At 39.6% G+C, this 144179-nt stretch overlaps 3 protein-coding genes across 3 annotated transcripts; all 3 read left to right on the top strand.

Moving 5' to 3' along the window:
* Nucleotides 1-18779: 18779 nt before the first annotated feature.
* LOC108675641 (sugar transporter ERD6-like 4) lies at nucleotides 18780-22611 on the top strand. Its single transcript, XM_018163670.1, has 5 exons — nucleotides 18780-19017; nucleotides 19196-19324; nucleotides 20494-20700; nucleotides 21347-21543; nucleotides 22510-22611. The coding sequence occupies exons 1-5, from the start codon at nucleotides 18780-18782 to the stop codon at nucleotides 22609-22611; spliced, it is 873 nt and encodes a 290-aa protein (XP_018019159.1).
* A 5475-nt stretch (nucleotides 22612-28086) lies between these two features.
* Nucleotides 28087-84072, top strand: LOC125177969 (facilitated trehalose transporter Tret1-like). Its single transcript, XM_047880733.1, has 10 exons — nucleotides 28087-28092; nucleotides 28377-28527; nucleotides 29655-29798; nucleotides 30341-30469; nucleotides 72092-72613; nucleotides 72805-72933; nucleotides 74135-74341; nucleotides 75840-76036; nucleotides 82952-83102; nucleotides 83921-84072. The coding sequence occupies exons 1-10, from the start codon at nucleotides 28087-28089 to the stop codon at nucleotides 84070-84072; spliced, it is 1788 nt and encodes a 595-aa protein (XP_047736689.1).
* Nucleotides 84073-104704: 20632 nt separating this feature from the next.
* LOC108675642 (F-box/LRR-repeat protein 20) lies at nucleotides 104705-114134 on the top strand. The gene is made up of 11 exons (XM_018163671.2): nucleotides 104705-104768; nucleotides 105215-105398; nucleotides 106244-106416; nucleotides 107089-107211; nucleotides 107643-107746; nucleotides 109570-109702; nucleotides 110393-110524; nucleotides 111491-111692; nucleotides 112093-112220; nucleotides 112789-112926; nucleotides 113372-114134. Exons 2-11 carry the CDS (start codon nucleotides 105236-105238, stop codon nucleotides 113591-113593), a joined length of 1518 nt encoding a protein of 505 aa, XP_018019160.1. The 5' UTR covers nucleotides 104705-104768; nucleotides 105215-105235; the 3' UTR covers nucleotides 113594-114134.
* Nucleotides 114135-144179: the final 30045 nt, after the last annotated feature.

The following is a 144179-nucleotide window of genomic DNA, read 5'->3' on the forward strand; positions in this document are numbered from 1 at the left end:
TCACAACATTTTATTTCATTACAAGCCACAGAATAATTGCTGTTACAGTCCATTATCACTCATTTCAATTTAAAAAAGACCTATTTAAGAAATTTATTTGTCAATTAGGCAAATAATTTTTCAAGTTTACATAAAAAATCATCAAGGAATGGTCCATAATGAAAAAGAAATGCACCTGGGCTCGAATTAAGAAGCACCCATGAGCATTTCTGCCTAAAAGTCCATACATTAGAAGTGCTGAAAACATCCCAGAGTCTGGAGGAGTCTTCTTGAACAATTGAGTGCATGAGTATTGATTACCTTGTACAATTCAACGTTTTTATAGTATTTTATGCAATGTTCTATCCATAGAATATGCTTTAAATTGAAAACTTAGGTGTATTGCATTGTGATTGTATTTTCTAGCAATGCTTGTTGAATTTAACCTCACTAACAGTATAGTTAGTTTTATAATTTCTCAATTAAATTACAAATTTTGTACTTTGCCATTAAAGTTATCATAATTATTTACAACACAATAATTATTTTCCAGCTGAATCACCTGCGGAGCCAGCAATGGGCGTCGAGACAGAAAATCCCTACAAGAAGTTTTGCAGTAGTTACTGCACTTCTCTGCATCATCCTGGCCATCACACTCTGACTTGTGACAGGATTCCTTAGACGTAGAGATGAAGGAGCTAACTCTTCATGTGAGCTTTCCATGAAAGAGGCCATACGACCTATGCTTTTTTTGTCTTGGTTTATATTCTGCACATTGTCAAAAATGTCACTAGTTTATTGACACTATTCACTGAAAATCAGTTCAGCTCTGAGAAAAATTATGATGGTGAACTGTCGACTTGGTTCTGCTTCAATATTTGGATAATCTTGTGCGTTGATGATTAAAACAGAGGTTGATTGTATTAATTACATATTTTGCCTCTTCAGGACCGTCATTAGTGCACGCAGAGCAGCGCTGTCGTTCCATCAGCAAATGCGAGGTGCCGGGCCTCGTGGACGGACTGGTGACGCTTCTCGCTTCCCACTACGCTACACACAACGAATAACTGAATGCAGTCAGCGCAGCTGTGGTATCTGAAGAGGTTTGTGATTCACTTGTATATTGAGTTTCGGCAGTTTCCGCTTCATTAACGTATTTTAATGTATTTTTAACCGATATCAGGAATTTAAAACTTTAATCATTTGGACGTAATCGCCAAATTAAACAAGATAGGCATTTAATGAATTCAAATATTGATAAAACGAATCGAGTGGCTGATTTCACTGCTAATTATGGCAATAGCTCTCACAAATCTGCTCATCCAATCTACTGTTTATGATACATTGATCATACTAAGGCCTCAGGTCCTCCATTCATTGATTTGAAATTCATTGTTTTCCTTTTTCCAGGTGGAGGCTCCATCAGTTTTTGATAATGCAACTATTTTGAACTAACTTGAATAACTTTTGCAGGTACTCTGCGAGCCAAAATTCTCCATCCGCAGGAGTGCATCCAATAGTGACCACGAGGAAAGGTGTCGACTGGGGAATGTCTGCTGTGTGGCCCGACCGCGGGACCCACAGAAGCAAAGTGGCACGCAGCCTGGGTACCCCACGGCGAAGATTATGCAGAGTTCCCGGCGCTCCCTCCAAACCTACGCTCATTCTTTCCGGATTGTCTCTGCCCCTCCAGTGTAGACTCGTGACGGTGGCCCTACTGTCCCGCTTTGGTTATTTCATTGCCAAAGTATTGATAGGTGGCTGCCTGGCACTCGTACGCCATTTGGATTCGGATGAAAATTGTACGGAATTCATTTTAGTTTTAATTTGCCGTTAATGTAAATTTCTTTCTGGAGTGGTAGCTAATTTATACTGATTTCGTTTGTTAGTATTAGTAATGTAACAGTAGTATTCTATTTGTCAATATATTCATGATGCGTCAGACTGCGGATTTTATTATATTATTATTGTAGCTTCCGTAAAATATTTCAGTTGAACCAATAAACATTTGAACCAATTCCTCTCGTTATTATTCATCATGCCTCGCTATATCTCCATATGTTTTGCCATGTCTCGCTGTCTTCTTGTGTCTCGTTATGTCTCGTCATGTCTTCTTATGTCTCGCCATGGCTCCTTATGTCTCACCATGTCTCGCTATGTCTCCTTATGTCTCGTCATGTCTCCTTATGTCTCGCTATGTCTCCTTGTGTCTCGCTGTGTCACCTTATGTCTTCTTATGTCTTGCTATGTTGGATTATTATATTCTGGATGAAACTGTAGGAAGCCGTAAAGTACAAAAACGGGCGTACCTCTTTCGTGCGGGAAAAAGTTTCCGCCGTTTAATTTAACGGTAAATATCCGGCCACTGTAATGCCGGTGGGAACGTGTTTTTTACGGTCGATTTTTTAACATTTTCTAACAGTGTAGCACCGATACGCTTTTTACTGGGAAACTTCGGGTTAGGATGAGCCGCACAAGGGCAAATGATGCATCTCGATTAGGGCAATTACCCTCCTACTTCTCTGAATGCAGGCTATTGACTGGACAGCTGCTTCGAAATTTTTCATGACAAACTGCCCTGTTTTGACAGTGTCAAAATATGGCATCAAAATATTTGTAAACGAATGAAAAAAGATGGTGAATTAGTGCATGAATTGCAAAGCATGTGCGTGCATCGATCGTCCTTCTCTATAGTAAATCTGACCAATTAGTAGGAGCATAAGTTATACGTAAATTTTTATTTCTAATCATATGCATAAACTTTTTCATCGAAAATTTTGATCCAAATTTGTCACTCGACGCACTTCTCAGAGGAATTTATGGACAAAAAAGTAATTTGCGTGTCACTCAGCACAATGTTATCAATGCTATTCACTATGTACATATAAATTACCAAACTTTCACTACCGTAGCCACAAAGCGTAATTTTCGACGGTTACTTACTTTTCTAATGAAAATATAAAGTGACGTAAATTTAGATCGTACGCCTAATATTAAATTCGGCGTTCTGATTTGTTTTCATTTAAAATCAACATCCAACAAACTTATATGACTTTTACATATAAAATAATAAATGCTGTTTTTCATCACAGAAGGAGCTGAGGAGCTATGGTTTTTACTGGCTGTACGCCGGCATCTGCAGCGTCGGCACGATTTTTTGTGCCATTTTTGTGAAGGAGACCAAAGGGTTAACATTGGAGGAAATAACACAAATTTTCTCGACATAAACATTGGATAAAACTCCACCCCCCCCCCAAAAAAAAACGAAGTGGAGACGGACGTCTTGAATTACTTTCGTGAGTTGAGACAGACTTCTTGGATGACTTTTATGAGTGGAGACTGACTATTTGGATGAATTTGTCGGAGCGAAAACGGATTTCTTGGATGACCCGTCGAAGTGAAGACGAATTTCTTGGATGACTAGTTGGAGAAAGGACTGACTCTTGGATGACTTTTCGGAATGAAGAAGGACTTCTTAAATTGTTGAAATGAAGGCAGGCTTTGTGTACAAGAACTGCATTACTACAGCACACCTCATTTAAAATTCCGATGCCGAATGTACAAAACTTTTTTGAGAGCGTGAATTGTTTATAAGAATTATATGATAATGATTCATATCTCAAGCCTTCTCAGTACTAAAAGCATAAAGAATGGATTTTATTATCATTCGTTGAATATTTAGGGCCGATGTGAAAAACGTTTAAGCTTCATGACGGGTTAGTAGTTGAATTAAACTAGAATAAATGTATCACTTAATTCAGGACGCGGGTTAAGGTGCATTGCAATCACAAGTATTAAATGCTCAATAGACATTACATGTTTGATAAGTATCATTGCGGTAAATGGTCATTAAAACATATGCTTTATTATACAATATTCATTGAATGCTCAATAAACAACGCATGCTCTATGCACATCATTATGTATAAAACAATTAATTGAAATCAATTGCTTCATACACATCATATGCTTCATATTCCACTAGACAATCATTATTTGAAATTCTGGATTATGTGGAATAGCTGATATATTTGAATTGAATTTCTCTTTGAGTAATAAAGATGTCGTAGATAGAGATCCAATTATATAACGCTTGTAATACGACTATATGCCGAAGAATATTGTTTAAAAGTACATCGCGCAGTAGGTGAACCTACATGTGAATGCTGTGAAAAAGATATGACAACGCCCTTGAACGATGGGTACGAACGATGAGCGATGCAGGATTTTGTACAAGCAATTTTCTTTGCTACTTAATTGAAGCAACCGATAATGTGTTTGACATATGCATTTAAACTTAGTGCATCTACTTCCAGTGACTCGGTGAGAGCCAATGTAACAATCTTTATGTTTTCCTAAGCTTTTCATTTTTAATGATTTCTGAAATTTCGGGAATGATAGTAAGGAGATAGAATTTTCATTGTTAATTTAAAATGTTTCTCTTGAGGTGAAGATTCAATTATTTATCTTCCTTTCATTACTCAGTGAACGATATAATTATTTTTATATTGTGATATAATCTTAATTCAAATTTCTTGATGCTTTCATTATTTTGTTATTCGAAGATTTGGATTCTAAAAGCAATCCCGTAACCTAATGTATTCAGTGTGCAATTTCTACGATGGAAATTGCAGGAACAATTTTCTCTCGAGAGAGAAGGAATGAATGAGCAAAAGATGAGGAACCTAAAATCATGGCCAACCATTGATTGCGTTAATGGCGTTTGAATTTAATTATTCATAACTTTGTTTGACAGAACGCCTAAGAACGTAGCGTTAAATACCACAAGGTGTCTTCGAGATTACCAGGTGGGATTTCTTCAAAATTGCGTTGGAGATGGATGAGTTCATTTCTTTTAAAAGTGCCATCCTTCGTTTTTTCGCACTGTCAAGTGAAGCATCTGTATCCTCATATAGTAAACAATTACTGTTACAACCTTTATTACTGAAGACTTAAGGTATGAGATGCGACTTAGACCGGAGGTTCCGAACAAGATATTTTCTTCATTTTGTGTCCATACGATCAAGGATGATCTTCTAGAAAGAGGGGAGGTGTCCGGTGTCAATCCGGCGTCTCATATTATGTTCATTATAATTGAGGCGCAATATTCACTTGACTTGATAGAAAATGATGGAAGAGTTAGTGAGACCTGAGTCAGCATGGACAACATCACGTGAGATATCACGTGATCAGGACCTCAGTAATGACGGAAGCCGCGATTCTATGAAAGGGCTGGGAACCTTAGTAAATTACCCAAAATCTGACAAGTACGTCTCAATGTAACTCGCGTTAGAGTGACTCCGACCTAACGGTCGACGTTTTCGTTTTTATTCAGTTTCATTACTGGCAAGAATTTATGGTGGCGGTAACCCCTTATTGAATTTTCCAGAGTACCATGAAAAAAGAAAATTTTATTTTTCAAACCTACAAATCTATAAGTAAATATTGAATTGATTGCTTCATTTAGCCTTTTCCGCAAACTAGGGTGATTTTTCAGGTCATCTGTCTTATATACGCGCCCTGCCTCCCACGTGGTCACTCTGCAGCGGAATTTATGCAGAATTCCGTTTTTATTAGCAAATTTGTACGGCCTTCGCATTTGAATTGGGCTCACATCATAGATTTTGGCCAGGATAAAGCCCATTTGGCAACCAGTGGACGGGGATTACGAAAGTTAGGTTAAGTTAGGCAAGGTTACATGAGATTAGCTTCGGGTAGGTTAAGATAAGTTAGGTTAGGTTAGGATATACAGATCCAAAATAAGGTTGTACACAATCAATCACGGAAAGACCTCGGTTGAGGGTTGATGTGTTTAGGAAATGTGTTGCAGGATGAGATGAAAACGTGGAAATTAAACAGCGGGTACTTTGGTTCGACCACGAATTGCGGTAAGGCGAGGGAATACTGGCTAGCAACCAATGCCAAACGGCAACTATCCACATTTATGTCTTTATAATTACAACTGGAAGACACGTGATAGATCACACGATCAAGGCCTTAGTGGTGCGCGGAAGCGAATGTTATACAACGGCCATGCAGCAACCTTATGTAAGGCCCCCACAGTAGTTGATAAGCGCTCCGCGATATAACGTGTCTGTAGAGTTCTCCGACCTCACGGTCAACGCCGTAGCTTATACCTCTGTATCGTACTCCTATATAACCACTCCGTATATAAGACATGTTATCAGACACACTAGTCTACTTACCCTTCACGACCTTAGTCAAGTAACCCGATCCTCAGGTAGAGCTTAATCTAAAATGATCTAGGATAACCAAGAGCTAAACACTTTTTGCCCTTGTGTAGCACCGAACCTGACTGAAATTGGATTGGTAAATAGACGTATATTAGTGTCTGTCATCTGAGCCTGCTGCGTGCTGAAGAGTGTGTCACCATATGGACGAATTATTGACCCGTTCATATTTCTGACTTAGTTTAATGCGCAATGAAGACTATTGATTTGTCCGTGCAAAAACCAGTTGCAGTGAATCATTTTCGGGTCTTTAGGCAGATTGCGACCTGCCTGAACCAAGTGACCTGCCTGAACCTAGTGACCTGCATGATCCAAATGACCTGCCCGATCCAAGTGACCTGCCTGAACCTAGTGACCTGCCCGAACCAAGTGACCTGCCAGAGCCAAGAAGCCTGCCCGATCCAAGTGACTTGTCCGAATCAAAAGACCTGCCTGAGCCAAGCGACCTTCCGAAAAAAAGTGACCTTTGACCCTGGTGGCAGCAGTAAGTCACCGGGCCACGACATATCCATAGAATATGGTAAACTGCACTATTGTAACCAAGATGTCATTAGGTACGAGGGCAACTGCGTAGCAGGTATCTGACGTTGAAACAACGTTGATTACTGATTGATTTCAGGTTGAAATGTTGATCAACCAAAATTAACCCTCCATCGCCGTATGCCACTCTCCGAAGCATAACTTTCAACTTAAATTATCCGTAAACTATTGAGTGTAGCAACCTGAGGCGCGTTGTACGCAATAAAGAACATTGTAAAATTGTCGTACGTGGCGCAATCATTAGTTCAGGTCATGTTGCGCTCACTAGAATGTATCATTTTTGGGAAGTAGGCTTGTGACAATATTGATCCGGTTACTCATGTCAGGTGGTAGCGGGTTAAACATCGAATCCAAGTCGAAATGTGACCAATATATGAAAAGACGGAGAATAACCTTATTTCAACACTGAAGCGACGTCGATCTTGGTTTGCCTCAAGAAATATTTGTCACATGAGATGATGAGCGTGCCCAATACTCCCGTGGATATCAATCAGTATAAGAGTTGACGTGGGGAAGACCCATACTGAGGTGTTAAATGGATATCTAGTAGCGTCTTCAGGAGACGGCTCCGCAGCGGCCCAGGTTTTCAAATATAAACCAAAAGAGAAAAAATATTGCCGTGTCCACTTTGAATGGAGGATTCAAAATGTCATTAGTATTTTTCATGTAGCAAAGGATCAAAGATCCATGAATCCCAAAGATCCAGGTCGAATGACCATTGACTCTTGGTTGAGAATTAAAACTCCTAAAATACCCAATATTGTTTCGAATTTTTCCTTCTTCTTCTTCTCATTTTTCTATTTATTCATTTCTATATTTATTTACAAAGTTTATTTGTATTTGCAAGGTAGAAATCAAAATCAAGCCAAATACCTTGCAAGCAGTTTATTTAAGAGAGTGTTAAATAAACGTAAATGAGAGTAAGACAAAATATGTTTATTAGTTGCATACATTGAAATAATATTCATATCATATATTCGTATTGATATTCATATACAGATCCAAAATTGGTGGGTACCAAAAATTAAATCTTCTATCTAACTTCTCATTTACGAGTTGAAATTTGTTACCAATTAAGCCTATCCCATTGCAAATTTCCATGGATTAATTACAATTACGATAATTAATTACAATTACGATTATGTTCACGAACCCGATTCATCTCCACCATCTTCATCTCAGAGTTCGTGCTCACTTCCACTGCTTCCGACCCTCCCAACTTAGACTCCATCAGAGGATTTTGATCCTGGTTCATGTGACACTTAAAGCTCGTCGGCGAGCATCTTTCTTTCCTGCTAAATCTTGTTCTGTTCAAGCCCCTGCAGGTCTGAGCTCAACGGGGAGGCTGGTCTTGGTTCTGCACCTCTGGGCGCTTCCGAAGTTTGTTTTCCACGCTGTAATTATACGTCAAACTTAATAATTGACGAATTTATTTGGCGAATGTCGTAGTGTGGTTGCTACATGAATTTTTGCCTTGAAAAGTCAATAGTTCATGTGCTGAAAATTTCTTGAGGACAAAAAAGAAGGACGTACATAAAGGCCCGCCGTAAATTTGTCCGACACCTCCACGTTTCGGACTAATTTACGGCCGGACTCGTGGCCGGTCTCACGGCCAATCTCCAAATTCAATGATCAAGTGTCAAGGGATACGGTTCGTTTAACACGTTCCCCGCGTATCCAGATTTCCCCAGTATTCCCTTATTGCGGAAGGCTTTCAGTGGTTGCTGCTTCAGTTAGGTGCCATTGGCCGTGACAAAAGAAGGTGTGTGCAGCTCTATGGCATCATAGCTTTGCATAGCTGCAATAAAAATGTTGGGACACATGTGGTACATTACGCAAGCAAATAATAACCACATGTTGTGCTTGCGTATTGTACCACCGGTGTACCAAGTATTTATTGAGCCATATATGTAACATAACAGAGTAGAAGGGAATAGAACGGAATAGGAGTGAACAGAAGGGAATAGAAGGGAACAGAAGGGAATAGAAGGGGATAGAATGGAATAGAAGGAAATAGAACTGAATAGAAGGGAATAGAAGGGAATAGAAGGGAACAGAAGGGAACAGAAGGGAACAGAAGGGAATAAAAGGGAATAAAAGGGAATAAAAGGGAATAAAAGGGAATAGAAGGGAATAGAAGGGAACAGAAGGGAATAGAAGGGAATAGAAGGGAATAGAAGAGAATAGAAGGGAATAGAAGGGAATAGATGGGAATAGATGGGAATAGATGGGAATAGATGGGAATAGAAGGGAATAGAAGGGAATAAAAGGGAATAGAAGGGAATGTTAGGGAATAGATGTGAATAGCTGGGAACAGAAGGGAACAGAAGGGAATTATTAGTTAGAATTTGTACAGTTACTTATCGTTTGTTCAAGGAGGTTTACGAATGAAATTTTTGTCCATTGATTTGTTTCACTTAATAATCCACTTTTTGAGTGAAGATTAACATTATAAAAGAGAAAGTTTAAGTGCGAAATTTCGAGTTACATGTGTTTTTTCAAAACGGCGTATAATACTGCGTTTGGTACACCGGTGTCCCAATACGCAGCAGTGGAATATCACTGTTGGTACACATATGGCCCAATACGCGGGGAACGTTTAACGTATGGGGTGGATGCAATACAACTTCAGGAGTAAACAGAAACATTTATTAACAATAGATCAAAGAATGCTAAATAAAGGGGAGTCAACTTCAGGCGCTACGCGACGCAAAACTACGACAAAGTGACGGAAAAGTTACGGTAGCAAAGAACAGTTACATTAAGTGCAGTAAAGTAAAGCTGACTTACGTAAAGTAATGGAATGTAACCCGGATAATCTAAAGTATAATAAGGCAACGAGATTTGAGATTGCGGGACGGTAGGTTCGGCCGTTCAGGTCCGACCTGTCGAGATTGAACAGTCATGTAGGTATTGCTTTCGTGGGCATTTCAAGGTCTATTTCAAAATGGATAATTCATCACAAAAAATATAGTACAAAATTATAGAACCAGAATTAGCTGTTTGCTAACAAGCTCACCTGTCGAGTGTGGGTGGACAAGATCTAAGTCTACAATCGGCCCTAGCGTCGAGTTTAGCTTTGGAATGCAGAACAAGTGACTTTAAGTAGAGCGGATCGCGTGCCCTTACATCAAGGAATATCTCCCAAACCAATGAACGCAGCTCGATGAAACTTGGTAAAATTATTCATTAAGACATAACATTAATGTTTAGTGCGTGAATTTTTTTTTAATTTCGCCTTCATTCATCAGTTATAAGCGCGGTACGGGCCAAAAACCGGCCGCGAGTCTGGCCGTAAATTTGTCCGACACCTTAGATAGAATGAAGTTGATTGCTTTGAAAGCGCTGAGGTAAACAATGTAATTTTATCGAGTTTTTATGCTTTATATTTTCGAATTCACTCCGAGTAATTCTAATTTGTCAATCAATTATTTCTTTTATTAGTGTATAAGTTCAATTATTTTTGTACCTCGCAATGATGGTTTCATCTTTCGCTGCATTGTCTTGAGTGCGAATATTGTTATATGAAGTTGAGCAGAAATTGTTTTTTCATGCAAGTTTGAATAAATACCAGATTAGGCGTTTATTTATAGCAGCACGGGCACGGCACACCTCATCACAGTACACTACAGCATGCGCTAAACTGTTCACCAGAACTGTTCCATCACCAGAACTGTTCCATCACCAGAACTGTTCCATCACCAGAACTGTTAAGAACTGTTCCATCACCAGAACTTTTTCATCACCAGATCTGTTCCATCACCAGAACTGTTCCATCACCAGAACTGTTCCCTCACCAGAACTGTTCCCTCGTTAGAGCCCAGGAGTTCCACAAAATTATTTCGTAATTAAGGCAGTAAAAATTCAGGATAAAAATTCATGCCTAATATCAAAGTGTAAATAATTATTTCCAATGAACTCCTTCAATATTGTTGACAATTATTTTGGTTTTACAAGATAGTCTGGCTTGAAAATATGAAAATATGACAATGAAATAATTATTCATCACCCTGGAAAATTATTGAATCAACAAAGAACTCATAAATTATTATGCAAATATCGCCACGACGAAGAAACAAGTAAAATCAGAAAAGCGAACACCGTCTAGCCTAACGGCATGTGCAGCGAACACTTGTGGCTGAACACTCAACTTGTGGCGCAAGTTGAACACATCGGATCTGAACCTTTTTTTGTTTTGAAAACACATTGAAACTTCTTTAGTTCTTAACGCAGTCTCCCTTTTTCGCAGGTTTCAAAATTTAGGCATTATAAAACTAATAAAAAAATTCAGCACAAAACTCGTTTCGAATTTCGGCACAATTATCGGCCCAACATTCTCGATATATAAAGGGAAATTGGAAATTATATCAAAGGAAATCAACGAATGGGTATAAGAAGATAGAAATTTTCTCTTCAATAAAGCCTAAAGCTTTAAAAAAATAAACCGCAGCCTAAAGCCTCGCTCAATGCCAGTTCTTCATCCTTAGTTGCTTCTAGAGCTTCAGCGCATTCTGCGGTAGGCTGTGGTGCTGCGGTAGGCTGTGGTGCTGTGATGTGCTGTGGTGTGCTGTTGTGGCCTGGTGTGTTGTGCTACTGTGCTACGTTGTGCTGCATTGTTCGGGTTGCAGGAGTAACACGATCAGTCAAAAATCTTAACTCTCTGTATGTTTAATTGCCAAGTCCATTTACCCGATCAGGTACTAAAGCATTTTTCTTACAGCGGGTTGAACAGTACACAAGTATTCAAAAGTTTGAGCGTATAAATCTTCATAATAAATAAATAAATTAATCAACCACTTGAACTTCTCATGGCTATCATTTTTTTTCTAGAATTTTTCAAAAAATTCCCGAATATCATAGGTCTGACTTATTATGATTCAATTTTATTTATGTCTGCAGTTTTACAATTTGTTGGATTCTATTACCCGGTTGAATCGCTCCATTCACATTTCTAAGCTGAATGACATAGTTCCTTTGTGTCAAAAAATTTCGCATAATTTCAAATGAAGGAAATTGTTTCTGGGACATATATATATTTCGTAGGAAAGAAAAACATACATGCCATTCGGCAAATGAAATATGCCTGAGTTCGATATTTTGCAAATTGATAATCTATGATATCAACAGTTTTCAATTACAATTGTTTTTACATCGTCAGAAAATTGAGTGAGAGATAAATATACCTGTACGATACAACTAATTGTTAAATTAATCAAACTGAAATCAGAGTTTATCAAACAGTTATGCCAAAATAAATTTGAACGCTAGAGATTTATTGACATTCAAAACCTAACAACAGAACCTCCAAAGTCGAATTTTACGTTCAATTAGAGGCCGCCCCAGCGAACACACAGTCGATTTAGTGGTGTATTAGGCGCCTATCGGCCCCCGACTTTATTCGGTGGCTATTTAGGAGCCGATTGCGGGAGTCGATTGCACGATAGGCTGAATATACATAATCAGACCGAAAAGAGAAGCTGCTCAGGCTTCTCTGATTAGACGCCGCTATTTGAGCGAACCATAACCATCTCTCGCTCATGATATGGCGTCGATGTACATATGTTCACGCTTTCGTTTATTAACTCATACGATGGAACAAATGAAAAGTGACTTTAAAGTTAAGGCGTCTTTTAAAGTTGAAGTCTTTAGTTGATTTATTGACTTGAATTAATGTAGAAAGTAGTGTGATACATAACACCAATTTTTTCGAGGATTTGACGATTTAGATACTTATTTATAAATATTTATCTCTTTCCCCGTGAATTCACTTGCTGTGCAAGGAAGAAACGAACCGGGCCGAAAGGAAATTTGTTTCAAGGAAAGCCGTCAGCCAATCTACCTACGTACATACGCACTTAATAACTCATGTAATACGCACTTACTATCACATTGGCGCTCGACGACGTCCATAGACGTCATGCCGGCTTTGTCCAAATGCACACCCCCACCATTCTTTATTTATAGTCGGAAAAGATACTGAATATTTTGTGTCAGTTTATATCTATAATAAACGAGTCTAATGACAGTAAAAAATGGAGTGACGTCTATAGACGTCGTGGCGCTTTTGGTACCCGCATGGGCACAAAGAACTCAGGACGTCTCTTCCCGTCATGCAAAAATGAAACGCATTATATCATATAAACTTTCTTTATCCACTTAAAAACTATTACACAACATTATTTCATGGATACACGTGCAATTGCAAGAAAATTAAATGTGTTTCGATGTTTGGATTTAATTCGGAACAGAAATGAAAAATATTTTGATAATTCCTCTGACTCGTTCCTTGACAACGTTGATGCAAACAAAAAATAATAGACCACGAAAGGAATGAAAAATAATTTCATCTGCTGAATGAAAAACTACTGTATCACATAAAACAGGAAAAGTACAGGTGCATGACCTGAAGCATGCTTGCTTAGGTACTCGAATACCCAAGGTAAAGGGCAAAACATGGTACCGGACACAGAGGTGGTGTACCTTCACAATCTTTACATCTGTATCGTGTCTCTCTCCTCTTCTTTTCTTGTTTTATACGCGTGCGATTAACGACCAGAGATTTCGTTTATTTAAATTATCAAAGAGTCGGACAATTCTTCAGATGACGTTGGTAGATCGAAAGGCATATATCAGGAAGTAGTTTTAGTTTATTAACGACGTTTCGAATGTAACAAACATTAAATTTCAAGTTACGAAGAGCATTATATATTGAAATTTTGGTGGAAATAAGTACATAATATACGGAAATAGGATACTACAGTAAAATTTTGAATCAGAAAATCACTCTGAAAACCATTTCAAAGTTCAGTCAAATCCGGTAGTCAAGAAAGAGATCGCAGGCGTCCAATCCGTAGAGACGACGAGGCTAGCCATTTTCGGTCGATTGTTGTCAGGCCACAGCTTGATGACAATGCTGGTGGGTTCCTTCAGCAGAAAGCGAGTGACGGTCTGGTTGTGAGATTGTCGCGTGTGGTTCACTTGCCCTCCGGGTTGGAGGTAGCTAATGAGATAGCGTCTCGGTGTCCTGGTTGTTGATCCAAAGAGTCCGATGTAGTAAAAAAGATGAAGAAGTCTTTAACCTTCTTTGAAGCAAAATTTATAGACCACAACGGCCTCTCGGATAACTCCTGAGTTTTTGCAAGGGCCATTATCGCGCTTAGTTTGGAGTTTGATGATGTTGTCACGAAGCTTGTTAAATTCATCGACAATTTTGAGATAAAGTTGCTTGTTTGTAATGCTTTGAGACCTGGTTACCCCAATGACTCCAATATAATCCAAATAATGAAGAAGTCTACAACCTTCTTTGAGGCAAAATTTATAGAATACATCGGACCCATGGAGAACTCTCGCTTCCTTGCAGGTACCATTGTTGCATATATTCTGGGTTTTGACGTTTTTAAGAGTGTCACGAAGCCTGTTGAATTCATCGATGATCTTGAGATGAAGTCGCTTCTTTGTAATACTTTGAGACCTGGTCTGATTGTGAGCTTGTCTCAGATGGTAGGAGAAACGGCAGTTCAATGTCGTAGTCATTACTGCAATTACCCGAATGTAATCCAAATAATGAAGAAGTCTACAACCTTCTTTGAAGCAAAATTTACAGATTACACCGGCCTCTTGGAGAACTTCCGCATTTTTGCATTTGCCATTGCTCGGTATGGTCCAGGGTTTGACGTTGTTGTCAAGGTTGTCACGGAGCCAGTTTGATTCATCGATGATCTTGAGATGAAATTGCTCGATTGTAATACTCTGAGACCGTTTCAGATACTTTTCTGAGTCTCTAGTTTTCATATTTTTTTGACCTCACTGCTGATTTTTTCGCACTTGGTTCAGTTCTGTATCTCACAGTGATCATTTTCTCTCTTGCTGCCGGGTATTTATTGCAAAAATTAGTTTTAGATTTCAGAATTTGTTGATTTATACGCGTGCGATTATCGACCAGAGAATTCGTTTATTTAGATTATCAAAGAGTCGGACAATTCTTCAGATGACGTTGGTAGATCGAAAGGAATATATCAGGAAGTAGTTTTAGTTTATTAACGACGTTTCGAATGTAACAAGCATTCATTCTCAAGTTACGAAGAGCATTGAAATGCTCTTCGTAAATGCATTGAAATGCTCTTCAAATGAAATTTGAAGAGCATTGAAATTTTTAAGTAAATGCTCTTCGAAGAGCATTGAAATGATTTTCTAGTCTGTAAATGCACGCTGCATTAAACGCTTGACCTTGACTGTGGCTCGCCGTAAATGTTTGCCACATCTCTTTGAACAATGTAAAATGGAATTTATTAATCTAAGTTGCGCCAGGTGGCTCCTGACGACTCTAATTCAATATTTAACTCGTACTGGCATACATGAAGGGGCAGCCATAGCGTTTCGGCATGTTTTACACAAGTATGGCACTTGTATGACATAATACTTCCACTACAAAAGGTAACTTTGTGCAAACACATTTCAGGGCTGAGAAGGTTGCCGATGCCTCACCCCAGTATTCCGTCCCAGTTTGACGGTCTGCATGACTTTGCTGTGCGGTCGCCTTCGTTAGTTTATGTAGCGGCTCAGAAGTTCAGCTTCCTGGGATGATGGAGAGGGCAAATGTCTAGTGCGGGAGAAATAGAAGAATGCATGGTTATGGCGACGTAGTAGAATGCATGGTGCTGGTGACGTGGTATAATGCATGGTGCTGGAAATGTGGTAGAATGCATGGTGCTGGTAACGTGGTAGAATGCATTGTGCTGTGACGTGACCTTGTGACCTTATGACCTTATGATGAGTTCAACGATGGACGTGTTGTAATGGATGCAACGTTGGACGTGTTCCTTCTAATTGCCCTCCTGTGGGCCAACTGATGTAAGATGCTGTTGCTTGTCACTTGCAGAGAGTAGTTTCACATAACTGGGCAATCCGGGATCTTTCTCAACCAATTGTCCAGTCGTCTCTTGAATGTGGCACGGGTGAACTCCCCTCCTCTCAGCACTTTTGGCAAGGCATTAAAGAGCCTCGGCTCTGCCACAGACAGTGATCCCTCACGAAGAGTCTGTACTCTGGCCGCGGCCCTGTTATTAAATGTGGGAATACTAAACAGTGTCCCTCTGCTTTCGTTGTCATATGTCACTATTCATGCGGTCTCACTCTTAAAGTTTGGAGCCAGTCCGGTTATCACCTTCCAAGTGTACAGTATGATTTAATTCTTTCTTCTGCTCTCCAGTGAGTACAGTCCCTAACAGGTGTTTCAATTTTGCCCGGAGGTTTGAAGTTATAATGAATGATAGTTATTGTACCTAAATATTATTCCCTGGAAGAAAAACTCCTCGTAGCCAAAAAGACGCACCCATAGTTTGAAATTTCCCGTTCAATTTAGTTTTTTAGACACTGCTGGGCAGGCAGCTTCTGAAACGTTCATTCAAGCATTTAGTAATTCATTCAGTTCACTCATTGCAATTAGTTGAAAAAAAAAACGATGGTGTCAATATTCAGAGAGACCGTGACAAAACTCAGGCAGAAATTGGAAAATAATATTGGAAATTTAGCTTCAACCATTGGTGAACACAGGCTTTAATCGTCAATGTTATTCGCACCTGCAGGCCTAGGAACAGGAGTTAGTCAGCAGGCAAACACATAAACAAGCCTATTTGATTCGCCTTCACGGTCGTCATGAAAACACCTTAACCAACCGACGGTCCCTGTATATAGGATATAAATAAAATGCCCTTTAGTACCTTAGGTATGTCTTGTAATGGTGGGCTGCAAGAATTGCTTTTGGACTCCCTGAACCTGTGCTTGAATATCAGTAATGCGTGGCCACGTTTGTTTTGCCGGTTGTGTCAGTGGCGGTCAATTGGGTTTCAAGATTTGCTTCAAAGCACGTCCAACACGTTTATTGTCGGCTTTGTGCGAGTGACACGAGTTGACATTGGAATTGACGTTATTGAAAGTCAATCAGGAAATATATAATTCGCCTCACGCGAGAAAAATTGTGCAATAATATGATAAATATCATAGCACAATGAGAAATCATTTGTGAGTTGGCCTCGGGGTTGGATTCACGGAGCTTTATCACGAAGACATTTTTATGTAAAAATCTTGTACACATCAGCGTTCCTATGATTTATTGTTATATTTTCAGCTGCTAATATCGAGACAATCGCTTTAAAATTAACTAAACCAGAAATTAACTTGACTAAACTAAATTCAGTTACGCAACTATATAACCAGATAAGCGTACAATATTATTGCGGATCTACAAATTACATGAAGCGTTATAAATGTTTGGAGACATAAAAAAGTTTAAATCTTTATGAAGAAAAAGAATTTAAATCACTGAAAAATTCTGTGTACCTTTAAACTGTGAGAAATTTAGAGTGAATGCAGTCTGGTAAATTGTGTTTTTTTATCTTTGAGGAGTTTTGAGAGAATCCAGTCATGTAAATTGCATGTGCTGCTGAACTTTAAAAAGTTATGCGACAATTCAATCTCGTAAAGTGTGTTAAGTTGATAAAGTTTAGAGCTAATTCAGTCCCGCCAAGTGTGTGCTTTTCAACTTTAAGGGGCTTTGAGCGTCCAGTCTCCGCAGTATGGCTGACAGCGAAATGCAACAAGTTAGGCCAGCGCAGTTGACGCAGTACCTGACTGCTCTATCAGGTAATGAACTAAAAATTTTGTTACTTGACGACCATTATATTCCAGATAGAATTGAGATTTTTTCGTCTGATCTGTTATAGTTTCTTTCTTTCTGAATCCTGAATGAAATATTAATAAATATTCCAATAACCCAATACTTCCTATTAAATTATTCATATTCCAATTAATTTTTTTCATATGATATATAAAAAGCAGTTTTTCTGCTCCTTATCAATAACATTGTTACTGACTGCTAAAAAAATGATATATAATGTTCCACTAATTATGCACAAAAACGACGGCAGAAAAATTTTAAATGCTTATTCAAACCCTCCCACGTACGCTGAAGTATCGTCCCCAAAATCATAACGTAAGTATTAGTTGCGTGAATCTGTGTGTCGTCGTTGAATACTTATTATAAATTAAGTCTATCTATTATTCTACTAAATGTATAATTTAATTCTTAAGACACTTCTTTCGTAATGAAAAATCCGGCTTCCAAAAAATTTGTTTGCTGCGTCGCCAGCCTCACTTAGATGGCCGTCATTGAACCGAGTGTGTTGAGTTTCATTTTGAATTGACTTGCATCTCGTAACCAACCCTAACAATATAAATTTCATAACTACCCTAACATAAATCGGGTGGCGCCTATGGGTTGCTGCTTAGGTATCTCCACACTCAGTGAGAAATATTCTGTATCTACTTGGCCATGAACTCGATCGAAATCAGCTTCTGGTCAGAATGTCCTTTCCGACTTTATGGTCGCCCGAGAGTATGAGAAGAACTGGCCGAGCAAAGTCTTACCGAGCTTTCAAGTTACTTAACTGTTGTTGGTGTTGTGCTTCTATCCCGGCCAGTAGATATTGAGCAGCTGATTTACGTGCTATCAGAGTCTTCGGCGGCACCTATTGCAGAGTCGGGTCCGCATTCAAATTTAGTTAGGGTGTAGGGTCGATTTATTTAACTAAGTCGTCACTATTGAATAGTTATTGAATATTCTTTAATAAGTCGGAAAGGGACTGATCACGATCTGTAACGCATATTTTCTGTACGCTCACAGTGTCGGTGAGTGCGATTGCGGTTGGCGCGGTGACTGGTTTCAACGCTCCTGCTTCTTTTCAGCTACGAGCTGCCCACGAATTAGCTAAGCTTACTGACAATCGAGCAAAGTTTAGTCTTCAAAACACGACATTGAGTCTTACAGCAGACACCAGCGGTACATCCGGCAGTGGTAACCTTGGTGACACCAGCACTTATCATTACTTTACGACTTGTAATGCAACTGATTGCAACGAAACAACAATCATTCCTGATGTTGACATCATTACGCAAAAGTTAGCACGGTCTCTCATGGTGATGGACAGCCAGCCAACATCAGCACAGTCAACCATGGTGATGGACAGCCAGCCAACATCAGTACGGTCCTCCATGCTGATGGACAACCAGCAAGCGCTAGCACGGGGTGTCGTGGTGATGGACAGCGAGGAGCTGTCGTGGTTCTTGTCAGCATACGCCATGGGGGCGCTGTTGGGGGCGCTGGGGAGTGGCATCCTCATGGACGCCGCGGGACGGAGGGGGGCGTTGCTGGCTGCCGCAGTGCCGGCCCTGCTGGGAGGGCTCATGACAGGTCACTATAAATTTCGCCTAAAATATTAATGAGTACTATTATTAATCTTTAAATTCGCAAGAAATTAAACTGATTTATAATTTTTTCTAATTAGACTCGAATACTAACCACTCTTGACTCCTCCAGCTTTTTGGATCCAACTTGCGAATTTCGCTGCTGATATTGTCTTCGTTGCCAGGCCGAGGGACCAACGTATCCATGCTGGCGCTGGGCAGGGGAATAACAGGATTGTTTATCGGCTTGAGCTCAGCGGCTGGCTGCGCCTACGTTGGTGAAATTGCTTCCAGAGACATCAGAGGAAAGCTTGGTGGGTGAAACTCTTTCAAATTAGTAGTTTTTTGCAGTGCAGCAAAAACAGCCTTTAAAGCTTTTATAAGGCTTCATAGACGTCGGTTGTATCATATAATTGATTATTTGGGTTTTGCTGTTAAATATTAATGAATTTTAACCTTTATTATTTTATTGGACTGCAATCTATGATTTTTTGAAGTTGCCAACATACGATGAAGTTTATTCATGTTTTCATGGTCAATGCAGTAAGGACGTTGTAAATATACGCAAATAAAGTATTGTAAATGCAATATGTTTTTCGAAACGGGAAACTTAAGTTATGCAACGAATTTTTTTCGACAACACCATCTGGCAACAAACTTAAACAGTATGTTAGAAACTTATACTTTACTCCTTGAATGCATTTAAAAATCAATTTAGAGCGACCATGTGTCATTTTATTGCAGGAATGTATTTGAAGCATTCAAGAAATATGAATCTTTTACTGCCAGAGTGCATCTCAATTTCTGACTACTCACTCCGAAAAATAAGGGTTCTTATGTACAAAGAGTGACACCCTATCTTTCCACAGCACGAGCTAAGAGCTACTAATAAATCCATTAGCCAGGCGTAACTGGCTAGGGATGACCAGAGCAGGGGCCAAAAGTGCAGGACTGCTTTGCCAAAGTTTTATTGCTATTCAATGGGTGCAAAAAACAAAATAAAGCGAAACATATAGTTGGGATTATATAAGTAATGCTTGCTGCCCTGCATACTTTCGCAACATCGAACGTAAATTATATTTTTTTGCTGAGTCTCCAACCCGTAGGTCGAGCTCCAATCTTGATGTTCAGCCACCCGTCGCCATAGTCCCTTTCGACCCGACTTTTCACAGCTTAGCAGAGGTTCTACCCCACAACTCACTGATACAATCCTACATTTTTTGCCTTCTGACCACCCGCCGATATATCGACCAGAATTTTTTATTTACTCGGTATTGCTGAGGCTTGAACACTCCACTCTTAGCTCGAATCCACAACTCTCTCGAACTCGAAATTCGTTTCTGCAATCTTACGTTCATGACCACTCTTACTGTTCGATATTGACGAAAAATTTTCAGCTTTGTTGAGGCTTGGACGCACAGCTCGCTGCTCCCGTCTTTGCTATCTCAACCGCCCGACCAACCTGATCTTGTTCGTTGCTCAGGAAGTTTCTACGAGCTCGCTCGGGCCATTGGCGTCTTGCTGGGCATGTTGGCGGGGGAGTTCACGACGTGGCAGCATTTGGCCCTGATCTGCACCAGCCCCACTCTGCTGTACGCCGCCCTCGTCTACTGCTGCAAGGAGTCGCCGGCTTACCTCCTATTGAAGGGCAGAGAGACTGAAGCTAGGGCAGCTCTTCAGCATTTCAGAGGTCCTCATGTGAATTTATTACTAATATTTCAAGTTCATATTTCAAAAGCATCATAAAGAACATGATAGATAAAATGTATTTTTTTCTGAGAGAATGAGTTATTGAGCAAAATTTGCATCCGCTTCTTTCATTTGATGACGGAACTTCAAAAATCATGTTCGTTTGTTCAAAGACAAAAGCAAAGCTCCCTCATATTCTGCACCCGTAAGCTGGTTGATTGTACCTTGTAGTAATAGAGGCGAGTTAAGAAACCGAAACCTGAGCAGTGACAATCACAAATTACTAAAAAACATTCATGCAAAGAATTACAATATGACTATTTAGAAATGATTTTCTGGCAGCGGATCCATTCACTTGGTATCTGAGCAACTGTCAGACAATGATAGCTCACCCTCAACATCAATTGCTACCATTTAGTGGATTTTGCCATCAAATCAAGTGCTATAATATCCAAAAGAATCTGCCCAGTAGAGTTAACTGATTGTTACACAACTAAAGGGATATCTCTTCAATTAAAATATGATTCCTGAAATGCACATTTACAAATTTTGTTTCTGTTATTGGGCAGAAAACAGAAAAAAATTGAAATTAGATGAATCTTTCTTACAAAATAAAAGAAAATGTTTATAAAATCTCACCGACTTAGGTGCTGATTACTGCATCGATCATGAAATTAGAGCTGTACAAGAGTCCCAAAAGGAGGCCAAAAAGACTACATTAAAGCTGGCTGACCTTAAAAAGGCCCACATTTACAAACCCATTATCATCACGCTCACGATCGGCGCCTTCACCTCGCTCTGCGGCATCGGAGTCCTCACTGCAAATCTCAGCACTATTTTCAAGGTTATTATTTTATGAAATTTTGCAAAATAATCCTAAACTTAGATTTAAAATTGACTGTGAAAGCCATAAGAATGTGGTTTCTCCTTCACTGAACATAATAGTGTATCAAGTCGCACAAGAATGGCACCCTATCGAAATTTTGAGGTTGGTTAGCTTCTGAGTTAAAGACTACTTTAGCTTGCCCAGCGCGTACATTAGCGGCTCTATGTCCGCTAACTCCGCTTCACGATCTGGTTGTACGAGCGAAATAAGCGTCCGATTAGAATTCGTTCATAGACCGAGTGCGCTTGGGGCGTTTTTGGGGCGCGCGCATTTGGAACCTGATACCCAGTTCGAAATTCTCGCAGTCATTGCGGCCGTTCGCCGCAGAGACGTTCGCAGACGCGCAAATCTAGTCCGTTGTTGCCGACTTCACCTCGCGTCCAAGCAGTCTGGCGACGATATGGCCTCATCTGCCACGAACAGCGCGAGGCCTCGGTCGGCAAAAGCTGCGGCAGGCAACTGCATGGCCGCACCACTACCGCGGCCTACGTCGAATATGCCGGCGGTAACGGTTCAAGCGTTGAGGAGGCAGGGAGAGGAAGGGGGTGAAGGGTGAGGAAGGCAGGGAATATTGAAAGAACCTTCTAGGCATGAATCTTCGTGTGGAGCTTATACCGGAAGAAACGGATTGAATTATTCACTTATTTCATTTCTCTAAAATTATGAGGTTTACATAATTATTTATTTTCTACATTTATTTTTTATTTTCGACAGTTCTATTCTATACTACAGCGAATCCATGTCGCCAGTATTTGTGAAACTAGTTCCATCCACTATCTTGTGTATTCAGTTAATTGACATAAATTCGATGAAAAACGCGAAATCAGTGAATGATCTGAAAGTAAAAATCAAAATAAATGCACAAAATAATAGAAACACCAAATGAACGCCAAACGGTAACGAATACGACTGAACGTATTGCAGAACTCACATGCTTCTCAAATGCAAGTAACTGCCCTGCGCATGCGCGGCAGCGAAGACTGCCGCGCTGCGCAGTGCGCATGCGCCGGACAGTCTACGCTCTAGAGTCTAGAGTCTATACTGTACTGGTGCAGGAAGTACCGGGGATGTGTGGTGCAGTGAACACGAAAGAATTCGGTTCATTTTGGATAAATATTGGAGGTAAGGAACAGAAAAACGTCAGTATTTATTGTATTTACAGTTTCATACGGTTTAAGATCTCATGCGCAACTGTCAAGAGGAAATTTAGGTTACTGCAAGTCATGAAACACTGCTTTTCGTTAAGGATTCATCTCCAGCCTAACTCACTGCATTGCTTTCGAAAGGCACGCTTGCGGCTTGCCTTTTGCCTCCATTGCCAATCCACTCGACTCTAGTTAAACGTTATAATTATGATCTGAAATTAACTTTTGTCTCGAAGTTATTTGTAAATGTGCCCCTGTAAAAAATTTTATTTTCCTTCTGTATTAAATTAGTTGATATTTTGGAACTAATCGAGATGACAGAGTCGGTAGAACTTGAGCACGTCTGTGAGCTCGCTTTACTGGTCACAGGTTCACTGATCAAAACTGATGAAATCCATTTTGTTGCAGGCAAATGTTGAATGCAGCTAAACCCGACTAACTTTGCCCGCAAAGCTGTCGACATTCGCGGATGGATCGGGTGGACAGTCAAGTTCCACGGCACTTACTGCAGTGATATCGGGTGCAGGCAGCAGGAGTGATATCGGGTGACCTGATATGCTGTCAAATTTCTGCTTATTGCACCACACGAGGATTGTTAATAAAGGTGAGATATCAAATGGACGCCTGAGTTTGCATTTCTACTTCCTGATGAAGGGACATTTTCAGCTATACTAGACAGTTTCGGTACGCGCAGCGGGGTCGCCTGCCGAAGACCACCACTGCCCTGGACGTAATGGACCATCATTTTCTGCCTTCCGGAACGTAGCCTTCGACACTTCAAGCCGTCCGTATCTAGGCCGTGGGTCGAACCAGCCCTCGGTCGAACGGCCACTTGTCGAAGGACGAAAAATTTTGTAACAGAACTATGCCATCTGAAACCTAACCTCAGATGCGGTGAACGTAAAATTACGTAATTTAAGATGCCCGGAAGTCAGATTCGATCCGCGGCCTGGTGGTGCACGGCAGGTTCTATGCAAGGTCGGAGGAAGACAAAGCCGAGTGGTTCACGGCTGATTGGTGGATGTCCGGAGAGATCCAAGGTGTTCGATTCAGGGCTTATTGGTGCACAAAATTGGTGGTGCACGGCTGCGCTCCCCGCGCAGCGTGGGAATGCTGTCACATTGATACCCGACCTAAGGTGCTTCTTACTCGTACATGTTCAAAGACGGCGCTATCTTCAAGGCACTAACTATACAGAGGTCAGAGAACGATTTATCGCAGGTAGCATTTTGTGAGGCACAAGTTCGTGTAAGGTCTTTGTCTGCTCTAGTCAAATTTTATGTCAATGAATGGCAATATTGATGTGAGGACGAATCAAAGATACAATATTTCATTTATAGAAATCTTCCTTAGGGCAAATGATGAGATATGTCTATCAATTTAAAATCAGCATTACTTGATGTTTCTTTCTATTTGTTAGTATCATTTGAACATTATTTTGATCGAAGTGCTTAGATGAATAAGAAGTATGAATTTCCTTTATGTACCAAATCTATTCATAGAATTTCCTGTCATATATTTGTATAGAAGTGTTTTCTTACTTACTTTCAACTTTCTTACTTACTTCTACAGGGGAGTCAGCCAGTGCATCTAGCCAACTGCTGTGCCACTAGTCAACTGCTTTGTCTAGTCTACTGCCGTGAAGCAAGTCTACTGCTGTGCCACAAGCCTACTGCTGTGTCTAGTCTACTGCTGTGTCTAGTCTACTGCTGTGCCAAAAATATATTGCTGTGCCACAAATCAATTGCTGTGAAAGAAGTCTACTGCTGTGTCACAAGTAAACTGCTGTGTCTAGTTGTACGTGTCCCAGCTGTGTCGACGTTAACCTCAGCAGTGTAAAGCACCCCGCGAAAACTACGCGCTTAGAACTAGAGCTTGTTCATTGAAACTTGCAGGATTAACGGAAGCCGCCACTACGCAAACATCACGTGAACGCATCGCCGACCCTATCAGAAAACATTACAAATTGTCAGAGTGCGTCATGTGTGTTCAGTTTCATTTAGTATGGTGTTTTTGTATACTATTTCCCCCTTGAAATTAACTTTTAAAGTATTAACTTTTCAAGTTAGATTCTGAAGTATTGAGACGCTTCTCATTTACAATCTATATAAGATAATGTTATTCGCTTGCTTGTGTCGATGCAAAACCAGGAATTAGCTTGTACGTGTATTTAAAAAAAAGGAGGGGTTATATTATCGTACCTAATCATGTTTTGTTCTTATATATATAGTTGTCGACTGCTTAAACTCCATGTGTAAGGCTTTACGTTATACCCAAAAAATGTTATGTAGTAAGAATGTTTATATGCACCTAAGCTTCTAATAAACGGCCAGAACATGTAAATCGTTTTATTTCTGTCAAAATTTGTTATACTTGTTCCTAATTCGTATCTCAGAATGACTGCATTAAAATTCGCTTTATAATTTTGTCGGTGTACGTTGTTATATAATTCCCCATCCCCTCCACAATTATTATATATAGCTCCACAAAGTAAGGGAGCTATATATATAGTGGAGGGCATGGGGATTTTTTTTGGCTCGAAATTCACGTTCGGCCACCTCAGGCCGGCGAGAATTTTGCGCAGCGATCCCGCCAATCGCGGCAACCACCTTTGCGATGATAGCGCGGAAGCTGGCAGTGCCTGCCGGCCTGGTCGCTCGCGGTAGGACAGACTGACTGCGGCAGCAGGCCCTTTCCAGGCCGAGAAGCTCTGCCGCAATATTGCGCTGCTGTGGACATTCCTGCGCTGTTGATCCCCCAGGCGTTGCGCTGGGGCGAGCGTTGGTGCAGGCAAGTTCACCCGCGGCTGGCTTCCAGACTGCGGTGACTTTTGACTGGGTAGCTCCGGCATAGACACGGCCGGATCTGAAAAATGCGTTGAAAAATTACCCCTCCCGACTTTCCGCATTACCCACAACCGAATATTCTTCAACTTTCACTGGGATTCAACAATCAACATTATCTAATATTCATCCCCGCTCACTATCCTTCCCCATTATCCAAGTCCGAAACATTCTACCCATTTACCCGTACCAAAAACTCATACCAATTGCGGATACCGAACACTTTCCACATACGGCAGTATGAAACATTCTCTCACCTTAGCCAGTATTAAAACTTCACCCATATTCGCCATCATAAAACATTCACATATTCTGTTAAACATTCTCCCGCAATAATCACTTAAATCAGTCATCAAAATTCTCCGAAAATATTTGCAAGCAACATCATAGGGCATATATAGGGCTCAACTTCAACCATTTCAACATTGCGCAGATTCAATATAGTAGCTGATAATTTCATACCTGAGTTTCTAGATATGAAATGAAAAAAATATAATGAATTGTTCGCAGTAAGTGAATTGTTCGCAGCAAGGCGAGACCCGCGCGCATTCCTACTTCCTCTTGCATGCACGTGTACCTAACATCCAGTGTAATTTACTATCGACCATCCAGTGTAATTTACTAAAATAAAATTCTGCCTATAGAGGCTGTAAAGAAGAATAGTACTGTTACTACCGTCGAAATTGCAGATGGAATTTGTTGCCTTTCCAACTTTCACATTGCCATGTGTTATCTCAATTTCAGAAATGTATTCTCTAATTCTTTGTAATTCTTCGAAAATAACCCTATTCATAACGATAATTCGATTTCACTCTGGCAAAAAATTTGATGATGCGATAGAAAGAAACACATCATTGACAATCACAAAAAAAGAGTAGCTTAGTTAATTTGAACGCTCTGCATCCTTCTTCATATACTTTTTGCTTGCAGCGGCTCGGTAGTACTAATCACGCTGTCGACTGTCTGTAATTCTTAACTTTCGGTTCCAGGGGCCGTATTATCAAAACTTCGTAAGTACGCAAAGTCGACTTACGAGTGGCGATGCTATGACAACGTAATACTAGCGGTGGTATTATATAAACATTTGCGCGGGAAAAATTTGTGTGGGGAAAAAAATTAGGCTTTTAGCTAAGACTTGCGTACGAAAGTTTTGATAATGCCAAAATTAGGGTGTATTTACGTACCACAGAACTTTTTTGTCGTAAGTACAAAAAGTTACGAAGTTTTGATAATCCGGCCCCAGAATACGATTAAGCTATTATGGCAAATAGAAATTAGAACTTAAGGCATATGAACACTAGCATCAGAAATAACACGCTCATGGACACTTATAACCCAAGTTGGAAATTTCTATGACTGCAGAAATCTTCGCTGGACTATATTCGTGAATGCCGCCATACCGGTGCTAGGTTTTCCAACGAACATTGCTCCAAAAATCTCTGGGCAGTAAAACTAGGAAGAACCTCTCGACAGAAAAAGTTGTGCTCTCAAAAATGTTCAGAATGAAAATGTTTATCATTTTAAACAAATTATTTTCAAGTCGCATATTTCACTTTTCATTGTGCAATTACACACGTGAAATGAGAATTGTGCGTCACTCAACATGAGAACAAGACTAGCGGAACTAGGCAATTAACTGCGCCATCAGCCCGCGCCCTGCACTACTCCCTGCATAGCCCCAAACCGGGATAGGGGTAATCCCCACCTAATGGGGCAGTAGAATGGGTGGGGTATAAACATTTTGCGCAGCGAACATAATTAAGTAACTATATGAAAGAAAAACCGCAAAGCATGGACTACATTTTGTCATCGATGTCGCATGAACCATCTCATATAGGTTGTATTAATTTGTTCAAAAAGTAGCGAGGCGCCATGATACTTACGTCGCGATGAGTCATACCCAGCATGCACGAACGCCATTGAATAAACGATCATAAATCACTGAAGGAATTATGTGAACCGCACCACAATATGATACAATTGTGTACCTCACCTGGAAATATTGAAATTTTGTAGGCCTTGTGTGAATAACAGAAGGTACATTGTTCAATTCCTGTAAACAGGCAATGCACTGTCATCACAATATCAAGCAGTTTCATCCCGCTTTAAATTTGTTACCTGTAAAAAATGAAATATATTGTTTAGAAATTTTACAACGATCACATGATCAACCAACCCAATTTTTTAGCCGTGGAAAATCTGATTCAAGGACGCTTGGACCTCGCCCTCCGACCATGTTAGCTCGGCTTTTGTCATGTCACACGAGACTCTCGAAAAAGGCGCTATATAGCAGCTGAAAACAGTAGGTTACCAATTCACAATAAATTCGCTTTTAAATGGACTTTAACGAATATCTTAATTTCGTACAAGTACGAGAATTGTGATTAAAGGGAGCTCTACGACCTTCTTTCTACGTGCGTCGTTCACCTCACCGTAACAAGTAGCAGTTAAAGCTTCTGAATTCCTTTGCGTTTCTCATGAGGTGAATCCATATTCATTTTCACTATAATAGAATGGAGGCAAAATGGTAATGCATACCACTGAACTACGATCTATGAAACTACATGCTCGCCCTATTATAATCCCGGATGCATTAACACATATACACTGGATTTTTTTTAACAATTCGAATATCAGGCCGACGGGTTAATCTTCTGCCCGTAAAAATTTCATAAGACCTTCGGTGCAACCTTAAAGGATGCTCGCTTTGGTGCAACCTTAAAGGAAACACTCTCCACAGTGCTCGCTACAAATCAAACATCAAGTGAGTGTATCCAATACTAAACCAAATATTGTTGTGCAGAACTCCGGCAGCGAGTTGTCAGAGAACGTGAGCGGCGTGCTCTGTATTGCGTTGGAGATACTGGCAGGAATAGCAGCCGTGGTCTTGGTGGAGAGAGCTGGCAGAAAGTCTCTGCTTGTCGTATCTTCGGCCTCCATGGCTGCCAGTCTCTGTGAGAGTTTAAAATGATTTCAATGTAAATAACTTTGTTCGGGGACAACTAAACATTTATCAAATTAAGGCTGATATTGAAGCTTGGGTTGGCTGAGTTGTAAAGATTACCAGGATTGGTAATTACAACGGCGGGCTCGAAACCCGCAATTGTGCGGATTCTGGCCGAAATCGGCAAGGTGACCAGGTGGATAAGAATCGGTGACCAGCAATGAATCCTGATCAAAGCTGAAACCGCTATATTATATTATTTTCCTTAACAGGATATGTCGTCGCAATTATATAAGATAATTCAACACAAATTGAGAAAAAAAAACGTTATTGAAATTTCATGGACGATTATTCGTAGTCTTCTAGTGCGTAACTTTTGAATCTTAGAACTACTGACAATTGCCGAAACTTCCTTGTTAGAAGAGAAATTCTGAAAGAGTAAGTCGTCAAGGCAGGTATCATGACTGTCTGATTACAGCGGTGTCGCCATTGATTAGACCATATCACCTGTCGCTAATCATAAACTTCGCAAAAATTTCGGAACTTATTGAGGGCATCGAACACGCAACTCACTGCCCCAAATCAGCTGTGCCTATCCGCCTGGTCACCTCGCAGATTTTGACCATAATCACCGACATGTGGAACAGCCTTCCCGATGACATCGTTGGCGCTCCAAGTATGAACGCGTTCAAGAACAGACTAGATAAAGCTATGGAAAAATATATGTTCAGATTTGAAATGCCTAGCTCCTTATCGAACCCGGTGGAAGTCTAGTAGCTTCTTCAAACTATCGCCAGTCATGAAAAGATTCGGTCAAATGACACGAGTTTAGATCTATGAACAAGGCACGAAATGGAAAAGAATCGGCGACAGGCCACATCAGGCCTACACTTCAGAGACGACATCACTATGTTATGTTATGTTATGTTATAACAGTTGCAGGTAGCAGGGATCTTACCCGCAACTTACTGCTCCAATCTTGGTATGCAGTACTGTAACTATTGGGTCTCCTGTAATATGGGATTAGAGGATTGGTTAAAATTGAACAGATTTAAATTGAATGTATATCTTTTGCAGGTGGTCTGGGTGCTTTCTTCACCCAGGACCAATTTGAATTGTGTGAATATCATTTTACAGATGGCCTGGGTGCATTCTTCTACATGCTATCGGTCGATGAAGAGTGGACGCGCCGTTATCTGTTTTGGCTTCCGATGATGGCGCTCATGATTTTCCTTGTAGCTTATGGGGCGGGGCTGGGGCCAGTGACATGGATCCTGATAGGTAAGTAACTTAATTCATTTATTATATGAAATACAATAGCTGAAAAAGATTTGTTGGTGAAATCACTTACAAAACATATTTAGGAATCTCTTAGATAATGTTCAATTTAATTGCACTGGCTACATGAATGAATTTTGGGTTTGAAGCTTGGTTAGTAATTGAAGACAATGAATACTGTCTAGGTCTACAGGAACCTAAGTTCCTTGTCTTTATTAAAAATTATCTTTTACTATTGAATATACGTTCACTAATTAAGTTTTTGCCAGAAATTCTATCTATATTCGATGTCTCGTAGTATAAGTTTCTGAAAACAAAATGAAAGGTATGCACATTGTACAATAAACACAGTAAAAATATATTTTCAATTTTTGTGATTTCGTTCAAGAAAATTTCTAACCGTTTATGTTACTGGGAAGTACGTCCATATAATAGCATAAATGAATTCCGGAGCGGTGCGTTTACGTGAATAATTCAACAAGTAACTGTTAGTTAGTTGATATAAACAAATGAATTAATAGATCAATTTTCCAATTAATATACAGTGGATAACAATAATGACCAAATCAGGAGAGATGTTGCCCCCTCTGGCGAAGAACGTGGGTTCTGGACTGGCAGTGGCGGGTGTGTGGACGGCATCCTTCCTGTCCGTATACTCCTACGAATTTCTACAGGTGAGGCAAGCATTTGGACGGAATCCTTGCTGACCGTGAGTTATTCTTATAAAATTTAGATGCGGCCCGACTTGGGGAGCACGCCAATTAGCTCCGCTAAGTTCATTTCGTCCGGGCTCGAACTGCTAACGCGGAACAGCCTGTCAGTTCGGTATGACTCGGGTTCGACCAACCCTTTTCATACTATCATGACACTACAAAGTCGGGAAGTAAATTTTGACCAGAAGCTGATTTTGATCGACCTAGCAGATCCACAATAACCCTAAGCCCAGAAGAGCGACTACTGGGCGATACTACTTTTGGTAAGGTAATACGAGTTCCCGCAGGAGAGACGAGCGTGTGAACCGGGTTATTACTGTCCAGTCACTAGGAACATATCGACATGTTGGGTATCCGGCCTTTTTCGAATTTGCATAATTTGTTCAAGATTCACGTTATCGTTCACAGGATCAAGAGAGGACTTTTAGCCACATTCCGAAAAATACAAATGAGTCTTATAGTTTAACTGTAAGACTTGCACATTTTTGTTCAACTATAAGACTTGCACATTTTTGTTCAACAATAAGGCTTGCACAACTTGCACATTTTTATCCAGAGCAAGAACGGAGGGTGACCATATAGCACCGATAAGCCGTTTTACAAGGTCAAACCGGGTTTGTATGAACACACAGGAGCAAAAAGGCATCTCGATTAGGACAATGACCCTTCTATATCTCATTAACCATCCTGAACGGTCTAACTTTAACTTTTTAACCTTAACCATCCGGAAATGGACTGGGCAGATGAATCCTCTCCACGAGATGGGAATCACCCAGCATCCCTGTTCTTCGAGTCAGTGAGGGACTCATTTTTATTCCAGAACATCGCTAAGCTAACCAATTTTAGAGGTAAACAGACCCCAAATATTCTAGTTATAGTATTTACTAGTGAAGAATCAATGTTAGATGAGCTTCGCCACAAGGCTCCATTGGGCAGAAGCCACCACCAATAATTTTTTTTCAGTTTTAAATGTTATGCAGAAAAGTATTCGGAAGCGTCAATATTTGAACTTTGCGAAAGGCGACTATTCGACTCAGTGATGCATTGAATGCGGCGAATATTTCGGACTGTATTAAGGGGATGAATGTTACTGATCCATGGTCACATCTCAACGATACGGTTATGTCTGCAGTTGATGCATGTGTACCTAAGATTACGCCTAGAGGAGTCAAAAATTCCCAGTGGATGAAGAGTACAGTTATAGCTCAGCCAGAGCCCAACAAGGAAGCCTGCAAGCGTTATTCACGAACTCGCAGCGATGCTGATTATAACCTATATGCAAGAGCTCAAAATCAAGCTAAAAAAGTCTGTCGAACCGCAGTGAAAAACTTTGAAAAATAGTTTGCCAAAAATGCAAAAAAGAACCCGGAAGCTTTATTTTGGAAGCTAGTTCGAAGTGTAAAACAAACGATGGTATTTCTGATTTGATATAAGACCAACGAAAGATGTCCTCTGATGAGGGCAAGGCTAACGTTCTAATCCGTTCTTTAGCAGTGTGTTCAAAGATGAGGATACAGTATTTCAGATATTGAGGAGCACCTAGTCGGCTCGAAGTTACCAGGTTTTGAAATACACGAAGAAGAGGTTCTCAAGCGCCTGGTAGCTCTAAATCCCAACAAGTCATGTGGACCAGATGGCTTCCATCCTGATTGCTCAAAGAATTAGCAACCATCCTGGCCTTCCCGCTGACAGTATTCATTCAAAAAACCTTGAACGAAGGAACTTTGATAACCGATTAGAAAGAAGCTCAAGTAACACCATTGCGTAAAAAAAGGTGACATAAGTAGCCCCGGTAATTACCGCCCTGTCATTCTGGCAATAATTTTTTGCAAGGTAATGGAATCTGCTGTGAGGGATAGGATTATTGATCATTCGACTGTTCAACATCTCCTATCAGACTGTCAATATGGCTTTATTGCCGGTAGATTCTGCACCACTAACCTCATGTCTACGTTGAACGATTGGACTCGCCTGCTGGACGAAAGGGAACCATTGGATGCAGTTTTCCGCGATTTTGCAAAGCACTTGAAGCGTGAGCGGCTATTGCGTAAAGTGAAGTCTTTGGGGATAGAGGGAAACGTACTCCAATAGATCATAGATTTCTTAGTAGGTGGACGACAGCGTGTCAGTATTAACTGAACCGTGTCAGATGGGGCATCAGTGCGCAGTGGAGTACCACAAGGAAGCGTTCTTGGGCCTGTTTTGTTCGTTGCTCCTATAAACTATCTGCCCGAAGTAGTGTCAAGCGTGTGCTCCATGTATGTCGACGACATAAAAGTTTATAATACAGTGAAGGATGCGTCAAATAAGGTGCAATTGCAAGATAATTAAAAAGGCAAAATTAAAGCTGGCTTCCCTTAAAATTTACCTTACATGTACAAACCTAAACATCTTTACAAACCTGAACAGGCAGACATCTTGACAGCTTAGTTAACTGGGCTGATACGTGGCAGATGCGTTTTAATGCTGACAAGTACTTCACCTCGGGAAGAACAATGAACACCATAATTACAGTTTTAGAAGACATGGTTGCAACGAACGAGTAATGATTGAAAAGTCTAGGGTGGAAAAGATTTAGGAGTTTATGTCTACAAAAAGCTGATTTTTTCTAAGCATATGGAGACGCAAGATTATTAAAACCAGCAAACTTCTTGGATTGATCAAACGTTCTTACGAGTTCCTCGATGCAGAAGCGATGAAGCTGCTGTTTGTTGCTGTCTTGCGCCCGAACTTAGAATTCGGAAACGCAGTGTGGTCACCGAAACTTAAAAAAGAACAAAAATTTAGCAGAGAGTGTTCAAAGACGTGCAACAAGAATAATTCCAGGTTTGAAGGTCCATGCCTATGGAGAAAGATTAAAGATTATGAAGCTTCCAAGCCTCTGTTATCGGCGTCTGCGTAGGGACCTCATTGAAGTATAAAGTATACACACAGTTTATACAAGGTCCGAGAAGGATTACTAGAATTTCAAACAAAAACCACGACAACGCGAAAACCAATCCACGCGACAACATTTCTTCTCGTTTCGAATCGCCGACATGTTGACCAGCTTCCCCTTGTCAAGAATTAAGAAGCAAAGAAAATGGCCAGAAAATTCAGCATTTCTTAAAAAGGAAAACTTTTCCAGATCCATCATCAGTTCAAAACCTATAACACAGGTACAAACAATTAGTGAATAAATTCACATCGAAGCATAAATCGTCAAATAAAAACAAATAAAAATGAAGTAAATATGGGCAGACAAACGTATGTATTTACAATTTCGAGGGGACATGAACTGGTGGTGGCATTTAAATTAGGCTTCTGTTTAAAAATATAAAGGGACTCTAATATTCAAACAGCGGTCGTAGATGCTAAATTTCGAAAATCACTATGGAATAGAATAGAAGTGTCGGCACTGAAGAAATAGACCACTATCGGACACCGGCACGTTGCACTGCTCGGCATGACCGCGTACTGCTGAATGAGAGGGATGCGTAAGCAGGTTTCCTACTCTAAAATTTCTTCCTTTATCCTCCGCCAGCCTAGTATAAAAGTTGCGAGATGTCATACCGGCATGCGCAGATGAGCTTAACGCACAACTACATTGATAAACTAGGGACGAAAGCATAGGAACAGGGAGTGTATCTTTATACTGGAAAAAGAACCGATTGTAAATTTATTCACCAGGAATACATGAAGATTTACATTTGGGAGGTATTTAGAGAACAAACCTTCCATCTCTTTAGCCAAAGACTCCGAAGCGGGACCAAAGCAAGGAAATGAACAATAAACAGCATTCATATCGTCACGTTCCGGAACAACCTCAGAATATTGCTTAGACAAATATGTCATAATCTGAGTATATACCAATTGTGACGGAAAACCATTCAGTGAAAACGCACTGCGTTTAAATGCAAATTCAGAATGCATAGTATGGAAAAAAGAAGAAACACGAAAGCCTCAGTTCATTTACGTTTGCATACCATTTAATTCTAACCTCGAAGAACAAAAGCTAAAAAAGCTGGCGCTTAAGCCGGTAAACGTCGATTTTCAGTAAACAGATGCCTCGAAGCGGCCATTTGATTTTATGACATTGCAATCAAGAAAAGATAAACTATTGTTTGATTCAAGCTCCATGGTAAATATGATGGACTTGTGCTGAAGATACAGGTAATCAAAGAAAAGGCTTACATGAGAGGGGTGCTTGAAAATTAGAACAGTGTCGACACTTTTAATCGACACAATACACAACACTTCTCTGCTATGAGGAACGCTGCCACATCGAAATTTACCAAAGCATTGGAAAATTAACGAAAAATTAAACGATAATGCTATTAATTTTCGATTGTATTGAATTAACTGACAACGGCTTTCCATTCTAAGTAACCTTACTGGTAAGCATTAACCTTATTACCTTACGATGAGTTTGGGACTTCCTAGTCCCCGGTCACGCTGATGCACCGCCTTCGTCGTCCTCCGTCTCTTAGTCGTCACTAGGCTGGTCGCCACGCTCTCGGGTCCCGGATGTAACGTTGGACGTGTTCCGCCTGTTTGCCCTTCTTTGGGCCAGCTGATGCAAGATGCTGTTGCTTGTCACTTGCTAAGGGTATTTCCTCCTAACTGGACAATCCGTGACCTTTCCCAACCAATTATCCAGTCGTCTCTTGAATGTTGCAAGTAAGAACTCCCCTTCTCTCAGCCCTTTTGGCACGGCATTAAAGAGCCTCGGTCCTGCCTAGGACAGTGATCCCTCATGAAGAATTTGTACTCTGACCGCGGGGGTATCCTACACAGTCACATTTGGGGGGGGGGGTATCCTACACAATGGGGGTATCCTACACAGTCTCCCCTCCTCTCGTTGTAAAGTCACTATTCTGGAGGTCTCACTCTCAAAGTTTGAAGCCAGTCCGGTAATCATCTTCTAAGTGTACACTGTTGATACATTTCTCTCTTCTCCTCTCCCGTGAGTAGTCCCAGGTGTTTCGATCTTCCCCAATCGTCTAGCTTCAGCTCTTTCAAACCGCTGATCTTGGATGTGTAGGTCCGCTGGACTGACTCCAGCTTCCGCACCGCGCCCGCCTTGAGAGGCGCCCAAAGTTGGCAGCAAGATTGGGGAGCACAAGGGCTCTGAAGAGTGTAATCATTGGTGCTGCTTCTCTCGTTCGAAATGTCCGCCAGATCCATTCCATCCGTTGCCTGCTTTGCGCGACTATTTCCTCGATGTGAGCATCGAAAGTGGCTTTGGTACGCATCAACACACCGAGATCTCGAACTAGTTGCTTCTCCACAATTTCTGTGCCATCTGATGGCAAGCAAATATGTGGCATCCTTGTCTCTATATGCGTACTCTGTATCTCATTACTTCGAACTTGGTGCCGTTGAACTGCATATTGTTCGCTAGGGCCCAATCGTAGATTGTTGACAAGTCATCCTACGACATCTGGCAGTTAAGGTCATCTGTTATCCGCATCAGGGCCTATACTTTCAAAAAAGTTAAGAGATCGTAAGTTCATCCGCCAATCATTGACGGCCTTTCAAGCCAAATCCACAAATCATAGACAAGAAAATAGAGCGTAAGTACTTACGTTCACTTAGCGAGTTTCGAAAGTATGGCCCCCAGGGGCCGGATTATCAAAACATCGCTAAGTACACGTAGCGACTTACGTGTGGCGTAAATGCTGCTATGATGACGTAACTCTAGCGGTGGTATTATCAAAACATTTGCGCGGGAAGCAACGTACAAGAAACAGTACGTGGCTCTATGCCTGCTCGGAAGTGTCGTAAGTGGAGTTACGTACAAGTTTTGAGTGCGCCGAAGCAATATAAAACTATTGATTTACTTGCAACACGGTGAATTGTGATAGAATTTTGTCAATAATTTAATAAAGACATAAAATGTGATCGTGCCTTAACGGTGTTTTTAGGAAAAAAATTGAGTTAATGCCAGCTAATTTGTTTTCCTTTTGTGCTATAATTTAAAAGCAAATTTTGATATTTATAACTAGGAGTTTTATGATCATTCACTGAAACAATATCTTCATGCCTTTTTGATTTAAAATTAAGTTGAGGTTGACAAGCCAGCCATTTTTCTAGCTACGTACACAAATTCCTTTCTTTCTTCGCTGATAATTGAACTCCAACTCGCAAAATTTTCTAAATTTTAGGTGGCTCTCGAAAAAAAGTCCTCTACTCTAATTTTCAATGGGGATAATGTAATTTATTGCCTTAATTGCAAAAAATTACAATCAATGCTTTGTCTATGCTATTTGGACAACGTCTCACTGATTTTTCCATATGCTCCCTAGTCAGTCAACGCAGGTGCCGCTGACAAGGCACAACCTCCTTTCATCCACGCGTACTGCGCACTGAGTCGACAGGAGCTAGAATAGAAATTCAAAGCCTCTGATTGGTCAGTTAGTTGGATGGTTTCGATAATACCTTTTCAGATCAGTCTTGCGTAAGACAGTTTTGTTAATGCCAAATTTTGACTGACTTACGCAATACGTAACTTTTTGAACGTAAGTACGAAAAGTTACGTGTACTTAGCGAAGTTTCGGTAATCTCTGCCCAGGACTCTTGTATCGTTCGCAAATGACGATATAGATGCGTAGGTAAGCTCCGAATCGATATCGGCAATGTGGATGAGGAAGTGGATCGGTCCAAGCACAGAGCCCTGTGGAACTCCGCTTTTCACTTTCGCTTTTCTCGATTTCGAGTTTCCAATTACGACAGCCTGTACTCTACCTGTAAGGAAGATTGTGAATTCACTTTAACAGGCTTCCTCGGTCCTTTCACCTCCAACATTCTCAGCTTTAGAAAAGTCCAGGAAAGATTTAGAAAAGCTTTAGAAAATTCCAGGTATACTACGTCCACGCCAGCTCCCTCTCAAAGCTGAGCCACCAGGCGATGATGGTGCTCTAGTTACTGTGATGAACAGGAACGATTAAGTCGGAAACCGTGTAGTCCATTATAATACAGGTTAGCCTTTTCTATACGCTGGACCAGCCTCCTGGCCACTACCTTCTCAAAAACATTGCTCACATGTGAGGTCAAGGTCACAGGTCTGTAATTTTGAGGTCTGTCCCTCAGACCTCCTTTGTGGATTGGCGTCAACAGTCCCAGTTTCAGGCATTCAAGGATAATTCCCTCCGTCATCGAGGCTTTCCGGAGCATTGTGAGTGGAGCCTTCAGTGCTCCAACGCACTTCTTGAACAGCACTGTCGGAATTCCATCGGGTCCTGGCGCTGAAAACGTTGCTAGTTTTTTTATACTTATTTCCATTTCGTTTGGTCCCAACTCACTGTTCTCCAATTTCCTTCCGCCTGGCAGCTCCAACCGCCATAGGGAACTTACAATTCTCTACATACACAGTGTAGCAGTGTAATCGACATCGGTAAACAGTGAAGAGTTAATAGGAGATTAAATTACACTTGCCTCACCTACAGTCCGGTGAAAGAACGACGAGCTCCTGCTCCCGAGTCTCGAACGCGGATCTAGACGATGTATAGCCTGAACCTCATTGCAGCACGCTACGGCTACGCGTGTGATCCTCATGAATTTTTTAACTAACTGATAACGGCTACGGACAAAAAATAAAATTTTCTTAACTATACAGAAGATAATTTTTCAGCTTCTTAAATAAATACTATAGCTCCTAAAAATACACAGTTAAAATTAATTACTTATCTGGTATTCATGAGCCATACGCATCATCAACTCTGGTTTTTCGCTGTTGTGAAAGATTTCCTCGTTTTTCCATTATTCGGGAAAACTGTACATGTTTTCCCGAACTGTAGTAAGCGAGGGAATTTCAGAAGATATTTTCTTACATATCATATCATGTCATATCATATATCATATCATATATTATATCATATCATAGACTAGTGATGTCGGCGCTGAAGAATACGCCTGATGTGGTGTGACGAACTAATCTTGAATAATAGCTAATTAATCGCGTCACCTCAAAGTTCGGATGGCCTAATTGTCACGTCCACCAATGACCGGAAATTAAATGCAACTTCCCTATTGGTTATCAGCAAGAGCTTGCACTGAGCGGATAGTTACTCGAACAAACGTATTAAGTTTATTAAAGATAAACGGCAAATTAATATAAACAAATAACACTACTGATTTTACAGAGGTGCGGCATATGAAACGAACTAACAAATTAAATGCGGAGGAAATTAAAGTGCGATGAGAGCAAAATGCGAGGAGAGAGCTAGAGCATTGAGATCTGAGAAAACGCACGATCCTACAACAGAAAACAGAAAGTAAATATCTACGCATGACAAGTCGTTATATACACAAAAATCACGATATTCCATCAAGTATTCCAAGCAAAATTTCACAGCACGCAACTCACCCTGGCGTCTGAGTCAAAATCCTATAAGAGAGAAACCAGGACGCAAGTCGGGATCGGCATAGTATCTGACGGCTATACTGAACTTAACACCTACGTCAGAGTCGGTCCTACTTAAACTTCGTAGTCTGACATACAGTAGTGGGAAATTTGCAGCAACACTTCATTACATGTGGCCTCTCGCCGATTCTGGTACTTTTCGTGACGTGTTCACAGGAGATCTAAAAACAGTTCCTTTGATCGTTCCACCAGGTCCGATATGGTTGCTAGGCATTTCAAGTCAGAACATATTTTTATTTATAGCGTTATCTAGTCTGTTCATGAACGCTTTCATACTCTGAGCGTCAACGATGTAATCAGAGAGGCTGTTCCACATGGCGGCGACTCGAAGCAAGAAGAAGTTTTGCCGCGTGGATGAGTTACAACGCCGTTTTCTTAGTTTATAGCCGTGACCCCTGGTGTTGGTTCTTGTTTAAATGATCGTAATCTTTCTGCGACCCTGTTTCCTGCCTAACATATCATTATGTTTCCTGTCTAAGTGTACCCACACAGTGAAAGCAGGTTGCCAGCGTGCTGGTTACCTGCTGAGGCTGGCGCCTGACATTGAAATAAATAGGCCTGGCGCTGGCATATTCGTACAGGTTTTGACTGTGAACACATACATTATTTTCATGTTCATTCTTGCGGCAGGTTGGAGCAGGTTGCCCGCACGGGCAAACCTGCTTTCACTGTGTGGGTACCCTAACACGATATACCTGGCAATGATACAAGTTGCCACGCGCCGCCATCGAAGTACAAGTGACACACTATTAAATTTTAGTTGAATATTTACTTGATTCATCTATATTACAGTATTAAAAAGGAAGTAATGCAAATATGAAGTTCATGAAAATGTTTAAATCGTAAATTCAAGCAATCGAGAACGAATTCTTACGAATAACAAAATAAACAGGTACGTACGCACACACGCGAACGGGGCACCGACAGGATTCTGGCATATATATAGTTGTGCAGGTGCAGACATGCTCGCCAATGAACCTCCGGGAGACTTCTGCCCACCGCTGTGGGCTCAGAGGGCAGTTTTTAGGAAAGTTTATAGGCTCAGAAGGCTTGGCCAAGACCACTCCTGCCATTATCTCAGGAGACCATAGAGACGGCAAGACGACTCTGACTTGTCGCTGATTGCGATCGAGTGGCCAAGCATACCCAGAATGACGTTAACCCTAATATAGCGAGTCCGAACCAGACCTTATATTTTGTTAGGTAGGAGTTTAAGTTATACGTTATTCTTCAGTGCTATTCATAAGCAAAGCTGTTTTTTCATCGAAAATTTTGATTCAAAATTTTCACTCGACGAATTTTTGGGGGAAATCCTATGTAAAAAATGTAATTTGTATTTCTCCCAGTACGATGTTACATGGTACTAATAAATTACTAAACTATTAAATGCAGTAGCCACTAAGCAGCATTTTTACAACGATTATTTACTTTTCTAATGAAAAATACAGGTCAAGTGACGCAAATTTAGACTTTACGCCTAATACAATTCCCCGTTTCTTGATTTGTTTTCATTCGTAATCAACATCCAGTAACATTTTATTATTTTTACACATGAAAATAATATATAATTTTTTTATTACAGAAAGAGCTGAGGAGCTATGGTTTTTACCTGCTGTACGCCGGCATCTGCAGCGCTGGCACGATTTTTTGTGCCATTTTTGTGAAGGAGACCAAAGGGTTAACATTGGAGGAGATAACACAGATTTTCTCGCAGTAAACCTTGGATAAAGCTCACAAAAAAAACGAAGTAGAGACGGATTTCTTGGATTACTTGAGTGAGTGGAGACGGACTTATTGGATGACTTGTCCGTGTAAAGACGGACTTCTTGGATTACTTGTATGAGTGGAGACGGACTTTTTGGAAGACTGGTCGGAGTGAAGACGGACTTCTTGGATGACTTGTCCTAGTGAAGACAGACTTCTTGGATGACTCGCCGGAGGGAAGACGTACATCTTGGATGACTTATCGGAGGGAAGGCGGACTTCTTAACTTACTGAAATGCTTTCGTGGACAGGAACTGTATCACTTCAGCACACGTTTTCGAAATACGGATGCCGAATGTAAAACACCTTTTAAAGAGCGTGGATAGTTTATGAGAATTAAATGATAATAATTCATATCTTAAGTTTATTTAGTAATGAAAGCAGAGAGAATGGATTTTATTATCTTTCGCTGACTCTTTTGGACAGAGGTGAGAAACGTTCTAGCATTGCGACTGGTTTGTAGTAAAATTAAAATAAAACCTATCAATTATTTCAGGACGCGGATGAAGGTGCATAGGCATCATGCACAAGCATTAAATGGTCAATAGACATCATATATTTTGACTACACCATATGTGATCTTTTCGTGAGGCCAAGCCTTTCAACGGATTGTTTCTGTGATGCTAAATTCACTTAAACGTTTGATCAATGGCTAATAAGTAAACCTTCATCTACATTTTACACTATTTCAGCAGCCGAAAACTTTGAGAAGATTCAAGCTTTGACTGGCGCGTTTTAGTATTTTACCTGCGACGTCAAATCTTTCTACGACTGATGCAAAGGCGGAGTTGAAGCGTCTGCGAATTTTTTGCGACCTTCGGAATCCAGTACAACCAAACGGAGAGCAAATATGGGCGATAATACGGTCGCGACGCAGCAACTGAGTCATGATCGGCGCTCTCACCTTCGTAATGTGAAAGACTTGTAGAAGAAACTGGCAACTACGAGTGACTACGGACCGGCACCAACTGAGAGCAGGTAGAAGTGTTCCTGATATCAGCGGTGTCATGATACGGTGGCAGTGATGTGGTCTCGACTGTCGGTAGCAGTCAGTAAAGGAAGTAACAAGAATAAAATGACTAAGTCAATTCAAGAGCAGATGGATCAGCTAGAAAAACGTACTGAAAAGGTCTGTATATACATCTGCGGAAGTCGAATGCGCACCTACTGAAAAATCCTCGAGCCTCCGAAAAGGCATCTTATATTGATCTACGTGGCTTGGATGGCTTGTAAATTTTAAGCAAAACCATTGATTCGTAAGTAAAGTATAATTCTACTATTTTGTGTTGTGAATTGACCGCATATATCTATCTATAACTTATCTATACCCATATATACCTAACTTTTTGTATGACCGCGACAATGATTAGTAGACGTTTTTTAGTGAGTTATGTAAGGTAAAAATGCTTGCTGGACCTAACCGTAATAAAATTGTAAAAAGTTTGCAAAAAACTATTCACAGAATAGCCTTCATCTTTTTTGTGTCACACTATTAGCAAATACTAATTACAGGTAGGTACTGTGAGGTATGTACATTCCGAGAGAGTAATTGAACGAAATTCTATCGCACTATATACCAAAAAATGTCGCAATATTATTGAAAGTATGACTAACGTTGCGATCAAACAATTCCGCGACACGCATGTCGCAGAATTACATGGACAATGTCTCACAATACCCCTATTTATGCATATATTTATATCTATATAGCATATATCTTATACTTTATCTATACTTATATATACGTATTATGTCTATAATGTGCCAATAAGTCGAGCTATGTTTAATATTTACGAGGTGTTTGTTGTTTGTTCTAATCTTGCATTGTACCTTAATTAAGTGCTGCGAATAACTTATGTTTTGATACAAGTCCTGTATTTACCTACTCAGTTCTATTATTTCATGCGCTTGAAATTAACATGTTGATGTCATTGTTTACCCGAACGCAGAGTGTTTTTTAGATGGTTGTATTTTCACTGTATTAGACCGTAAATGATTTTATAGCGAATTTTTGCGACGTTTACACGCTAAACAATGATTGATTTTTGCACTTTATGATTTGAGTTGCATATCAATTTGAAGTGATGATTCACTCGCTTTAAACTTATTAATCAATAAGCATTCCGATTAAATTAGCAGTAGCTAATTATTCGCTAAATTTAGAACGTCTGATATTTTGCTACCATTTGCATTAGCAATGTTATAAAACTAGTGTTACAGACCGATCCTATTGTAATATTGAATTTCTTGCCTGGCAATTATTATGCGTTCATATCATTATAATTTTATGATTAAGAGGAACAGGCAGAATTTTGTACAAGTAATTTTCTTTGCTGCTTTATTGAAGCTCACCGATAAATAATGTGTTTGACATATGCATTCAAACTTAATGCATCTACTTGCAGTACCTCGGTGTGAGCAATGGATCAATTTTTATCAATCTTAAATTTTTAATTATCAATTATTTCTGACATATCGAGAGTGATAGTATGTGTATCTGATTCTCATTGTAAATTTCAAATGCTTCTCTAGAGATTAAAATTCAATGATTTTATTACCTTTCATTACTCTTTGAACGCTGTAATCCTTATTATTTGTGTTATAATCTTAATTCAAGATTTATGGTGCTTTCATTATTTTGATCTACTAAGATATGGATTCTAATATCATTCCCATAACCTGATTTATTCAGTATGCAATTGTTGCGATGAAAATTAAATAATTTTCTATAGAGAGAGATGGAATGAATGAGCGAGAAATAAGCAATCTAAAATCATAGCCAGCCATTAATTGTGTTGATGGCGATTGAATTTAACTTTTCATAACTTCATTTGACAGAACGTCTAAGAATGTAGCGTTAAAAGTGTCCTCAAGATTCCCAGTTCTTAAACGCATTTGTAGATTGCAATTTTATCCAGTTCCAAATTGCAATTATAATTTCTTCCAAATTGCATTGTAGATGAACATGTTCTTTTCTTTTAAGAGTGCCATCCTCCGGTTTTTCGTACTGTTAAGTGAAGGATCTGTATCCTCATAATGTAATCAAAAACAGTTACAAACTTTATTACTGAATTATCAAGGTATGAGATGCGATTTGTACGGGAGGTTCTAAACAAGATGTTTTTTTTATTTTGTGCCCATAAGACCAAAGACGATCTTCTAGAAAGAGGGGAGATGTCCTGTGCCAATCAGGCATCTCATTCTACTCTTTATAATTGAAACGCAATATTCACTGGACGTGATAGAGTTTGATAGAAAAGTACAAGACCTGAGTTAGCATGGACAACATCACGTGACAGATCACGCGAGCAGGACCTCAATAGTAGGCGGAAGCCGTGATTCTATATAAGGCCTAGGAATCTTATTAATGCCCCCAGAAGTTGTCAAGTACGCCGCAACGAAACTCGCCTTAGAGTTATTCTTACCTAACTGTCGACGATTTACCCTATACCTGTATCGTATCTCTCATGTATTACAATCCCGTATCAAGATAAATTCTTTCGACAGGTGTTGTCTTAACTACCCCTCACACACTTAGTCAACGAATCTATGTCCTCATGTTCAGGTAGAAATATATAATAAGTCTGGAGGCGCATAAACGTTCCTCTGGGACAGTTGAGACCTCGCAGCACAGTAGCGGGTTTGAAACATGCGCACTGACAGAACTCCAACCTGTTTCACTCGTATGGATAAAATTTCTATGAAAGAGACTACCTTTCATGATAAGTCATGATCAGAACCAATAGTTCGATAATTAAACTTACAAATCTTGTGTTTTGACGCAAATTTTCTATGTCATTAATATTCACGTGTAAATTGAATTAATAATTACAACTCCTTTGATAATTATAACTTCTTTCTGGGAGGTTAGCGATTGAGCCATCGTTCGGGATAGATTGTGGTGCAATTTCACGATCATTTATGAGCCTTTTCAATTATTCTTATTATTACTATGGACAAGGGTAGTTAATGCATCAAAGCATCGTCATTATAGAAAACTACATCATTGACATATTCACGTGGATTCAAATGAATGACTCACATGACTGATGAATACGTAACTTGACTGTTAATAACGAAAGCGCTTATATTATTTCTTGTAAGTATTCATGGATATCTGCGGGACTTTGTCGTGTTGCTATAATTTTTGCTAATATTTAAAATGCTTATATTACACTCTAAAATCTGCAATATTGGCCCGCATTCACTGATTCTGGTGGCAGTTATTTTATAGTTTTAGTTCAGGTGGCTGTGCACCTGAAGCCCGTAAAATGCCTCATTTTTTTAAAACAAGGTATGGAAATCTAGAAATAATTAGTTGTGCGTGAATATCCTCTTATTTCTTAATTCCGGGAAAATTTATGGTATTTGAAGCGTTTTTTTTTTTTGCTTCGTAGCACAGCATGTTACCGGGGTGCTAATTGGGGAAGAAATTCCGTGTCAACGCATTTCGCTTTACTTGTGTAGGTAGTCTAATGACCTCATAGAATTTGGCAACGCTCCTTCTATGAAAGCTAACACAACACATAATCATACATAAATCAAAATCCAATGTGTAGTTAAACGTGCGATACATACATTTTGTTCTAGCGGTTCTATCACTAGTAATTGTAACGGAAGAGACCCGATCAAATAATTCATTTGAATCCTATTGGTAAAATGAACAATCGAACTTTCTTCATTTTCCAAAATTGAAGTCATTTGTTGATTTACTAATTACGCGGGTCTGTCTGTAATAAAAATTGACCAGATTGAAATTATTACGGGATTTGGGAAACTAACGTTTAGGATGACGGGAATCTTGCAACATTGTCATCAATCTATTCCACGTTCAACTTGATACTAACCTGAACAACTGATTAAAATGCTTTTCTATTGATACTGTACCTAGAGGCAGTGTGGTATATTATGGATCAAATTTTAAACTTAGTCATATGATATCAACGACGAACCTAACCCCGCCGTGGTTTGTCAGATGTATTTTTTTCGGCCAAGTTCCGCGATTTTTTTTTTCATTTTTTTGACTGGCAATAATTTACGATGTCGATGCTCTCTTATTGCATTTTACATAGTACACGAAGAAAAGGAAATTGAATTTTTTCAACTTACAAATCTGTAACTAAATATTACTATAAGTAATATTTATTCTTTCGGCCTTTTTCGGTAGACTTGGGCCATCTGTCGTCTATACGGGCCTCGCCTCCCACGCGGTCGATCACTCTGCGGTTGACGGCGTGTTGGGATTGTGGTTGACGGCTTGTGTGCGGTTGACGGCGTGGTTGCCTGATTGTGGTAATAGAAAACGGCCGAATCCACTCACGAAAAAGGCCAAAATTAAACATAATTCCCAATTAACCAATAGCAAATTTTTACGGCATACACCCTTACCAAACATTCATACCTATTGCAGGTACCAAACATTTTCCACATACGACAGAGCAAAACATTCTCTAACCTTAACCAGTATTAAACATTCTCTAATATTCGTCATCACTAAACAATCACATTCACATATACTGTAAAGCATTCTGCGGGAAAAACCACTTAAATCAATCCTCAAAGTTCTCACAAAATATTTACAAAAAACTGCCTAGTGTATCTTGTATCTACAGGGATCAATTCTAACCATTTTAACATAGCGTAAATTCAATACGGCAGCTAATTCCTGTGTTTCCAGTTACGAACTACTTAAAATGTAATTAATTGTTCGCGGTAATGTAATTCAGGATGAAACGATACTCGAGCGCATTCCCATCCAGTGTAATTTGCTAACGAATCGTTATCTTACGACAAGTCACTCGTATGAACGGTCTATCAAACTGATTTGCACGAGTCTATAAAATTCTTCCTACAGTTGTCGTGAAGAAGATAAATCAAATGCTATACCGTCGAAATTCTAGTTGAAACTTGTGACTTTCCTAACATAGCCATGTTCTATGGTAAGTTAGGAAATTTATACTCTAATAATATGCAATTTTTCGAAAATCACCCAATTCATAATACTTCGATTTCACTCTGCTACCAAACGCAATGATACAATGAAAAACAATTATATAATTACAAAAAACCAGCAACTTGATTACTTACGGAGCTGAGGCTGGGATTTCTAACATTGTTTGTACGCGTTTCTCTTGCAGCAGCACGGTGACTGCTTGACTGGTGAAGACTAAACCCAACCATGCAGTTGAACTCTTGAGTGAACTGGCATTTCCACACATGGATCCAGCTTTCTCGATGAAATTTAAACCTGAAGTAAATGGACCCGAGCAGCAAAAATATCATGATCATGTCAGCATATACCTCGAGTTAAAAATTTCCATTATACTGCCTCTTCCAAAATCTTTGAAGCGAAGTAGAATGCCGGCATCATGGTGCCACTAGATTGGCGTAGTGCCGGTATGGGTGTCGTGTTTTTCAATGAACTCCACTTTCACAACCATTGTACAGGAAAACGAATACATTTCTAGTTTCTAATAATGTTCAGCTTTCAAATCTATAACTTTCAAGTCTACTACTTCACAAGTTAACTTTTCCCACTACGATTACAGGATTGAAATGAGCAACGTTCGCCGTTCAACGTGTGATCATCACTAGTACCACTAGCGAACTAACGCCAGGCGTCGGCAAGGCAAACGGAACGTGTAGTGTCTTGTACGACGCCACTCACTACCTCCCTCAAGCTGCATCACGTTAAACAGGAATAATATTTGAACATTTAATGGGGGGTCTACCCTAAAATTTTCGGATTTGGCATTTTCGGTTTTAGTCTCATCTTAAAGATGACATTCTGCCCTATCCAACGGTACCACTGCCATCTCTGTACGTTGATCTATGATTTCAGGACATTTCATGAAAGGGGGGCGGGTGGGAGAGTTCTTAAAGTAATTAGATAGGAAGTAATAAGCCTATGAGCTCTTTAAATATAGTGTCTACTTGAGTTGTGCTGCAGTTACGTGTTTAGTCTCATCTTAAAGCTGACATTCTGGCATATCCAACGGTACCACTACCATCTCTGTAAGTTGATTTTTACGTACACGACACTTCATGAAAGGGGGAGGGGGTTATTTGTTTCAGTAATTACATAGGAACTAATTCGCTGCCGCAGCACTACAAATGCAGTGTTTTTGTGAGGTCTGACTAAGTGTGTCTCCGGGCTTTGTAGGGAGAGGTGAGCATGTAGTCGCTCCCACCATCCTTGAGTGGAATCAAGCTCCAGAAACGTTTAGTTTGGTATCTATGCTATATTGAGCGCATTTTGTGGTCCGCGCGGGACTTTGTCGCGCTCTCCTCAACATTCACACTTATTGTCACGGAAAACCTATCTCCTCCTAGAGTTTTGAAGCTACAGCGATGAGACATATACTATTCGATTCGTAAAGATCATACCTATCGAGTAACGAAGCTCTTTTTTAGAGTTGTGCATAGTTTGGAATCAAAATGGGGGGAGGAGGGAAAATTTGAAGAAAATTAGAAGAAAATGAGAAAAAACGGGTAAATACGTATAAAAAACTTAGGCAAAAATAAAAAATCGGGCTTCGTTACTCGATTAGTATGGTCTATACAAATCGAATGGTATATGTCTCGATGTTGTAGCTTGAAAACCCTAGGAGGAGATAGATTTCTACAGTACCCCCTTTTTTGTCGGTTGTCTATGAATTTCACGTTTTCTATTAATTTTTTCGAAAAATCATACGAACAAAATGTGTTTTTTTTTTGGTTTACCTACATGGTGTAAGTTTCAGAAAGATCCGTTAGTAAATGTAGAAGTTTTTCTGGACGGTAGACCCCCCCCCCCCCTTAACGAGGCTTGCAACAAATTTGGCCCTGTGAATATGATAACGTAACTATGAGGCACAAGAACTGTGAAGCATTGACTAGGTTTTGTCATCGAGGTTGTTTGAACTAATGACTAAACTTTTTTTTTAATTCGTTCAAAAAGTAGTTAGGTGCCTGAGCAGAGTTATGTACGTTATGTATGACACTCGCACCCAGTAACCGCCATTAAATAAAACGATCGTAATTCGTTGAAGGAATTATGCGAACCGCACCACAATATGATGCAATTGTGAACATCACCTGAAAATATTGAAATTTTTTAGACCTTGTTTGAATAACCGAAGGTACATTTTTCAATGCCCGTTATCAGGCATTGCGCTGTCATCACAATATCAAGTAGTTTCATCCCAAATCACAGCGACCTGAACATTTAATAAAATACTTGTAGGCCCTGAATGCAAAACCGAACGTTCACCTGTTGCTTTTTTGCCAATTAAGGGGACCGACTACCCTAAAATTTTCAATTTTGGCGTTTTCCGGTTTTTGAGCTCATCTTAAAGCTGGAATTCTGCTCTTTCCAATGGTACCACTGCCATCGCTGTACGCCAATATTTACGTCCATGACGTCTCTTTAAAGGGAAGCGGGTGTGAGAGTTCTTTAAGTAATTAGATATAAAGTAATTAGCTGCTGAAATCTTTGAATATAGTTTCTACTTGAGTTGGGCTGCAGTTACATGCTTAGTCTCATCTTAAAGCTGACATTCTGAGCTTTCCAACGATACTACTGCGATCCATGTACGGCAATATTGACGCAGATGGCCGGGCTTTAATGGGGGGTTGGGGGTGGAGTTCCTTAACTAAATAGACCTAAGAAAATTAGAGCGGCAAGACTACATATCTTGGTGTATCTGGCATCTGAGCTCAGTTACCCTCCTAACATTGTACGTAGAGGTGCGCTACAAGTTGCTGCTAGCATCCTTGAGTGGATTAAGCTACAGAAGCCTGTAGTTTGGTATCCATGCTACATTGAGTGCCTATTTCGAGGCGCACGGGACTTTGTCGCGCCGTCCTGAAAAGTTTAAAAAGTTCAACTTATTGTCACGGAAAACCTATCTCCTCCTACAGTTTTCAAGCTACAGCAATGAAAATTTTTTCGAAAAATTCATAGAAGCAAAATGTTATTTTTTTACATTTTACGTATGTATTTGAAGTTTCATGATGATCGGATAATAACTGTAGAAGTTTTTCCGGAGGGTAGTCGATCCCCTTGACAGCTTAAATATTAGTTATTTATGTTATGACGAGAATTTGAAATTTATCTCTTGGAGCTACTAGCATTATTTTATTTCTGTTGCGTACTTATCAAATATTTTCTGCTCCTGCACCCCTTAATTATACTTCCATGCCTTCAAGCATCCTGTGATTTTGAAAGATAGCTAAATAAATCCAGATATTCTTGTCCTATACTTATTTGAATTATTATATTACAACACGTAAGCCTAAAAAATTGGTAAAATCAGTTCTCATTTCATTCCATCACATGCCTTGACAAACGTATGCATGTACATACATCGACGCCATATGATGAGCGGAGATGGTGATGGTTCGCTTAAATGACAGCGTCTGCCCACAGAAGCCTGGCCAGCTACTTTTTTTTCGGTCTGATTTCGTATATTCGGCCTATCGAGCAATCGTCTCCCGCAATCGGTTGGTGAATAGCTGCTGAGTGCTGTTGGGTGGCCTATAGGCGCCTGAGTCACCTCTAGGCCGACTGTGTTATCTGGGGCGGCCGCTAATGGAACGTAAAACCCGATTGTGTATACCCTATCGAAATTCGAAGACCTGTCAGCCGCTGGCACACGGACGCCCCAAGTTCTTATGACCGGGTAAATTAGAAGCTCTATGTCCGCATTAGGTTCCGGTTGCCGTAGCGAAATAAGCGCCGAAATGGAATCTTGTAAAATTACTCGTCGAGCTCGGGGCGATCGTGGGGCGCGCGTATTTGGTACCTGATACGTTCGGGACAGACACGGCCGAATATGAAAAATGCTTTAAAAAATGCCCCCTCCCTGATTCGATGTAATGCAAGCCAAGCCAATTTCTCCTATTAAATCCCACCTATCCTACTGAATGAACAACATTGTGTTGAAAATAATCGTTGAATTATTTGCCGTTTCATTTCATATAACTTTCGTCACATTAAATTTCTATAGAGCAAACAGTTCTGCAAGGGCCTCGAATTTCTGCGTTTATTGACGAAAGATCACACAATAGAACGGAGTGGCACATGTTAATCTTAACAAAATCTAGATACGGCACTAACTTGATTGCAGCTTTCAGTTGTTCACAGTTCATAGCAAGTGAGGATCTTTCTGCATCTATCGTCGGCTGCTGCAATGACAGTTGGTATTGACTTTCACATGTGGTTCTTTACAAGCATCTAAGTTATCAACTGCACTCTAAATTCCTGGAGAGACAATCAAATAAATTGCGGAATAAACGATTGTTTTGGAAATCCTCAAATAAAATATGTTGCTCACAGAGAGGCTCCTTGTAAAGTAAATAGTTCATAAGCTATCTTCTGCTTCAGCAATAAGCTCAAGCATGCAGACATATGCCCAAAGCTGAACAGTTCTTTGGTTGAAGAAACCATTCGTCTAGCAAAAATTTTTACCGGGGTCTGAAAAATACTGTTTGCAACTGCTGAAAAATGAAGAATAGAAGCATTTCTAAATTCTAACGTCTAATACCAATTCAATATTGCTCGATGGAAATTTTCTGAATCTATCTTCGTATAATTTGTAGTTCTTCAGAAATAACCAAATTCATCCTTATAGGGCAACATGGGGCAGCGCGCCCCCCCCCTTTTTTTAAACTAAATTTTCGATGAAGTTTTAATTGATACGAGGTGGTTCTTTGTTTTGTTTAAAGGTACAACTAATGAGGAATGTATGATGTGAATTAGACGCCCATATGTTCATTCAATTTTTAATGAAACACTGTTTTGTAAAAAGTGCCCATGCCCCAAGTGGGCCCATTGCCCCACCCCTGGGGCAATGGGCCCATGGGTTTGGGGCAAGGCGCCCACCCATGGTCCCTTTACCACAAATGCATATTTTTCGTTTAAAAATGATAAAACAACACTTTACAGTTAAAAGTAAGAAAATGCAATAAAAAATATGACATTCACTCATTCATTAACAACTCAAAAAATCATATACTTAACTTGAAAAAAATATACTCTTGGCTTAAAAAATCTATCACTGACGTGAAGAAAAATATTTCATTGACATAAAAATATATATCATTGACTTGAAAATATATCCTTGCGATAAAAAATTCGTCCTTGACATGAAAAAATGTATCCTTGACTAGAAAAAATATTTTTAGTTGATCAGAAAAAAACTTCGTTCCAGTTTCGTCCATAATCCAGATATTATGTGCAGAGAATTCGTACCTAATCGTGATTTCAGCCAACACCATAAAAACTCTCATCAACTTTTGGCTCATTGGTGTTGACTGAAATCAACTTTTGGCAAGGCAAGAGTCAATAACTTGAAAATACGTCATAATTTAAGGAAATTGTTTAAAGCTCTCTGAAAGCATCAAATTGTTTAAAGCTCTCTGAATAAGACAAAACTATAATAGTACCTTTTCGATAAGCATTGAGCAATGAGCACTCTTCACTGCGTACTGAACGATTCACGGTTCGATCTAAACTGGCGCCTTCCTATTGCTGCAACGGTTAATGCTCTGTCCGGATGGGGGGTGCGGGAGGTAGACCCCCATGCACATACCCGCATACCCCCGTATGGCGGGAACTTCGATTATTCGTGCGTTTACCATTGTTCAGCCTCTGACCAGCCCCATCATGCGGTAGCGTCATCAGCGTTTGACCAGGGGCATCATGACGAAGCTTGACCAGCTGCTCTTTTTAATCATATTACGCAGATTTGGCCTACCGGGCAATTGACTTCCAAAAGAGGTTGGTAAATAGAAGCAAAACACCCTACGTGGTCGACTTGCTCCTGATTCACCCCTAAGCCAAATATAGTTCCTCTAAAACGACCTTAATCGGCACGAAAATTTTGACAGGGTAGTGGCAGGCAACCAATGTCAACCGGCAACTGTCCTTATTTAAGTCTTTGTAATTACATAATCAAGAGTACATAAAAAAATCATCAGCACAAAAGGTGAAATAACAGTGTCGCAAATCACACGATCATTCCAACGATGTCACTCGGATTTTCGCTGGTAAGTTCTCTATTGTAAGTTCTCTACTATTGCTGCAATTGGTACTAAGTTCTTAATCTGATAACTGTAAGGTTGTTGTATACATACGAATGATTATTCATGGAAATGGTTAATGCGAAATTGAAATATATGCAGATTTTTTAGTGAAAATTTTGAGATTGAATTGTAATTTGCTATTGCCCATTTCAACTAACGTGCAGGGGATTGAACGAGACATGGCTCAATATCGAAGCACTTTTTGCCCCTGTGTAGCACCGATCCTGACTGATATATTGGCTTGGTGAATAGACGTGTTAATGCTACGACCATCATCTGATCGTGCTCTGGGCAAGAAAGTGTGTCACTATTTGGAGGATTTAACCCGTTCATATTTTTGACTGAGTTTAATGCACAATGAAGACTATTGATTTGTTCGTGCGAAAACCAGTTGCGCTGGTTTATATTCTGGTCTTTTGGGAGACCGTGACCTGCCTGAACCAAGTGACCTGCCCGAAAAAAGTGACCTCAGACCCTGGCAGCAGTAATTAAGTCACAGGGCTACGACATATCCATAGAATGTGGCAAACTGCACGATTGAAACCAAGATTTCATAAAGATACGTGGGCAACAGCATAGCAAGTATCTGACTTTGAAACAAGGTAATTACTGGTTGATTTCAGGTTGAAATTTTGATCAATCAAAATTAAAAATCTAATCCACGTCGAAATGTGACCAACACTCTAAGAGACGTAAATAACCTTATTTCAACACTGAAGCGGCGTTGATCTTGGTTTACCTCAATAAATATTTGTCACTTGATCGTGACCTATACTCCTGTGGATATCAGTATGAGAGTTGACGTGAGGAAGAACCATTCTGAGAAAGTTATAAGTTACATGGATATCTAGTAGCAGTTTCCGGAAAGGCTCCACAGTTGCCCAGTTTTTCAAACAGAAAGTAAAATTATAAAATACTGCCATGTCCACTATGTAGGGAGGATTCAAACCCAACTAAAATTTAAGGTGGAGCATCAATGATTTTTGATCGCTATGGGTGGAAATTATAGGTGGAGCTACGATGGCGCATCGATGCAGCATCGATGGAGTATCCGGCGTACGGTCCACCTATAACCTGCCGATGACCACACGACCCGAAAGACTCTTCTTCTACCAATATCTAACAATATAACCAATCAGGTTTCGAATTTTTCATTCTTCTTTTTCTTCTCTATAATTATTCATTTATTACCTATATTTTGGATTTGAAAGCTCTGTTCGAAATGGCACGAACGAGCGTATTCAGAATTCGTCGTGAATAGATCATTAATTAAAACGAACACATTGTTTAAAATCGATATAGCCTGGATGATTTGCCAAGTTCTGAGGCTGCTGGATTTTTCTTAAACAGTCTTTTGATTTTTCCGCTCCTGGATTTAAGATAGGCACTGAAGTAAATATATATCTCGAGTTTGGTAGAGATCAAAGTTTATTTGCGGCGGTTTTCGGTTATCAACCTAATTCAGAAAATTCTAAATTCATTTAGCTGAAGTTATCACAGCCACCGTTGAGATGCAAACTAAAGATATATATATATAACGCTTAATTACCTAATTCGGAAAAGAATAAGCTCACTTATATGGAAATATTACAGCTACCACACATGTGTCAAAATAACATATTTCTCAAACTTTGTTGAAATCCATCACTTTTTGAAGCAGTTCCCACCAGGCATTCGGTGGTTGAATCAACTACGCATTACGATATTGAGATCGGGGTGAAAGGAGGTTTGTAATGAAAATTGAAGCAGCATCTTTCATGAAACGTCGCACTGATGTTACAATGCAACGTTGAATCAATGTTGCTACTGCGACGTTGCTGCAACGTTGAATTCTATGGTTGAATCAACGTTGAAACAACTATGCATTACGACATTGAGATCGGGGTGAAAAGAGGTTTAGAATAAAAAATGAATCAACGTCTCTCATGAAACGTTGTGCTGACGTTACAATGCAACATTGAGCACGGCAGCTCGCGTGCATAAGCAATAGAAATAAGCTAAAAAATTGTTCGACTCCTTGAAAATTGAAATACATTCTCTGGTCATTAATCGAACACTTATGTATATGTATATGTAGTTCAATCAATGTTGGTGTGATAACATTAGTTCCATGCTGGTAAATAGCTAAACATTCAACGTACCGATATCGACCATTTTACAACGTTGAACTGAGGTTGTTTTATATCCTTTCTAAATCTAGTCAGATTTCGACGCTGATCGGACGTGTAATTTTTGTTGTTCAGCATTTCAGCCTAAAATCAACAATGATTGAACGCTTGAAAATAAATAAACATTCAACGTACCAATATCGACGTTGTTTCAACGTTGAAATAAGCTTGTTTTACGTCCGTTCTAGTTTTGGTCAGATTACGACGTTGATCGGACGTTTAATTTTGATTGTTCAGCATTTCAACCTGGAATCAACATTGATTCAACGTTTAAAAATTAGTAAACATTCAACGTACCAATATCGACGTTGTTTCAACGTTGAAATAAGGTTGTTTTGCGTCCGTTCTAGTTTTGGTCAGATTTCGACGTTGATCGGACGTTTTATTTTGGTTGTTCGGCATTCAACCTGAAATCAACATTGATTCAACATTCAAAAATTATTAAATATTCAACGTACCATTATCAACGTTTGTTCTGTTGTGAGGGAAAATGTTTTTTCCATGAGCATTATTACCCACGATTCGGAGTTTTATTTTATTCGGAGTTACAAAATTTATGTTGTTTTTATTCGGAGTTACAAAAACAAGCATTGATATTAAATCACATATAAATTCAATTGCTCCTCCCTTCTTCTCTCTGCAGGGGAAAGAGAGGGGCGATTATTGTCAGACTCGGATCAGGTTGTCAGACTCGGCCAGAGCTGCCCCGGATACGGGCCGGGACGATCCCCATGCGAACCAAACCACTCAGTAGTTGCCAGGTTCGGAACCAGACTATCGTAACTGTCTGACTTGGGATTTGAATGTTGATTAAAAACTGACATAGAAAAGCTGATATACGTTCTCCCCGAGTTCTCGGCGATCCCTATTTCAGAGTCCCTCCGCGTCTAAATGTTTGTTATGGTGCAATAATTGTTTTCATTTAAAGAGATTCCATGTACGGATGGATATGTTTTGCCATTCATATATTAAATCACCATCCATGTTTTTAATTCGTCTCCCTATATTTTTGATGACATTTGTCATTAAACATTTCGAAGCAGCTGTCCTGTCAATAACCAGCACACACAGAAATAGAATGGTCATGGCCTAAATCAAGATGCATTTTTTGCCATTGCGTGGTTTAACCTAACCCAGTTTGGCTTTGTTAAAGGACGTATCGGTGCTACGGTCGCCCTCCGCCCATGAACTAGATAAAAATGAGCATCTTTAGTTGAACTATAAGACCTATTCATATTTTTCTGAAATGTGGTTTACATGTGTTAGCCACATTCCTAACACGATTTGTTCCTAGTAACAGGTCAGTTTAAGTGTATTCTGAGTCTGCTAGTCCGGTTGAAATTAGCTTTTGGTCAGAATTTCCTTTCCAACTTTTTAGTGTCATGATAGTGCCCCAGGGGTGGGGCAATGGGCCCATTTTGACACTTTTTACAAATAGTGTTTCATTAAAAATTTAATACCTCTATAGGCGTCAAACTCACACCATACATTCCTCATTAGCTTTTTCTAAACAAAACAAAGAACCACCTCTTATCAATTAAAACTTCATCAAAAATTTTGTTTAAAAAAGTGGGGGGGCGCGCTGCCCCATATGTTGCCCTAGTAACCAAGCCTCAAACCCAAAATTCATTCATGTAACCAGAGCATTTAAAATGAATCTTATCTAAAAGATTCCAAAATAAGTTTTGTCATTGACTCCACCAACAAATCTTCAGCTATATTATTTCATATTATAAATGAAAGTTACTTACCTATCAGGATCCATGTCACTGGCCCCAGCCCCGCCCCATAAGCTACAAGGAAAATCATGAGGGCCGTCATCGGAAGCCACGACAGATAACGGCGCGTCCATTCTTCATCGACAGATAGCATGTAGAAGAATGCACCCAGTCCACCTGCGAAATGATATTCATTAAATTCACATCGGTCCAATATAAAAGAAGGCTCACAGACCACCTGCAATTTTACTTTCATTCAATTCAATGCTGCTCAATTTAACCAAGCCTCTAATCCCTTAATGTAGGGGGCCTCGTAATTTCAGTTCTGTATGCCAAGATTGGAGCAGTGAGTTGTGGGTAAGATCCCAGCTACCTGAAACTGTTATGGCCAAAATCGGCGAGGTGACCGGGCGGTTAAGCACAGCTGATTTGGAGCAGTGCCTTGTGTGTACGATGCCCTCAACAAGATCCGATAATTCCGCGAGGTTCATAATCATCGACAGGCGATATATATGGTCTATTAGGTCTAACTACTCTAATCAACGATGACAATGATACGATGACAATGTTATTGATAAGAAGCAGTAAAATTGCTTTTAATAACCTATATGAAAGAGACGAATTGTAACGTTAATAATTTAATATGAAGTATTGGGTTATTGGAATATTTTAGACATCATGCTTATTTTTAATTAACATTTCATTCAGGATTCGGAAATAAAAACCTACAAAAGGAATTACTAAAGAAATCACAATCCCATCTGGAATAGAATTATCGTTAAGTAATTAATTTTAAATTTTTAACGGATGGAACAGTTAGGGACTGCGTCAACTGCGCTGGTCTAACTTGTTGCATTTCGCTGTCAGCCATACTGCGGAGACTGGACGCTCAAAGCCCCTTAAAGTTGAAAGCACACACTTTGCGAGACTGAATTAGCTTAAAACTCATGAAAGTTAAACACTTCACGGGGCTGATTTCGCTCAAAACTCCCAAAAGTTCAGCAGCACATGCCTTATACAACACTGGATTCTCTCAATATTCCTCAAAGGTAAAAAGCACGCAATTTACCAGACTGCATTCGCTCACAACTTCCCAGAGTATATCAGCACACGCAATTTATTCGTGATTTAAATTCTTTTCACTTCATAAAGATCGAAACTTTTGTATGGCCCCAAACTTTTGCAACGCTTCATGTAATTGTGAGATTTGCATTTATTTGTACGCTTCTCTGATGATATAGTTGCTTAACTGAGTTTTGTTAAGCCACGTTAATTTCGGGTTTAGTTTATTGTAAGGACGATTGTCTAGATACCAACCGCCGAAAACATAACAATAAATCATATAGAGCGCTGATTTGTACGTGAATTTACATGACAATGTCTTCGTGATGAAGCTCCGTGAATCCATCCTCGACACTTACAATATTATTTCTCATGATGCTACGATATTTATTTTATTATTGCACAATTCTATTGACATGAGGCGAGCTATATACAGGTGTTTCCTGATTGACTTTCAATAACTCTAGTTCCAATGCCAACTCATATCACTCACATAAAGCCAACAATGAACGTCTTGGACGTGCTTTGTAGCACAAAGCGTCAACCCAACCGCAAAAACAAACGTGGCCACGCATCATTGATACTCAAGCACATGTTGCGGGGACCTAAAAGCAAGCCATGCAGCTCGCCGTTACCTGCCTTACCTAAGGTACTTAAGGGTATTTTATTTACATCCTATTTACACGAAAATGTCGGTTATATACACGAAATATATATACGAAAACGTTTTCTTAACGACCGCGAAGGCCAATCAAATGTCCTTGTTTATGTCTTTGTCTGTTGACTAACTCACGTTAGTTTAGGCCTACAGGTACGAATAACATTGAAAACGATTAATGCATCCGTAGACTAATGGTTGAAGCTGAATTTCCCATAGTATTGTTCACGTTCCGCCTGAATTTTGCCACGGTCTCTCTAAGGACCGACACCAATGTTTTTCCACTAATTGCAATAAGTGCACCAAATGAATTACTAAATGGCTGAATGTTTCAGAAGCTGCCTGCCCTGCCGTGTCCAAAAACTAAATTAGACGGGAAATTTCAACCTTTGGGTTTTTTTTGGGGGCTACGATCGAAGAGCTTTGCTATGAGGAAATAATATTTAGTTACTATAACTATCATTCATTATAACTATCGTTGCAACAACAATCATCAGGAGCGCTCAGAGAAATATGTTTGACATTGCCCAAGCAGCGTCCCACTTTTTTTTCTTTGGGTGGGGTCATCCTGATGAACAGCGACATTCAGTGGGCGAGAAAGTGTGCCATTATTTGAATTTCGTGAGTGAGCAGATAGCTGCCGCCAGAACTGCTGTGCAAGCAAAACGGATGCAGTAAAAAAACTTGAGGATTTATTGTTAGGTTTGAAAGTCCAAAAATCAGGAGCATTCAATTCAATTTAGGCATAACTCTTAGGAAACCTCTAAACTTAGTTTGATTAATTTAACTATTCGTTTTATTATAAGGTATGTTTGTCTGACTTCATTTTTCTGACGATATGATAACAATTGTAACAGAAAACTGTTTTAACATCATAGAACATAGATTATCAAAACATCGAACTGATGTGCATTTCATTTGCCTTACTGCAAGTATGTTTTTTAGATACCTAATTTCCCAGAAACTATTTCATTCACTGAAAAATATTTCTAATTATATGGCATAAATAAACTATGGTATGCAGCTGAAAAAATGTAAATGTAGCGATTCACTCGGGTTATGGAAACACACAAATTGTAATACTGCCATAAATAAAATTGAATCACAATAAGACTTACGATATTTGGGTACTTGTTAAAAATTTTTAAAAATATTATGACTATGAGAAGTTCAAGCGGTTGATTTGTTTATTATGAAGATTTAAACGTTCAGACTTTTGAATACTTTTATTTCGTTCAACCCGCTGTAAGACAACTTTCATACCATATCGGTAAATGGACTTGGCAATGAACCGATTCAGAAAGTTGCGATTTTTGGCTGAACGTGCAACTCCTGCGCAACGCAGTACAAAACATCACAGACACACTGCGCAATATCTCACTGCACCACTGTAATGGCACTATGGACTCCAGTAATAAATGATATTTATTATTCGAAATTGTTGAAGTAAAAATTATTAGCATTTTTTTAATACTCAATTATTAAGATTATTTTTATTCATGGCAAATTGTTTATTTCAAAATTATCAGGTTTCTTATTTTGTAGAAGGTGAACTTGGCGTTTTGTACGGTTCTGCATCGGTAAGCAATAATTCTCGCGGCGTTTATAGCTTTTGAAAAAGAGAGAGACAGGGGCCGAGAGAGACAGGGGAGAACATCAGGCGAAAGCGGTTGGAAGGAAAGTTATGCCAATTTTTCCCATCTCGAATTGCGAAGTCCGTTCATTTATTAATACTACCCGATTGACGTACTGAACATTTAACATATTATCAGTCTAAATGCACCCCATGCTAACTGGTTGGTGCAGGGATAATGTTGCATTGCGCATAACATCGTCTTATTATGTCTTTTGTTTGTTATCTGCAGCCCGTCAGCAAGAAAATCCTGAAAACAGTCAGCAAGAAAATCAATTGTGCAAGCATTGAAAGTAATGCAGTTACCAATAGTACCAGCGAACAAGTTAGGAGACAAGTTAGGAGACAAGTTAGGAGAGGAATCCCTGGCATTCCCTGGACTTCAACCAGAGACGGCGTAGAGACGTAACATGTACGTCATTGAACGCTGGTACGTTATTCGCCGAAAGTGTTTTTAGGAGTTATAACGATCATGTATTAGGGTTCAGATGTACAATTTAGTTTAGCCGGTTTATTTATCTCTACGGTAAAAGATCCGTGCAGGCAAATTAGAAATAACTTGCGTTTAACAAGGTTTTGTCATTAAAATACTGCGTTCATGACCTTTCTTGCTCCCATTATATTACTAGTCAATTTACAGCGCAATGTGCACTAGACGTTAGATCGCGGTCAGTACATGCTAGTGTTTCCCGCTACACCACAGCACAACACTATATCACAGCACCACAGCACAGCACCTCATCAAAGCTCCACATCACAGCACCAAACCACAGCACTACACTACACCACAGCATACCGCAGCACCACAACAAACCATGCACAGCATGCACCACATCACAGCACCACAGCACACCACAGCATGCGCTGAAGCTCTAGAAACAACTGAGGATGATGAACTGGCATTGAGCGAGGCTGCTTTACCCTGAGCTTTATTGAAGACGAGAAAATTTCTATCTCATACCATTCGTTGATTTCCCTTGATTTAATAACCTATTCCCTTTACAGCATCGAAAATATTGAGCCACAATCTGTGCAAAATTTTTTAACAAATATCGGGCCGTATTTGGGTCGAAATTTTAGCTGAAATTTTGTTTTGCGGTTTGAAGGTAAAATTTTTAAACCTGATGTCGTTTAAAAACGGCAGCTTTGAGAACTTAAAAAGTTTCAAAATGGTTTAAGAACAGAAAAGGTTCAGATCCGATGTGTTCAACTTGCGCCACAAGTTGAGTGTTCAGCCACAAGTGTTCGCTACACATGCCGCTGGCCAGACGGTGTTCGCTGTTCTGATTTTATTTGTTTCTTTGTCGTCCCGATATTTGCCTAATAAGTTATGAGTTCTTTGTTGATTCAATAATTTTCCTGGGTGTTCAATAATTATTTCGTTGTCATATTTTCAGGCCAGACTAGCCTCTAGAGGTGAAATAATTGTCAACAATATTGAATGAGGTTATTGCAAATAATTGTTTAAGGAAACGTCAAATATAGAAAATTTAGACTTTTCCGGTTTTTAGGCTCATTTTTAAGGTCCAAGATCTGCTGATTTCAAAAGCCCAAAGCCACGTTTGATCGTTCATTTGTTCGTTCAAGACAGCCGTCGAAGCTGTGAATTAAACCTATACCCACAATGAACGCAAATTTCAGTTTTTTGGCTCTCCTGAAAACTTGCAATTTTCAGGCGAGTCAATTTCGGCTCTCCTGCTTTTCGTCCATGTCCGTTTCTCGGCAGCAACGGACCCGGACTTTACAAGGGGTTAAATTGAGGGATACGTAGATTGGGGGTGGGAGTAACTTTCATTGCTGTCTGTTATGCTGGTAGGTTATGTACACTGTATTGAAAATAATGTGTACTGTGGCATACTGCTTCGTCATGAAGATGACGAAGCACATGCAATTATACTCTGGTTCCCGTTAACTATTTTTATGAATGTGCAACAAATCCATCGTCATGCAAGACAATGAAAACTAATATAATGCTTAACAATTGAAAAAAAAACTCGAATGACTTCTGACGATTATTGCATAAGTCTAATGAGGTTCTCAATAAATAAAATTTAATTGCGAAACAAAGCAAACGAGTCGTATCATTCTATTTACTCCAATTATTACACTCCCTATTAGGGAGTGTACAAAATCTGTTGCAGTAATTTTTATTTAACACACATATAACGCTGCTAATCTCGTCTACATATTTAAAATCGCGAAAAAATAGCAATCTATTCCATGATCTTGAGAAACAAGTGCGAAGAAATTAGAGTAAAAAATAATCCAATTTACCCTAAAATTTGAAACGATTCCAATGGGAGCAAAGAAATTCTTCATTGAGAGGAAAATGTATTTTATAAAACGTCAAAATGAGGCGACGGAAGATTGTGCTAAAATTTTGGCGATACTCTCATGAATAATATTAAATTGATCTTATTGGTCATTTTATGAGAGTCAATATTCCCCGTCACTGCAAAGTTGCTTTGGATGGCGCGGGAGACTCAACGACGTCTAGTTGGTGTGGCTGTGGCGTGTGATCACTGTACGAAAACTTCTCTCGTTTAATCTGTGCGATGGAGAAAAGAAGTGCAACAAAAGCATATAACATGCTATGCAAAAGACAAAAACGGCATCGAAGGAGGGCTGCCTCTGACCGTATTGATTCTGCTGTTCAGCTATTAGAAAATCCCGATGTTGAAACCCAAAGTGCTGGTGGGAGTACTGCGTGTGCGTCAGGTTTGTCGATTGATAACCGCGTCTGTAGCACAAGCCGAAGTCAATCGTCAAGTGCTGCTGACTCAACACTGTTAGAAAAACGGTGAAAAATGGGTCCCACTGGCATTCTAGTTGCCGGTCGCCCCGTGAAGATAAACTGTTTCACCCTTTTTATCAGATGTTTTACGGCTTTTAGTGTTAAATTATAATAGAAACGGCGACACGGTGTTTCTTTTCCCGTGCCGACCGGCCACCGAAACGCCGGAAATACCGTAAACGGTAATTTTTCTAACAGTGAAGTGACAGTAGTGTTTTTGTTTCTGAAACTGATTGCATCTTTGAAGAGGCAGTGATTCCTGTGAAAGATGAAAATTTGACAACTGAAGTTAAATTTGAATAGGCGTTTATAACTGTTTGATTGAATACATACTGAACGAAAATACAGCATCAGTTGCTCGTTTGTTGAAGTCATTTAATAAATATTTTCCATCGGTGCCACTGACAGCCGTAACTCTTCTTCGAAGACATGAAAAGGAATTCCAGAAGGAAGACATGCACCATGATAGGTATGTTCATATCAAAAACTGGAATCAGTGTATCCTAGAAGATATGCTGGACGGAAATGAACGAAAAGCAGGAGAGCCAAAATTGGCTCAGGAGAGCCAATTATAAGTTTCCAGGAGAGCCAAAAACTGAAATTTAAGTACATTGAGGGTATAGGTTTAATTCACAGCGCGAAGAACGAACAAATGAACGCGCAAACGTGGCTTTGGGATTTTTAAATCAGCAGTTCCTGGACCTTAAAAATTAGCCTAAAAACCGGAAAAGTTTAAATTTTCGCATTTTTGACGTTTCCTTAAACAATTATTTGCAATAACCTCATTCAATATTGTCGACAATTATTTCACCTCTAGAGGCTTATAGTCTGGCCTGAAAATACGACAATGAAATAATTATTGATCACTCAGGAAAATTATTGAATCAACAAAGAACTGATAAATTTATATGCAAATATCGGGATGACAAAGAAACAAATAAAATCAGAACAGCGAACACCGTCTGGCCAGCGGCATATGTGCAGCGAACACTTGTGGTTGAACACTCAACTTGTGGCGCAAGTTGAACACATCGGATCTGAACCTTTTCTGTTCTTAAACCATTTCGAAACTTTTTTAAATTATTAACACAGTCGTTTTAAACCCCATCAGGTTTCAAAATTTTGGCTTCTAACACTAAAACAAAATTTCAGCTCAAACCTCTTTCCAAATTTTAGGTCAAATTTCGTCCTAAATTCGGCCCAATATTTGTTCAAAATTTTTGCACAAATTTTGGCCCAATATTCTCGATGCTGTAAAGGGAAATGGGAAATTTAATCAAGGGAAATCAACGAATGGGTATGGGATGATAGAAATTTTCTCGTCTTCAATAAAGCTCAGGGTAAAGCGGCCTCGCCCAATGCCAGTTCATCCTCAGTTGTTTCTAGAGCTTCAGCGCATGCTGTGGTGTGCTGTGGTGCTGTGATGTGGTGCATGCTGTGCATGGTTTGTTGTGGTGCTGCGGTATGCTGTGGTGTAGTGTAGTGCTGTGGTTTGGTGCTGTGATGTGGAGCTTTGATGAGGTGCTGTGCTGTGGTGCTGTGATATAGTGCTGTGCTGTGGTGTAGCGGGAAACACTAGCATGTACTGACCGCGATCGAACGTCTAGTGCACATTGCGGTGTAAATTGACTAGTAATATAATGGGAGCATTGAAAGGTCATGAACGCAGTATTTTAATGACAAAACCTTGTTAAACGCAAGTTATTTCTAATTCGCATGCACGGATCTTTTACCGTAAAGATAAATAAACCGGCTAAACTATATTGTACATCTGAACTCTAATACATGATCGTTATAACTCCTAAAAACACTTTCGGCGAATAACGTACCAGCGTTCAATGACGTACATGTTACGTCTCACGCCGTCTCTGGTTGAAGTCCAGGGAATGCCAGGGATTCCTCTCCTAACTTGTCTCCTAACTTGTTCGCTGGTACTATTGGTAACTGCATCACTTTCAATGCTAGCACAATCGATTCTCTTGCTGACTGGTTTCAGGATTCTCTTGCTGACGGGCTGCAGATAACAAACATAAGACATAATAAGACGATGTTATGCGCAATGCAACATTATCCCTGCACCAACCAGTTGGCATGAGGTGAATGTAGACTGATAATATGTTAAATATTCAATACGTCAATCGGGCAGTATTAATAAATGAACGGACTTCACAATTCGAGATGGGAAAAATTGGCATAACTTCCCTTCCAACATCTCTTGTCTGATGATCTCCCCTGTCTCTCTCGGTGCTATCTGACTTCTTCCGCTCGTATCTCTCCTTATTCAAAAACTATAAACGCCGCGAGAATTATCGCACACAGGCGCAGAACCGTACAAAACGTAAAGTTCACCTACAAAAATATAAACCTGACAATTTTTAAATAAATAGTTGCCATGAATGGAAATAATCTGAATAATTGAGTATTCAAAAAATCCTAGAATTTTTACTTTAACAATTTCGAATAATAAATATCATTTATTACTGGAGTCCATAGTGCCATTACTGGAGTCCATAGTGCGCAGTGTCTGTATTGTGTTGTGCTGCGCTGCGCTGTGCTGTGTTGTACAGAGTTGTTCTGGGTTGCTCTGGATGCAAAAGTCGAACGTTCAGTCAAAAATCTCAACTTTCTGAATCAGTTCATTCGGCCGGAACGGCGCACTCTGTGTGCCTACAGCCAGCGAAGCGGACGCTATACGTATACTCTCCACCTTTAATAGCTGCTCTATATAATCACGTACAGGGGGTTTGAGGTCAAAGATTTCACTCCAGCCATTTTTGCCAGGAGCTCACCCGTTAGCATCTCACGAAAATTGGCACAGACACGTACGCATATTTTGTGTACCAAACCTATTTGTCGGATTTCCGAAATTTTTACTCCTTCCCCCCCAAAAGTCCCCAAAAAAGGGGGAAATTTGGTCAAAAAATGACCTAAAATGATGTTGCGGAAACGATAACAGCTCAAAAAGTTGCAAACTCAGAGCAATGCGCTTGATTTAAAACGAAAGGTGACGGATTGGGGAGTGTTTTTGGGATTTCGAACGATTTTTTGTCGGGTCAAAACTTCATCCCCAAATTGGGGGTCAAAGTTGACCCTGAAAAATTGTTTTCGGTGGTTTTTCAACTCTCACGGCCAAACCTCAAACATTTTTGTTATAGTAAAGGTGGGAAAAAGATGCGTCTCGTTGAAACAAACACACTGGTGAAAACAGATTTTGAAAAAATTTAAAACTCACAAAGTTGTCAGCGAAATTTTGATCAACTTTTTACCAACTTTTTCACATTTCTCTTCACAACTCTACGGAAAATTTTGTATATTTTTTCAATAACCCTAATAATAAAGCAGAAGTCCTTGCCTTTAATTTGGACCCTGTTGCATGATCCTAGCTTCTCTTCTATAGAACTCGAGATATGATTCTTCAAAGTAGGCAATAATTGACGAAATTTTCGTCCAAATCACCTTAGTCCGGGCGCTGCTCTGAACGTGTTTTACGAGTTTACTTTTAAGACTATTGTGCGAGCTGCGTAATTTTAGGTAGCTTTCTGAAAGTTGTTATCAACAGAGGATAAAATTGCGCTAATCGCTGCCTTTTTAACTCATTTAAAAAAATTATTTCTATTAGAAATTTAATGATGAAAAATAGACCGAAATTCGGTTCTGCTCACTTATCAAGTACTTTATTAGCGACTTATTTTATTAAGTTAGACACTCCATTCTTATTCTTATATGGTTATTTACTTCAGCTCTTTAGCATTAATATTGTGAAAAAAACTTCTCATATGTACCGCTAAAAATCGTTTTAATGAAGCTTAAAATTGCTCCCTGCCATGTATCTGTAGTCCTTGGGCCCGAAAGTGAACGCGCCGTATCTCAAATGTTCTGATTTTTAAAGGCCTTATAACTCGGTAACGACCAAGATTGAAGAAAATTTACGCAAATAATAATTAGAAGAAAACTAAAACTCTCTCTGGGGGGCCCCGGGGGGTCTGCCAGGGCCCTTTTCTTGTAAATATTTGTGCAATAAAAGAATTCCGTGACAATTCCTCCTTAGCCCGTATCTTAGTGAATTCTTGATTTATTTACATTACGGAAGAAACAACGGTCGATTCAAGTAGCGGCTGCCCATGTTTCGGGTAAGATTATCACAAATGTTCCCTATATATTAATTTATGGAAGTTATTAAAGCCTGGAAACGGACTTTCATCACTATTTCTGACTTCTGAAGCTTGACTGATTCTACATTTCGACAGTCCACCTCAAGCGACGCTCCGTTTTCGTCGCGACAGGGAATGGCCTCATGGATAAACTATTCTAGTTCAACCGTGTTGCTAAGTCAAAAGTTGTTTACATAATATAATGTCGAATAATATTCATTCTCCCGATAAAACCACCAATCGTAGTAAGAGAAGTTATTTTTCAAGCGAATATTTGTTAAATTTCAATATTAACTGAAAGTGGCAATTAATAATTAATTCATTTTGTATGGGTTATTCGTAAATCTAATTAAATATTTTTTTAATAATGTTCAATCATAAAATGTCCATTAATAATTTCTGAATCTAAATTGAAGTTTATACTTTATTATTAAATTTATATATTTATACTAAATTGGAGTCCACCACTGCGTCCAGTACAGATTTTTCGTAGGGTATTATTCTTAACTGCGATTTTTTGCTTTTCAAGTTCTTTTAACTCGGTAACGTACAGGATTGAAGGAAATTCACACAAATTAAAATGAAAATAAAACAAAAATTCCATTTTAATGGCCCCGAGTGTTGAGCTCAGGGCCCTGACGTTCCCTCGATATCTTCCGTCAAACAAGATTTCAAGTAGAATTTCGCTCAAGCCGTATTGCGACCTACATATGATGACCATCGGTGTGCTGGAGCAGGCAGCGCCCGTAAATGCAACTAGTACGTTGAGAAACTGGTACCTCAAGAAGTTTTGAAGCTGTGTTTTTTGCAACCATCGACTAAGTATTTAAACTTTTTGCATTGTTTACTTGGATAGAGGAAAACCGACACCCAGGTTATTGAAGTTTGGAGTATTTAGTCCGGAGTTGCATTCCAACACGTCATTCCAACTCCGGCCACAATCATGCACGGTATCGAAATAGAACAGATAGGAAATTAAACATGTAGTAAAATATACGTCATTTGCTAAGGTTAGGTTCAAGCCAGGAACAAGTTCCTATAGCGGCAACCGCATAGGGTGGCTAGGTTAGGTTTGATTAGGGTAAGGCAAAGTTAGTTCAGTTTAGGTTAGGATAGGTTAAGTTAGGTTAGGCTGTGTTGGGTTAGGTAAGGTTAGGTAAGGTAAGGTTAGGTAAGGTAAGGTAAGGTTAGGTAAGGTAAGGTTAGGTAAGGTAAGGTTAGGTAAGGTAAGGTTAGATGAAGTAAGGTTAGTAGATGTAAGATTAGGTTAGGACAGGTTAGGTTAGGATATGTCAGGTTGTGTTCAGTTCGGTTAGGTTAGGTTAGGGTTTTTTTGGCTAGGCAAAACTAATGTAGGGCTGTTTTAAACACTTATGATACACACAGGAAAAGGCCACAATTGGGGGATTGCTGTGTGTAGTAGGAAATGTGTGGCAAGAAGAAGAAGAGAGAAAAAGAAAAAAGTATAGCGGCTGATCTGGTTGCCAAGTCCATTTACCGATCAGGTATGAAAGTTGTCTTACAGCGAGTTGAACGGAACACAAGTATTCAAGAATCTTAACGCTTACATCTTCATAATAAACAAATCAACCGCTTGAATTTCTCATAGCCATTATTTTTTTCCAAGAATTTTTAACAAGCACCCAAATATCGTAAGTCTTATCGTGATTCAATTTTATTTATTGAAGTATAACAATATGTGTGTTTCCATAACCCGAGTGAATCGCTCCATTTAAATTTTTTCAGCAGCTTACCATAGTTTATTTATGCCATAAAATTAGAAATATTTTTCAATGAATGAAATAGTTTCTGGAAAACTAGGTATCTAAAACAACATACTTCCAGTAAGGCAAATGAAATACACATCAGTTTGATGTTTTGATAGCCTATTTTCTACGATATTAAAACAGTTTTCTGTTACAATTGTTATCATATCATCAGAAAAATTTAGTCAGAGATAAACATACCTTATAATAAAACGAATAGTTAAATTAATCAAACTAAGTTTAGAGGTTTCCTAAGAATTATGCCTCAATTGAATTGAATGCTACTGATTTTTGGACTTTCAAACCTAGCAACAGAACCTCCCAGTTTTTTACTGCATCCGTTTTGCTTGCATAGCAGTTCTGGCGGCGGCTATCTGCTCACTCACAAAATTCAAATAATGGCACACTTTCTTGCCCACGGAATGTCGCTGTTCATCAGGATGACCCCACACAAAGAAAAAAAGTGGGACGCTGCTTGGGCAATGTCAAACTTATTTCTCTGAGCGCTCTTGGTGATTGTTGTTGCGATGATAGTTATAATGATGATAGTTATAGTAACTAAATGTTATTTCCTCAGAGCAAAGCTCTTCGTAGCCGAAAAGACACACCCAAAGGTTGAAATTTCCCGTCCAATTAAGTTTTTTGGACACTGCAGGGCAGGGAGCTTCTGAAACGTTCGCGGTAAATACGTTATTCAGGCATTTAGTAAGTCATTTAGTGCAGTTATTGCAATTAGTGGAAAAAAAGTTGATGTCGGTCCTTAAAGAGACCATGGCAAAATTCAGGCGGAACGTGGACAATACTATAGGAAATTCAGCGTCAAATATTAGTCTACGGATGCATTAATCATCTTCAATGTTATTCGTACCTGAAGGCCTAGTAACGTGAGTTAGTCAGCATGCGCAGACAAAGACAAACAAAAGCTTTTCATTCGCCTTCACGGTCGTTAAGAAAACGTTTTCGTATCTATATTTCGTGTATATAACCGACATTTTTGTGCATATAGGATGTAAATTGAAAGTCCTTAAGTACCTTAGATAAGTCAGGAAATGGCGAGCTGCATGACTTGCTTTTAGGTCCCCGGAACATGTGCTTGAGTATCAGTGATGCGTGGCCACGTTTGTTTTGGTGGTTGGGTTAACGCTTTGTGCTACAAAGCATGTCTTAGACGTTCATTGTTGGCTTTATGTGAGTGATATGAGTTGGCATTGGAACTAGAGTTATTGAAAGTCAATCAGGAAACACCTGTATATAACTCGCTTCATGTCAATTAAATTGTGCAATAATAAAATAAATATCGTAGCATCGTGAGAAATAATATTGTAAGTATCGAGGTTTAATTCATGGAGATCATCACGAAGACATTGCCATATAAAATTGACGTACAAATCAGGCTTCTATGATTTATTGTTATGTTTTCGACGGCTGGTATCCAGACAATCGTCCTATCGATAAACTAAACCAGAAATTAACGTGACTAAACTAAGCTTAGTTAAGCAACTATGCCATTAGAGAAGCGTACAAATAAATGCAAATATCACAATTACATGAAGGGTTACAAAAGTTTGTGGCCAAAAAGAAGTTTCGATCTCTATGAAGTAAAATGAATTTAAATCACGAAAATATTGCGTGAGCTGATAAACTCTGGGAAGTTTTGAGCGAATGCAGTCTAGGAAATTGTGTGCTTCTTACATTTGAGGAGTTTTGGGAGAATCCAGTCTTGTATAAGGCATGTGCTGCTGAACTTTTAGAAGTTTTGAGCGAAATCAGCCTCGTGAAGTATTTAACTTTAAGGAGTTTTAAGTGAATTCCGTCCCGCAAAGTGTGTGCTTTTCAACTTTACGGGGCTTTGCGCGTCCAGTCTCCGCAGTATGGCTGACAGCGAAATGCAACAAGTTAAGCCAGCGCTGTTGACGCAGTACCTAACTGCTCTATCAGGTAATAAATTAAAAATTCGGTTGCTTGATGATATTTATATTCCAGATGGAATTGTGCTTCTGAATACAAAATGAAATATTAATAAATATTTCAATAACCACTACTTACTATTAAATTATGCATATTTCAATTCGTTTATTTCAAATCAATTATTAAAAACAGTTTTCCTGCTTTTGATCAAAACATTGGTGTTAAATGCTCACAAAAATGATTGTATAAATATGTATATATATAGATAAGTAGTGGTATTTTGCGACAGGTTTCTTAACATTCCCCGAAAACCGTGTCGCAGAATTGTTCGATCAAATTGTTAGTCATACTTTCGGGAATAGTGCGACATCATTGGCATATTGTGCGACAAAATGTCGCAGTATTACTGTCTCGGAATGTACCCATGTCGCAGAATCTACCTATGATTAGTATTTGCTAATAGTGTGACACGAAAAAAGATGAACGCCATTCTGCGAAATGCTAATTAACGGAAACCTCGTTAGGTTAGGGTTAGAGGTGTGAAAAATAGTTTTTTTAGACATTTTTTCAGAGTTTTTCTAAGAATAGGTCAAGCCAGGGATGGTTCTTTTACCTCAAATAACTAATTGAAAAACGTCAACTAAGAATTATCGCAGTATTACCAATATCAAATTATTTTTATATTATATATTGAATATTGTATTTCAAATTCTATACTTAATATATATAAATATTCAACTAATCATGCGCTAAAACGTCGGAAGGAAAATTCTAAATGCTCATTCAAACCCTCCCACGTATGCTGAATTATCGTCTCCAAAAGTCGTGACGTAAGCATTAGTTGTGAGAATCTGCATTTCGTCGGGGAATAATTACGAATAAATTTCATCTATAATACTACTAAATGCATAACTAAATTTTGAAGACGCTTCTTTTGTAGCGAAAAACTTGGCTTCCATGAAAATTTGTTGGCTGTGTCGCAAGTCTCTCTTAGATGGCCGGCATTGAACCGAGTGTGTTGACTTGTTTCAGTTTGAATTGACTTACCTTGCCCTAATAATATAAATTATGTAAATACCCAACATATATCGGGTGGCGCCTATAGGTTGATGCTTAGGAATCTCTACACTCAGCTAGAGTTTTTCTGGGTCTGCTTTGCCACCCGATTGAAATCAGCTTCCGGTTAGAATGTCATTTCCGATTTTATAGTAGCCCGAGAGTATGAGGAGAGTTGGCAGAGCAGAGTCATACCGAGCTTTTTAGTTGCTTAAATGTTGTTGTTGTGATTCTATCCCAGGCATTAGATACTGTACAACTGATTTACGTGCTATCCGAGTCTTCGGCGGCACCTATTGCAGAGTCTGGTCCGCATCCAAATTTAGTTAGGGTGTAGGGTCGATTTATTTAACTAAGTCGGCACTATAGAGTAGTTAAATAAATCGTAAAGGGACTGATCACGATCGGTAACGCATATTATCTGTACGCTCACAGTGTCGGTGAGTGCGATTGCGGTTGGCGCGGTGTCTGGTTTCAACGCTCCTGCTTCTTTCCAGCTACGAGCTGCCCAAGAATTCGCTAAGTTTACTGACAATCAAACAACGTCTAGTCTTCAAAACACGACAAGTCGTACCGCAGACAGCAGCGGTACATCCGGCAGTGGTATCCATGGTCACATCAGCACTTATCATTACTTTACAATGTGTAATGCAACTGATAGCAACGAAACAACAATCACTCCTGATGTTAACATAATTACGCAAAAGTTAGCATGGTCCCTCATGGTGGACAGCCAGCCAACATCAGCGCGGTCCACCATAGTGATGGACAACCAGCAAGCGCTTGCACGGGCTGTCGTGGTGATGGACAGCGAGGAGCTGTCGTGGTTCTTATCAGCATACGCCGTGGGGGCGCTGGTGGGGGCGCTGGGGGGCGGCGCCCTCATGGACGCCGCAGGACGGAGGGGGGCGCTGCTGGCTTCCGCAGTGCCGTCCCTGGTGGGCTGGCTCATGACAGGTCACTATAAATTTAGCTTAAAATATTATTGGATACTATTGTTAATCTTCAAATCTGAGAGAAATCCACGTAGTTAAATGAAACTGATTTATAATTTCAATAACTAAACTCAAAGACTAACCACTCTTTACTCCTTCAGCGTTTTGGATCCAACTTGTGAATTTCGCTGCTGATATTGTCTTCGTTGCCAGGTCTAGGGACCAACGTATCCATGCTGGCGCTGGGCAGGGGAATAACAGGATCGTTTATCGGCTTGAGCTCAGCGGCTGGCTGCGCCTACATTGGTGAAATTGCATCCAAAGACATCAGAGGAAGGCTCGGTTGGTGAAACTTGGTTAAATTAAGTGCTTTTTGTATATTTTTGCAGTGTAGCAAATATAGCCTATAAAGCTTTGATAAGGGTTCAGAGACGTCGGTTGCAGCATATAATTCATTATTTGGGGTTTTCTGTTAAATCTTAATGAATTTTAACTGCTATTATTTTATTTGACTGCAATTTAGGATTTTTTGAAGTTGACAACATAGGATGAAGTTTGTTCATGTTTTCATGGTCAATGTAGAATGGACGTTGTAAATATACGCAAATAAACTGATGCGAATGCAATATGTTTTTCGAATTGGGAAACTTGAGTAAAGCAACGAATTTTTTCTGACAACACCATCTGGCAACAAACTTAAACAGTATGTTAGAAACTTATACTTTACTCTTTGATTGCACTTGAAAAATCAATTTAGAGCGTTCATTTGTAATTTTATTGCATGATATGGCATAAAATACGAGTGTATTTAAAGCATTCAAGATATATGAATCTTTTTCTGCCAGAGTGCAACTACTCAAAATCTACTCAAGAGTGACGAGTAACTACTCAAGAGTGACGCGCTATCTTACCCACAGCACGAGCTAAGGGCGGACGTATAATAGTGATAAATCCATTAGCCAGGCGTAACTGGCTAGGGATGACCAGAACAAGGGCAAAAAGTGTATAACTGCTTTGACAAAGTTTCATTTATATTTAATGGGAGCAGAAAACAAAATAAAGCGAAACATATTTTTAGGACTATATTAGTAATGCTTGCGGCCCTGCATACTTTCGCGACATCGAACGTAATTTTTATTTTTTTGCTGAGTCTCCAACCCGTAGCTCGTGCTCCAATCTTGCTGTTCAGTCACCCGTCGTCATAGTCTCTTTCGACCCAAATTTTCACAGCTTAGCAGAGGTTCAACCCCACAACTCACTGATACAATCCTAAATTTTTTTGCCTTCTGACCACTCCGCCGATATATCGACAAGAATTTTTTATTTATCCAGTATTGCTGAGGCTCGAACCTTCCACTCTTTGCTCGAAGCCACAACTCTCTCGAACTCGAAACTCGCTACTGCAATCTTACGTTGATGACCACCCTTACTGTTCGATATTGACCAAAAATTTTCAGCTTTGTTGAGACTTGGACGCACAACTCGCTGCTCCCGTCTTTGCTCTCTCAACCGCCCGACCAACCTGATCTTGTTCGTTGCTCAGGAAGTTTCTACGAGCTCGCATGGGCCATTGGCGTCTTGCTGGGCATGTTGGCGGGGGAGTTCACGACGTGGCAGCATTTGGCCCTGATCTGCTCCAGCCCGACTCTGCTGTACGCCGTCCTCGTCTACTGCTGCAAGGAGTCGCCGGCTTACCTTCTCTTGAAAGGCAGAGAGACTGAAGCAAGGGCGGCTCTTCAGCATTTCAGAGGTCCTCATATGAACTTTTTATTCTTATGTCAAGTTCATATTTAAAAAACATTATACTACAGAGCATGATAGACAAAATTTACTTTTTCTGTGAGGATGAGTTATTGAACAAAATCTGCACCCACTTCTTTCATTTAATGACAAAACTTTAAAATCATGTTTGTTTGTTCAAAGACAAAAACAAACCTGTCTCATATCCCGCACCCGTGAGCCGGTTGATCGTACCTTGTAGTAATAGAGACGAGGTAACAAACCGAAACCTGAGCAATGACAATCACGAATTACGAACAAGAACATTCATGCAATGAATTACAATTTGACTATTTAAGGGGAGCGTCTACCCTAGAAATCGAAATTGTCAGCTTATCCGGTTTTTATGCTCATCTTAAAGCTTACATTCTGCCGCATCGAACGGTACTAGAACTATCTCTGTACGTTGATTTATGTGTTCACGACAGATCCCGAAAGAGTGGAGAGGGGTCGGGCCCCTTCACAAAAACCTTTGGCAATTAATTCAAGCCGGGCACTATAAATGTGCTCTCAGTCGACCTGCAGCTCAGATACCTCCCAACTATCATACGGGAAAGTGTTCATGCAGTCGTTCTAGGCACCGCTGAGTGACTTAGAAGCATACTTTCGGTATCAAAAAAACCTCCAACCGCTCTCACGGCAAACTTATCTGCTCCTAGAGTTTTAAAGCTACAACAATGTGTCACATACCACTCGATTCGCAAGGAAAAGATCTGCAAAATAATTTGTGTGTTTTTCTAATTTTGTTAGAGTTTGGATTTTATTCTGCTAAAAGAGAGGTGGCGGAGAGTAAAATCGAAAAATTGCCGAAAAATTTACGAAAAGTGCCCTCACACCCACAAAAATTAAATTTGAAAAAAAAAACAATATTTTATAGATATGGTCTTCACGTCTCGAATGATGTGTGTCTCGATGCAGTAGCTTGAAAATCCTAGGAGATAATGGGAGCTTCTACAAGTGGGTATTGTAGGAGATTCTACAGTGCCCACTTTTTTGTCGTTTTTTAAGAATTTCACGTTTTCTTTCACTTTTTCCGTAAAATTCACACGAACAAAAAGGGTCAGATTTCGGTTTTACATGCGTGTTCCTAGTTTCAAAATGATCCGTCTGTAAATAACCGAGATAGACTTTGAGGTAGACGTTCCCCTTAAAAATGATTTTCTGGCAGCGGATCAGTTCGTTTAGGATCTGAGCAACTGTCAGACAATGATAGCTCACTCTCAACATCCATTGCTACCATTTAGTGGATTTTGCCATCAAATCAAGTGCTAAAATATCCAGAAGAATCTGACCAGTAGAGTTAACTGAATGCTACACAATTATAGGGATATCTCTTCAATTAAAATATGATTCCTGAAACGCACATTTACAAACTCTGTTTGTGTTATTCGGCAGAAAACAGAAAAATTCAAATCAGATAATTATTTCTTACAAACTAAAAGAAATTTAATGAAATTTCACTGACTTAGGTGCTGATTACTGCATCGATCAAGAAATTAGGGCCGTAAAAGAGTCCCAAATGGAAGCCAAAAAGTCCAAATTAAAGCTGGCTGACCTTAAAAAGGCCCACATTTACAAACCCATTATCATCACCTTCACCATCGGCGTCTTCTCCACAGTCTGCGGCCTCGGAGTCCTAACTGCAAATCTCAGCACTATTTTCAAGGTTATTATTTTTATGAAATATTGCAAATGTTCCTAAACTTAGATTTAAAATAGACTGCGAAACTTCAAAGCCATAAGAATGTGGTTTCTCCTTCACTGAACATAATAAAGTGTATTAAGTCGCACAAGAATGGTACCCTATCGAAATTCTGAGGGTGGTCAGCTTCTTAGATCAAGACGACTTTAGCTTACCCAGCGTGTACATTAGCGGCTCTATGTCCGCTTCACGCTCTGGTTGTACGAGCGAAATAAACGTCCGATTAGAATTCGGTCATAGACCGAGTGAGCTTGGGGCGTTCTTGGGGTGCGCGCATTTGGCACCTGATAGCTCAGGGATAGACACGGCCGGATCTGAAAAGTAGGTTGAAAAATGCCCCCTCCCAACTTTCCGCATTACTCACAACCAAACATTCTTCAACTTTCGCGTGGACTCAACAATCAACATTATCTGATATTCATCACCGCTCACTATCCTTCCCCATTATCCAAATCCGAAACATTCTATCCATTCAACCGTTCCAAACACTCATACCAATTGCTTGTACCGAACACTTTCCAGATACGGCAGTGCGAAACATTCTCTCAACTTAATCAGTATTAAAACTTCACCCATATTCATCAAAACATTCACATATACTGTTAAGCATTCACCGGCAATAATCATTTAAATCAGTCATCAAAATTCTCCGAAAATATTCTCAAACAACAGCCTATAGTGCATCTACAGGGCTCCACTTCAGCCATTTCAACATTGCGCAGATTCAATGAAGTAGCTAATAATTTCATACCTCAGTTTCTAGGTATGAAATGAAAAAAAATTAATGAATTGTTCGCAGTAATTTAATTGTTCGCAGTAAGGCGAGGCCCCGCGCGCATTCCTACTTCCTCTTGCATGCACGTGTACCTAACATCCAGTGTAATTTACTATGGATTAAAAAATAAAATTCTGCACACAGAGGCTGCAAAGAAGAATAGAACTATTACTACCGTCGAAATTGCAGCTAGCTGAAATTTGTTGCCTTTCCAACATTGCCATGTTCTATGGAAATTTCAGTAATTCATCCTCTAATACTTTGTAATTCTTCGAAAATAACACAATTCATAAAGACAATGCGATTTCACTCTGGCAAAAAATTTGATGATGCGATAGAAAGAATCACATAATTGATACCTAATCACAGAAAAAGAGTAGCTTAGTTACTTTCAACGCTCTGCATCCTTCATACACTTTTTGCTTGCAGGTGGTGCTAATCATGCTGTCGACTGTCTGTAATTCTTAACTTTCGGTTCCAGAATACGATTAAGCTATTATGGTGAAATAGAAATTAGAACTTAAGGCATATAAACACGAGATGCTCAAATAACACGTTCATGGACTCATATACCCCAAGTGCAAAATTTCTATGACAGAAGAAATCTTCGCTGGACTATATTCGTAATGCCGCCATACCGGTGCTAGGTTTTCCAACGAACGTTGCTCCAAAAATCTCTGGGCAGTAAAACTAGGAAGAACCTCGCGACAGAAAAAGTTGTGCTCTCAAAAATGTTCAGAATTAAAATGTTTATCCTTTTAAACAAATTATTTTCAAGTCGCATATTTCACTTTTCACAGTGCAATTACACACGTGAAATGAGAAATGTGCGTCATTCAACATGAGAAGAAGACTAGCAGAACTAGGCAACTGCGCCAGCAGCACGCGCCCTGCACTACCCAGTTAAAATTTAGGGCAGGGAATAGAGCAGGCCGTCGCCGGCTGCAGAGCCGACGTAGAGACGCGACAGAGCAGCGATAGAGCAGAAATGTCCGCATTAGAGACGATATCGTCAGCCACGTAGCAAAGCTAATTCACCTCTGAGTACCTGCCCAGGTGTGCTCGGTCCTGCAGTCACGCAGCCCTTACTGAGCACCGCCTGCTCAAACCTGCCCAACGCCTGCTCTGGGGCGGCTCTGGCAGTGTACGCGGCAGTTACGCGTCACCGTTTTTCAACAACGATTAAAAAAAATTTGTTCCTTCTCGCTCTGAGATCACCTAGACTTCTCTCTTGCAACGACAGGTTGTATTGACATTGGTTACTGACATTCTCATCGTATTGACTTTAGCAACGTTATTTAGAATCTAACAAATTCAATTATCGAGGAAATATACACATCAAATTACTCACCGCTATGAACTATCTGCAAACGACGACTGAAGCTCCGGGATTCGAACTCAGATTCTCCGCGTCGTATGTCCACGCCTTTACCAGTTGGCCACGCGAACACCTTACCAGCCTAGGCTCTATGAACTACTTAACTGTAATACGGAACGAGTGACTCGCCATCATCTAGCAAATCGAGGAATAGCTATATTTGTGGTTGAACTTGATAGATATTATTCATAATGCACTAATTAAAAAAAAAATGAACAAAGTAGACATTCGTATGATCCCGTCAGTTAGATGTAAGTGAGTATTAGAGCTAAATTTGTTTAGTAATTTATCTTATTGCATTAGCTTCATGTCATTCGATAGTTTGATAGGAAAATTAACAACGTACGCAAATCATTAGTCTACTGAAATCGCAAATTCTCCGAGATTTTTAATGCAAATAAAGTGCCAAATAAATTCACCATATCTTCAATGAAAACGTTTCGGAGACCAGAACCGAAATTCAGGGAAAGTCGATAAATTTTATGAACCGATGATGGTGCTGGTTTATATATTTTCATTGAAAATATGGTGAATTTCCTGGGTATTTTCTTTGTTCTAACATTTACTGTTATTAACGCGTTTTCTGTATATCCATGTTAGAAAACTTTCTCATGATAAACTGATTGATATCTCGCTTTAGCAAAGCGTGAATGACCTTTAACGTTTCTGTTAGAGTGTTAAAACTGGAAGAGCATATAAAATTCTTACGTAATTCGAAGTATTAAAATACTGACGTGAAATAAATATCACAAATGGCACCGGAAATTGGCCCACAATATCGTGCTATGCGAATGAACTAGATGGAGGATGAAGTTCATTCTCCCGCAACGGTTTCCAACCCCTACCCCTCCTCCCTCTCTCAAAACCCCCCCATGCACGGCCTGCTTCTCTGCTCTGTACAGCTCCCTGCCGGGCAATCCCTAGTACCAGCGCTAAAACAGCGCAGAGTTCCGTCCCTGCCGAGCTCCTAGAATTTTGTCTCTATATCAGCCATGGCGCAGCGCAGTTTTAGGGATAGATGGCCGGTTATAGTTTCACGGCTCCATCCTGCTAAAGCGCGACCAGCCCGGCTAAACCCGGCGCCGGTCTCGGCTCAAAACTGTAACTGGGTAAGGGCTGCGTATGTAATCTACCATTATAGTACAAGTAACAATGTCAGACATGTAGTAGGAACAAATTTTCAGAGTACCATACACATACCTCGTGAGAAATAGAGTTGAAGAAACTCCCTGCCTGCAGGATTCGAACTCCGGTCTCCCCCACGCGAAGCTAAGCCTTTACCGTTGAGCTATAGGAGAGGACTAGGCACTAAAGTAATTTTAAAATATTTGACTGAAGTATTGCAAGTATTAATTTCATCAAATGGCAGAAGTTAGTGCTACCATCGTGATGATTAGATCGTTTCATCAACAATTTTATTGTTTTTATAATTTTTATAATATTGACAGCGGTTTGATTCGAAATATTTTCACCAAGAATATTCTTGCGTGAAATAAGGAATTGATATCACTCGATGATTTTAAATGTCAGGTGTGAATTACCTGCACCACTTCGAGTCACTATTTTCTCTAGCCTAATCTTTAATCTTTTGCGTCCAAAAGATACCGGAACCACTCAAGTAGAAATTTAGACTTAAAATTGAAATAATTATCTGCCTGTATGAGCAAATTTCCCTAAATAATTAAATTCCACGATCGAAGTAAGCGATAGAAAGCAGAATTTGTATTCGTATCCCTCTGCGTATAAATGATACCTTTTTGACAAGCAAATTACCCGGAAAGCACACATTTCAAGCAAGACATGGTAAAGATTAGTAGGAAGCTTGACGCCGACTCCCGTAAACCCAACTCGTGTGAACGTGTGCTTATACTCGACTTGCTCGTTGCACTTGAGAGCCGCAGAGCCGCTGCGCTTTAGAGATGCCTTGCCTCTACAGACTACGTCGACGTGGCTTTAGAGTTTAAATTAATGGGGTAATTTAAGGATATTGCCAATATTATATGACACACTTAATCGATCCTAGAATTTATACTTTATGATACAATAATTAGTCTGAATTGATCGCAATATTTCCAACACAGCCAGTTGGCGCATACGTAAAACTCGAAATAAATAACTCAATATCATGTGAACATAAAAAATTGGATTCGCCGTCATCTTTTGAGAAACTGTAATTTTGCGACGAAAATTTTTCATTGTTCCTCGTACAATTTATATCAGGAGCAGTCTGATACATGCCTAGTGGCTTTACTTTGGTTTGAAAATTTGTGAACACCTTATTTCTGTCAGTTTTACTCGTGCCTACCGAATTCACGCTAAATTTTTGCTAAATTTTCTTTCCAGAACTTAATCTTAGAAGCCAAGCACACAGAACGAAGTCATGGTTTCGTCTTGATCTCGAATGACCCACAACCCAATAACACCTTTCTTTCTACGTTGGATAAATTACAGTGGCCAATACGGGGCAATACCATCGTGCACTGTGCAGCTTGGGCAAACGGTTATCGGTGATTCACAAGAGATTTGTCTGCAATGTGCCATAGATGTTTCAGACCTTATAAATCATCCATGATTCATCGATGACTCCCACCTGTACTCGCCACCTTTTCGATTTATAGGTGTTTTATTGTCGATTTTAGGCAGATCTGGACACCCACCGTTACGCCACCAATAATCTATTATCGCCACCTATAATCATCGGTGCGCCACCCTTAATTTTTATTTGGGTCAAATCATTAGTCTGCTGATATAGCAAGTTCTCTAAGAGTTTCAATGCAAAGAAAGCGCCAAATAAATTCACCATATCTTCTATGAAAACGTTTCGGAGACCAGCACCGAAACGCAGGGAAATTCGATCAATTTCATAAACTGATGATGGTGCTGGTTTACACATTTTCATTGAAAAAAAGGTTAATTTCCTTGGTATTTTCTTTGCTCTAACATTTACTGTTATTAACGCGTTTTCTGTAAATCCAAGTAAGAAAACTTTCTCATGATAAACTGATTGATATCTCGCTTTGGCAACGCGTGAATGACCGTAAACGTTTCTGTTTGCGTGTTAAAACTGGAAGAGCATATAAAATTCTTATGTAAATCAAAGTATTCTAATACTGACGTGAAATAAATATCATAACTGGCACCAGAAATTGACCCAAAATAACGTATTATGCGAATGAACTATATGAGGGATGAAGTTCATTCTCCCGCCACTAGCTGTTTCCAACCCCTACCCCTCCTCCCTCTCTCAAAACCCCCCCATGCACGGCCTGCTTAGCTGCTCTGTTCAGCTCGCTGCCGGGCAATCCAAGTACCAGCGCTGCAACAGCGCAGAGTTCCGGCCCTGCCGAGCTGTTAGAATTTTTCTCTAAATTAGCCATGGCGCAGCGCCGTTTTAGGGATAGATGGCCGGTTATAGTTTCATGGCTCCATCCTGCTAAAGCGCGACCAGCCCGGCTAAACCCGGCGCCGGTCTCGGTTCAAAATTTTAACTGGGTACTCCTTGCATAGCCCCAAACCGGGATAGGGGTAATCCCCACCTAATGGGGCGGAAGAATGGGTTGGGGATAAATAACATTTTACATGTCTAACAACAAATATTGGGCACAGCGAACATAATTGAGTAACTTTATGAAATAAAAACTGCAATGCATGGACTAAGTTTTGTCATCGATGTCGTTTGAACCACCGCATATAGTTTGTATTAATTTGCTCAAAAAGTAGCAAGGTGCCATGATACTTACATCGCGATGGGTGACACCCAGCATGCACGAACGAACGCCAAATCACTGAATGAATTATGTGAACCGCACCACAAGATAATACAATTGCCAACATCACCTGGAAATATTGAAATTTTGTAGACCTTGTTTGAATAACAGAAGGTACGTTGTTCAACTCTTCAAACTCCAACAGGCAATGCATGCACTGTCATCACAATACTAAGCAGTTTCATCCCGCTTTAAATTTGTTACCTGTAAAATAGGAAATATATTGTACAGAATTTTTACAACGATCACATGATCAACCAAATCAATTTTTAAGCCGTGGAAAATCTGATTCGATGACGCTTGGACGTCGCCCTCCGTCCATGTTAGCTCGGCCCTTGTCATGTCAAGGACATGACAAGGACATCGGAGACAGGCCTCCGGCCTAATAAACTCTGAACCCGCTATTATTATTATTATTATGTCACAAGAGACTCTCGAAAAAGACGCTAGTTAGCGGCTGAAAACAGTAGGTTACCAATTCGCAATAAATTCGCTTTTAACTGGACTTTAACGAATATCTTAATTTCGTACAAGTACAAGAATTGTGATTGAAGGGAGCTCTATACGACCTTCTTTCTACGAGCGTCGTTCACCTCACCGTAACCAGTAGCAGTTAAAGCTTCTGGATGCATTTGCGTTTCTCATGAGATGAATCCATATTCATTTTCACTGTAATATAAAAGGGGCAAAATGGTAATGCATACCACTGAACAACGATCTATGCAACTCCACGTTCGCCCTATCATAATCCCGGATGCATTAACACATATGCACGAGATTGTTTTGAACAATTCGAAAATCAGGCCTACGGGCTGATCTTCTTCTCGCAAAATTTCATAAGACCTTCGGTCCAACCTTAAAGGATGTAACCATGTGCATGTAACCACTCTCAACAGTGCTCGATACAAATCAAACATCAAGCGAGTCTATCTAATATTGAACCATACATTATTTTGCAGAACTCCGGCAGCGAGTTGTCGGAGAACGTGAGCGGCGTTCTCTGCATTGTGTTGGAGATACTGGCAGGAATAGCAGCCGTGGTCTTGGTGGAAAGAGTTGGCAGAAAGTCTCTGCTTGTGGTTACTTCTGCCTCCATGGCTGCCAGTCACTGTGAGAGCTTTAAATGTCTTCAACGTAAATAACTTCGTTCCGGGAAAACTAAATATTTATCAAACTAAGGCTGATATTGAAGCTTGGCTTGGCTGAGTTGTAAAGATTACCAGGATTGGTAATTACAACGGCGGGTTCGAAACCCGTAATTGTGCGGATTCTGGCCGAAATCGGCAAGGTGGCCAGGTGGTTAAGAATCGGCGACCAGCAATGAATCCTGATCAAAGCTGAAACCGCTATATTATATTATTTTCCTTAACAGGATATATCGTCGCAATTATATAAGATAATTCAACACAAATTGAGAAAAAAACGTTATTGAAATGTCATGGATGATTATTTTGTAGGTTTTTAGTACGTAACTTGTCAATCTTAGAACCAATTGCCAAAACTTCCATGTTAGAAGGGAAATTCTAAAAGAGTAACTCGTCAAGGCAGGTATCATGACTGTCTGATTACAGCGGTGTCGCCATTGATTAGACCATATCACCTGTCGCTAATCATAAACTCCGCAAAATTTTCGGAACTTGAGGGCATCGAACACGCAACTCACTGCCCCAAATCAGCTGTGCCTAACCACCCGGTCACCTTGCCGATTTTGACAATAACAGTTGCAGGTACAGCAGCAGGGATCTAACCCGCAACTCACTGCTCCAATCTTGGTATACAAAACTGTAACTACTGGGCCCCCTGTAATATGGGATTAGAAGATCGGTTAAAATTGAACAGATTTGAATTGAATGCATATCTTTTGCAGGTGGTCTGGGTGCTTTCTTTTACACAGGACCGATTTGAATTGAATGAATATCATTTCGCAGGTGGTCTGGGTGCATTCTTCTACATGTTATCGGTGGATGAAGAGTGGACGCGCCATTATCTGTTCTGGATTCCGATGACGGCGCTCATGATGTTCCTTATTGCTTATGGGGCGGGACTGGGGCCAGTGATATGGGTCCTGATAGGTAAGTAACTTTCATACATAATATGAAATCAAAAAGCTGAAAAAGATTTGTTGGTGAAATCACTGAACGAAGCATATTCAGGAATCTCTTAGATAAGATTCATTTTACTTGCATTAGCTACATGAATGAATTTTGGGTTTGAGGCTTGGTTAGTAATTGAAAATATTGAATAGTGTCTAGGTCTACGGGAACCTAAGTTCTTTGCCTTTATTTAAAATAATCTTCTCTTAATATCGAATATGCCTCCACTAATTAAGTTTTTGCCTGGAAATTTTATCTATTTGCAATGTCTCGTAGTATTCGTTTCTGAAAACAAAATGAAAGGTATGTGCATTGTACAATGGAAACACAGTAAAAATATATTAAAAATTTCTGTGATTTTCTTCAAGAAAATTCCTGACCGTTTATGTTGCTGCGAAGTACGTCCATTTAATAGCATAAATAATTTCCGGAGCGGTGCTTTTGCATGAATAATTCTACAAGAAACCGTTACTTGATAAAAACAAATGAATTAATCGACCAATTTCTCGAAATAATATACAGTGGATAACAGTGATGACCAAATCAGGGGAGATGTTGCCCCCTCTGGCGAAGAACGTGGGATCGGGACTGGCAGTGGCGGGCATGTGGACGGGATCCTTCGTGACCGTATACTCCTACGAATTTCTGCAGGTGAGTCAAGCATGTGGACGGAATCCTTCGTGACCGTATACTCCTACGAATTCCTGCAGGTGAGTCAAGCGTCAAGCATGTGGACGGGATCCTTCCTCACCGGATACTCCTACGAATTCCTGCAGGTGAGTCAATCATGTGGATGGGGTCCTTGCTGACAGTGAGTTATCCTTACAAAATTTGGATGCGGCCCGACTCGGGGAGCACGCCAATCAGCTCCTCTATGTTCATGTCGTCCGGGATCGAATTGATGACGCGAAACAGCATGTTATAGTTCAGTATGACTCGGTTTCGACCAACGCTTTTTATACTATCATGACACTAAAAGTCGGAAAGTAAATTTTGACCAAAAGCTGATTTCGATCGGCATAGCAGACCCTTAATAACCTTAAGCCGAGAAGAGCGACTGCAGGGCGTTTCTACTTTTGCTAAGGTAATACGAGTCCCCTCAGGAGAGACGAGCGTGTGGACGGGGTTATTATACTTCCAGTCACTAGGAATATATCGACATGTTGGGTATCCAGCCTTTTTTCGAATTCGCATAATTTGTTCAAGATTCACGTTATCGTTCACAGAATGAAGAGAGGACTTTTGCCTCATTCCGAAAAAATATGAATGTGTCTTATAGTTTTGCTGATGTTGCACATTTTTATCCAGAGCATGAATAGAGGGTGACCATATAGCACCGATAAGCCGTTTTACAAGACCAAACCGGGTTTGGATGAGCCACGCAAGAGCTAAAATGCGTCTTGATTACGACAATGACCGTTCTATATCTCATTAACCATTCTGAACGATCTAACTTTAACAACTTTAACTTTTTTTAACTTTAACCATTTGGAAATGGACTGGGCAGATGAATCATCTCCACGAGATGGGAATCAACAAGCATCACTGTTCTTCGAGTCTGTGTGAGACTCATTTTCAATCCAGAACATCGCCAAACTAATCAATTTTATGGGTAAACAGACCCCAAATATTCTAGATCTAGTATTTACTAGTGAAGAATTAGTGTTAGATGAGCTTCGCCACAAGGCTCCGTTGGGCAGAAGCCACCACCAATCATTGTTTTTCAGTATTAAGTGTTGTGCAGAAAAGACGTTTCGGAAGCGTGTACATTTGAACTTTGCGAAAGACGACTATGATAAACTCCGTGAAGCAGTGGATGCGGCGAATATTCTGGAATATATTAATAACAGGAATGTGTCTGATTCATGGTCATATATTAAAGACACGGTTATGTCTGCAGTTCATGCCTGTGTACCTAAGATTACGCTTGGACGAGTCAAAAAGTAACAGTTGATGAAGAGTACAGTTATAGCTCAGCCAGAGCTCAAGCTGCAAGCGTTATTTACGAACTCGCAACTATACTGATTATAACCTGTATGCAAGAGCTCTAAATAAAGTTAAAAAAGTCTCGCACCGCAGTAAAAAAATTTGAAAACTATATTGCCAAAACTGCAAAAAATAACCCGGAAGCTTTATTTTGGAAGTTAGTTCGAAGTGTAAAACAAACGACGGTATTTCTGAATTGAAAGTAAACCAACGGAATGTATCCTCTGATGAGGGCAAGGCTAACGTTCTCAATCCGTTCTTTAGCAGTGTGTTCAGAGATGAGGATACAACTTTTCAGATATTGAGGAGCACCTAGTCGGCTCGAAGTTAACTGGTTTTGAAATACGCGAAGAAGAGGTTCTCAAGCGCCTGGTAGCTCTAAATCCCAACAAGTCATGTGGACCAGACAGCTTCCCCCCTAGATTGCTCAAAGAATTAACAACCATCCTGGCCGGCTCGCTGACAGTATTCATTCAAAAAACCTTGAACGAAGGGACTTTGACGACTGATTGGAAAGAAGCTCAAGTAACACCATTGTTTAAAAAAGGTAACAAAAGTAGCCCCGGTAACTATCGCCCTGTCATCATGGAAATTGTTGTTTATTAGGTAATGTAATCTGTTGTGAGTGATAGGATTATTGATCATTTGACTGTTCACCATCTCATATCAGACTGTCAACATGGCCTTGTTGCCGGTAGATCCTGCACCAATAACCTTGTGTCTGCGTTGAACTATTGGACTCGCCTGCTGGACGAAAGGGAACCAGTGTATGCAGTGTAACTCGATTTTGCAAAAGCACCTGAAGCGTGAGCGGCTGTTGCGTAAAGGGAAGTCTTTGGGAATAGAGGGAAACTTACTCCAATGGATCATAGAGTTCTTTGTAGGTGGACGACAACGTGTCAGTTTTAACGAAACCGTGTCAGACTGGACATCAGTGCGCAGTGGAGTACCACAAGGAAGCGTTTTTGTACGATGCTGTGTTTCGTACGTACACAGTGCTTTTCTATGCACGTTCTAATTAGTTGTTAATTACCTGAGGCAGGTTCTGGTGCCTTGACTTAAATGAGGATAAATGAAGCACGAGTTAAGTACAGATTATATACTTATACTTAGTGAGATTATATCGGCTTACAGTTTAGGATAATCAGATTATAAGTTGGAGCTTTAACACTGATGTCTTCTGCGTACAGTTGAAGTATGGATAAGTCTAGAGTGTATCTTCTACTCTGACATAAATTTAGGCTTACTGCCCTGATGGATACGGACAGGAGTAAGGGCGTAAACACGACTGTTCTCGGCCCAAGACTAAAGTTAATTGCCTGAGACAGAGCTTTTATAGCTTCGCTATTGACGCCACCAAGGGCGTGACTTGATAAACACGAAAGGCTAATACAAGGAAATGCTCATGAACATATCGCATGTGAAGGATCTTATCTTTCAACAAGGAAGACATCAATCAGGAAATATCAAGGGACGAATGGTATCAACATTGTCATCTGACATTTTTGGGGTTGTTTGGTCGTTGCGTTTATAAACTATCTGCCAGAAGTTGTGTTAAGCGTGTGCGCCATGTATGCAGACGAGACAAAAGTTTATAATACAGTGAAGGATGCCTCAAACAAAGTGCAATTGCAAGATAATTAAAAAAGGCGAAATTAAAGCTTTAAAGCTGGCTGACCTTAAAGAGGTCCACTTTTACAAATCTAAACATCTTTACAAACCTGAACAGGCAGACATCTTGACAGCTTAGTTAACTGGGCTGATACGTGGCAGATGCGTTTTAATGCTGACAAGTACTTCACCTCGGGAAGAACAATGAACACCAAGATTACAGTATGAGAAGACATGGACGTGAGAGTAATAATTGAAAAGTCTATGGTGGAAAAATATCTAGGAGTTTATGTCGACAATGAGTTGATTTTTTCCAAGTATATTGAAATGCAAGCTTTTTAAATCCAGCAAACTTATTGGACTGATCAGACGCTCTTACGAGTTCCTAGATGCAGAAGCGATGAAGCAGTTGTTTGTTGCTGTCGTGCGCCCGAACCTAGAGTTTGGAAACGTTGTGTGGTCCCCGAAATTTGAAAAGGACAAAAATATAGTAGATAATTTTCAAAGACGTGCAACAAGAATAATTTGAGGGGCAAGGGGCTTGATCTTCCGGGCTTGATAGTCCAGGAAACCTAGTGAAAAAAGGGGGTCAACCTAGAAGAAATTGCAAAAGAATTTTCTTCATCACTATAACATGCAGAGATGCCTCAAAAAAGACATATAAAAAATCCTCTAAAATATAATTGGTGGAAAGGCTTCAAATCAGTGATTTTCAAAATGGCCGCCAAAGTAAACTATATGTTGATATGCAGCGGTTTGAATTAGCAGACTGGAACAGTTTTGCTGCCAAAAACCAATTTTTTTAGGCTAATAAATGAAATTATATCTATATTATGAGCTAAATTATATAAACTAAGAAATATTGCAATATTTTGTAATAAAAATACCATTTTATCGATAATTTTATGCTTTTTAAAGTCCGATGAATTCTCAGCTTTTTTTTCTTCTTCTACTGATAAAATTTGGCATAAATGTATTTGTGTGATGTAAAATAAGTAGGGAAAAAGTCATTATGCTCAGAAAATCATTAATTATGATGGTCAACTATTTCTAAGATGAAATAAGAGAACGTCAGCTGGGTAGACAAAAAGATAAAATATCAGACATATGAATGATGAATGGGATAGAAAAACCTTTTTATTTCAGCTTGCACAATTTTTTTATTTATTTTGGACATAAAATAAAAATGAGAAATTATTATACTGAGATAATTAAGAAGTTATACTAAAAAAACTAGTTATGACGCTTAAGCTATAGAACTAGTAGGTTTTATGAACGTAAAGTTTAACTGTCCATAGTAGGTAACATGGGGCAAACGGACCACTGCGGTTACCGGCCCATAGCGGGTTTCTCGCTAAGTATGGCAGATATTGGTCCGTGATCTCTACCGCCGATCTACAGCTTCACTGGGATGAAGTGTACGGATTTATGTTTTGCTAAGAGATTGCGTTGTTAAGTTATTTGTGAATAACTGTTTTAGCCCAGATAAAATTTTTTTTGCTGCTAAATAAAACTGTTTTCGCTTACTGTAGATGAAGCTTTTGAAATTACTGTGAATTATATTTTGAAGTAATATTTATAGGGATAATTTTGAGTTCAAGTTTAGACTATTAGCTTATAAAATAAAATGTTGACACGATATAAATGGAAATGGCAACGTGGGGCAACGGGCCCACGCGTGTCACGGGGCAAAGCGCCAATGGTGGGCTCAATACACCGGCCTCTGTGAAGTCTTGTGTTACAAATTACACTTCATATTGCATGATTTTTTTATTTGCTGCTTCTAGGAAACAGGTTCTAGTTTCTAGTTATCGTATTTGACCCCTTATCGAGTTTTTGACTCTTGCCTTGCCAAAAGTTGATGATTTCAGCCAACAACAATGATGAGTTTTGATGTGTTGATGAGTTATTATGGTGTTGGCTGAAATCACGATTTAGTACGAATTCTCTGCACATAATATCTGGATTATGGACGAAGCTGGAACGAAGTTTTTTCTGATCAACTAAATATATTTTTTATAGTCAACGATACATTTTTTCATGTCAAGGATGAATTTTTTATAGCAAGAGTATATTTTTCCAGTCAAGGATATGTACATTTTAATGTCAATGAAATATTTTTCTTCACGTCAGTGATAGACTTTTTAAGCAAGAAAGTATTAAAATCACTTGGCTGCTTAAGTCGCAAATTTACCAGGAATTTAAAAGCCAAGAAAATAGCCAAAAATTTCAGCATTTCTTATAAGAGAAAACGTTTCGGAGTCCAGCTCCATCGTCAGTTCAAAACCTAGAACACAGGTAAAAGCAATTAGTAACCTAAAATTCACATCCAAACAATTCACCTAAACATGAGGACATTAGAACTAAAATCGAAGATAACAGAAATAAAAATGAGATGACATGTAGAGAAAGTACTATCTATTTACAATTTGTAGAGGATAGGAACTGAATGCAGCATTTAAACTGGGCTTCTGTTTAAAAATATATAATGATTCTAAAATTCGTAGGTCAGAAACACCGGTTGTGGAGGCTAAAACTCTAAAATCACTATTGGACACCGGGACGTTACACTGCTCGGCATGAATACATACGTCTTCGATTTTAGTTCTAATGTCCTCATGTTTAGGTGAATTGTTTGAATGTGAATTTTAGGTTACTAATTGCTTGTACCTGTGTTCTAGGTTTTGAACTGACGATGGAGCTGGACTCCGAAACGTTTTCTCTTATAAGAAATGCTGAAATTTTAAGCAAGAGTATATTTTTTTCAAGCTAAGGATATGATTTTTTAAGTTTTTAATAAATGAATGAATGTCATATTTTTCATTACATTTTTCTTATTTCTAACTGTAAAGTATTTTATTATCATTTTTAAACGAAAAATAGGCAATTGTGGTGTAGGGACCAAGGGTGGGAACCTTGCCCAAAGCCCATGGGCCCATTGCCCCAGGGGTGGGGCAATGGGCCCATTTTGACACTTTTCATAAAAGTGTTTCATTAAAAATTGAATAACTCTATCGGCGTCTAATTAACATCATACATTTCTCATTAGTTACCTTTAAACATAACAAAGAACCACCTCGTATCAATTAAAATTTCATCAAAAATTTAGTGTAAAAAAGGAGGGGGGCCGCTGCCCCATGTTACCTACTGTGATTATTCTATACAATATATCAACATAGAATGATGTCACCCATTAGGAGTATCAGCATTGGCTACATGCTGCTGAACACTCCTATCCTATGTATCGCCGTTATACCACCACCATTACTGTCTTGAGGTCACTCATCGGAAGAGTCAGAATCACTGTCAAATACTTGACTTGTGTTACTGCACACACCATGGCACTGGTCACATGCTGGTGAACATTCCGTATCCCGTTTCCGACAGGCACACCTCCTTGTAAAACAATCTGTTGAACAATTGCATTTCACCATTTCTAGTAGCTTGGATGGGGCAACTTCTCGATCTGTGAGAACAGGCATGCATTGTACATTTCTTATTTCCCATTCCCACTCATCAGGTTTCATTCTGTTGCCAAGCCACTCTTGCACTTGGCGAAATGTCCTCAAACTATGAAACTGGGCAGCTACTGATGTAGGTGGAAGCACCTGGGGGTCTACAAATGCTTTGCTAACTACAACTTTTATGTGAAAGTTATTGAATTGAAGTTTGTCCAGAGACTCTCCGGTAGCACCCTTCCCAAATAAAAATTATGGGTGGTGCACCGATGATTATAGGTGGCGATAGTAGTTTATAGGTGGCGTAACGGTGAGTGGCCAGATTTTCCAAAAATCGACAATAAAACATCAATAAATCGAAAGGGTGGCGAGTAAAGGTGGCAGTCGTCTATGAATCATCGCTGATTTGTAAGGTCTGAATAATCGATAGCACATTGCAGGCAAATCTCTTTTAAGCCACTGAAAACCGTTTGCCTACACAATGCACGAAGGTATTTGCCACAGTAATTTATCCAACGTAGAAAGGTGTTATTGGATTGTGGGTCATTCGAGATCAAGACGAAACCATGACTTCATTTTGTGTGCTTGGCTTTTGAGACTTAGTTATGTTAAGAAAATTTTGCAGGAATTAGGTAGGCACCAATAAAGCTGACAGAGAAGCAAGGTGTTCACAAAATTATTGAGCCAAAGTGGAGCCACTGGGCATGTATCAGACTGTTCCTGATATAATTGTCCGAGGAACAATGAAAAAATTTGATTGCAATAAATACAGTTTTTCCATACATGACGGCAAATCCAATTTTTCATGTTCACCTGAAATGTTGCGTAAATTTATTAAGAATTTTGCGTATGCACCAACTGGCTGTGTTGGAAATATTGCGATCAATTGAGACTACTTAGTCTATTATTAAGTATAAATTGTATGGGTCGATTAAGTGTGTTCCATAAATGCAGAAGCATCGGATTTGAAACTAAAGGAAATTTTTTTATTGAATTCATTTTAAAGGTGGCCACTGGTGGCTCATTGATGCGCCACCGGTGCCAATGGGTAGTTATTGATGTACGAAGAGCTTTACGGGTGTGGTGGCCATTGGCAGGTTATAGGTGTGGGATAGGTGGTGCACGCCACCCTTAATTCACTGTATAAATCATATAAGCTCCACCTATGGGGTCCGCCGATAGCCATCATAAAAACATAGGTGCTCCACTCTCAATTTTTATTTGGGTTGTACAGAAAGACAAGTGCAATCTCTCCAGCCACAAACTGTACCCTGTATTTCATCTTCAGACCCCACTCATCTTCTCTCTCAGACCCCAGGATTGAGTTTTGAACACTCTATTCCCTGACAGGTGTCAGCACTAAGTCTTTCTTCTTACCACCATATCTGTCCCCTGTCCCACAATAGATACAGTTACTTTTGTAATCAAAGCCGTTTCCAGTAGATCTCAGTTGGCGTGCTCCATATTCAGAAGACTCATTAGCTCTTTTTCTGTTTTGGGCTTCAATACTGAATGACCTACAATGGTCCTTGCGACATTGTGTGTGTACTTTTTGTCCAGGCACTACTTTTGTTACAACTTTTCTTCTTTCACTGGCTTTCTGGATACCTTTAAAACCCTTGGGTGTTAGTGTTACACATTCTTCACCTTCTGGGACAGGCCTGCTAAAAGGGCACATTGGGCAAAATCCATCTTGGTGCTACCTGTAAGACATAATGTGATCACCCTCTACCAAGCTTATGTACAAGCTAGACATTCTGTAACAGTGACTATAAGCATGTAATAATCACAAAATACCTCGATATGGTGTGTCCTGTCTTGAAGTCTGATCAGAGGGCTGCTCTCTTAATAATAATAATAGTGGTTTCAGCGTTTGTTAGGCCGTACGCCTGTCGCCGATTCTTAACATCGCAGAACATTCACAGCATTTTGCGGTCTCGCACTCGCAACTCACTGCTACAATTCTGCTGTGCTTAACCGTCAGGCCTCCTCGCCGATTCTGACCAGAAACTGGCGCACAGAGCTGGGAACGAACCCGCGCCTCTCTGCGTCAATCCTGGTAGTCTGGACTTTAACCACTGCGCCACCCTCTCTTGCTGGTCATGTTCTAAAAACTTACACCAGAGAGTCTAGACAATGCTGCCCTCTTACTACAATTAACACACCATTTATGATATAGACACACACACTCACTCTGCATCACACACACACTCCAGGTGCATGTCTGTATATATTATAGGCATTATTCCACATGCATATATAATCACAATTTTTCACTTTATGGGTGGCTGTTTTTGCAAATACTAGATTGCTACCACCTTGGATGAAATTTAGTTATTATTAGTGAATAACCCCTACATGAAAACATACATACAGTCACAAAAATAACTGTCGGTCATATTTTTAAAATGTGTTATTAGGCTTATATTGCTATTCGGCGGCCATTTTTTTAAATCTTAAATTTGACACCCTTCCACTACTTGCATTTTAGAGGATTTTTGGTATGTTATTTCTATTGCCCTTCTGGAGCATTGGTGAAAAAATCATTTATTTTGCAATTTGTTCCGGGTCAAACCTTATTTTTCCTGGACTATGAGGGACAAGGCCTATAAAGAAAGGATAAAGATTATGAAGCTTCCATGCCTCTGTTATCGACGTCTGCTTAGGGACCTCATTGAAGTATACAAGTATATTCATGGTTTATACAAGGTTCCAGAAGGATTACTAGAATTTGAAACAAGAACCAACACCAGGGGCCACAGCTATAAACTAAAAAAACTGCGTTGAAACTCATCCACGCGACATTTCTTCTCGCTTCGAATCACTGACAAGTGAAACAGCTTCCCCTTGTCAAGAATTAAAAAGCAAAGAAAATAGTCAGGAAATTTATCATTTCTTAAAAAGGAAAACTTTTCGCAGTCCAGCTCCATCATCAGTTCAAAACCTAAACCACAGGTACAAACAATTAGTGAATAAATTCACATCTAAGCGTAAATCGTCAAATGAAAACAAATAAAAATGAAGTAAATACGGGCAGACAAACCTATCTATTTACAATTTTGAGGGGATATGACCTGTGGGCGACATTTAAACTAGGCTTCTGTTTAAAAATATAAAGGGACTTTAAAATTCGCAGGTCGGAAACAGCGGTCGCAGAGGCTGAAATTCAAAAATTAATATTGGACACCGGCACGTTGCATTGCTCGGCATGATCGCGTACTGCTGAATGGGGGGGGGATGCGCAAGCTGGTTTCCTGCTCTAAAACTCCTTCTTTTATCCTCCGTCAGCCTAGTATAAAAGTTGCGAGATGTCATACCAACATACGCAGATGCGTATAGCGCACAACTATATTGATAAACTAGGGACGATCGCCCCTTATGTTGGTTCTTGTTTAAAATTACAGTAATACTTCTGAGACCTTGTTTCCTGCCTAACACATCATTATGTTTCCTGGCTAACATGGTATACCTGGCAATGATACAAGTTGCCACACGCCGCCATCGAGGTACAAGTGAGACACAACTAAATTCGAGTTGAACATTTACTTGATTCGCCTATATTACAGTATCAATTAAAAAGAAAGTAATGCAAATATGAAGTTCATGAGAATGTTTAAATCGTAAATTTAAGCAATCGAGAACGAATTCTTTCGAATAACAAAATAAACACGTACGTACGCACACACGCGAACGGGGCACCGACAAGATTCTGGCATATATATAGTTGTGCAGGTGCAGACATGCTCGCCAATGAACCTCCGGGAGGCTTCTGCCCATTGCTGTGGGCTTGGAGAGCAGTTTTTGGGATGTTTATAGGCTCGGTAGGCTTGGCCAAGACCTCTCCTGCCAGTATCGCAGGAGACCATAGAGACGGCAAGGCGACTCTGACTTGTCGCTGATTGCGATCGAGTGGACAAGCAGGCCCAGAACGACTTTGACCCTACTATAGTGTGTTCGAAGCAGACTTTATATTTTGTTAGGTAGGAGTCAAAGTTAGACGTTAATCTTCAGTGCTATTCATATGCACAGCTGTTTATTTAATCGAAAATTTTGATTCAAAATTCTCTCTTGACGAACTTTTTCGGGAAATCATATGTAAAAAATGTAATTTGTATTTCTCCCAGCAAGATGTTACATGGTACTAATAAATTACTAAACTATTAAATACAGTAGCCACTAAGCAGAATTTTTTCGATAATTATTTACTTTTCTAACGAAAACATAGGTTAAGTGACGTAAATTTAGATTTCACGCCTACTATTGAATTTATTGTTTCTTGATTTGTTTGCATTCGTAATCCACATCCAGTAAAATTTTATTATTTTTACACATGAAAATAATATATACTGTTTTTCATCACAGAAAGAGCTGAGGAGCTATGGTTTTTACTGGCTGTACGCCGGCATCTGCAGCGTCGGCACGATTTTTTGTGCCATATTTGTGAAGGAGACCAAAGGGTTAACATTGGAGGAAATAACACAGCTTTTCTTGAAGTAAACGTTTGATAAAGCTCACAAAAACCGAAGTGGAGACGGACTTTCTGGATGACTTGTCGGAGTGAAGACGGACTTCTTGCATGATTTGTCGTAGTAAAAATGAACTTTTTGGATTACTTGTATGAGTGGAGATGGATTTCTTGGATAACTCGTCGTAGTGAAGACGGACTTGGATGACTTGCAGTAGGGAAGATGGACTTCTTGGATGACTTGCCGGAGGGAGTGAAGTCTTGTTAACTTGTAGACATGAAGGTAGGCTTCGTGGACAAGAACTGTATACTGGCGCGTTTTAGTATTTTACCTGCGACGTAAAAACTTTCTTAATGAACCTACGACTGAAGCAAATGGGGAGTTGACGCGTCTACGCATTTTTTGCGACCTTTGGAATCCAGTGCGACCAAACGGAGAGCAATTATTGGCGATACTACGGTCGCGGCGCAGCAACTGAGTCGTGATCGGCGCTCTCTCCTTCGTAAGCCGAAATACTTGATGAAGAGACTGACAACTACGGGCGACTACGGGCCTCAGCCAGCTGAGGGCCTCTGCAAGTCTTCCTTACATCAGCGGTGTCATGATATGAGGGCAGTGACAAGCAAAGGAATCAGCAAAGAATAAAATGACTAAGTCAGTTCATGGGCAGATGGATCAGCTAGAAAAACTTACTGAAAATGTCAATATATAAATCTGCGGAAGTCGAATACAGCGATTAAAAATCCTCAAGCCTCAGAAAAGCATCTTGTATTTATCTAAGTGGTTTGGATGTCGTGCAAATTTTAAGCAAAGCCATTAATTCGTAAGTAGAGTATAATTCTACCATATTGTGAATTGACCGCATATATCTATCTATACCTTATCTATACCTATATATATTTTTAACTTTTTTTGTAAGACCGCATTAATGATTAGTAGACTTTTTAGTGAGTTAAGTAAGGGAAAAAACCTCTGCTTGCTGGTCATAACCTTTGTAAAATTGTAAGACAAAGTTTATAAAAACTATTTTTTAAACCTCTAACCCTGATCTAACGAGGTTTTCGTTAAATGGAATGTCGCAGAATAGCGTTTATCTTTTTTGGCACTATTATGCAAATACTAATCATATGTAGATACTGCGACATGGGTACATTCCAATACAGCAATTGTACGACATTCTGTCGCACTATATACCAAAAATGTCGCAATATTGCTGAAAGTATGGCTGACGTTTCGAACAAACAATTCCGCTACACGCATGTCGCAGAATTACATGAAAAATGTCTCACAAAACCCCTACTTATGCATATATTTATATCTATATAGCATATACAGTATCTTATACTTCATCTATACTCATATATACTTTGTCTATGATGTGCCATTAATTCGAGCAATGTTTGATTATTTACGAGGTTTTATGTTGTTTGTTCGTATCTTGTACTTGAATTAATTATCTTATCATTGTACTTGAATTAAGTGCTGCGAATGACATATGATTTGATACAATTGCTGCATTTGCCTACTCATTTTTAATATTTCACGCGTTTGAAATTATCATCAATTTGCATTGAAATAACAATTGCAACGTTTACACGCTGAATGCTGATTGATTTTTTGCACTTTATGATTTGAGTTGCATTTCAATTTGAAAGGGATGATTCACTCGCTTCAAACTTATCAAGCAATATGCAGTCCGATTAAATTAGCAGTAGCTAATTATTCACTAAATTTAGAACTACTGATATTTTGCTACCATTTGCAGTAATAAAATAGTTTTACAGGCTTATGCAAATATTGAATTTCTTGTTTGACAATTATGATTCGTTTATATCATTATAATTTTATGATTAAGAGGAACATGCAGAATTTTATACAAGCAATTTCCTTGGCTACTTAATTGAAACTCACCGATAATTACTTTGCTTGACTTATGCATTCAAACTTAATGCTTACAGTGACTCGGTCTGAGCCAATGGATCAAATCTAATGTTCTCCTAAACTCTTCATTTTCAATGGTTTCTAATATTTTGAGAGTGATAGTATGTGGATCGGATTCTCATTGTAAATTTCAAATGCTTCTCTTGAGGTGAAAATTCATTGATTCACTTTTCTTTCATTATTCTGTGAACACTTATATCCTTAGGATCATTTATGTTTAATCTTAATTCAAGATTTTGATGCTCTCATTAATTTGATATTCGAAGATCCGGATTCTAATGGCATTCTCGTAACCTGATGTGTTTAGGGTGCAATTTTTACGATGGAAATTGTAGGAACAATTTTCTCTAGAGAGAGGGAGGGAATGAATGAGCAAGAGATGAGGAAGCTAAAATCATAACCAACCATTAATTGCGTTGATGGCGTTTAAATTTAATTGTACATAACTTTATTTTCAGAACGCCTAAGAACGTTGCGTTAAATACCACAAGGTGGTAAGATTCCCAGGTTAAAGGTGAACGTGTTCGTTTCTTTCAAAAGTCCTATCCTTCGTTTTTTCGCACTGTCAAGTAAAGCATCTGTATCCTCATATAATAATCAATTACTGTTACAACCTTTATTACTGGAGACTTAAGGTATGAGATACGACTTAGACCAGAGGTTCCCTACTAGATGTTTACTTCATTTGTGTTCATATGATCAAGGGCGATCTTGTAGAAAGAGTGGAGGTGTCCGGTGTCAATCCGGCGTCTCATTGTGTTCATTAGAATTGAGACGCAATATTCTCTTGACGTGATGTAGATTGATGGAAAAAGTTAATGAGACCTGAGCCAGCATGGACAACATCACGCGACAGATCACGCGATCAGGACCTCAGTAATGGGCGGAAGCCGTGATTCTATAAAAGGGCTGGAACCTTAGTAAGGCCGCCAGTAACTGGCAAGTGCGCCGCAATGTAACTTGCGTTAGAGCTACTCCGACCTATTGTCGACGTTTTAACCTATTCCTGTATCGTATCTCTCATGTATTACCACCCGTATCAAGATAAGTTCTCTAGACAGATGGTGTCATACTTATCCCTCGTGCACTTAGTCAGCGAATCCCTGTCTTCAGGTTCAGGCAGGAATATACTGTATAATAAGACTGGAGGCTTATAAACTTGCGATACATATATTTTATTCTAGAGGTTGTACCACTAATAATTGACAACGAAGAGATGCGATAAATTAATTCATTCGAATCCTATTCGCAAAATAAAAAATCTAACATTCCGCATTTATCAAAATGGAATTAGTTTATTAATTTTCTATTTACGCGGTTCTGTCTGCACCAAAAATTTACCAGATTTAAATTCTCACGGGATTTGGGAAGCCAACGTTTGGGATGACGGGAATCTTGCAACATTGTCGTCAATTTATTGTACGTTCAACCTGATATCAATCTGAGAAATTGATTAAATGTTCATTTATTGGTACTGTAAGGCAGTGTGGTATATTTTGGGTCAAATTATAAAATGAGTCAAACGAGAGCAGCGCCCTGCCCTGGACTGTCAGATGTACTTTTTCGGCCAAGTTCTACGAGTTCATTTTTTTTTATTTTTCTGATTGATAGAGTTTATTATGAGGGTAATGCCTTATTGCATTTTACAAAGTACCAGAAAAAAGGGAAATTGGATTTTTGCAGCTTTACGAATCTATAATTAAATATTGAATTGATTGCCTCTTTTGGCCTTTTTCGCAGACTAGGGTAATTATTTAGTTTATCTGTCATCCATGCGGGCCACGTCTCCCACGCGGTCACTCTATGGTTGCCGGCGTGTCATTAAATTGTGGTTGCCAGATTGTGAAAGGAGAAAAGGGCCGAGTCCACTCACGAAAAAGGCCCAAATTTACCATAATTTCCTATTTATTAGGAAATTTGTACGGTCAACGCAATTAAATTGGGCTCACATCGTCAAATTTGGCCAGAAAAAAGCTCATCTGGCAACCAGTGGTCGGGGTTTTCGAAAGTTTGGTTAGGTTAGGCAAGGTTAGTTAGGATTATGTTCGGTTAGATTAAGTTAAGTTAGGTTAGGTTATAATAAAATAGGTTGTGCTGTACACTATCACACACGGAATGTTCGCAGTGACTTCCTTGCGGCGGGCAACAAAGTGTGTCACTATTTGAACGAGTTGACTGACTAAGTTTAATGCACGATGAAGACTATTGATTTGTCCGTGCGAAAACCAGTTGCGCTGAATTATCTTCGGGTCTTTAGGCAGACCGCGACCTGTCTGAACCAAGTGACCTGTCCGAACCAAGTGACCTGACTGAACCAAGTGACCTGTCCGAACCAAGTGACCTGCCTGAACCAAGTGACCTGCCCGAACCAAGTGACCTGCCCGAACCAAGTGAACTACCCGAACCAAGTGACCTGCCCGAACCAAGTGACCTGCCCGAACCAAGTGACCTGCCTGAACCAAGTGACTTGCCCGAACCAAGTGACCTGCCCGAACCAAGTGACCTGCCCGAACCAAGTGACCTGCCCGAATCAAGTGACCTGCCCTAGCCAAGTGAACTACCCGAAAAAAGTTACCTGCCTGAAGGAAGTGACCTGCCCGAACCAAATGACTTGCCCGAACCAAGTGACCTGCCCTAACCAAGTCACCAGTCCGAACCAAGAGACCTGTCGAATCAAGTGACCTGCCCGAACCAAGTGACCTGTCAAACCAAGTCACCAGTCCGAACCAAGAGACCTGCCTGAACCAAGTGACCTGCCCTGACCAAGTGACCTGCCCGAACCAAGTGACCTGCCGAACCAAGTGGCCTGCCTGAACCAAGTGACCTGCCTGAACTAAGTGACCTGCTCTAACCAAGTGACCTGCCGAACCAAGTGGCCTGCCTGAACCAAGTGACCTGCCCTAACCAAGAGACCTGTCTAACCAAGTGACCTGTCCTAACCAAGTGACCTGTCGAACCAAGTGACCTGCCTGAACTAAGTGATCTGCTCTAACCAAGTGACCTGCCCGAACGTAGTGACCTGCCCGAACCCAGTAACCTCTCACCCTGGCACAGTAAGTCACCGGGTCACGACACATCCATAAAATATGATAAATTGCACGATTGTAACCAAGATTTCATCAGGCACGTGGACAACTGCCTATCAGGTATCTGACGCTGAAACAGCGTTGATTACTGGTTGATTTCAGGTTGAAATGTTGACAAGCCAAAATCCATGTCGAAATGCAACCAACACTTGAAGAGACGTAGAATAACTTTTTTCAACACTGAAGCAACGTCGATCTTGGTTTACCTCATTAAATATTTGTCACATGAGCTCTTGTGGATATCAATATAAGAGTTGACGTGGGGAAGAACTATACTGAGATGTTACATGGATATCTATCAGCAGTTTCAGGAGACGACTCCATAGCGGCTCAGGTTTTCAAATACAGACCAAAGAATAAATATATTGCCATGTCCACTTTTTAGTGAAGTTTCAAATCGAAATAAAAATTTAAGGTGGCTTTTCGATGATTATTGGTGGCTTTATAGGTGGCAATTATAGGTGGAGCACTGATGGCGCAACGATGTGGCATCGATGCCGTGTCCAGCCTATGTTATACCTATAACCTGCCGATGGCCACCCTATCCGAAAGACTCTTCTTCCACCAATAACTTCCCATTATAAATGTCATTAGTATTTTCCATGCAGACAAGGATCAAATAAAAAATTCAGGCCGAATCACTATCGATTCTTGGTCGAGAATTATAATTCTTAAATTAATCATCCAGGTTTCGAAATTTTCCTTCTTTCTTCTACCATTTTATAGTTATTTATTATATTTTCATGTTTAGGATGCGTCTTGAATGGACCATTAAAACGGCAACATTGTTTAAAATTGAACTGGCCTTTATTATTTGCCAAGATTTGAAACCGCTTAAATTTTATCAAGCAGTCTTTTGATTTTTTTTCGTTCGGGGATTTCTGATAGCCATTATTATAAATATATATCTCGAATTTGATAGAGATCCAACTTACTTCGCGGCAGTTATCACCTAATTATTTAATTTAAATACGACTATTACTACATACCTGAAATAATTACAGCCATTGCGCAGTTGCATATTAACCTAATTTTTAAAAATAATTTGTTATGGTATCCTCTAAATATTCAGAAACGATAGAACCAACGTGCGTGGATGTATCATATCCACTGCACAACAGTAAAATTATTAAACTAATCCAGCTTTTCGGAGATCTGTACAGATTTGTGGCAGTAATCGATTAATTATATATTTTCTAAATGTCTAAAATCACAAAATTGAAATTCTTAAGGCGCGTTGAACCAATTTCATTTTTCAAAAGGCGCGTGAACCAATTTCTGAAGGAGCGTGTACTTTAAGAAAATGAACCAATTTCTCAAATTAGCTGAAGATCCAACTCCTCTCGAAACATTGAGAGGCCATTTACCTTCTATACAAACGACCAAACTCATATTCCTAAGATTTGTACACCAAAGCGTAAGTATAAAAGTAACAGATTTCATATGTGTTAATAGGAATGCCAAGTTCGTATACGGCGGTTAGCGGATACGTAAAATTACGTGAAACAACATACGTAAAATTAGTACAGCCACAAAGCGGGTGTAAGATTGCATACTTTTCTTGCTTGGTGGGGATCTTACTTGTTTTTAAGGCAGATATCGCTTGATTTCATAAATCGTTAACGACCAGAGCTGGGCAGCGCTACTTTGAAATGTAGCGGCGCTACCGCTACATGCTCTAAATGTAGCGGGCGCTACCGCTACCGCTACCGCTACACCAACTAGATTGTAGCGAGCGCTACCGCTACCGCTACAGTAAAATGTAGCGCCGCTACATTAGCCGCTACAACGGCCAAAATTATTGGAAATCTCTAAATATTTACTGTTCTGCTATTGGGATTTACTCATAAACATTTAATGATGATAAAACATTTTCAAAACATATCAATGCAACTTTATTGCAATTAACCTAACAGAACTACTACGGGTTAGATACAGTAAATAAAAGTTACAGTTATTTTAATGTTTTACCTTCCTTACATGGATGTCTACTTTAATCTACCAATCTCAAAAATTATCCACATATACATATAAAAAATCGGTCTTTTATTTGTATATGTATGTGGATTATTTTTGAGATTGATAGATTAAAGTAGACATCCATGTAGGGAAGGTGAAACATAAAAATAACTGTGAAAAAATAACTGTAGGTAAACTATAACATGAAAAAATACCTGTAAGTGGTAACTGGTAACAACTTAACAAGTAACGACTAACATGTTGACACTAGTAACAGGTTGAGGTTGACAACATTACACCGAAATCTTTCGTACAGTTTTATTCTGTAATTTATATTATGTATGTATCATGCTGGTTTTTTAATAATATTGAATACTATTAAGTAAAATCTAAAGGCTTTATCTATAAATGTAGCGGTAGCGCTGTAGCGGCAAAACCTCGTAACGCTACTTAAATATGTAGCGGGCGCTACCGCTACCGCTACATTGTCTTAAATGTAGCGCCACTGCCGCTACCGCTACTGAAAATGTAGCGGTCGCTAGTAGCGGCCGCTACATGTAGCGCGCTACTGCCCACCCCTGTTAACGACTAAAATAATTAGAATGAATAAATATATTATAACAACTGTGCATTGTGCACTGTATATGCTATAGTTGATGCCTTTATAAATGTTTATTAAAAACTGTTCTACCAGGCAAAAATATCGCAGGCTAAATTATGGATGAAGGCGAGTAATAGCATTTGTTTTCCTGATTACCATGCATTCAGTTGTAGTTGTAGAGAATTTTACACGTATTTTCGAGCGGGTTTTACCAGTTTATACAAATTACACAGCAATACATGTATAGCGGTCCAATTTTGATCACGTGCCATATTTGACAGTCACCGATGTTCAACCACTTGGCCGATTTCAATCAAAATTTTTTCAAAAAGTTGCGGGTTTTGAACCACCGACCCGCTGCTTCAGTTGTGGTATTCTGAAGCCGTCGGCCACTACTAATACCACAAGCCTACTAATACCACGGCCACTACTGACTTAGACGAAATTTGTTTTCAGATCGTTAGAAGCCACAAATTCCGAATGTGAAGTTCAAAAGAATACACCAAATGAAAAAGAATACACCAAATGTCCAAGTGCAAATTCCAAATGAAAAGTCCGAATGAAAAGTCTAAATGAATAGACCAAATGAAAAGTCCAAATGAAAAGTCTAAATGAAAAGTCCAAATGAAGAGCCTAAATTAAAAGTCTAAATGAAAAGTCCAAATGAAAGGACAAATGAAAAGTCAAATGGAAAGTCAAATGAAAAGTCTAAACGGAAAGTCTAAATGAAAAGTACAAATGTAAAGTTAAAGGAATAGTTTAAATGAAAAGTCCAAATTAAAAGTCAAAATGAAAAGTTCAAATAAAAAGGCTAAATGAAAAGCCAAATGAAAAGTCTAAATGAGAAGTCCAAAAAAAGTTTAAATGAAAAGTCTAATGAAAAGTCAAATGAAAAGTCCAAATGAGAAGTCAAATGAAAAGTCCAAATGAAAAGTTAAATGATCAGTCGAAATGAAAAGTCCAGATGAAAGGACAAATGAAAAGTAAAAATGGAAAGTCAAAAGAAAAGTTTAAATGTAAAGTCAAAATGAAGAGTCCAAATGAAAGGTCAAATGAAAAGTCCAATGCAAAGTTCAAATGAAAAGTCCAAATGCAAAGAAAGTCCTAATGTAAAGTACAAATGAAAGGACAAATGAAAAGTCGAATGGAAAGTCCAACTGGCAGCTGACAAAAAAGGTAGAAAATTAGAAACACATAATGCAGCAATGACTCTTCTTCGACATCAAGTGCCACTGTATCTGTGGCGCCTGACGTTTAATTATTGATTATTTGTGCCACACGCCTTAGCGCCCTCGAGTCTTTCTCGGACTTGGCAAGTGGTTCCCTCCTCAGTGCGCGTCTAGCCGTCGTCAGGGGTGTATGTTCGCTTGAATATATTGGTTGATTATCGTGTAATTTTGCATAAGGATTCTCTATTTCAAATGAAAAAAATTATAAAATATCATCAAACTTACACTGCTTCCATTCATTAATTATTATAAGTCACTAGCAAAGAGTTCAATAGTTTTATTATATATTCTTATTAACAATCATAAACAATTTTGTTGTTTTCGTGTATGTTTTAGCGACGTATAGGTGAGTACACGTGTACAACTGAAGCTGTGTTAATTTTGTTCTGAACCACTTTTGAGAAGAATTGTGTAGAATTAAGAAAAATTAAAAATATACAAAATTTATATATAAGATTGTACTTCTCTGTTGTTACACGCAAGCCCTGTACGTTGTCACAAATAACTTGTTGATGTTTATTAGCACCATCGTGACACGCTGGTATATCTTGACACGCTGGTATATCTTGATACGCTGGTGTATCATAGATACGCTGGTGTATCATAGATGCGCTGGTGTATCATAGATTCGCTGGTGTATCATAGATGCGCTGGTGTATCATAGATTCGCTGGTGTATCATAGATTCGCTGGTGTATCATAGATACGCTGGTGTATCTAGATACGCTGGTGTACCTAGATACGCTGGTGTACCTAGATACTCTGTGACACATGATAACTGCTCTACACGCAGATACGTCTGGTACGAGCAGCTATGCCGCAGCTGCACCAGCCCGGTACGCTGTTCAGTACCAGTCTGTACGCCATAGCGCACCACTTCGAGTATCTGTGCTACGGGATACGCGACAGGAAGCAGATGGCGCAGATACTCGAGGATGACACGTACCGCACCTACCCTGGACCGTTCACACGCTGCCGTGCGTAGCTTGAGTAATAATAATAATAATGATAATAATAATAATAATAATGATAATAATAATAATAATAATATCAATGATAATAATAATAATTATAACAACAATGATTATAATAATAATAACAATAATAATAATACTAATAATAATGATAATAATAATAAACATAATAAAACAATAATAATAATAGTAATAATAACAATAATAATAATAGCGGTTTCAGCGTTTTTTGGGCCGGAGGCCTGTCGCCGATTCTTGCTATCGCAGAATATATACAGCTTGTTGCGGTCTCGAACTCGCAACTCACGGCTACAATCTTGGTACCACTGGGTCACCCCGGCAGCGTTTATGGGGTTCTGGTCGCTTATTGTACGTGGAAAAACTTTGTTTGAGCGAGATTACAAAGAAGTAATTAAGATATTTGTGTGTCTTAGGTACGTGAAGTGGTCCTGAAGAAGATGGAAGTGGTTTCGAGTCAAGAGAAGTGTTTTTAGGTGTCAAAATGCGATTTTTTCGTTTCTACTTTATTAATGTTAATGACTTATTTTCACGAAATTAAAAGAAAACAATAGCGGTACTTATTTTCACGAAATTAATGTAAAATAAACAACGGTTTCATTTGAGCTGCAACTTTTCATTGCAGAGAGCCTTGCAATTTTTTTTAAATTTTTGATAGAAAATACGTGCGTAACAGGACCAATAAATTTGTCCCCATCCAGTATTTATTTAATTCAATGCGAAGTATTTTTTATTTTCTTACCTATAATTTTTTTTAGTTTTCCTGCAATGATGGTTTATATTTATTCTGTATTAAACAAATTATTATGACGTTATCCCCTGGCGTGCAGCGTCCCGGGTGCTGGAGGGCGCTCTGCACGCTCTGCACACGTCACCGCGCGTGCGACACGTGCAGACGCGGCATCTGCACATGCTGCTGCAGCCGCAGCTGCTGCAGCTGCACCTCACGTTCGGGTCAGGAGACGTTCATGTGGCACTGCAGCTGCTGCACGAACGCTGCACGGTGAGTAGACACCAGGATACTAATGACCATCACAGACAGGAGGGACTGCGAGAGGTTGTAAGAAGACCTCTCTGCAATATATGACTGGGCCCAAGTGAACAACATGCAGTTCAAAGGGACCAAGTTTGAGGTTCTGAGGTACAGAGGAACCGGAAGAGCTGAAATGGATCACCGCTACCTAGCACCTGACAACTCTGAAATAGAAGAGAAGCAAATCGTTCGCGATCTAGGAGTGTTGATGAATACTCAGATCAATTTTGGTGCTCATGTAACGGCAATAACCGCAAAAGGTAGACAACAGATGGGGTGTATCCGGCGGACGCTCAGAACGAGAGAAGCGGAACCGATGATCACACTCATCGGAGCCCTTGTAATACCGATCCTTGAATACTGCTGCCAGCTCTGGACTCCGTTCAAACTCGGCGCAGTGCGTCGTTGTACGTCGTTTTTGAGTGGAGCCTCTGAACTGGAATCCTAACCCAGTTTATGTCCACTCCCTGCTCGGGCTGTGGGTAAGAAGGTGTGTCATATTTTGTCAAAATAACCCATTAATTTTGTCTAATCGAATCTATGGATCCCTGGATCATTATGAATTGCTGTGGCCAGTGCGGTAAAAACCGCACCACAATTTAATTTAAAAATGTTGTACATATAATGTTGCATGTTGCGCAGGCACTGCGGGTGCTGAACATCTCGTACCTGCGCAACATTGAGCCGAACATCCTACTGAGCCTCACCCCCAACCTCACCCACCTCACCCACCTCAACCTCGCCCACACAGAAGCGGACGACACCGTTAGTAACTGTATTGGTTAGAATAATTATTATTCTGAAATATTGTGAATGTATCATTGAAGGTAAAACTCATACCTTCCACAAGCTTCCTCTCCTCGTTTAAACACCCACAACGAAATATTCATTTCGCCTGTTCCCATATATCCTTGGTATTTTATATTTTTATCACATAAAATTGTGAAATACATTTAATATATTTTATCTGTAAATTTAAGATTTGACTCCTATTTTAATTAACCATTGTTGTTCATTCTTCGTTCAGTTCTACGTGTGTTGAAGCTCATACGATTTTCTATATGCTGCATGGATGTAGGGGACCTGTATACTTTGTGCTACATGGATGTATGGGACTTGTATATTTTCTTTTGTGTTACCTGTGTTTTTGTCTGGGGTCTCCTCCCGTACGCTGCCCCCGGGGCCCGTGGGTGCAGGTGCTGTCAGGCGTGGGGCGTCACTGTCCCCTCCTGCGGGACATCAACGTCAGCTGCTGTCCCGTGTCAGAGAACGCCCTGCGCAGGCTCTTCTGGGACAGTCAGTGAGCTGGGGGCCTGCTGGGACAGTCAGTGAGCTGGGGACCTGCTGGGACAGTCAGTGAATTGGGGACCTGCTGGGACAGTCAGTGAGCTGGGACCTGCTGGGACAGTCAGTGAGCTGGGGACATGATGGGACAGTCAGTGAGCGTTGCCTGGGGATGTGGTAGCTAGGAAAGTTCGTAAAAAATCAGGTTGTGACTGTTCCCAATTTTTGAAAATTTTGCGATTCTCCACCCAAGTTTCAACTTCTCATCTTCGTAACGTAATGGGACGTAGTTTCGCTGCCGGGATTTCATGCATTTAATGAATTAGCTGTCATTCACTCATACATCTTGCGCGGTGGTCAATTTAACTCGAATGAATTATTTAATTAATAAAAATTATTAATTCCTAATTAATTACTCCTAATAAATTTACTCTGTAGGTAGGAATACCAACGGAAAATATTAACCAATTGTTGGACTAGAGTTACTTATTCGGTATCGTGCCTGACAAGACACATTTAGAAAAATATGTGAATCATATTATCTAAAAAATTACACACTTTCTTAAACACCACGCGAGTAGAAAGCGGTCGTAGCATTGATACGCCTTTTTCTGGACCAAATTTGGTCAGAATGACCCACAAAGGGGCAAAATTAAGTCGCTATCCTGACAAAGCAAAGTTGCACTCATTTATTTGTGTACAGGTAATCAGCGACGGGGTCACCGGGGTCATCATCAGTTGCCATGACAACGCTATATATACGGCGGTGTTTAGTCATATTTTAGGTTCTTCCAATAAACGATTAAGATGGACTCTCGAGGCGATACTTCTCGCATCGATTCCATAAAATTAATTTTTATATTAGTAGTTCTGGTGTATTTTCGTGTAGTAATAGATAGTGCGCATTTTATCGGTACGCAGAAGCCCACTCGTAATATCATATTTTATCTGAGTCTCTACGTTGTTCCACATACATAACTTTTCAAAAATTAAAAAAAACATTATTATTTGAAAAAAACATTATTACTGCGAGTAAAGGATGCAATCTTTAACCTGCATAAATGAGATCGAATGATTGCCACACTTTTTGAAATAATTTATAACGTCAAATATATTACGTAACTATGGTGTTCGCAGCTTTAAATTCGAACATATTCACTATGTCGATAGATATTTTTACGATTCTTATTTATTATTGTTGATAAATTCGAGATTTTCAATTATAATTGACGCAGAACCAGGAGCATTACTACCTTTTAAGCAAAGGTGAACCTAAGCCTCATTCGATTCATGATCATATTCAAGTTAACAACGACATGAAAAAAATTTAATTCTGGCCACATAACGTAGAATTTGTCGGATTGTTCGTTTGAACAACAACATGAGTGCATATAATAATAAAAAATAACGTATAATCTTAATAGTATTTAAAGTTATATAGTTATTATTATTTATTAAAATCTTAATAGTATTTAAAGGAGGAGCTGAAGCTCCTCTAAATTGTCCCTGGTGAAACCACTGAGAAGGTTCATACACATAGCATTATATAGTTATTGAGATCTTAATAGTATTTAAAAGGGGAACTGTAGTTCCTCTAAATTGTCCCTGGCGACACCACGGAGAAGGTTCCTACACACGGCATATTATAGTTATTAGGATCTTAATAGCATTTAAAGAGGGAACTGAAGGCCCTCTAAACTGTCCCTGGCGACACCACTTATGAGAAGGTTCATAAATAGTATTTAAAGTTATATAGTTATTAAAATCTTAATAGTATTTAAAGGGGGAACTCTAAATTACCCCTGGTGACACCACTGAGAAGGTTCCTACCCACGGCAGCCACAAGGTGAAGACGTGCGGGCGGGTGACGCGCGTGAACCTGACGGGCTGCGAGGTGTCGCCGGGAGGGGTGCGCGCTGGCCTGCTGCTGCAGCCTGCACTGCAACACGTCGAGCATGAGAACAACCTGCTGGTATGCCTGGTTGTTGCGTTGACTATTGCTTAGTGTTTAGAAAAATAGCATGGGCATTGAATAAACTCTTGCTAAATATCTAGAATAATGGCATCTCGAACTTGCTGCCTAAGTATTACGAAATTTTCATTGTAGTTTGGTTTCAGTGAGAGAAATATTGGACTGTCAGAAATTTATCATTGTTACACAGACGGAAAATACGGCAGCCAGCATAGTTGCAGCTGTCACAGTAAAAATGTGATAATAACCATGAAATCTCATTGGATATGAATTATGACTTTTTGACATCTCATTAATTAATAACCATTACTTGTTGGCATCTCATTATTTAATAACTATCACTTGCTTGCATCTCATGAAGCAATAACTTTCACTTGTTTGCATCTCATTAAGTACTACCTATCACTTGTTTGCTTCTTATTAAGCAATAACCATCACTTGCTTGCATCTCATTAAGCAAATATATCACTTGTTGGCATCTCAATTAGTAATAAATATCACTTGTTTGAAAATCATTAAGTAATAACTTTCACTTGTTGGCATCTCATTAAGCACTAACTATCACCTGCTTGCATCTCATTAAGCAAAAAAATCACTTGTTGGTCTTTTACTAAGCAATAACTGTCACATGTTTTCATCTCATTAAGCAATAACAGCATGAACAGCCCTAAGTCGAAGTCGTTAACGCAGGCGTTCGACGTGAACCATGGCTACGACTGGGCGGACGAACTCAGCTACGCCATCACGAGCCTCACGGCAACCGGCGTACTGGTGACAGATGTCGCCATGGACACTATTGTTGCCGTGTGCCCGTGTCTTACGGTGAGATTGTTGCCGGATGCCCGTGTCTTGTGATGAAATTGTTGCCGTGTGTCCGTGTCTTGCGGTGAAATTGTTGCCGTGTGCCCGTGTCTTGCGGTGAAATTGTTGCCGGATGCCCGTGTCTTGCGGTGAAATTGTTGCCGTGTGTCCGTGTCTTGCGGTGAAATTGTTGCCGTGTGCCCGTGTCTTGCGGTGAAATTGTTGCCGTGTGCCCGTGTCTTGCGGTGAAATTGTTGCCGTGTGTCCGTGTCTTGCGGTGAGATTGTTGCCGTGTGTCCGTGTCTTACGGTGAGATTGTTGCCTTGGGACCGTGTCTTACGTACGTTAACCCTCTATATACCGCCGAATGTCCCTCTCTGGGAACATAACTTTTCAACTTAATCAAATTAGACGTAAACTTTTCCGTCTGTACGTGTAATTTCTATAATAACATCACCTGAGGACGTTTGTACGCAACAGAGAACATTTTAAAGTTGTACGTGGCGGCAACCATCAGTGCAAGTCATTTTGTGCTCACTAGAACGTATCCTTTTTGGGAAGTAGGCTCGTGACATATTGCTCCGGTTACTCGTGTCAGGCGGTAGAGGGTTAAGTTTGTTGCTCCGTGTGCCCGCATCTAACCGTGAGGTTGTTTTGTTAAGAAGGCTCTCGTATTTCTGGGGTCAAGCAACTATTTTTTGCACTTATGCTCATTTGGTTTGAATTTTTTTATATTGTCTTACTCCATTAATTCGATTAGAAAAAGAATTTGTGAAAAGATTCCAAATCAGTTTTCTTCTGATTTCTATCATAAAGAAATTTTGCATTAAATACATTATTGAATGATGGAAGTAGGACACGATTGACATATTAAATAAATAATATGGCTTTTTATATATGCGTATAATATTAAAACATTGGCATGCATGGAATAAATAAAATGTATTGAAGATTATTTCAGTATCCCCGACTGCTAATTATTTTCAGTCTCTGACGTTGTCGAGCTGCGTGGTGAGTCAGAGCACGCTTCTCACAATCTCCTCTCTGAGTCAACTGACTCAGCTGAGTATCACCAACACGGCTGATGAGTCAGTGGGATTCTGCGAGTCAATTGTGCCACTTTTGTGTGTCAGAGGCAGTCAACTCACCTCCCTTCTGCTGGCAACATTCACCTACGTTGACTTGAATGGTGAGCCCTTTAAGCGTACATGATATAGCTCAAGTTTGAGTTACGTTTTTTCCAGTTAATATTCATGTTGAGTCGTTTTAGCATGGAGGGTGAATCTTATTGAGAGAAATACTGCGTAATGTTGACTTCCCTGATGAATAATTCAATGCTATAATAGGAGCCAAGCATGCCTTCTTGTTGACAACCTCGGGCGAGGAGTATCAATAGCTCGAGAGATTTAATAGATCTTTAGATGAAATCTGTACCTAGTTTGCAACAGCCCCTAGTTCCCCACACCACATAGTGTATTACATCCCTTAGCTCCCCTCAGCCACATTGGCCCAACCACCACCCCCCCCCAGCCACCTCCCATTGACTGGGGGGCGGGGGAAGTGGGGGGGGCCCTCAATGAGGGGGGAAGTGATAGGGGCAGCGTGCCCCAACATCGAGAACCTGGCACTGAGCAACGTCGCGGTGTTCGAACCTGTGGCGCTGGCCACGGCTTCAGCCAGCGGCGGCAAGCCCTTCGAACGTCTGCAGGCTTTAGAGGTGATATTATATGCTTAATTCTTGAGTAAGTGTATATAGATTTTTATTTGTTATTTAAATGCGATTATGTGCTGAAATATTATATGCGCTAAATTAATTTATAGTGGAACTATTGTGAAAATTTTAACTGTTTGCCAAATTTTTGCTAGCAACTCAGCCTGCTGCTGGTCTGAATGGATTAAGCATCAAATTTGAAGACGTAATTTCTCGAAATCTAGTTTTCTTCAATCTCGTATTCCCGAACCTCATCATCACGAACCCCATCATACCGAACCCCATCACACAGAACCCTGTCAACCTAAAGCTCATCATCCCGAAGCCCATTATCTCAAACGCCACCCTCCCAAACTGCACCATCCTGAAATTCATCATCCCGAGTAAAGTTGATATGCTGAAACATAAGTACAGCACCGGAAGATAGATCCGTTCAAATTTACATGCAGAACGGAATTTTTGCAAGCCCTATTTTGAAATATCCAGAAGCTGGACCTTATAATATCGAATGAACTTTTTTCCACTTAAAAATATTTTCACATTAGTTGTTTATTTTTTCATTTGTTTCTTTCAGATATGGACGGAGCTGCGCAACAGCAGCTGCAGTGCTGCGGTGCTGCGGCTGCTGCTGCTGCACTGCACAGCACTGCGCAACTTGCTGCTGCGCGGCGCTGACCAGCTCAGCCATGACCAGCTCATGACCATCTGGCTGGTGAGGATATGATGTCATGTTAGTCATGTCAGTCATGGTGGTCATATTATGTCGGTCACGTCGGCCATGCTTGATATTATTAGCATGTGTTAAATTAAAAAATTAGTACCATCAGTTATAATGATGGAAGTCATTAGCCCTGCTAATCATATTCCATAGCATTTATCTGTTTTATATAAATAAAATTTTATGAAGACATTTCTCTATTTTGAAATAAATTAACTATTTTGCATTCTTCTTACCTTTCGATTCTTAAACAATTTCTGTCCCATTACGAAATAGTGAATTGAAATTTCAATAATATTACCATCATTATCAATCGTCAATCATTGAAATAATCATTTTCGAGATTCCAACAATTACTCATTAGTAATTATAATACCAACGTAATCATCATTATTCTACTATTGTCGGGCTGACTCACTTGTTGCCTTATGTGTGTCAGACGAGCAACCCGATGCAGGAGCTGACGCGCCTGACGCTGGACACGTGTCCCAACGTGACGTCATCAACCCTCGAGTTCCTGCTGACTCAGGAGAACAAGTTGAACATGTTGCGCGTCTGGAACTGCTTCAACATACACAAGTCACATGAAATAAACATCCTAAGTATGATTAAAACAGGCAACATGGATGTCTACTTTGAGTGGTACGCCTGGGAGGGGTGATCTGTGGTTGCCGTCTGTCCAGTGTGTCACATGAGTGTGTTGCCAGGTGCGCGATGCTGCCAGATGCGCGGAGTTGCCAGATGCGCGGTGTTGCCAGATGCGCGGTGATGCCAGATGCGTGATGTTTCAAGATGCGTGACGTTGCCAGAAGCGCGGTGTTACCAGATGAGCTGTATTTCATGACTTGGAATGCTTCGTCTTAGTAAAGCAAGTGCTGTGGTACTCTTTTTTTCGTTAATTCTATATTTTCTTTAACATTGGCTACATTTTCAGCGGTTTCTTATTTTACCGTTCTAGCAATCATTGGCCTTTAAAAGGCACAAAAATATTACAATAATTACCTTTCTTGTGTTACAAGCCATCATTGACTTTAAAAGGCACAAAAAATGTATTTTTTAAGGCATCAGCTATTCTGATGCCACTCAATTTCTAAACAATCAATCAATCTCTAAATCTCTAATATCAATTAATAACTGTATTATTATTCCGTTACTACATTAGATAAATTTCCTCACAAACGAATTCTTATTAACATCGCTAGCTGCGATACATTTCTTAATTTTGTTGATGAATAAAATTTTTATAATACCATGTTTTGTCACTTCATGCCTCACAGATTTTTGAGGGGGTGGGGGGTTCAAAAGATGAAATCATTGTGTTCTATTTTTATATTAAAAACTTTCATTTACGAATGTTCAAATACTGGATGCGAATATTATTTATTCATATAGTTAAATAATCGTAATTTCGGGTTCACTGTATAGTCCGCACTATGAAAAATTAATGTGTCAAATTGTCTAAATAGATATTTACTTTGACCGGTCAAACCGACACGCTTTTTGACCGAAAAAAACTGGGTTTAAATTACACACACTAGAAAAATATAACTCAGTACTTACAGCAGTGAGTGACAGAGAGCGCATTTTCTCGTCGACGAAAATTGAGGTCACGAACGGACGGACAGACAGACGGACGGACAGAGCACAATAGTGCATTTTTTCCATAAATGAGAAAATGCGCTAAAAAGAAGCCTATCGTTATTTGGACAAAGACTTACTTATTTTTCAAGCGCAGCCTGAAAATGAATATGAAAATAGGTTCACCTTATTGTTGTAATTGAGTTGTGGAAGTCAATCATTAGATTCATCAATACGATGAAATTGCCGGTCTATGTAATACTTATTAACACGAAGAATTAATATACATTTTGCTGGATACGAGTCTCGTTATATATGACGACCTGAGAAACTGTATGCAGTATGTTATGCATAATTGAAGAAAATTGTTACGCAAATACGAACCTTATGAATAATTTTAACGATGCTAACCTTGTATTCAATATAAAAGTAACGCAACGGCACAGAGTAGTAATTAAAAAGTGGTATTTAACGTGATATAAATTTGTAGTATAAAACGAGGTATAAAACGGGGTATAAAACGGGGTATCAAAATTCAAATTGAAATAATAAAAGCTGTCTGCTGCTTATAAGCGTCGAATAGCCAATTGGATCTTATGTTTCATTTTTATATGAGCGCTATTTTTCAATCGGAGAGAAATCACACACACGCTTGAGATGGTGGCGTTGCAAGCTGACGTTATATATAAAGTCACTTGCGCAGAATACAATTGGACTATGTTAGAAAAAGGTTTAAATGCTACGACTTTAGTTGATATTACTGTGCTTGTATTTCGAGTTTCTTATTAGAAAAAATTTTCAATGCATCGGAGTTGTTAGTTTTAAAAAAATTTCGAGATTGAAAATCGCTATGTTACCTTCAGGCGCGTCTGCGCAAGAAAATTATTCACACTTACTTTGGATTTGATCATTAAACTTGTACTATTAACCATAAATAAAGTAAAAATCACAAAATACCTTATATTAGGTAAAGTAGAGGGTATTTACTATAGTGTATTGAAATAGTGACACAGTTTTCGTTAGCCCTGCGCATGAAATCAAGTATTTACTGACCTTCTTGAATGTAATGACTTGTCTTAACTCGCGTTAAATTTATATTTTGGCTCCCGAACTTTGATAGTATTAGGTATGTTGAAAATAAATCTTCAAAAAGACATACGATCTATTGAAAAAATTTCAAAGCAAGGAACATGATACCTATAGCGACACTGTCTTCTGCAACTCTGCCTCAAGGCAAACTAAATAAATTGATGATGTTCTTATAATAGGAACCACTCTTAGGCTGTGGAAACATATATCTTGATCTGTTCCCTATACTATTGTAATGAATTGAAATTAAATATCAAATACATTGTGTCCAATAGTTTGTAAGAATAATAATAGTAGCTTTGCATTAGTGATAAAGTATTGTAAACTAGACTCCGGTTGAGTCTCAGACATAAAATACGTTGTCTCAATCAATGCCCTGCTCAATGCTGCAACAATCCGGGTTAAGTTGACAGCCAAGGCACCACTATAGATTCATTGAAGTAACGAGAAGCCAATTTTTATTGCGTAATTTTCCTGTTGTTGCGCGAAAAAAACTGCATTCATCAGATTTTGTATCCGAACGTCAATACTCCAGTCATCCTGGAGGTCACTCAGGTAAAACTCTACGGATTTTAAGACCAATATTCAAGTATCTCCGTAGCTGCTGCGTCATCCTTCCGTATAGGGAGGGTTTCAGGAATCGGTCGTACATTAACCACAAATAAACTGTTTGTGTTTGTCTTAGAAGGTTAGTTCAGCAGCGTTCAGCATCGTTCAGCAGCGTTTAGCAGCGTTCTGCAGCGTTCAGCAGCGTTCAGCAGCGTTCAGCATCGTTCAGCATCGTTCAGCATCGTTCAGCAGCGTTCAGCAGCGTTCAGCAGCGTTCTGCAGCGTTCAGCATCGTTCAGCAGCGTTCAGCAACGTTCAGCATCGTTCAGCAGCGTTCAGCAGCGTTCAGAGCAGCGTTCAGCAGCGTTCAGCAGCGCTCAGCAGCGTTCAGCAGCGTTCAGCAGCGTTCAGCAGCGTTCAGAGCAGCGTTCAGAGCAGCGTTCAGAGCAGCGTTCAGCAGCTCTCAGCAGCGTTCAGCAGCGTTCAGCATATGATTGAATTGACATTGAGATAATAAGACTTAATAAAGTTTTGTTCAAAATAATGAGGTGTAAATGTACGGTTATTATATCGCTCGAGATATATCACTTCATATCATGACGGATGTGTAGTGATCGTATTGCGTCGTACTGTCAGTCACAGTGACTGTAGTGTTACTCGTCTAACAAGTTTTAATGACGGATATGTTTTGTGCAATAGTTAGGGCCACATCTGCTTACGCATATATTATAATAAAATAGATAAACATAAATGTTGCTTGTCAAGTGTCAAAATTTTCAGTGTATCAATAATTTAAGAATAATTTCAAAAACCTTGTGATAATGCTCAGTTTATTAATTGATACGCAGAACCTATGCAACATTGATAATCAGTATCATACCATTCATTATTCATGATATTAATAACGTTGATATGAATATCCATATGACAGGAGGTAAGTATATACTTTTACACTAATAAATAGGTAGTAACTGTGCAAATTCTCGACAGACCCTCAACTTACTAAATAGTCGAGTCCGGCATGAAATAAGTGGCGTTATTTTTAAAGAAATCTGTCAGATCTGGAGTGTTGGATGCAATTTAAATATACATGTGTAAATTGATCATAATTAAAGGAAAAACACGGCTTGATCTCAAAACTGGATACGAGCTCTCAACGATGGTCTCTGCCAGCCCAAGTAAAAATTAAGGGTGGCGCATCGATGATTATAGGTGGCGATGGTTGATTACAGGTGGCGTAACGGTGGGTGGCCAGATCTGCCAAAAATCGACAATAAAACTCCAATAAATCGTGAGTGTGGCGAGTATAGGTGGCGGTCATCGATGAATCATCGATGATTTATAGGATCTAAATCATCGATGGTACATTGCAGGTAAATCTCTTGTAAGCCACCGCTAACCGTTTTCCCAAACAGCACAGTGCACGAAGGAATTTGCCACTGTGATTTATACAAGGTAGAAAGGAGTTATTGGGTTGCGGTTCATTCGAGATCCAGATGAAACCATGATTTCGTTCTGTGTGCTTGGCTTATAAGATTTTGATTCACGTTTAATTCAGCGTGAATTCGGTAGGTACGAGTAAAACTGATGGACAGTTGTAGGGCGTTCACAAATTTTTCATGCTACAGTGAAGTAACTGGGCATGTATTGGACTGCTCCTGATACAAAATTTCCGCGTAGCAGTGGAAAATTTTGTTGCGAAAAAGAAAGTTTTCCAAAAGATGATGGTGAATTCAATTTTTCAGGTGTATTGCAGCTAATGGCCACCATCTTCCTGATATTGTTTTCAAAACATTAGTATTCTAAATGGTATGTTATGCTAACCTCGAGGAAAATAACCTTTCTTCTTTATGCAACTCCATTACTCTTTTATTTCGCCTCAAGACTGCTCAATCGGTTTTGCCCCACCCTGTATATCGCGTAAATTTATTGCAAATTTTGTGCAGGCTCCAAGTATGCTGTGCTTGAAATATTGCGATAAATTGAGACTAATTGATTTTATCAAAAAGTATAAATTATATGGTTCGATTATGTGTGTTTCACCATATTTATATTATTCTCAAGTTGATGCATTTATCTAAAGCCACGTTGACGCAGTTGACAGCGGCCCGGCATCTCTAAAGCGCAGCGAGCAGCTACACGTGTACACGTTCATACCTGTTGGGTTGGAGCACATCAGCGTTGAGCTTCTTTCTCATTAATCATTAACCGTCTTGCTTGGAATACGTGTTTTCCGGGTAATTTGCTTGTCAAAATAGTATCCTCTTTACGCAGAGGGATACGAGTAAAAATTCGGTTTTCTGTTACTGACTTCGATAGCGAAATTTAATTATTTTGTGGAAATTTTCTTAAACCGCGAGATAATTATTTTGAGTTTACGTCTACATTTCTAATTAAGTGGAGTCTACGTCTTTCCTACGAAAAATATTAAACATTAGGCTGCAGAAAAATAGTGACACGAAGTGATGAAGGTATTTCACGCCTAACTTTTCTAAATCATCGAGTGATAATTCGTTAAAACACGCAAGAATATACTTGACGAAAATATTTCAAATCGAGCCGCTGTTAAAATTGGTGTGATGTTCACATTATGAAACTTCGATACTCATCAAGAATTTTCCTGTAGCCTTTGCTCTTAGCTGATCCATCGTTCGTTATGGATAAACGAAGTATCTTTCAGCGGCTGTTTTCTCGATTATAGCAGCATGTATATATAAAATGGCGAATGGAGCCATCTAATCATCACGGTGGGAGCATTAACTTCTATCATTCGATGAAATTCATATTTGCTATACTTCAGTTGAAATCTTTTAAAATTACTCGACTGCCGTGTCCTCTCCGATGGCGCAACGGTAGAGGCTCCGCTTCGAGTGCGGGAGATCGGAGTTCGAATCCTGCAGGCCGAGGCTTTCTTCAAGTCGATTTCTCAGGAGGTATGTGTATGGTACTCTGATAATTTGTTCCTGCTACATGTCTGACATTGTTACTTGTACTGCCAGGGTGTATATTCATACGTAGTCCTCAGAATATGGTTGTCTGGAGCAATGTCAGTAAATGTAAATGCGTCGTATGTGAAGCTAAAGGAAAATTTTTTATCGACTTCATTTTAAAGGTGGCCATCGGTGGCTCATCGATGCGCCCCTAGTGCCAATGGGCAGTTACTGGTGGAAGAAGAGTTTTTCTAGTAGGGTGGCCACAGGCAGGTGATAGGTGGAACATAGGCCGGACACGCCATCGATGCCGCATCGATGAGCCATCGGTGCTCCACCTATAATTTCCACCTGTAGCCACTGATAATCATCGATGCGCCACCTTAAATTTTTATTTGGGAGACTAACTAATGCCAGTGGCCAGTGAAGGGAACACTGTAAAGTTTGATTCACGACAAAAGATTTGGCTCATGTTTCACCGAGACCTGGCTAACGGTTGAAATTATTAATTATTAATTGGTCTGAAAAAAAATGTTAAAATTTAAAATTTCAACTAAAAGTTCACAAAATAGAATAATTTAGAGAAAGGACTACTGATGATGTGAGGTATAGGAGAGCACAACAAATATCAAATACAAAATCCGGAAGTCCAAACGTAAAATGTCTGATCGAGGGGAATGTGGAGCAGATGAGGTAAAAGCATCTACTCTGGGGTAATTTTTGTTGGAGATTTGCAGTGTTAATTTACACTAGGCACTGCACGCAAACAGTGACGCCGGTTTTGCTTGAGTTTGCACCTCCAAATATTGAACAGTTTTTTGCTGCAGGTCGTAGTAGCCATGATTTGAACCTTGCTGTATAATTGAACTAATTATATAACAGGTCTAATAGTAGCCTTGATACGCACCCGGCTGCATAACAGAAACATTTTAGACTCAAATTTACTAGAATTACCGCAGCAATTTGAACTTAACTTGTATTTCTTCGGAAGCCTTACACTTTTCTTAATCAGAAGAAATGGATCCCTCATGTGAACCTTCCTCGAAATGCTCTGGGATTTAACTCTTCCTGTAGTTACAGCCTGATACGGTGACAGCTGTCATCAAGCATTTTCATCTGTGTCCCGATGTTAACCAAAGCGAAAAAGCTCAACTTTTAATAGGAGCAGATACAAAGAAAACGGACGAAGAGAACAAAAGTAGGTTGAAGACTCAACACGAAATTGAGGAAAAAAGGAGTTAAAAGATGGCATCGAGTGATGAGAAAGTTTAGTTTGAATAATAAGTACATGTACCAGCAAGCAATATTGCTTAATCTGCAAGTGACCACGAAGGGGACATTGAAACGTTATGCACCTTGGCTCTGCGGCGGGATCGGGATTAGATGATGACAGAGTTAATAAACGTCCATTATTTTAATTAAAAGCGGCTCCTAGCGGCTGTAAAGAATTGTGTCCACCATTTATGCTTCAGTTCACCCGAAGAAAAAGACAAGTTTGATCATTTCCTTATGAATGATTTCGTTGTCCACCAGAATTAAGAACTTGACTTGATTCGATAATTGCTGTTGGCTTGTGAACTGTGGCCATGCGATGTTGAAGAATAAGACGTCTAACTACGCTAAACAGAATAAATTACCAAGTAACAACTTCCGAAATGCAGAGAAGAAGCACAACACTTCTTATTGTGCGTCGGAGGTACAAGTCCTAACTACTCCCCAGAAGAAATTGGCTGCCTCGGTCGAACCATTCAAGTCATTACTTTCGATGGACAGTAGAGTAACAGGCAGACATGGCAAGTCATGCTGCCTCTCCCAACTGCCTTCATGGGTATGGCTAGTATTGAGAACAAAGCTTTTATTTGCGGCGGCCGAAATGCATTCGGAAGCTCCTTACTCGGCAAAGAAAGTCCCAATGTTCGTAAGGAGATGTACCTACTGAACCTTGGAACTTAGACACTGACGGAGCTGCCAGACATGCTGCAAGCAAGAAGCCATCACGGTTTTGTGAATTTCATGGGACGTCTGTGGGCAGTGGGAGGTTCTGACGGAAGTAGTCCTGTTGACACCGTCGACAGTTTTGACCCGATCGAAAGAAAATGGACGAATCAGACTGGATTGAAGACTCCCAGGTCTTATGCAATGACTGTTGTCTACAAAAATTAAATTTTGGTCATCGGTGGAAAAGGGTAGTCTGACGTTCCGTTGAGAAGCGTGGAAAGTTACGACGTTGTAGAAAGGGTTTGGCGTTCCATGCCCAGTCTGCCGCAGGAAGTCATGCTCGGATCAGCCGTTGTTGTAGACGACGATGTCTACGTCTTTGGGGGCGTGACAGGCAGTACAGGAAACTTCCAGGCTCTTGATACAATCTACGTTTACAGTAGCGGACATGATGCTTGGAAACTCTGGGGTCGCATGAGTCAACCGCGACTGAACCACGTGGTCGTTAGATACGGATCGTAAATTGTCGTGATCGGTGGACATAGCCTGGTGAAGAACGTGCCCCAGCTGGTCACGGAGGCCATCTGTTTTAACACCCGCGACATAGGACCGCCCAAAGAATAATAGGGACCTTTGCTTGGCAGCGGCAAGATTGGTTCAGGTGTTGTCCTCTTCAGTGGCATGAACGAGCTTGAGGAGCAGATGAGCAGGAGGTTAGTATCGTCGCCGCCGAAACACAGTGACCTTCGGGTTGACGTGAGCAGTTTGGTAGCCAATTTCGAAAAGCCGTCCTACAGCTCCAAATCTGGCGATTGAAAAGTTGCAGTATTTTTGATAGCGATGACTTCAAAACCTGCAGCTGAGTAGACAATCAAGGGAATAAAGAAGCCCTGAAACAAATGGAAAAAAACGCGAAGGCAGTGACCTTTCAAAAAAGCCCAGCCGCGTTATATTAATTTGAGTCAGGAAATAAATTCAATAACGTTGTATCCGCATTGTACTAGGAAATGATTTTACCCGAAATAGTATATTACTTGATCGTGATTATTTACATATTTTTGGAATTGAAATATTTAAATCTTGAAGACCCATGTGAATCATTCCCAATAGCAGAAAGAATGTTTCGAAGATGTAAGAAGTTTGATATTCATGTTACAAATCATAAATAGTCTTCAGTGCAGTTCATCACTACGGATTGAATTTTCTTAGCACACAATATATATAATGTGAGCTTTCACTAAAGTTGGGACGTGCAATATTCATTAGATTTTTTGAGCCTTTGACTTCATGTTTAAGCTGATGCAATTTAAAATTTCATGTTTTAAATTGAAGGTATAAATCCTGAAGGATGCGAAGTGTAGATATTATATACATGAAAAAATAATAAACGCTCGTAATTTTATGAATGGTTTAGTTGCCATATATTGAATGGGAAGGAATTAAATGACACGAGTCACGAGGTCGTGCGGGCTTTGATGGTTCAACATCATCATGCATCATCATGCATCATCATGCATCATCAGTCAGCATCATCAGTCAGCATCATCATGCATCATCAGTCAGCATCATCAGTCAGCATCATCGGTCAGCATCGTCATGCATCATCGGTCATCATCAGTCAGCATCATCAGTCAGCAACGTAATGCATAATCGTTCTTACCTTACCATTGGCATTATGCACTTGACACTTGCCATTATTAAATGCATGAGGCATATCACTGCTACTGATACACATTTTGTGAAGTTTTTAAGTTGTTGAAGGTGTTATTTATTGCAAATTTTCACGACGTGTTGCTGATTGCGATATTAGTTCCTATGAATATCTGGAATCAATCTCACTGTTCTTAGAGCTTGTCAATCTCACAGATGACATCTGTCGAATATGACAGATTTAGTGATGCATTCATAATTTTATTGTAGTATCCCATCAAAAGACTCCTTTTCTATGCACAGACGTTCACAGAAAACGTGAACTTGCAGGTAAAACATTCTAAATTATTTATCACACAAAGCGAGATTTAGAAATTTCTCAATTATTTCACATTCTAAAATTTCGAAAAATTAGTGATGCGAACGAATGGAAACTATGCATGCATATAACTAATAGAAACAAGACTATTGGCACAAAAGAAATGAGTACAATGTTTCCATAACTTTATTGTTGCACGTAAGAATTTTCGTGCAGGCCTTTCGGAAGAAACGTAACTATAATAATAATAATAATAATAATAGCGGTTTCAGCGTTCATTAAGCCGTAGGCCTGTCGCCGATTCTTAACATCGCAGAACATTCACAGTATTTTGCGGTCGCGAACTCGCAACTCACTGTTCCAATTCTGCTGTGCTTAACCGCCCGGCCTCCTCGCCGATTCTGACCAGAAACTGGCGCACAGAGCTGGGATCGAACCCGCGCCTCTCTGCGCCAATCTTGGTACTCTGAACTGTAACCACTGGGCCACCCTGCCCAAGGAAAACTATGCAGGGGAAAAGGTGGAATTCTAGAGACTACTACGAATATAACGAGAATTTTTAGAAATAATTGTAATAAATAAGGGGCACTATTTTTGCTTGCATCTTACGACCAAGAGAACTCCTGCAGTTGCTTACAAAAATTGCATTCATGCCAAAGCTGTTGTGCTTATGAACAACTGCTTTCTGCACGCAAATCAGTATTTCAAACAGCTGCTTTCTTCACATAAATCAGTTCAATCACTACTAGTTCAATCATTTCAAACAGCTGCTTTCGTCGCACATATTCGTTATCTTTAAAAAACTGCTCTCTTCACACTAATAATTTTGTATCTCCAAAAGACTTCGTATCATCAAACATCGGATGTATCTGCAATCATCAGTTGTACGTATATTCAAACATCAGATGTATCTTCAAACTATACAACTGCGCATAGAACTGCTGCATGGGCTGAAGTTTCTTCGTGAATTGTTAGGATATTAAATAGCAGATCCGGGAAGCAGACAAATTTCTTCATAAAAGAAAGATTTTTATATGCTGGCCTTCTTCTAGTCATGCTCATATTCACTATCACATCGCAAACTTACGAACACTACTATCGTGCCGCTACTCCAACAATCATGAAAATGACTCATGAAAGTACGCTAAACAAAGTTTAATTAACTGATTGAATAAATAAACCTATTGTGACTATGCTGGTGCGCTTAAAATAATGAATGCAGTTCTATATGTCCTAAAAAGTTATTTAGACCATATATACTTCTATCCCTGCAAATTTAACAGAATTATAATAGTTGTAAGATTGTAATCCGCACAAATGCGCTGAGTAGTACTTGTCGTAAGGCCAAGGCAGTCATGTAACAGCACTTGTCGTAAGGCCAAGGCAGTCATGTAACAGTACTTGTCGTAAGGCCAAGGCAGTCAGTCATGTAACAGCACTTGTCGTAAGGCCTAGGCAGTCATGTAACAGCACTTGTCGTAAGGCCAAGGCAGTCATGTAACAGCACTTGTCGTAAGGCTAAGGCAGTCATGTAACAACACTTGTCGTAAGGCGAGACTGACTGCGCGATGTCCCTCTTCTATATGTAGTTTTTCAGTTCTTGTTACGTTTATGGTTAAAGCTTCTGAGGTTTTGCTACATAAATTTAACGACTTAAAAAACTATGACTTGACCTGACATCGTTACAATAGTTCCCTTCTGAAATTTGTATGAACCTAAAGCAATTCTATCCCTAAAGCTGTTAACGCCTCATATATCACAATCATTCAAAATTTATTCTACCTTGGGTAATTTTATGACCAAATATTGGCTTAAGTAAGTACTTTTACCCCTTAAGTTATCTAGATCCTATAATCAGTTATACCCTTTAGAGTTGTCTAGAACCTACTTAATCCTACTCCTAAAGTTTCAAAGAACTCAAATAGTTTAACTCCTTAAGTATCGTGGGAATTAAAAAAATTATACCCCTAAATTTATGTAGATCATAAGTAGTTCTACCAATCAAATTAGTTAAGACCTTAAGTAATACTACCCTTAAAGTTATCTTTAAACTAAGTAATCCTAGTCTTTAAAGTTATGTATACCTTGAGGAAGTCCACCCATATAGGTATTTAGACCTTAGCCCTAGAAGTTAAATAGACCTTGAGTAATTCCACCCCTAATAGATATTTAGACCTTAAGTAATCCTACCCTTAAAGTTGTGCAGACCTTAAGTAATTCCACCCCTAATAGATATTTAGACCTTAAGTCGTCATACCCTTAAAGTTGTGTAGACCTTATTAAGTAATTCCACCCCTAATAGATATTTAGACCGTAAGAGATCCTACCCTTAAAGTTATGCAGACCTTGAGTAATTCCATCCCTTATAGATATGTAATCCTAACCTAAAAGTTATATTGACTTTGAGTAATTTCACCCGTTATAGATATTAAGACCTTAACTCCTACCCTTAAAGTTATGTAGACCCGCAAGAGTTTGTCCCGCGGGCCGTAAAGTCCCCGCGTAAACATCGCTGGTCCCAGCAATCAAGGTCTTGAAGATTGGCGATAATTGATGGCTCTTTTACGACCTCAAGAACTGAAGAAATAAAGAGACAAATTAGAGAGCCGTACACCCGCTCGTCCAGATCAACGGTTGTAAGTTTACGATGTTGACACAGCCAATGATAATACGTCGTTAACTTGAGCCACGCAATTGTCTTTTACCGGTAAGATTGAAGAAAATTACGTTTTAGGAGAGTGTTTGCCGGAGAAAATATTAGTTTTTACAGGATTATTTTCTCTGTAGGATGTATGGCTAAAATATTTATTTTTACTTGATAATATCTCTGTGGGTTATATAGCTTTTAGATCATCGAAAGAAATCTATACTCTTTCGGATGAATTGCGAAAATCCTCTTTCGGATGAAAATCAGAATTGCGGATGTTTTTGTTTGACGTGAAATCTCAAATTGTCTGTGAAGGTATTTGCTCAATAATTAATTGAAGATAGATTATTGTTTCGATAACAAAATTATGATAATCGGAGTTTGACAGAGTGATGGGATAAGAGGGAATGGGTATAGCGTGGGGGAGAGGATGGTTTAGCGTATGAAAAATGAGTGAAGTTTGAGTGTGCTGTGATATGGAGGGCTCGATGGTGAGGGGGAGTGAGGGGGAGTGGGAGAGAAAGAGGGGAAGTGGTGGGGAGTGAGGGGGAGTGGTGGGGAGTGAAGGGAAGTGGTGGGTAGTGACGGGAAGTGGTGGGGAGTGAGGGGGAGTGGTGGGGAGTGAGGAAAGTGATGGGGAGTGAGGGGAAGTGAGGATGGGAAGAGGTGAGAAGTGATGATGAGAGAAGTGATGATGGGGAGTGAGGGGAAGTGAGGAGTGATGGAGACTGAGGGGAAGTAGTGTGAAGTGTGGGGTAGTTGTTGGGAGTGAGGGGAAGTGTTGGTGGAGTGAGGGGAAGTGGTGGGGAGTGAGGGAAAGTGCTGGGGAGTGATACATGAGCGGTGGCCGTATTATCGTAATTGGCTCAGCGACAGTGAGGGATCACGGCGCACGGTTACGGCGCTGAGGGCCGTCGTGCGGCGCACGGTTACTTGGAAATCTGGGGCCATACCTTCAAAACTGGTTAAGTGAACGTAAGTGTTTCGCATTATTTTCTTGTCTATGATTGGTGGATTTTGCTTGAAAGGCCGTCAATGATTGGCTGATGAACTTAAGATCTCTTAACTTTTTTGAAAGTATGGGCCCTGGTTCCCAAAAAGGATCCGTTCTAGTGAGCGCAAAATGACTTGCACTGATGGTTGCCGCCACGTACGACAACTTTAAAATGTTCTACGAACTTCCTCAGGTTGCTACACTCAATAGAGTACGTATAGTTTAAGTTGAAAGTTATGTTCCCGCAGAGTGACACAGGGCGGTAGAGGTTTAAGGATATGATCATTTAGCATATGCAAAATTATGATATCAGGGTCTTTAGATTGGTTAACCGTGGTCCAGGCTTGTGACAATATTGCTCCGGTTACTCGTGTCAGGCGGTAGAGGGTTAAATATGTAATGAAAACTTTTCTCAGCTTGGGAGTTGTTACAGCGTCGGAGCTTGGAGTTGGTCTCAATGCGCAAGTAATCAAAATAATTATGCAATTCAATGTTTTTAACGAATAATTTTTTCACCATGTTGATTCCTGGGTAAAATTATTTCGAGTCATAAGCCACTAACATAATATGAAAGTCGGTTTGAAATGCAGATAATGTGAGCTAAAGTGCACATTTGAGTGGCTTTTGGGGTAAAGGGTTTAAAGAAGTTTTGGAAGGCAAAATTAAATTGAGGAGGCTCAGAGAATCAGAGTAATCAGGAGATTGACGCATGTTGATTTTTGCACTTTAATAAGACTTAGGAGTAGAAATCAAGGGTTACGGACTGGCCCGCAAATAGGAGACCAAGAAAGGAAACCGATAAAATACAAGAAAGAATGTGGCAAGTGTTCTTCATGTGAGGGAACTGAGACCTGAGAACAAGGTTTACAAGTTAATATTTGTATTCCTCAAGGAAGTTGATAATAAGAATTATTACATGAACAGGATTTACCTTTTTGGGTATGCTATTCATAACTATTACTACTAGGGTTAACTATTAAATCTAGTACCGCCACACGATGGTGTTTATGAATCTACGATTTATTTCATCCTAGTTGTTATTTACTAATTCAACTCCCTCTTGTAAGCAATATTACGATAGAAACACTGATCTTCACTCTAGTCAGAAGAAAAGTAAGCGAGGATGAATATTAGACCTTATATAAGGTTCATGAGAATCTCAATCAATTCAACTACTCTAGCCTAATATTAAATTATTCAACTTCATTTAGTTTTCTTCACGGAACCAGAATGGTATTTCATAGTGGCGTCAGCATCAAAAAGAGCTAATAACATAATGAATTACTCAAGATACACAAATTACATAAAGTAACAGGGATTATGATCAACGAGTTGAGGTTATAATCATATTATATATGATCTTCAAGGTAATGGCAATGCTATCAATTGCGAGTCACTCCGATTACCTTCATTTGTTTCACTAATCAGGGTCGGCCAGAAAAAAGAAGGCCTCAGTACAGAACTAGACCCTAGGCTAGGGTGGATGGAAATCACTTCCAATTCAATCCAATGACTTTCATGCCAATCCAAGAAAACAACAGAATACAAGCGCGAAAAAATGATCACCTACAATAATCCTACACAACCATTAAACTCAACACTTACCCAGTGGATAATTTATATCAAAACAAAAGCGAAAGAAAACACGCAGCGCGTCTTACGAGAATCGAGAGCAGAGTGCGCGGGAAGTGTTGCCGAGGGCTTGGTTGAATTTCTCGCCGGGGGCTTGGTTGAATTTCTCGCTTTGTTCGAAAACTATCCGTGAAATATAAAATGAAATAATTTTTTATTTCCAGAGCCTAAATTTATTACAAAATTATCAGATCTTATAGATATTAAGACTGGCCACGATTAACTGGCTCACAATGTCGATTATATTTATTCTGATATCTGATTCTGCTCTGCTCTGTTTCCGTTAGCAACGACCGGTTCCAAGTGGCTTGTATGTAATTAAGACAACAATGTATAAAAAAATTTAACTCCTATAATATTTCTTAGAATAACTACACATTACAGCAGCTAAAGTTCTGAATTCACCACCTACTCTGTGAAACTTTCTTCCGAGATTCACCGCTTTCTCCACTGCAACTCTACTCCAAGATGATTTTCCACCAATTCTACAAGAAGCTTACTCCACAATTCACCACCTTCTGCACTGCAACTTTAACCATGATTCACCACATACTCTAAGTGTGATGTCGTCCACATCACTACAGGCAGAATCTAAGTGTGATTTCGTCATCACTGCAGACAGAATCTAAGTGTGATGTCGGCATCACTACAGACAGAATTTCAGTGTGATGTCATCAACATCACTACAGAGAGAATCTAAGTGTGATGTCCTCAACATCACTACAGACAGAATCTAAGTGTGATGCCGTCAACATCACTACAGACAGAATCTAAGTGTGATGTCGTCTGCATCACTACAGACAGAATCTAAGTGTGATGCCGTCAACATCACTACAGACAGAATCTAAGTGTGATGTCAACATCACTACAGACAGAATCTAAGTGTGATGTCGTCAACATCACTACAGACGGAATTTAAGTGTGATGTCCTCAACATCACTACAGAGAGAATCTAAGTGTGATGTCCTCAACATCACTACAGACAGAATCTAAGTGTGTTGCCGTCAACATCACTACAGACAGAATCTAAGTGTGATGTCGTCAGCATCACTACAGACAGAATCTAAGTGTGATGCCGTCAACATCACTACAGACAGAATCTAAGTGTGATGTCATCTGCATCACTACAGACAGAATCTAAGTGTGATGCCGTCAACATCACTACAGACAGAATCTAAGTGTGATGTCAACATCACTACAGACAGAATCTAAGTGTGATGTCGTCAACATCACTACAGACGGAATTTAAGTGTGATGTCCTCAACATCACTACAGAGAGAATCTAAGTGTGATGTCCTCAACATCACTACAGACAGAATCTAAGTGTGTTGCCGTCAACATCACTACAGACAGAATCTAAGTGTGATGCCGTCTGCATCACTACAGACAGAATCTAAGTGNAGTGAGAGAGCTTTATGCTGCAGGATGGAGGGAAGTGAGAGAGCTTTATGCTGCAGGATGGAGGGAAGTGAGAGAGCTTTATGCTGCAGGATGGAGGGAAGTGAGAGAGCTTTATGCTGCAGGATGGAGGGAAGTGAGAGAGCTTTATGCTGCAGGATGGAGGGAAGTGAGAGAGCTTTATGCTGCAGGATGGAGGGAAGTGAGAGAGCTTTATGCTGCAGGATGGAGGGAAGTGAGAGAGCTTTATGCTGCAGGATGGAGGGAAGTGAGAGAGCTTTATGCTGCAGGATGGAGGGAAGTGAGAGAGCTTTATGCTGCAGGATGGAGGGAAGTGAGAGAGCTTTATGCTGCAGGATGGAGGGAAGTGAGAGAGCTTTATGCTGCAGGATGGAGGGAAGTGAGAGAGCTTTATGCTGCAGGATGGAGGGAAGTGAGAGAGCTTTATGCTGCAGGATGGAGGGAAGTGAGAGAGCTTTATGCTGCAGGATGGAGGGAAGTGAGAGAGCTTTATGCTGCAGGATGGAGGGAAGTGAGAGAGCTTTATGCTGCAGGATGGAGGGAAGTGAGAGAGCTTTATGCTGCAGGATGGAGGGAAGTGAGAGAGCTTTATGCTGCAGGATGGAGGGAAGTGAGAGAGCTTTATGCTGCAGGATGGAGGGAAGTGAGAGAGCTTTATGCTGCAGGATGGAGGGAAGTGAGAGAGCTTTATGCTGCAGGATGGAGGGAAGTGAGAGAGCTTTATGCTGCAGGATGGAACGAGATTTTTAAACAGTGTCGTTGAAGAAGAAATCAACTAATTACTTGGTAAAATGCTATGCTTCGTTTCATAGTTTATCATTCCAGTTGACAACAGTTGAAGTGAATAATTCCTGGGCAACCTCATTCACTTTTCACAGTGAGAAAAATGATCAAGATTTGGTTGAAATGTCAACGCTGTTTTACTAGTTTTTTACCCTAGTGTGGTACATCTTGACGCATTTCGGTCCGGAAAAAAGGCGCATCCATGCTACGTCCGCTCTCTGCTCCAGTTGTAAGTAAGAAATTGGAGCAAGTTTTGGACAATGTGGCCCAGAAATTGGTCTGAGTGTATCAAGTGCGTTGTGTAAACGTGATTTTTGTCTTTATTGGCTAATCTTTTTATGATAATTACAATGCTATAATTCATGAATGTAAGACCGAGGTAGACAATGGCAAATTTATCAAACTGATCTTTTCAAGGTAATTACAGTATTATAATTATGGATGTAAGACCGAGGTGGAAATTTATTAATTTATCAATCAATAACCGATGGTAATATTATTTATCTCTAACGGAATTCACTGCGGTGGCAACAATATCCGTGGATATTATTGTACGTAATATCCCGTGGATATGATGCCTGTGTTTTGCAGGAGGCATGATGAGACCTCATTCCCCTCAAGGGATCACTCTAAGAGTCTCATGCAGGTCACAGGAAGTCCTTAAGGACGTTAAACAAATCTCCAGGACTCGTGAGGATCTGCACGCGCATGCGCAGGTATAAACTAAATGCAGTGCGTTAAGAGGAGGGAAATGAGTGAGTCATTTCATCCATATAAAGACACGCTTTTATACCCACAGTAAGAGAAGAAAGAGGGCATAGTGGACCGATATGCACTTCTGCCGGGCAGAAACTGGGTCAGGATGACCCACATATGGGTGAAAATTGCATCGTTATAAGGACAAAGCTTCAATAATTTCTCAGAGTGATGGTTCAGGAAACCTGCCTCAAGGAACCTGCCCTTAATTTTGAGTTAATTGTTGAATCACTGATCAATACATGTATATAAAAAATATTATTGTAAGATGGCAGAAATATTTTGTTTATATGCGTACAAGCAATGTCCAGAGAATGCATTATAATTTTCAATGAGTCGAACAATTCTTTAGCTGACGTTAGATCAAAAGGCATATTTAGCAAATATTTGGCATAGTATATTAACGACTTTTCGAATGAAGCAACATATATCTTCAAGATAAGAGAAGCTTTGAATACTGAAATTTTGTAGGACATAACGTAACGTAAATAGTAAACAACACAAAAATTTGTAGTAATAAATAGTAAACAACACAAAATAAAAAGTAAACAACACAAAAAGTCCTTCCGCAAACAATATCAAATTTTTAGACAAATCCGGTACTTTGGAAATCGATAGCTGGGGTCCAATTCAAAATTAAGACTGTTCCAGCAATCGTTGGTCGGTTAATGTTGTGCACCTCCGCATGATGACGCTGGTGGGTTTCTCCAGCACGGTGCGAGCGACGGTCTTGTGAGTTTGTCTCAAGAGGCTTCTCTGCTTCTCTCAGACGGTCTCAATGTCGTGGTTGTTAGTCCAAATACTCCAATGTAGTCCAAATGATGAAGAAGTCTACAACCTTCTTTGAAGCAAAATTTATAAACTACACTGACCTCTGAAGGAACTTCCGTTTTTTCGACAGGGGCCATGTTTGGTTTTGTCCGGAGTTTGACGTTGTCGTCAAGGGTATCGCCAAGCCAGTTGAATTCATCAATGATCTTTAGATGAAGTTGTTTGTTGGTAATACTCAATGTCGAATTCTTGCATTCTCTGTTCATTAATTGTACGTATATAACAAATATTGCAAAATAATCATATTGACGAGTGAATAAACAATTTTCTATTATATGATTAATCGCAGCAAACATGTACGTCTAATTGTGCAGAAACAGTGAAGTTTTATCAAACGTTACTTGCGTGAAACATACGGTGAAAAGTACGACTCAATTTTCGGTTAATAATAATATTAGTTCGGGTAAAAAACAGGAATAATTCTCTCCTACAAATTGGTTGCAGGAGCAGTTATTAGGATATTTTTCAGTGGGATCGAATTTTTTTTGACTATTTTTCGTAAAAAACTGCTTAACTTTCATTACATGATAATTAATATCAAATTTGAAAGTTAAATCTTGGTTGCTTTGCCTGGACTCAATTGTAATTAGAGACTGAAGAAAATATAAGGTAGTCTTTAAAATAAGTAAATAATTAGTCTCAAAAAGTTAATGGTATCATTTACTAATTAGTAATATTGAAGTATATCAACTAGTGCCACTCAGTGGTGAGGTATCGTGTGTATACGTATATGCGGTATAAAACACAATCCACACAAGAACTATTACTGATGTAGTAACGTCACCCACATAATAACCATAATCATCACAATAAACACTATCTATGTAATGCATATCATTAACACAATAAAATACACAATTGCATTATCAACATAGCAATTTACTTTGCAGAGCAATTTACTTTTCTCCTGTCACGAAAAGTACAAGAATCGGCGACAGGCTACATCAGGCCTATTCATCAGCTCCTGCATCACTATGATATGCTTCAAACTTAATAACACTATGTCGTATCATTTGTGCAATCACGGCAAACAAAAAAATCTAGTATAAACCAACAAAAATAAATTGGCTGACTTTAGATCATAAGCGATGACTTCCACCCATCTTCAAGATGGCTTCTAGGTAATTAACTCGATTGATGACCGTGGCGCCATCTATCTAAAAATACACGGTACATAACCTTGTTGTCCAGATTACGGGTAAATAGCGCCAAAAATTACTGGAGTTGCGCGTTTTTGAAGTTTTTTTTTCGTACAGTGAAACCAATATACTACTGCAACACCATCATAAAAACACAAAACGTCATTTATGATAAAAACACAAAACGTCACAAAAACACAAAACGTCACAAAAACACAGACGTCATCATTTCACTAACCATCATTATCATATAAACCATCATCATTAAGATAACCATTTTCATTGCAATAACCATCATCATTATGCAGACCATCATGATTAAAATAACTCACCATCCCTCTCAGGTCCCTCCTCTCATCGACCAAAGCAGGATGATAATGATAACTAATCACAATCAATCGATATGGCCACTGAGAACAGTGAACTATCTTCATGGGACGCAATATGTCACAATTAACAAGTCATGTGATGGACTAAAATCTTTCCTGTAGCCTTGAAGGATGAGCTGTTGTATGACTGCAAGGAATGGGAAACCCTTAATGTAGGCGCGCAAAACCCTTGAACACACGAAACCCTCAATATAGGCACACGAAACAATTGATATAGACATACGAAAGCCTTTTTAAAGGCACACGAAACCCTTAATGTGGGTACGCAAATCTCTTGATATATAGGCACAATAAACCCTCAAAATGAGCACACGAACCCCCTTAATTAATGTAGGCACTCGAAACCCTTGATATAGGCACACGAAGCTCTTGAAAATAGGCACTCGAAAACCTCAATATGATCATTCGAAACCTTTGATATATGCACACGAAACCCTCAGTATGGTCACCCGAAACCCTTGATATAGGCACCCGAAACCCTTGATATAGGCACCCGAAACCCTCAATATAGACACACGAAACCCTTAAATATAGGCACCGAAAACTCCTAGTACAGGCTTATGAAACCCTTAGTAGAGGTTCAGCGAATATAGGCACTTGAAACCCCCCACCATAAATATAGGCACTTTAAACCCTTTACTCGTATATGGATGCAGAAAGCCGATGTAATAGGGAACCGCAGAACCCGTTACCTACGCAAAGGAAAACTTTTAATATAGGTGCAGTAAAAACATTAGTGCACCTGAGAAAAACCTCTACACAATCCTTACCATGGATTGTGTAGAGTTGCCTTTATTGCCAGTTAAGGACGATGTCTTTAAGGACAGTTAAGGATGCTGCCTTTAAGGACAGTTAAGGACGCTGTTTTTAAGGACAGCGCATAAAAGCTAACACAAAAGACGGCGCTAAATCACAATCAATACCTTGCGCCTCGCAATGACTTGCCATCACCTACTGATTGGGGTGATGAAGTATGGAGGTGAGGTGATTTGGGTGATGAAAAGCCCTTTGCGAATGGTGATAAAGAGTCCTTTCTGGAGGGTTATGGAAGGGGGGGGTGATGAAGTAACCTGTGGATGCGGGAAAGAGATGGGTGATGAATAGGAGTAAAAATGTGATGAAGGTGATGGGGATAATGAAGGAGGGGGTAATGATGGAGGGTGAGGGTGATGAAGGAGCATATGGGGCATAAAGAAGGTCATAAAGGGTGAAGGTGATGAAGTAGCATATCGAACATAAGGAGGGTGATGAAGGAGCAAATGGGGCATAAAGAGGGTGATGAAGGGTGATGACAGACCTCACACCGTAGACCATTACGGTACAGACCTCACACCGTAGACCATTACGGTGCAGACCTCACACCGTAGACCATTACGGTACATTGTGTTCGTGCTGTAGCTAGGAAAGTATGTCACTATTTAGACCTTATGGTCCACTTATTTAAGTGAGTGCAGACTTTGATATGCCCAATCATTACGTGTTGATTTCATTGAAGTGTTTCATCATCGCTGGGTCGTCAACAGGGCGGCAGACTGGAAAAATTCAACAGGCAGTTAGTCAATGCAACGCCTGTGACTGTTGAATCAGAGTGGGCAGGGAGGGGTATTTAGGTGAAGGAGTTAGAGCTTTTCTCTCACTCATTTCTGTAACAATTTTGTTTTCTCCATTCATGTCAAACTGATTTAATCACGCTAGTCACTCTAGGTTTACTCACGCTCGTTGCAAATCAGGATCTGAGGATCAGACGCCTCATGTCTCCTTCTCGTAATCATCCTATCTTGCTCACTTGACACCCACACTAATATATTTTATAGCATTTTATCTCCGATTCACTCTTTCTCATATTTCTCCCCCTCTATCACCCCACTCACCCCACTCACCCTCACAACGGTCCACGTGTTGGTTCTCATGTCAAATTTGTCACGGACAACAAGTGTTGTTTTCCTGCCGCTGTTGTGGCCTAACAACAGCACCGCGGCCTTGTGAACAACAGTGAACAACGAACAAATTTAAACAGAATTATTTATTAAAGGAAAACATGAGCAGTGGATTGAGGTGATAACAATTTTTGAGAGCAGATTTCTCGACGAGGATGACAACAACTTCGCTAAAAGTAAGGCGGGAAAAGAACCTAGATGAGGAAAACAGACCGGGATCGCAGCTACGAGGAAAACAGCTGAACAAGTGACATAATTTTCATTTATACATGATAACAAGGAAGAAGATGACAAGGAAGTTGAAAACAAGTCAGAAGATAACAAGGCAGAAGATAACAAGGCAGTGCACAGTATTTCATTAACGATATACAGCCTTAACTGTCTATAAAGTTTAAGTTATCCATTTATTTCAACTGAATGGCTAGTTAGGACTGCTAGCAAATGAAGTGCTGACGAATTTTAATATATTGGTGCAATGAAAGAAATGTGTAATGCTTTGTCCAAATAACGATGCACTCATGGCCCTGTGTGGGTCATCCTGACTCAGTTTTTCATTATCGGTGCTGAAAAAGGGCGTATCAGTGCTACGTCTGCTCTGGGTAAGAAACTGTTTCGCTTTTTGGACACTATAACCCATTGCTTGTTGTGAGTGTATCGATTTTGTATATAACCACTAATTATAATGAACTTCATATGTTAATTTGTGTGTTATAATTATGATTGTATTTACAAACTTGATATTAGATAAAGCCTAATAATAATTTTGTTTTTTAGTTATTGTTTGATAACTAAATTTATACTATATAATGCCTAATAAAAATTTTGTTTTCTAATCATTATTATGATTACTAAATTGATATTAGATAATTCTTAATAATAATTTTATTCTCTCATTTATTTTTCTGAGAGTAGTATCCCGCATAACACTCCTTATGGTCGCGCTATGGGCGGCGTTTGGCCGATTATGCGCCCCATTTGCTGGCCGTAAGAGGTGCACTTTTCACTCGCGGTGTCAATACCTGGATCAATTTGGACGGATTTAGTGCACCTCAGGACTTTGTCCAGACGCTTCTTTATCCCTGGATTTGGATGGAGAAACATCGCGCTCGGTGGTCTTTGTTTTAAGTCTAGTAAAAAAAATGATTGCAAAAACCTAATTTTTTCACTTATATATTTTCTACAAGTTGCTTTTTTTTATTCACGGAAAAAATTTCGCTATTTGCCTTCCGCTTTTTTGTACAAAGTTTCGGTAACAATTAAAATTTTTTGCTGTATCTTATCAATAAAATATTTAAATGGGTTTATATGATACTCATATATGAATAAAAATCTCAGCTGCGTTTAAGAGATTTTTATCTTTTCATAAGGATCTTAGACAAAGAAATAAGAAAAAGCTATCCATGTGAAAAATTATTTATTTTCATTACAATTATTGGCACGAATAGGATCATTTGTGATTATTAATGTCCTGCCTACGTATCTTTTGGAAATCGTTAGAAAATAATATTTTATTCGAGAGCAGACTGAATATTATTTTCATTTTTGAAACGAAATTTTCACAATTAATGTAAATGAACGAAATTAGTGATAAAAATTAGCGAAACCATTACAAAAATTGTCATATTAGGATTAATTTTTAGTCAAACAATCACGGATGAATTAATGCATATTAATATTTATCATTAATTCTGAATGACTTTCACATATCTTACTAATATTAATAAAATGAAGGTTTTTAATGTAGGCAATGAAAATGAACATTTAATTTGGAATCGTTTAAAATTAGTGACATAGAAGGATAAGCCTCAAGTGAGCCTCAGCCACCAAGCCTCAGCCACCAGGCCTCAGTCTTCAAGCCTCATCCACCAAGCCTCAGCCACCAAGCCTCAGCCACCAAGCCTCAGCCACCAAGCCTCAGCCACCAAGCCTCATCCACCAAGCCTCAGCCACCAAGCCTCATCCACCAAGCCTCAGCCACCAAGCCTCAGCCACCAAGCCTCAGCCACCAAGCCCCATCCACCTAGCCTCATCACCAAGCCTCAGCCACCTAGCCTCAAGTGAGGCTGTAAGAGGCTAACTTGCCCCCCTGAGGCAGAGGCTGTCACAATAACAGCTGTTAACTGCTACGCTGCCTCTCTTATTGATTACAACTGTTAACTCTTACTGCTATTGATTGTGCGGGGAGTGTTGTGTTGTTGTATTGTTGTGTTGTTGGTGTGTTGTTATTTGTGCTGTTTGTGTTGCTGTTGTTGCGTTGTTGTTGTGTTGTGTTGCTGTTGTGGTGTTTGTTGTTGTTGTTGCTGTTGTGTTATTGGTGTTGTTTTGCTGTTGTGTTGTTGTGTTGTGGTTTGTGCTGTTGTGCTTTTGTTTTGTTGGTGTTGTCGTGTTTTTGTGTTGTTGTGTTGTTGTTGTTGTGTTGTTGTTTGTGTTGTTGTTGTGTTTTTGTGTTGTTGTGTTGTGTTGTTTTTGTGTAGTGTTGTTGTGTTGAGTTATTGTTGTTGCTGTTGTGTTGTTGGTTTGTTGTTATATGTGCTGTTTGTGTTGTTGTTCTTCATAAAGTAAAATTATTGTATTTTGCGGCCCTGTAGATGTCAGTGTGGCTGTAATTATATAATTATAATTGTAATATAATTATGTTATGTTGAATATGCTCTAATATAATACCTCCCTAACATGTTCATCCTGCAATATAATATCCGTCTAATAGATCACCCTCTGTTGAGTGCCTCACTAATTTTAATTGAAAATTCGCTCAATTCTTCGAATTTTTCCGAGGAATTTAAAATTTTTTTTCTGACTCAAAATATGGTTAGGCTCTCAAGTAATTTTATCATCATTTCACAATTAATTTATCCTCATTATTAATTGTTTCGACAGTCATTCCTCATTTCAATTTACTCATATAATAAATTAATAAGATCGAACAGGTTGGAATATAGATACTTTCATATTTAGTTAATTTGATCGTAATGCCACTCATCATATCCATATAGGTCAATATGGTCGAAATAGTTGAAAATTAATAATATTGCTATGATTTATTATTTAAGTAATGTTATGTAATATCTATCATGATATCAATACTGAATGGATTGTTAGAGTATCTCGTGTCGATAGTTCCATTACCCTTCACATCATCCAATTCCTCCTCCATACGCCCCTACATACCTCCTTCCCTCTTCAATTACCCCTCACATCCCTCCATCCCTCCACCATCTTCCCTCACATCCTCCATCCCTTCTTCATCTCCATCCCTCCACATATACCTCTCCCATCATTCCTACTCACTCCCTCATCCCCTCATCCTTCTTCACTCCCCTCCGTTCCTCAATCTCTCAACCCCTCCATCCGTCTTACCTCTCCATCCACATTCGCGTTAATCCCTCTACATCCATCCATCCCTTTACCTATCCTTCCATCCCTGTCCCAACTCCAACCCTATCCTCCTCCATCATCCCTCCATCCCCATCCGTATCCCCTTCTCTCCATCCTTGCTTCCTTCTTCCCTCTCTCCTCCATCCCTATTCGCCTGCATCCCCTCCATCTCTCCCTCCATGCTATCTATTCCGCTGTCTTCCAACGGCTTCATTATTGGCTGCGCTGGACCAGCGCTGCTGGACTGAATAATCCAGCCTCGCTGGACTGAATAATCCAGCCCTGCTGGACTGAATAATCCAGCTCAGCTGGACTGAATAATCCAGCCCCTTTGGACTGAATAATCCAGCCCTGCTGGACTGAATAATCCAGCTCAGCTGGACTGAATAATCCAGCCCCGCTGGAGTGAATATTCCAGCCTCGCTGGACTGAATAATCCAGCCCCGCTGGACTGAATAATCCAGCCACGCTGGACTGAATAATCCAGCCTCGCTGGACTGAATAATCCAGCCTCGCTGGACTGAATAATCCAGCTTCGCTGGACTGAATAATCCAGCCCCGCTGGACTGAATAATCCAGCCACGCTGGACTGAATAATCCAGCCTCGCTGGACTGAATAATCCAGCCTCGCTGGACTGAATAATCCAGCGTCGAATGACTGAATGGTTCCTATTTCCAAGTAATACAAATTGTTACTTGTCATTACTACTTTCCAGCCCTACTTCTCCTCCGCAATTAAACATTTTCATGTAGTAACTTGTTATGCCACTCGTGTATGATGTCAACTTTAATTATGCATTACTTAACAGTTATGACATATATATCCGTAGTTATATATATATATGACATATATATATATGACATTACTTAAGATTTATGACATATATATCCGTAATTTATTCCGAATAATATTTGGTTTACTATTTGCAGTCTTCTGTGCATTAAAGTTTTCTAAATATTCATTTTGGTCATTTTTTGATGCGAATCGCAGGCCGAGTAGCGTTGCTCCAGTAACGGAAATTTACGCGAAATTTATATTTTGCGTATGAATATATCTTCCCGTATGATATTCTTTCTATAAATAATGTACGAATAATGCTAATGCTTTATTTCTATTTATAAAGTTTTCTTATAAATAGTCCACACTTGCAGTCCAACGCCCATGATTGCATTTATGTAAAATTCTATACAATATTCGTGATATAAACATGTTCCCTCAGGAATGATTCGTGTCCTCGACACGAATATCATCCAACTCATCGTATCCATCATCGGCGAAGTTCTTGTGTAGCCAATAAATTCGGGGGATCATTTTTCGTGACGCCCGAGTTGATAGAACAATAAATCGAGAGCAGATGTTCCCGTTTGTCCGTAATCTTCTTCTTAGAAGATTCCCGAGGACAAAAGATTCTCGAAATCGAAGAAATCCTAGCCGGCAACTATTCTTGGCGACTGGCGGCCAATAAAAGGCTACCTGGCAACTCCACCTTGACGATTGTTCCCCTACAAAATAGTATTTGGCAACTGTCCCTTGGCGACTGGCGGCCTATAAAACGCTACCTGGCAACTCACGGACCAATCAGAGCACAGGCGTGAGACCTCATCAACCGTCGCATTTCTTTCCGGCCAATCAGAACTAATCTCACTGGTGACTGAACACAATTCAAACATAGGCCCAACTTACGTGATTTGTCTCCGATAAATTGCAGCCCTTGAAGCTTCCTAGGACTTTTATACGTAGGACTTTCCTAGTATAAAGCTTGCGAGCGGACCAATTCTGCCAAACTTTGGGACTTGCCAAGATTAGCAAGACACTTGCTCCGTATTAAAGACCGGGCCTTCTATTAAAGACCCTGAGAGTTTTATTAAAATTCTTAGACTCTTTTTAAAAATATATGCCTTTTTAAGAAATTACGCTCTTCTTGTTAAGGAACTTCAAATCTGATTAAGAACGAAAACTTTGCCGATGATTATGTGAATTTAAATTATTGGATTTATATAATTTTTTGATCTAATTATGATTTAAGAAAATCCTTATGCTCCTTCAATCTCATAATACTCAAAAATTTGTACGATGGAAAATTCTAGATAAATTCCATTTAATTTCTTCAGGAACATTCCAGCATCCTCGCCAGTTCAAATTGAAAAGAATTCAAACATAACCAATCGAATGTCCTGATTTACACGGAAAAATATTTTAAACTTGATTGCCTGAAAAACCGATCAAAAAGACAAAAAAACTACCAAATAACAATTTCAGGAGGAGAAGAAAAGAAAGCTTTGTTAATACTATAACCGTGAAGTAGGACTAAAAAAGTCTTTTACCTCTTCTATTGAGAGCAACTGTACTTTATGGGCAATTTTTGATGTCTTTTATAGTTCTTATTGAACTTGACTGTTCACTAGGAGCGAAATAGGAAGTCTTTTATCGTTCCTACTGAGCTTGACTGTACACTAGGGGCAGAATAGGAAGTCTTTTATCGTTCATACTGAGCTTGACTGTACACTAGGGGAAAAATAGGAAGTCTTTTGTCGTTCTTATTGAGCTTGACTGTACACTAGGGGCAAAATAGGAAGTCTTTAATCGTTCCTACTGAGCTTGACTGTACACTAGGGGAAAAATAGGAAGTCTTTTGTCGTTCTTATTGAGCTTGACTGTACACTAGGGGCAAAATGGGAAGTCTTTTATCGTTATATTTGAGCCCGACTCTACACCAGGGCAAAAAAGAAGACTTTTATAGTTCTCCTTGAGCTTTACTGTACACTAAGGGAAAAATAGGAAGTCTTTTGTCGTTCTTATTGAGCTTGACTGTACACTAGGGGCAAAATAGGAAGTCTTTTATCGTTATATTTGAGCCCGACTGTACACCAGGGCAAAAAAGAAGACTTTTATAGTTCTCCTTGAGCTTGACTGTACACTAGGATACAAATAGGAAGTCTTTTATCGTTCTTTTTGATCTCGACTGTATACTATGGCAAAAATAGAAGACTTTTATCGTTCTTTATGAGCTCGACGGTACACTAGTGGCAAAATAGGAAGTCTTTTATCGTTCTCATTGAGCATGCCCGTACACTAGGGCATAATAGGAAGGCTTGACTGTACACTAGTGGCAAAATAGGAAGTCTTTAATCGTTCTATTGAGCTCGACTGTACACTAGGAGTATAAAATACAGCGTTAAATGACGAGGTTGTTAAGACGATCTCGTTTCAGGTTACAGCTGCAAGTGACTTGATTGTCCGGCATATCTGGGACACGTTGTTCCCTACATCTGCTGTGTTGTTCCCTACATCTGCTGTGTTGTTCCCTACATCTGCTGTGTTGTTCCCTACATCTGCTGTGTTGTTCCTGTTTTTTTTTTCGCGCACTCTTTTCGCACATTATTTCACCCACTCTGTAAGCTTTCATTGACCTTCCATTTTTTTACTTTTTATTTTTTCATCACACAATTTCATTCAGATCTTCTATTCACCGAAACATACACGTTCCGTCACTCTCGCTTCATTCATCAGTCGAGCATGAGAGGGAGTGAGTGCGGCAATGAGTCAGCGTTACTCACTTCACTTGCTTCATCTCAACCAATTGACTCACTCAAGACAATCCCGGGTACAATTGCCTGAACATGTGCAGTCTCCCCCGCCTGACTTGAAGGGTAACTCGGCTATTCTTGGTCCTATTAAATGAATCTTTGTTTGGGCCTTGAAGATGTGAACATGTCTTACTCTACATGTTACTTATTTCTTTCTGGGCATGTTAATACTTTTTGTACACGCAACACCACGCACTTCGTTGCTGTTTGTACGTGTTTAATCATATCTTTTACATGTGCTGTTTTGATAGTCGAGTTGATTCACACTTTTTATTGCAATTTTTATGGCACAACTTTAATTGTGCAATTTATATTTACTTATCGATATGCAATAATGCAATACAATGAATTCTTTATTTGTAAGAAGCTCTTCATTTACACAACCCTTGCAGAATTTAGGCTTAATGAAACTTACTGTCTTTGCTAAGTTAACAGTCTTTTCAGCATTGAAAGACATGACAGAATTTGCAATCTATATAAAATTTACGATCTTCACAGAATTAACAACCTTTATTGAATTTGCGCCCTGTATAGAATTCATAGTCATTACAGAATACACACATCGTCTCACAGTTTCCGCAGATTACACATTTTCGTAGCTTATCAGACAGTTGTTGTAACGTATTCGGTATGAATTCAACTTACATAGTCTCACTAGTCGCAGTCACACGTCTCATCGTCTCACTAGTCGCCTGCCACACGTCTCATCGACTCACTAGTCCCCAGTCACAAGTCTCACTAGTTGCTAGTCACACGCCACCTCGTCTCACTGGTCACTAGTCGCCAGTCTCATCGTCTCAGTCGTTAATAGTCAGGCGGGCTTTAGCTTCATCGCTCGTCTGATGCACACAACGATGACTGATGGGCGGACGTACAGTCGCACGCACGGTGTGCGTACAGTCGCACTCTCTACACTTTATTTTGGACAGAGCACGGAATTTTTTTACTATACTCAGAAAATAAATGTACAGATCTTTTTCAGCACGTTAGTAACCAATATCCAGTAATCGCCCATTCATTTATATAAAGAGTCATAAACAAAATTTTTCACTATATAAATGCCTGCAAAAAGTTTTTTTATTGAAACGCGTACGAAAGATGTCCAGAAAATGCATTATATTCCAACTTGCAGAGAATAAAAATTCTTCAGACAACGTTCATAGGTCAAAAGAAATCAATTTATAGATCAACATTCATTTTCAAGTTAATAGAAGTATTGAAGAATGGAAATGCTTCAACTTGAATGAATTTTGATACATTCGAACCGTCGTTAAATCTATTATAAATCCTTGCTGAGACCCCTGCCTTTTGTTCTGTTAACGTCATCTGAGGAATTTTTATTCCTTGCAAATTGGAAAATGATGCATTCTCTGGTCATTATTCGTACGCGTTTCAATAAGAAATTTCTGCCATCTAATGCTAAAGTTTTGTTGACTGTACAAAGTAAAAGACTGCATAAGTGGGTCAAGGAGAGCCAAGACATTTCACGTAAAAAAATTATTTATGCATTGTTCGAAAAACGATGCATTTTTTTCCCTTCGTCTTGTTTATCATAACCCAGATTGGCCCAGCAAAAGAAGGAACCCGCTATCTGCTCGAGCTATGAATTAGACAGTCTTTTCTTACATGGATAATTGCCCTATTTTTTACTTAGTGTCTCTGAAATCCGGCTGGAGCGGTTGTGGCTTCATGAACGCGTGTCAC

Source organism: Hyalella azteca, unplaced genomic scaffold, assembly GCF_000764305.2.
Source record: "Hyalella azteca isolate HAZT.00-mixed unplaced genomic scaffold, Hazt_2.0.2 contig710, whole genome shotgun sequence".
NCBI lineage: Eukaryota > Metazoa > Arthropoda > Malacostraca > Amphipoda > Hyalellidae > Hyalella > Hyalella azteca.

Excerpts from the sequence above, each read along its gene's own strand:
- LOC108675642 (XM_018163671.2), top strand. The coding sequence starts at position 105,236 with ATGCCGCAGCTGCACCAGCCCGGTACGCTGTTCAGTACCAGTCTGTAC. Across the intron at positions 106,417-107,088 it reads TGCTGCACGAACGCTGCACG|GCACTGCGGGTGCTGAACAT; the intron begins GTGAGTAGACAC and ends CATGTTGCGCAG. Across the intron at positions 109,703-110,392 it reads AGCATGAGAACAACCTGCTG|GCGTTCGACGTGAACCATGG; the intron begins GTATGCCTGGTT and ends TCGTTAACGCAG.
- LOC125177969 (XM_047880733.1), top strand. Across the intron at positions 30,470-72,091 it reads ACTCCTACGAATTTCTACAG|TGTCGGTGAGTGCGATTGCG; the intron begins GTGAGGCAAGCA and ends GTACGCTCACAG. Across the intron at positions 72,614-72,804 it reads GGTGGGCTGGCTCATGACAG|GTCTAGGGACCAACGTATCC; the intron begins GTCACTATAAAT and ends CTTCGTTGCCAG.
- LOC108675641 (XM_018163670.1), top strand. The coding sequence starts at position 18,780 with ATGGTGATGGACAGCCAGCCAACATCAGTACGGTCCTCCATGCTGATG. Across the intron at positions 19,325-20,493 it reads AGACATCAGAGGAAAGCTTG|GAAGTTTCTACGAGCTCGCT; the intron begins GTGGGTGAAACT and ends TTCGTTGCTCAG. Across the intron at positions 21,544-22,509 it reads ATCTCAGCACTATTTTCAAG|AACTCACATGCTTCTCAAAT; the intron begins GTTATTATTTTA and ends AACGTATTGCAG.